Below are 125,807 nucleotides of genomic sequence, written 5' to 3' on the forward strand. Positions count from 1 at the left end.
TAAACGACCCACTCCAGGCCACTCAATGATTATTGACATGAGTGCAATTCCTGGAATTTGCCCGAGATATCCAATAAATGCCGTGAAGAACGGACTGAGTTGGTAGTTGGCTAGAACTTAGGTATAAAAACTCCCGATGAGAAATAGGTCACAGTTGCAGTCACATAAATAGCACTGAGTAGAATCGTAGTACGAAGATACGGCTTCTTGAAAATGGACAGTAATGAGTTAATAGTTCCTAAACATGAACGTTTCGATGGTTTCTTATTTGTAGATAGTCCTCGAGGTGAACATGCAGACTCGGGTATAAAGTCTCTCAACTATTTTCCATTCAATCGTGCCATTAATTTTGTTTCAGAACTTTCCTAGTATCTTTGTATCTTCCTCGAGCGAGTAGGAAACGTGGTGACTCGATATAAAACATTATTATATAGTCCGGAGTATACCACAATAATAGAATGTACGGTGGAGCTCACGGAGGACTTTGGGAACAATCTACAAGTGCTCTAAACATCTCATCTCCCCGCTTGATTCGTGGATTAGCAAAATAAAGGAACTCTAATTGACATGAGTAAAATTCCTGGAATTTGCCTGAGAAAACACACCAGCACTGTTGCATCTGTTGCACTGTTGCATCTGTTGGACTGTTGCATCTATTGCATCTGTTGCATATACATCAGTTTTGTATGAGATCTGTTGCACTGTTGCATCTGTTGCATCTGTTGCATAAAGTAAGTAGAACAGCTACAGATTTTGCTACGCAAGACTCTAAACGAGCTGGGACTAAAAGAGGCTTCAATTGCCTCCAAATAAGCAAAACTATAATTATAGCTATAACTAGAGAAAACTACAAGCTTTAGTTTGACAATCTACGAATCAAAATCCAAGAAAAAGTGACTCAAAGCGTAAAGAAACTACCGTATAGAGGGTTATAAACTTTTGTGAAATGACCGTTAGAAAGGTTTTCGCGGAATAGCATGCAGCCTTTCTGCAGCATATATATATTCATGCATGCATGCGTTATTAATTTATAAGGTTCGTGGTACATGCTTAATCAGCGTATATATCCTCACCTGCATTGTAATGGTAGAGCAGTGCACATGCACACACTATATACCGTATACCTTGCTGCGCATGCGCCACGAGGCATATAATAGACCATATGTGCATGTGTATAGTATATACATGTATAGGTTTCTTAGCTGTATCAGTCAGCCTGACTCGTGAGGGAGGGTATATTAATATTACTGCATATAATAATTATCACACTGAAATCACTCTGGAAGGCCGAAGCCCACACTATATATACATGCATGGTCTAATCTGGTTTAGAATTCAACCAACCCACAGCCTATTCCACAAGTCACTAACTCATGCATGCAGATAGTGACCTCCCCATGCATGCATAGGTCATGATCTGAGTTAGTGACCTGCTGGCAGTTTTTTTAGCTGGACAACTCATTCTATATATAGCGTCCATGTGGATAAACACAACTCATTCTATAATTATAGTATCCACATCAAAGGAGAAATTATATAGATCTATACACGTATACATAATTATTATATCTAATACACAGGTTAGTGTATTATATAGAAGTTTACTGCGGCTTGTATTTTCCCCACACATGCAGTTTAATGCATAGACATCAGAGGATATCATTTTTATAGCCATGCACATGCAGGGCAACTCTTGACAATGTCACAACATACCACTGAATTAAATTTTAAATGAAGAACCGGAGGAGATCCAATGTTATATGACTTTGATGATCTCTGAGTAGCCTCGAGACCAGGCCGATTGGCCTGGTCTCGAGGCTAATCTCTGAGCAGATACATTCTCATGCAAGACTGAGTGAAGTGGCCCTTTTAATATCAAGCAAGTATTTTTGGAGCTATGTATAAGATATACCACATGCACCTAAGAGGGATATATATGCATATCCTCCGAGTAGGTATGGCATATCTGACTTATATACGTGACCGCAGCACTATAAAAAGACTTCCCCTATATATAATTATAGCAACAATTCAATTCACAATGCAGACTGCAAAAAAACAAGGATTTTGCAGCCGTCAAAGAGCTAGTTGAGCAACGTGTCGACTCCTACAGATGCTCAAGAGCTTCCTTGGTCCAAGCGTTGACCATTCGACGTCCCTTACTGGAGTTGCAAGGATAAAATATATCTAAACCACGCCCATGAACCCATGCATGGAAGCTTAGCCATCTTGTTGGAGAACGGCTTCCGTGCTTTGAGTCTTAGACCGTCAAGTATATAGGCTCTTTTCTCTTTGCTTACTTTCTTAGAACAAATAAAGAAAATTGTGCATGCCTGATGTATGATATTATTTTTTCCATGTATCCTATACCAATGACTATATTGACATAAGTGTGGTATAAATAAGTATCGTCAAGCATCTCTAATCATGGAACTGTTCGGCTAATCGTTAACCCACGCCAATTTTTAAAAGGAGACAGCATGTAAATCATACATGTAGACGTACGTGTGTATAATGCTTGCTTATAGTATTAGACTTAGTCGATAATCTTTACCTGAAGAGTGCATGCCATTGGGTCTCAGGGGATGAGCGACAACTGAATAAACTCCATTCTACCAATTTGAAAGTCAAATTCACGAAATTGGCCCAGCACAAGTGCAACATGCAGCCCTCGGATTATTATGTTGCTCCAGTGCATGTTGCACGAGGGCACCTGCAATAACTAACCTGTTGCCCAATGATGCCAAACTCTTCTGATTGGTCAAGTTTTTCTCTACAAAATTAATGTGTAATAATGTGTTTTGAATGATTCATTTATATATGAATTCCCTAGGAAATTCTTAGTTTTTATTCCCATGCACAACTATAGTGCAAAGGGAATAAAGTCAAAAAGCAGATTTCATCCACTGCATTTACACATAGTGCAACATGCCTTAATTATAATGCAGTGTGCTACTGATTATTGCAGTACAATGATTTTAGCTATAATTATATAGTTGCTTTGGTAGTGATGAACATGCCATATACATGCAGAGCACTGGGTTGCTTTGATCTGACCACTCACTGGGGCAACAAATCTATTATAAGAGGTGTTAAGTTCGAACCAGCTATTTTCATGTAGATTAATGATATTCATATAGCTGACAACCTTACACCATATGCATGCATGCATGCAAGTGCCTTTGACCAGAGACTCAAGCGCATGCATGCAGGCTTGTGGTGGTTTTTTGTACTGTTTGCAAACCACTGTGTACCCTGTGGCCATGCACCTACATACAAATGGCTTTGAGTCTAGTGAAGCAGTACATTGTAGACTACTTCAAAGGCACTTGCATGATATATAAATTTACCGTGTGTACACTATACAGGGGATCCTATACCCAATTTACTCACCACTGATAATAAATACGCCCCAATGGCTATGACCCATGCCCTGATGCAGCCAAGATAGGAAGCTGACTCTTCTTTTTATTGTCTCAATCATTGTTCTGTAACTATATATACAATGTAGTTGTCCAGAACAATTATTAAAGACTCCTTACATGCAGTACAATAATACCCCGAGTATATATGAAAGAAGTCACCGCAGGAAATATAGAATAATGATATTCTTAGCACAGCCTTATACACCACTTTGAAGTAGGTCTACAATTATGTACTCAGTCTGGTTCACCAGACTTAAGGCCATGCATGCATGCATTATGCTGCTAGCCTCGATCCCAGCCCCTCTTACTAGAGGGCCTGGTAGTAGCCCTGATTCCAGGCCGTGAAGAGAAAGGCGGCCTGGTATATTTTGTATGCGCATGCGCGTACATTACCCCAAAAGGGGGTAATCCGTGTATTTGTGGATACTGTCAGTAAAATAAACTGTATACTATTTGTATTCTGAAGTTACAGTCCGTTACATAGAAGTATTGTGCAAAGATGACTGAGTTCTTACGCCCTTTACTGTATATCAAGCCAAGTCTCTACTTAACGACACCCCACACTGTAAGGATACAGATGTTATAGATAGGAAAGGCATGATGTGTTGATTGCCTCACACGAGACTCCCACAAAATCAATTCTTACCAGATCAACTTTGCATGAGGTCCACTCTCAGTAGATCAACTCTCACAGAAAATCAACTTTTCATAGAGTCAACTCAACTCCTGAAATCAACTAAAATCAACTCTTCAATTATAAAATCCTATTTCTAAAGGTCAATTACTACAATTTAATTATAGTATAATATAGGGAAAGGTATTGAGTAAAATATAAGTCACTATTATCTAGCACAATGCATTTATTCACAATGGTTCAATTCATCAAGACAAACCGAGGAGGAAAGTTTAAGCATACAAAAATAAGAGACGAAATTCTGGAGATGCAAAATCTAGATCTAGTTATATGATTATTGCAGATCACGGACAGTATAGATTCTACCTTTTGTTGTGATTACATGTATAATTTATAGTTGAGTTAATTAACAATGTTCATGTGGTACGTACTAATGTGATTATGTCATTATTCAACATTTAGGGGGGGTTTACCCCTGTCCGCCCCCTACTAAAGAAAAAACCGTGCTTGTATTATCTAAAGGCTAGTATAGAGAGGAAGTGGGCGTGAGGAGAAGGCTAAGATACCGATGACCATGCACCACATGCATGTTAACTTAAATTGTTTTGCTTATTCAATACAAAATTCCCAAAAAAAATGAGGCACATTGTGGTCAATATTGACAATCAGCATACCATGCAATAAATAGATCTATACAATCATAATAAAAAATTATGTAATTATGTATGTTATTGTCCTTTCTACAAAATTAATGTTATAGAGTTTACTGCGGCTTATCATTGCATTTCTTTCCACATGCACCCTTTCATGTCAGGATTAACTGCACACTCGGTATAGAAATCGGAGGGTATAGCCACAGGGCAACTCTTGACAACGTCAACAACATACCACTGAATTTTGACAGAAGGAGCAGAGGAGACCCAACGTTGAATGACTTTGACCATCTCATGAGCAGACACATTCTCAAGACCAAGTAAAGTGGTCCTATACAAACAAACATTAATTTAATGCAAGCTTTTGATTTTAGAACTATTCGGCTAATCGTTAACCCACGCCAATTTTTAAAAGGAGACAAGTTGCATGTAAGCCGTTACTAGCTGTGCTGTATGCATAATGCCTGCTTACATGCAGTGTTATCTTAGTCGATAATAGTGTTTACCTGAAGTGGGCCTCAGTCTGGGATGAACGACAACTGAAGAAACTCCTTTCTACTGAAAATGGAGAGTGTGTCATATTATTTGCGAAATTGATATGTGGCAGAGCAATAGATGCATAATCGAGTAGCACTTCTTCAATGGCTCCAAGGAAAGCGAGCGTGAATCTATTGGCCCTTGATTCCTGTATAATTGTAGCAAATGTCACGGTAGCATACATAATAATTATTACAGGTATTATATATAGCATCATCTGCTCAGAATATGTTTTGAGTGAGGGGGATCAGTGCGTGCATGCGTGCGTGGGGGCATAATTATAGCACACCACCTGAATTAGATAGGAATTCAATTCATTGTTACGGTATGCGAGAATATACTGTGGTATATTCTTGCTATTTTAATGTTGGCTACTGCATGTGTATACTGTATATATATACCCATCATGCATGTGGCCATGCTGTGGCCATGTATACCTTACATACATTATAATGGCCTTGAGTCTGCTGAAGCAGCACATTGTTAGACCTAGCCAGCCACTTCAAAGGCACTTGTATGGTGTATAATTATATTGTACGATATCTCAAAGGCAGGACGTATATACCACAACCAACTTCCCTTCCCATACACTATGTACTTTTTATCCTGTGTGTGAAGACATGCATTATGTGTACACCATGCACCACTAGCTAGGGGGCCCTACCCAATTTATGATAATAAATATGCCATCATGCATGCAGAGTGATGCATGCAGCAACACATGCATGCATCTGCTTTGAAGTCTCTCACATGCATGCAGATGGCATGCACAAGTGGTTCACCATGCAAGAGTGCCACACTCGTGCCGTATTGACTATCAGATCACTGAGTCAGTATATAAGAAACGGATATCAGTCACAATCGCAATCAGCTTCAAATTAAAGCTTGCTCAAATTTTCTCTGGACAATTACTTATGACCATACATGCATGCACTTACTTCCCAATCCAAGCAGCTACCCGGAGTAGGTGAAAACATCAGCTGCATCTTTGCTTCATCTGCATGTGTGGACAATTAACTCATTTGATTAAAGAAGGAGTACTATAGTTGAAACCAGTACTTTATACGGTACAACTAGTATACAGTGAAAAACTTACCCACACATATTGGTGGAGATGAAGACCAGCCACTTGTATACCGGTAACCGTAATAATTGCCGTATCTATAATTGTATTGGCAGTTTCGGGTTGAACTGCCGATTAAATTGTAGCCTTCGTTACAGCTGTAAGTGGCAGTCTTCCCTTCTGTCGTACCGGTAGAGGTATCCACACTTCCATTTCTTGGGACTGGCAGAGGCCCACAATCATCTATATTAAATTAGAGACGCAGTCAAGTACTACTATATACTTTTATGACATAATTATATAGCCATCTTTGGTTTTGAGACAAATTAGGCTTAGATTACCACATGTTATAGGCGGCATATTGTTCAACTGAGATTGAGGAGTAAAAATAGCCACGATCACGATGAACTGGGCACATCACAGATAATGAGCACTCACAGACACAATTGGGTGTTGTTCCACTCCATCCTCTGTTGGTGCAAGTCCGTTCAGAACTACCAACCAAGCTAAATCCTAGGTTGCAAGAGATGCTAGCAACTCTCCCCGGAATATAAGGAGAGTCATACGTCACCAATCCATTGCCAATTGAGAGATCACGGCAGAGTCGTAATTGAGCTGTATACAATTAATGTGAAAACACAAAACGTCACGATTTAACAAATTTATTAACAAAAAACATGGATTGGTGCTACAAAACTAGTACGTACACATGTATTATTGCAGCGTTTTTCCAGCACCAAACATTTAGCAATGCGAGCTTTGTGAGTGCTTATAATTGACATTGCAAAATAAGACCACAGTCTTATACAATCACATCTGCCTGATCACAAAAGTTACCAGCAAAAGTGTCAACATTTTTTTTCCTTTGCGAAACATTGTGGCAAAAACAGTCTACAGGCGACTTCCTCCAAGATGTAACAATCGGAAAATAATCAAACACATGCAATTTGACTTATAACAATATATAAATGAAAGCACCGCAGGTGCTGATGCCTCGGTGGAGGTATCAAAGCGACGCTACTAGCTATTAGCAATAGCTTTTATACATGATGAACATAATTCAGGAAGAATCTAGAATCACAGCAAATTAAAGGGTGCATGGGTAATGATCAACCACGATTTTTGTTAACAAAGATCGATGCCAAAATTCCAGCCCAAGTCCAAAATTAATGGCTGTTGCATCAGCAGAGCTATGCAGCTCTCTTCTTATTCTTGCAGCTACCATAGCTATAGCGTTCTAGTGCAGAGCTAACTACTTAGTAGAGTAGCAACACTCTATGGACAAGTTTTGCTATGCACTTTTCTGAAAAGGCTACAATGGCATTCCCAGTAAGCGAAACTAGGCAAATTAAAATCCATGATTAGAAGCTTATAATTATATAGAAGCTCTTACTTGCATGCACTTCATTAATTGATCCTTAAGCAGCTGTAGCAGTCCACACACACACACACACACTACCGAATACCTCGCTTGCGCATGCGCAACGAAACTAGGCAAATTAAAATCCATGATTATATAGAAGCTCTTACTTGCATGCACTTCATTAATTGATCCTTGAGCAGCTGTAGCAGTCTACACAGACAGACACACACTACCGAATACCTCGCTTGCGCATGCGCAACGAAACTAGGCAAATTAAAATCCATGATTATATAGAAGCTCTTACTTGCATGCACTTCATTAATTGATCCTTGAGCAGCTGTAGCAGTCTACACAGACAGACACACTACCGTACCTCGCTTGCGCATGCGCATGCACCGAGGCATATTATTATATAAGTCAGAATGAGAGTGCAGACTGTGCTCATGCCCGGGAAGCACTTGCATGCATGGTTCATACTCACAAGAATTGTACAATCCGACACACTTGCTAGTGGAAGAGTTGATACTTGTGTAGTTTGTTTCGGATACATACTCAGCAGTGATGTTGCCCGAGCCATTGACACTCTGAACATCACAACAGTACACTCCAGTTGGGCTGTTGGCGTAATAATTGTGCAGATGCAGCTCTTGGCGTGCTCTGGTCACATAAAAGTTGTTGTACTGCTGGGAACTGCTAACAACCTGCAGAATACAAGTGCAATCATGCACATGCACAATCATGCAATAGTTAATCATGATTATACATACAATAAAAAGTTATATAACCATGCATTTAGATTATTATACTTTTGCTATAGATATACAGCTAACGTATATAGCCACTAACCTGCCCGTCGGGGTAGAACCACTCTCCATTCTCCTCGTTTTCAAGTGGATCATCAACATCACGACAGCAGTTAGGAATTTCAGTATGGCACACAAGAGGTCCTTCGTTAGTATAGGTTCTACCATAGTCGTAATACGAGTAAGACAAATATTCACGACCAACTCGGTTGATGTCTATGACGCTGTTGGCCAGTACTCTCCTGCCATATCTCTTCAGGGTGAAGTCTATATAACGACAGTGGACACACTGATTGATTGCTAATTGGCATGGTATGTATATATAATAGCTGAAAGAATGCAGGGTTACTGAATGCAGCTATAGAATGTGCAGCATAGTATAGTCATAAAATTATCTCCACTGTATAACTATATACTATACGATACATGCCATTTACCTAAACCATTCACAGATAGAATGCAGCTCCCAATGAGCACCAACAGAATCAGTGCTGTCTTCATGTCTTGCTGAAATCGCTGAGTCTTGCTGAAATCACTGACTCAAAATTTAATATAGACTGGTAGTGTTAACCTGTGCTTTTATACCATGCATTGCTTATTGTACCATCATGATGATATCAGATGACATATAGATCAGGAGTGTATAGCAGTTGTAGTAGTGCAAACCAGGTTCCGGTATGAGTATGTCATACCACGGCACTATCAGACCTCATCTTAAGTGGGTGCGTAGGTGCAGTGGTTAAAATGATATCAGCACACACAAATGTGGTTTGTACCTCCGTTGTAGTGTAAACCAGGTCCCGTATGAGTATGTCATACCACGTCACTATCAGACCTCATCTTAAGTGGTACGTAGGTGTATAGTGGTTAAAATGATATCAGCATACACGCACACGTGTGGTTTGTTAGCCATGAATAAAATTAAATATGATACAATGCCATAATTATATAGACTGCAGTATAGAGTCCAAACAACTTCCCTTCCCATACACTATGAACTTATATCCTATGAGACCTCCACAGACCCATTCATCATCCTGTAAAAAGTGGTTTCCTTCTACTTATCTATAGCTATCTAGCTGACTTAACTTGAGTGACATAATTATAGTATAATGGTTACTCGTGCAATAAGAGATTAATAGCACGAGTAACAAGCACTGGCAAGGTTAATAGCACTTGGCTGCGCCTTGTGCAATTAGTAGCCTTGTCATTGCATGCTTGTTACTCGTGCTATTAATCCCATATTGCATGCACTCTTAGCCATTATACTATAATCATGTGATCCGGCCTATTTAATGCATAGCGCACTGGAATTTATACAGCGAAGCAGTACATGCAATTATAATTTATAGCATAATTATTACATCCATACCAGTAAAAGAATAGGGTGGAGCTAAAAAAACGAAATATTAGCATTACAGGGACTTGGTTGCCTCGAATATAGCCGCTCAAAGTTTCAAGACCTCAAACGTTTGTAATTTAGCTATACCTGCACTCAAAGTATCTGTATATCATCAACAGCAGCATTTAACTGAGCCTATAGCTTCAAGACTACGTGCTTGAAGCTATGTATTTTATAACCATTTTTATCTTATCTCTTTGGTTGTTGCACTGCATGTATGTGTTTACACACACACACATGCTCATCAGTCCTTTTTTGAAACATTGTGTAAGCTTACTAATAATTGGTTATAGTCGTGCTAACTGATTAACTAAGCAACACAACAAAATAATTACAAAATGGAATTGGTTCATAAAATAATAAGAGAGTTGGTCTTCTATTGGAGTGATGCTGTAATTAGAAGAAAGACAGTATATACCGTAACATTAACCATAATTATACTATCATGCAGAATGCGATATACCTTTGCAATGTGAAAACTGCTAGGATTGTCCAGGGGAAGCACCAAAACTCGTGGAACAAGAAAGTAGTAAATAGCTGTACGGCAATCTGTTACAACGAATTTTTTGGTTTGCATTTTTTTAATGGTACATGCATACAGTATACATGCATATTTTGGGGGACAGAGACTAAAGTTCCTAATTCAATGTCCTTATAGGTTTCATCAAATGGAAATGTAGTGTGCGAGAATGCTGCACTGCGCCTGTTGTACCTCCTCTGAGCTGTACATATATATATTCTGAATTTCATTATAGCTTCCTTCGCAGGCTCTCGTTTTTCTGTTCTTTGTCACAATAGTTCAATAAGATAAAATACGGGACGAATTGGAGGAACAACAAAAGAAAGAAAGAAGAGACAAAGAAAAAGAAGAGACTAGTAGGCGACCTAGCGTTCAATTGGAGACGGATCGGCCTGGGACCGAGGCTAGTAGTTGACTAGAACTTGAGGTATAAAAATTCCCGATGAGAAATAGGTCACACTTGCAGTCACATAAATAATACTGAGTAGAATTTTAGTATGAAGATACGGCTTCTTGAAAATGGACAGCAATGAGTTAATAGTTCCTAAACATGAACATTTCGATGGTTTCTTAATTTGTAGATAGTCCTCGAGGTGAACAGACTCGGGTACAAAGTCTCTCAACTATTTTCCATTCAATCGTGCCATTAATTTTGTTTCAGAACTTTCCTAGTATCTTTGTATCTTCCTCGAGCGAGTAGAAAACGTGGTGACTCGATATAAAACATTATTATATAGTCCAGAGTATACCACAATGATAGAATGTACGGTGGAGCTCACGGAGGACTTTGGGAACAATCTACAAGTGCTCTAAACATCTCATCTCCCCGCTTGATTCGTGGATTAGCAAAATAAAGGAACTCTAATTGACATGAGTAAAATTCCTGGAATTTGCCTGAGAAAACACACCAGCACTGTTGCATCTGTTGCATCTGTTGCACTGTTGCATCTGTTGCATATACATCAGTTTTGTATGAGATCGTTGCACTGTTGCATCTGTTGCATTAGCCTCGACCCCCGGCCGATCCGTCTCCAATTGAACGCTAGGTCGCCTAAACTTCGTTCTATTAAAAAAAAATCGGTCTGGGACCGAGGCTTACTGTTGCATCTGTTGCATAAAGTAAGTAGAACAGCTACAGATTTTGCTACGTAAGAGTCTAAACGAGCTGAGACTAAAAGAGGCTTCAATTGCCTCCAAATAAGCAAAACTATAATTATAGCTATAACTCGAGAAAACTAGTTTGACAATCTACGAATCAAAATCCAAGAAAAAGTGACTCAAAGCGTAAAGAACTACCGTATAGAGGGTTATAAACTTTTGCGAAATGATCGTTAGAAAGGTTTTTGTGGAATAGCAGCCTTTCTGCAGCATATAATATGCATGCATGCGTTATTAATTTATAAGGTTCGCAGTACATGCTTAATCAGCGTATATATCCTCACCTGCATTGTAATGATAGAGCAGTGCACACATGCACACACACTATATACCGTATACCTTGCTGTGCATGCGCCACGAGGCATATAATAGACCATATGTGCATGTGTATATAGTATATACATGTAGGTTTCTTAGCTGTATCAGTCAGCCTGACTTGTGAGGGAGGGTATTATTAATATTACTGCATATATCACACTGAAATCACTCTGGAAGGCCGAAGCCCACACTATATATACATGCATGGTCTAATCTTGTTTAGAATTCAACCAACCCACAGCCTATTCCACAAGTCACTAACTCATGCATGCAGATAGTGACCTCCCCATACATGCATAGGTCATGATCTGAGTTAGTGACCTGCTGGCAGTTTTTTTAGCTGGACAACTCATTCTATAGCGTCCATGTGGATAAACACAACTCATTCTATAATTATAGTATCCACATCAAAGGAGAAATTATATAGATCTATACACGTATACATAATTATTATATCTAATACACAGGTTAGTGTATTATATAGAAGTTTACTGCAGCTTGTATTTTCCCCACACATGCAGTTTTATGCATAGACATCAGAGGATATCATTTTTATAGCCATGCACATGCAGGGCAACTCTTGACAATGTCACAACATACCACTGAATTGAATTTTAACAGAAGAGATCCAATGAGGAGATCCAATGTTAGATGACTTTGATGATCTCTGAGTAGCCGCGAGACCAGGCCGATCGGCCTGGTCTCGAGGCTAATCTCTGAGCAGATACATTCTCATGCATGCAAGAAGACTGAGTGAAGTGGCCCTTTTAATATCAAGCAAGTATTTTTGGAGCTATGTATAAGATATACCACATGCACCTAAGAAGAATATATGGGGTGCATATCCTCCGAGTATATAGCAACGCTGTAAACACTGTGAACACTTGCATCACTGCGAACACTGGCATCACTGGCATCACTGCAAATACTGGCATCACTGTGAACACTGAACACTGGCAACACTGTGAACACTGGCATCACTGCGAACACTGGCATCACTGGAAACACTGTAATCACTGGCATCACTGCAAACACTGGCATCACTGCGAACACTGGCATCACTGCAAACACTGGCATCACTGGCATCACTGGCATCACTGCAAATACTGGCATCACTGTGAACACTGAACACTGGCAACACTGTGAAACCTGGCATCACTGCGAACACTGGCATCACTGGAAACACTGTAATCACTGGCATCACTGCAAACACTGGCATCACTGCGAACACTGGCATCACTGCGAACACTGGCATCACTGCGAACACTGGCATCACTGCGAACACTGGCATCACTGCGAACACTGGCATCACTGTAAACACTGCATGTAATTATTGCGTAGGTGGGACTCTGTAATTATTCACTCTTTATGGATCCATCAACCCATCAATCACTCCAGAGCCTCAAGCTAACTCACATGCTAGACTGTGTCTAAGAGTCTCATCATTTCATACTCTGGCCAGATCAGAGGCTCCACCTCCTCAGTCAGAGTTCAGTGTGTACACTACCAGGCAATACCTTACACTGCTCTGAGAGCACCCTCCCTCACAACCAGCACTCCCTACAGTGAGGTGTGTGGGTGTCAGTCCTTGCGCATGCGTAGTAAGTTACAAGACACTCCCAACTGCAACAAAGTACTCCCCCTCACCTACAAGATGGCTAACAGAATCACAGCTCCCGAGTTGGAGCAATTCGTAGTCGCTACTGTTGAGTTGACTGGCCGTGTACTAGGAGCAGGTGCTTATGGCAGTGTGGAGGAGGTGGAGATACCTGGAGCAACGGTAGCTGCCAAGAAACTGCACCAACAGCTTGTCAACCTGGGCTCTCCACAGCAGGTAGATCTATTTCTAGCTCCACTGCTAGTCAGCATAGATTATATTTACTGGTTGATTTCCCCTCACAGGTTGAGAAATGGGTGAATGATTTCGTGGAGGAGTGTAAGCTGATGAGCCAGCTCCGTCACCCTCACATAGTACAGTTCCTGGGGGTGTGCTATCTCCCTGGAGCCCAACTCCCCGTCCTACTGATGGAGAAGCTACAAACCAGCCTCGACAACCTTCTAGAAACCAGCCCCAACATTCCTATTGACCTCAAAGTTCACCTTCTGACGGGGACTGGCCGAGGGGTGGTCTATCTGCACAGCCGCACTCCACCCATTGCCCATCGTGATCTGTCTGCCAAGAACATTCTAGTCGATAACGGTCTCAATGCCAAGATAGCAGACTTGGGTGTTTCTAGGATTGTGAACATTCAGCCTGGCCGGCTAGCTGCCTCGATGACTCAAATGCCAGGCACTGGTGTGTACATGCCACCAGAGGCAGCTCAAGAGGAAGGGGTCACACGATACAACACTGCCATAGACATCTTCTCCTTTGGTGTGGTATCTCTCTTCACACTGACGCAAACCTTCCCCAAAGATCTCAAACCTGCAACATATCGAGATCCTGCTACTCGAAAGATTATCGGCCGATCGGAAATCGAACGCCGTGAAGATTACATCATTTCAATGAAAGCAGCTCTTGGTGAGACCCACCCCCTAGTCCAGTTGACCCTCGCTTGCCTGGAGTATGACCAAGAAGATCGACCATCTGCTGCGGTGGTGTTGAGAGGATTGGAGGAGGTTGGAACAACACTCCCTCAGAACTGCACCCAGACCAAGCTGGAACTGATTCAACAGGTGGCTGTGAAGGATGAAGAGATACAGCAAGTTGCTGCTGAGAAACAAGCTCAAATTGACGCAAACAAACCGGAAATAGAACAAAGGGACGTAGTAATAATTCAACTTCAGAGAGAACTTTTTGAATTCTCAAGTCAAGTAAATCAGTTTCAACACGAAATGGCTGAAAGAGATGCTCAAAACACTCAATTACAAGCATTTATCGATCGTCTTCAAGCAGAGAAACAAGAGCAAGTTCGTGGACCCACTCTCCAACAAGAGCAGTTGGAAGTTCAACGCAGAGAAATTGCTCATCTCTCCAGTTCAGTGAGGTCTCTACAAATACAGCCTCGGGAGGACACACCTCAGGGCTCAGGACAGAGAGAGGTGACTGTGTGAGGGGGGAGTCCCTTATGCATACATGGAGTTGTGCCTCAATAATTTTGAGTGTACTTTGGTTGCCATTGCCTATACAATAGGAATAATAGTTTTGATGAGCAAATGTATGCCCACAAGAAGGGTGGTGGTGTCAGTGGGTGGGGAAATGGGTCGGGATGGCAACAACTACTAAACCGCCTTATGCGTAAAATAATGCAACCATAAACTGTTTGTGCAATACCACCACTCACATAATGTTCAATGAATTTCTATTTTTACAGGCAACCACAAACAAAACCACACAACCAATCAAGATTGTTGATTCAAGCACTGGAAACGCATTGCTACCACACAAGTCGACCACACCACAACCAACTGTTCCTACTGCCATCACCTTCAACTGGACAACATGCAAAGATAAACTAGAGGAGATGAGTGTGTACGGTCAACCTGTGGCTATCAACAGGAAGCTGTACATGAGAGGCTGGAGTATCAGGACTGGTGGCACTGTGCTAGTGTACACACCAGATCAGGATAGCTGGGATGTGCTGCCACTATCTCTAGTGGAGGACTCCGCCATAGCAACACTGAGAGGTCGACTGCTAGTAGTCGGAGGTAAAGACAAGTCTACTAATAAGAAAACGAATATCATCCTAACATTCGATGAGAGCTCTCGACAACAGGTCCAGTCACTTCCCCCCATGCCAAAAGCATTAACTTTTCCAGCAGTTGTTGAATATCAGAACCATCTGATCATTTTCAGTGGACGTGACTCAAACAACACTAGGATAGCTGACGTGAACATTCTGAACCCCAGTAACAAATGGACCACAGCCGAACCACTTCCCCGCACTAATAATCACTACTGCACTTGCCTAATTGGAGACACACTGTATCTTGTAGGTCAAGATTATTACTGTAAAAAAGTGTTTCGAGCTCATGTACCCTCCCTCATATCACAAGCCAGTGGTGTGTGGGAATCTGTCGCAAGTGTGCCATTCTATCGGTCGTCTCCCATCGCCATCGGCAACACCCTCCTGACTGTGGGGGGTAGTGATCAAGATATCGCTACCTCAAGCATCTATCTGTACGATCCCACTAAAAACCAGTGGACACAATGTGGTGACCTTCCCGAGGAAATGAACTCTTGTCAGTGCATTGAACTATCTGGCAAACTGTGTGTACTTGGTGGTAAGAGAGGTACCAGCACTATCAGATCTGTGTACACATCAATCCCATCCATTACACACTAGTAGTTAATTTTAATCGGAATTCCATGTTTATTATAAATTATAATTATAAGCATCATTATCATGTGTCAGTTGATTGAATATTGTTTCCGATATACATTATATACACAAGACAACATACAGTAACAGTGAAGCACACTTGTATACAGTTGGTGTGGTGACATACAAACAATCAGTGTAACCATAGAAACAGACAATTATTGAGGGCGTGGGCTCACACCCACGACTATGCACTAGAATCAGGACTAGCTCCAGTCACCACTAAGCTATCATCAGTTCCACTAGAGGCAGAGTTCAAAGCAGCTCTCTCCAACGCTTGTCTGTTGAGCTCTTACAGTTCCACCAGCTCCACCACTTGTGGGATGGCTTGTCGAGACTTGCTGAGGTCGGCAGTCACACTCTGTAGCTCAGCGATAACCTCATCTTCGTTGAAGGACTTACGAGATAGCTCCTGCATGGAGAGAGATACGAATACCATCCTCCCGCTCGCGAAGAAACTGCCCTGTCATGTGTGTGTGTGTGTGTGTGTGTGGGGGGGAGGGGGGTCTGATTATACAGTATGCACATTGTATAATTATAATATCAGTTTTCTACGAGTTAGTCAGTGATATAAATGTGTGTGTAGTAGGGAGGGTAGAATGTGTGTGGCATATCTGACTTATACCACGTGACCGCAGCACTATAAAAGGACTTCCCCTATATAATTATAGCAACAATTCAATTCACGATGCAGACTGCAAAAAGAACAAGGATTTTGCAGCCGTCAAAGAGCTAGTTGAGCAACGCGTCGACTCCTATATACAGATGCTCAAGAACTTCCTTGGTCCAAGCGTTGACCATTCGACGTCCCCCCTTACTGAAGTTGCAAGGATAAAATGTATCTAAACCACGCCCATGAACCCATGCATGGAAGCTTAGCCATCTTGTTGGAGAACGGCTTCCGTGCTTTGAGTCTTACTTTCTTGGAACAAATAAAAAAACTAAAGAAAATTGTGCATGCCTGTATATGATATTATTTTTTCCATGTATCCTATACCAATGAGTAGTGACATAAGTGTGGTATAAATAAGTATCGTCAAGCATCTCTAATCATGGAACTGTTCGGCTATAATCGTTAACCCATGCCAATTTTTAAAAGGAGACAGCATGTAAATCATACATGTATAGCCGTACGTGTGTATAATGCTTGCTTATAGTATTAGACTTAGTCGATAATGTTTACCTGAAGAGTGCATGCCATTGGGTCTCAGGGGATGAGCGACAACTGAATAAACTCCATTCTACCAATTTGAAAGTCAAATTCACGAAATTGGCCCAGCACAAGTGCAACATGCAGCCCTCGGATTATTATGTTACTCCAGTGCATGTTGCACGAGGGCACCTGCAATAACTAACCTGTTGCCCAATGATGTCAAACTCTTCTGATTGGTCAAGTTTTTCCCTACAAATGTGTAATAATAGACATGTGTTTTGAATGATTCATTTATATATGAATTCCCTAGGAAATTCTTAGTTTTTATTCCCACAACTAGTGCAATATGGGAATAAAGTCCAAAAGCAGATTTCATCCACTGCATTTACACACAGTGCAACATGCCATAATTATAATGCAGTGTGCTACTGATTGTTGCATTACAATAATTTTAGCTATAATTATATGGTTGCTATGGTAGTGATGCAACATGCCATATACATGCAGAGCACTGGATTGCTTTGATCTGACCACTCACTGGGGCAACAAATCTATTATAAGAGGTGTTAAGTTCGAACCAGCTATTTTCATGTAGATTAATGATATTCATAGCTGACAACCTTACACCATATACATGCAAGTGCCTTTGACCAGAGACTCAAGTGCATGCATGCAGGCTAGTGGTGGTTTTGTACTGTTTGCAAACCACTGTACTTGTGTACCCTGTGGCCATGCACCTACATACAAATGGCTTTGAGTCTAGTGAAGCAGTACATTGTAGACTACTTCAAAGGCACTTGCATGATATATAAATTTACCATGTGTATACACTATACAGGGGACCCTATACCCAATTTACTCACCACTGATAATAAATACGCCCCAATGGCTATGACCCATGCCCTGATGCAGCCAAGATAGGAAGCTGACTCTTCTTTTTATTGTCTCAATCATTCTTCTGTAACTATATATACAATGTAGTTGTCCAGAACAATTATTAAAGACTCCTTACATGCATGCAGTACAATAATACCCCGAGTATATATGAAAGAAGTCACCGCAGGAAATATAGAATAATGATATTCTTAGCACAGCCTTATACACCACTTTGAAGTAGGTCTACAATTATGTACTCAGTCTGGTTCACCAGACTTAAGGCCATGCATGCATGCATTATGCTGCTAGCCTCGATCCCAGCCCCTCTTACTAGAGGGCCTGGTAGTAGCCCTGATTCCAGGCCGTGAAGAGAAAGGCGGCCTGGTATATTTTGTATGCGCATGCGCGTACATTACCCCAAAAGGGGGTAATCCGTGTATTTGTGGATACTGTCAGTAAAATAAACCGTATACTATTTGTATTCTGAAGTTACAGTCCGTTACATAGAAGTATTGTGCAAAGATGACTGAGTTCTTACGCCCTTTACTGTATATCAAGCCAAGTCTCTACTTAACGACACCCCACACTGTAAGGATACAGATGTTATAGATAGGAAAGGCATGATGTGTTGATTGCCTCACACGAGACTCCCACAAAATCAATTCTTACCAGATCAACTTTGCATGAGGTCAACTCTCAGTAGATCAACTCTCACAGAAAATCAACTTTTCATAGAGTCAACTCAACTCCTGAAATCAACTAAAATCAACTCTTCAATTATAAAATCCTATTTCTAAAGGTCAATTACTACAATTTAATTATAGTATAATATAGGGAAAGGTATTGAGTAAAATATAAGTCACTATTATCTAGCACAATGCATTTATTCACAATGGTTCAATTCATCAAGACAAACCGAGGAGGAAAGTTTAAGCATACAAAAATAAGAGACGAAATTCTGGAGATGCAAAATCTAGATCTAGTTATATGATTATTGCAGATCACGGACAGTATAGATTCTACCTTTTGTTGTGATTACATGTATAATTTATAGTTGAGTTAATTAACAATGTTCATGTGGTACGTACTAATGTGATTATGTCATTATTCAACATTTAGGGGGGGTTTACCCCTGTCCGCCCCCTACTAAAGAAAAAATCGTGCTTGTATTATCTAAAGGCTAGTATAGAGAGGAAGTGGGCGTGAGGAGAAGGCTAAGATACCGATGACCATGCACCACATGCATGTTAACTTAAATTGTTTTGCTTATTCAATACAAGATTCCCAAAAAGAAATGAAGCACATTGTGGTCAATATTGACAATCAGCATACCATGCAATAAATAGATCTATACAATCATAATAAAAAATTATGTAATTATATATGTTATTGTCCTTTCTACAAAATTAATGTTATAGAGTTTACTGCGGCTTATCATTGCATTTCTTTCCACACCCTTTCATGTCAGGATTAACTGCACACTCGGTATAGAAATCGGAGGGTATAGCCACAGGGCAACTCTTGACAACGTCAACAACATACCACTGAATTTTGACAGAAGGAGCAGAGGAGACCCAACGTTGAATGACTTTGACCATCTCATGAGCAGACACATTCTCAAGACCAAGTAAAGTGGTCCTATATATACAAACAAACATTAATTTAATGCAAGCTTTTGATTTTAGAACTTTTCGGCTAATCGTTAACCCATGCCAATTTTTAAAAGGAGACAAGTTGCATGTAAGCCGTTACTAGCTGTGCTGTATGCATAATGCCTGCTTACATGCAGTGTTATCTTAGTCGATAATAGTGTTTACCTGAAGTGGGCCTCAGTCTGGGATGAACGACAACTGAAGAAACTCCTTTCTACCGAAAATGGAGAGTGTGTGAAATTCGCGAAATTGATATCTGGCAGAGCAATAGATGCATAATCGAGTAGCACTTCTTCAATGGCTCCAAGGAAAGCGAGCGTGAATCTATTGGCCCTTGATTCCTGTATAATTGTAGCAAATGTCACGGTAGCATACATAATAATTATTACAGGTATTATATGTGACAGGCTCTGGGAAAACAGACCAATTGGCGCAAGCTATAATTTTTGTGATCTATATACCAGATGATAGAGCAAAGAATTGCCTACGCATTGATATGCTTAGTTTGCACATACCTTGTTCTATGCCTGAGTTATGCGCGTTGGAAACTCGAAGTTGTAAAACAGCAGTATTGAGAAACGCCCACTCAAAGATTGCTAAATTGGGAAAAGTAAGGTAATGGTGGCTGCTTAGACAAAGCGCTTTGATGGAAAGAGTCGGATTCAGAGCATCAGATTTTGCAGAGAGGTAGTAGAAAGACTGTAGATAACTATTAGCCAAGAAAAAAAATTTGAGATTATACACTGTAGTCTATAAATCTGGCTATTGCTCAATACCAATATCTGCTCCAATTGGTCTGTTTTCCCAGAGCCTGTCACATATATAGCATCATCTGCTCAGAATATGTTTTGAGTGAGGGGGATCAGTGCGTGCATGCGTGCGTGGGGGCATAATTATAGCACACCACCTGAATTAGATAGGAATTCAAAACATTGTTACGGTATGCGAGAATATGCTGTGGTATATTCTTGCTATTTTTATGTTGGCTACTGCATGTGTATACTGTATATACCCATGCATGCATGGCCATTACATATACATTATAATGGCCTTGAGTGTGCTAAAGCAGCACATTATTAGACCTAGCCAGCCACTTCAAAGGCACTTGTATGGTGTATATATTGTACGATATCTCAAAGGCAGGACGTATATACCACAACCAACTTTCCCTTCCCATACACTATGTACTTTTTATCCTGTGTGTGAAGACATGCATTATGTGTACACCATGCACCACTAGCTAGGGGCCCCTACTCAATTTATCACCGATAATAAGTATGCCACAATTGCTATCATGCATGCAGAGTGATGCATGCAGCAACACATGCATGCATCTACTTTGAAGTCTCTCACATGCATGCAGATGGCATGCATGCACAAGTGGTTCACCATGCAAGAGTGCCACACTCGTGCCGTATTGACTATCAGATCACTGAGTCAGTATATATAAGAAACAGATATCAGTCACAATCGCAATCAGCTTCAAATTAAAGCTTGCTCAAATTTTCTCTGGACAATTACTTATGACCATGCATGCATGCACTTACTTCCCAATCCAAGCAGCTACCCGGAGTAGGTGAAAACATCAGCTGCATCTTTGCTTCATCTGCATGTGTGGACAATTAACTCATTTGATTAAATAAACTATAGTTGAAACCATGCAGTACTTTATACGGTACAGTATACAATGAAAAACTTACCCACACATATTGGTGCAGATGAAGACCAGCCACTTGTATACCGGTAACCGTAATAACCGCCGTATCTATAATTGTATTGGCAGTTTCGGGTTGAACTGCCAATCAAATTGTAGCCTTCGTTACAGCTGTAGGTGGCCGTCTTCCCTACTGTCGTACCGGTAGAGGTATCCACACGTCCATTTCTTGGGACTGGCAGAGGCCCGCAATCATCTATATTAAATTAGAGATGCAGTCAAGTACTCCTATACACTTTTATGACATATATAGCCATCTCTTCGGTTTTATCAACAAGCTGTGGAAGTTATTATAATATGAGACAAATTAGGCTTAGATTACCACATGTTATAGGTGGCATATTGTTGAACGGAGATTGAGAATTAAAAATAGCCGCGATGAACTGGGGCACATCACAGATAATGAGCACTCACAGACACAATTGGGTGTTGTTCCACTCCATCCTCTGTTGGTGCAAGTCCGTTCAGAACTACCAACCAAGCTAAATCCTAGGTTGCAAGAGATGCTAGCCACTCTCCCCGGAATATAAGGAGAGTCATATGTCACCAATCCATTGCCAATTGAGAAATCACGGCAGAGTCGTAATTGAGCTGTATACAATTAATGTGAAAACACAAAACGTCACGATTTAACAAATTTATTAACAAAAAACATGGATTGGTGCTACAAAACTAGTACGTATACATGTATTATTGCAGCGTTTTTCCAGCACCAAACATTTAGCAATGCGAGCTTTGTGAGTGCTTATAATTGACATTGCAAAATAAGACCACAGTCTTATACAATCACATCTGCCTGATCACAAAAGTTACCAGCAAAAGTGTCAACATTTTTTTTCCTTTGCGAAACATTGTGGCAAAAACAGTCTACAGGCGACTTCCTCCAAGATGTAACAATCGGAAAATAATCAAACACATGCAATTTGACTTATAACAATATATAAATGAAAGCACCGCAGGTGCTGATGCCTCGGTGGAGGTATCAAAGCGACGCTACTAGCTATTAGCAATAGCTTTTATACATGATGAACATAATTCAGGAAGAATCTAGAATCACAGCAAATTAAAGGGTGCATGGGTAATGATCAACCACGATTTTTGTTAACAAAGATCGATGCCAAAATTCCAGCCCAAGTTTAAAATTAATGGCTGTTGCATCAGCAGAGCTATGCAGCTCTCTTCTTATTCTTGCAGCTACCATAGCTATAGCGTTCTAGTTCAGAGCTAACTACTTAGTAGAGTAGCAACACTCTATGGACAAGTTTTGCTATGCACTTTTCTGAAAAGGCTACAATGGCATTCCCAGTAAGCGAAACTAGGCAAATTAAAATCCATGATTAGAAGCTTATAATTATATAGAAGCTCTTACTTGCATGCACTTCATTAATTGATCCTTAAGCAGCTGTAGCAGTCCACACACACACACACACACTACCGAATACCTCGCTTGCGCATGCGCAACGAAACTAGGCAAATTAAAATCCATGATTATATAGAAGCTCTTACTTGCATGCACTTCATTAATTGATCCTTGAGCAGCTGTAGCAGTCTACACAGACAGACACACACTACCGAATACCTCGCTTGCGCATGCGCAACGAAACTAGGCAAATTAAAATCCATGATTATATAGAAGCTCTTACTTGCATGCACTTCATTAATTGATCCTTGAGCAGCTGTAGCAGTCTACACAGACAGACACACTACCGTACCTCGCTTGCGCATGCGCATGCACCGAGGCATATTATTATATAAGTCAGAATGAGAGTGCAGACTGTGCTCATGCCCGGGAAGCACTTGCATGCATGGTTCATACTCACAAGAATTGTACAATCCGACACACTTGCTAGTGGAAGAGTTGATACTTGTGTAGTTTGTTTCGGATACATACTCAGCAGTGATGTTGCCCGAGCCATTGACACTCTGAACATCACAACAGTACACTCCAGTTGGGCTGTTGGCGTAATAATTGTGCAGATGCAGCTCTTGGCGTGCTCTGGTCACATAAAAGTTGTTGTACTGCTGGGAACTGCTAACAACCTGCAGAATACAAGTGCAATCATGCACATGCACAATCATGCAATAGTTAATCATGATTATACATACAATAAAAAGTTATATAACCATGCATTTAGATTATTATACTTTTGCTATAGATATACAGCTAACGTATATAGCCACTAACCTGCCCGTCGGGGTAGAACCACTCTCCATTCTCCTCGTTTTCAAGTGGATCATCAACATCACGACAGCAGTTAGGAATTTCAGTATGGCACACAAGAGGTCCTTCGTTAGTATAGGTTCTACCATAGTCGTAATACGAGTAAGACAAATATTCACGACCAACTCGGTTGATGTCTATGACGCTGTTGGCCAGTACTCTCCTGCCATATCTCTTCAGGGTGAAGTCTATATAACGACAGTGGACACACTGATTGATTGCTAATTGGCATGGTATGTATATATAATAGCTGAAAGAATGCAGGGTTACTGAATGCAGCTATAGAATGTGCAGCATAGTATAGTCATAAAATTATCTCCACTGTATAACTATATACTATACGATACATGCCATTTACCTAAACCATTCACAGATAGAATGCAGCTCCCAATGAGCACCAACAGAATCAGTGCTGTCTTCATGTCTTGCTGAAATCGCTGAGTCTTGCTGAAATCACTGACTCAAAATTTAATATAGACTGGTAGTGTTAACCTGTGCTTTTATACCATGCATTGCTTATTGTACCATCATGATGATATCAGATGACATATAGATCAGGAGTGTATAGCAGTTGTAGTAGTGCAAACCAGGTTCCGGTATGAGTATGTCATACCACGGCACTATCAGACCTCATCTTAAGTGGGTGCGTAGGTGCAGTGGTTAAAATGATATCAGCACACACAAATGTGGTTTGTACCTCCGTTGTAGTGTAAACCAGGTCCCGTATGAGTATGTCATACCACGTCACTATCAGACCTCATCTTAAGTGGTACGTAGGTGTATAGTGGTTAAAATGATATCAGCATACACGCACACGTGTGGTTTGTTAGCCATGAATAAAATTAAATATGATACAATGCCATAATTATATAGACTGCAGTATAGAGTCCAAACAACTTCCCTTCCCATACACTATGAACTTATATCCTATGAGACCTCCACAGACCCATTCATCATCCTGTCAAAAGTGGTTTCCTTCTACTTATCTATAGCTATCTAGCTGACTCAACTTGAGTGACAATGTAGTGTGCGAGAATGCTGCACTGCGCCTGTTGTACCTCCTCTGAGCTGTACATATATATATTCATTATAGCCTCCTTCGCAGGCTCTCCTTTTTCTGTTCTTTGTCACAATAGTTCAATAAGATAAAATACGGGACGAATTGGAGGAACAACGAAAGAAAGAAAGAAGAGACAAAAAAAAAAGGAGAGCCTGCCTTGCTAAGTCGCGTGACGGTAGATAAGTGGTAGACAAGTGAAAATAAACATGGGCAGTCACTTGCTGGGCAAAAAGCTACGCATTGCAGACTCTCTCATAAAAGCTGTAGCATATCATAGATATAGTATGCTAGAATCAAGTGTGGAGAAATTTTAGACGAGGGCTTACGTTTATTACGGCCGGATCATGTGCTAATACCACATTTCGCCTATAATATTATTTTGTCTGAGTGAGCGAGTGATTAAGTTTATTGACGAGCACTTCCTTTCTACACAAACATCTTTAGGACATTCTGCATCCAGTTTCTAAACAAAAACTGCAGATTTGCGATTGCTTTCACGAGGCAGATGACCTAGCTCTCAGCCGGGCTTGACTTTTCTCACACAGCAACACTCCATGGACAGTTTTACTATGCACTGTTTTGAAAGGCTACAATTCCACCCCGAATAAACAAACCTAGCTATACAATAGACTCTCGTTAATCTGGTCACCCTTAATCTTGCAGCTTGGACGGAATAGCGAGGTGGCTGTATTTCACAAAATAACTGCAGCTAAATAGCGATCTCAACTAATGCAGTTCTGTCTCAGAGATAATGAATCATTAATGCTCTCTATTTCCAATTTTATCTGCCAAATCACACCCAAAACGTCATTATCTGGCTGTAATAAACGTACATTAAAAATCTAGTTTGGGGCAGCCATAATTGACCGGTATACGGTATAACGAGTGGCAGCATTTCAGAGCGAGTTTTGTCAGTAAAGATCAAGCTAGCAATATCCGTGCCAAACGAAACGACCGGTAATAATTCATGGTTTCATTTACGATGAAAAGTTTGTGGGGGGAAGGTTTGGGCGCGCGTAAGCGTTTGATGTTGTTCTAATGTGATGATGCCATGTAGTACAAATTGGATGATGTCTCATGTAGCTAATGTGATGATATCATTATTCTACAACATTTTTGGGAGGAAGCTGAGCATTTTAGGGGGGGGGAGGTTTACCCCTGCCCCCCACTAGATGCATGAAACTCTGAGGTAACATCGATGTGACCGTACTTCAGAGAGCCGAATTAGTACCTCGATAATGAAGCATTATTTTGAAAATTCACAAATTGCAATCCAAGAAAACGTGACTAGAAGCCCATAGAAACGCTTGCTTACACTTCCATTTATCATTGAGCAGCTGTATAGCAGCTAGTACACACACGCAGACAGCTAGACAGACAGACACACCAACACACCAACACACTACCGTATACCCCGCTGCGCATACACACCGAGGCATAATAACGTATTAGTAAGACCATGCATGCATCACTGTGTATATAGTAGGTTTCTTAGCTGTATAAGTCAGTCAGCCGAGGGAGTGTACTGGCTGAGGCATGCATTGCATTCACTAATACACTGAGGAGCATTCAGCCAGGTTAATTAGTGATGTGCAGAAGCCACTAATCAACTAAAGAGGCTTATACTATACACTTGGTCTACAGCTTATAAAACGATATTCATAACCGTATCCCTGGTTTAGTTGGATCAGAGGAGAGGGATTGGAAACGCATGCGTGGACTCAGTACAATTCTTGCCCATCCGTTTTTCGCCTACACCCACGCAATGCTGTAGTGGCAACAGAAGAAAGGCGTCTTTTAGAAGGATAGAGAAGTGCCTTGGCCTCAGGGCTATTGCACAGGGCTATGCCAGCGAGTACTATGCTCTTATGTATCTAGTATATATATAATAATAGTCGTAACCTTAATCTAGAAGTGTCTGAGTTTCACGAGTTTTTTTTAGCTTTCCTTGAATGGCTAAGGATTGTAGGATTTTTTTAATCAATTATATATACAATTAATGATATAATAATTATGCACAGTTAATAGCATAACTTTTTTATCACTTATAATTTAATTCACGACCAACTCGGCTGATGTATGATGCTAGTAATCTCCTGCCTTATCTCCTCAGGGTGAAGTCTATAACGACAGTGGACACAATACATTACAATTGTGGTGCGGTCAGCAGGTTAATAGCTGAAGGAATGGTTATACTGATTGCAGCTAGCATGTGACAGAGGCATGCATATCTCCACTGTAAACTAGATACATAATATGCCCTTACCTAAACCATTCACATGCAGAATAGAATGCAGCTCCCAATGAGCATGCACCAAAATAATCAGTGCTGTTTTCATGTCTTGCTGAAATCACTGACTCAAAATTTAATATAGACTGGCAGTGTCAACCTGTGCTTTTATACCCATTGCCATAATAATTATTTATTATTTGCACCATCATTATCATGACATCTATCTATAGGAGGATGCATGACCATATCCTGTTGACATATATATATACGCAGTTGGCAGTTGTCGTTTTCGCCCACACAAGATTCCCATAATCTGCGTAACATTGTACTTTATACTAGCAGGTAGTCTTATTCATTTATAGCAGAAGCCTGCACAGTTGATGTGTATTACAATCTGCCTGCATTATTACACATTGTATTATCAAAATGACAATAATTATTTCTGCATGTGAATTATACCATTCATGGACTATATCACACATTGCATGCAGAGACAACTATTATACATTTTGTATGAGATCTGTTGCATCTATTGCATCTGCTTGCGATCTTAATAATTTCCATTTCTCCAATCTGTGCCAAGATTAAAACGAGAGCTATAGACAACAACATTAATTTTTGAGGGTATATATAGTCGTCGGGACGCAGATCCATGCAGATAAACACACCTCCATCTAGGGGTTGGTAGATTATGATATTTTATACCTATTATGCTATTCTTTTATGCTCAAGTAAACAGCCTAATATTCTTTTCAAATTGCCTATTATTCCCGCATTATTCCTCCAAAGCACAACATAGGCCCCATGTCGTCACACAAGTAACATCAAACTATATTGCCACGTGACTCTTAATATCTATATTAACACTATAATAGAATTGCAAGGAGATAATTAACCACCAGTAATTCCAAATGTTTATACTGTGACTCGTACTGACCTGTATTTCTGTGAAATCTGCCTATTATTCTCATAATTGTTTTAAATGTGCCTATAATTATTATGCCAGCATAATTCTCACCCAAAAAATGTACCTATATAATTATTATGCTCAAAATTATGCTATATATGGTTGCGGTTACAACAGCCAGTATCTGTGACGTAAGATTGGAGGAATGTTTTTGTGTACAGTCTATTGGAGTTGCGTACTCTTCCTAATGAACTCTTGCTAGTAGACACAGTGCAGGAATATGTAGCTATGCATTAGCCTCGATTCCAGGCCAGTTTTCGCTTTTATAATCTATCTGATTTCTGGCTTTCTGGTCCTACATGTTAGGCCTGAGCTAATTATACTTGATTTTTGAATAATAGGCAGCATCTTGGAAACGTTAAATAATAGGCAAAAATGCCAAAATTAACCACAAAACACTATTGCGCATGCACAGAATGGCTCTAAATACAAATAATTATAACAGCAAGATCATCTAAAAATTGGAGTCTTCAAAGCTCCTCAAGCATCAAATCTCACAAGAAAGAGAAAGGTTGCAATCCACTGTAGAAAAGAAAGAGATCTATAGAGGACACATTTATACTGTTCATGCTATTACATTGTTAATTGCTCCAATTTTTCTAAGTGTTGACCGAAAAACTTGAATAATAGGCGAGAGTTTCTTGAATAATATAGGGAAGGAAAGTGAGAATAAAAGATTTGAATAATAGGAAAAATTGATTGAATAATTAGCTCAGGCCTACTACATGTGCATATAATAATAGGGAGTCATTTACTCCTGGGAGAGTCCCCCACACCTTAGGCAGGAATGAATGGGGGGTCACTCTCACCGGGGAGTTATTCATTCCTCTGACACTGTCTCGATTCTAAAAGTTCCACTACAAAAATGTATAAGTACCTGGAACTGAATTTGCTTCTCACCATACAGTTTATCATAATAATTATACATGTATGCATGCAGTTGAGAGGACAGATAACCTCTTTAGACACTGGCTACATGCATGCATGGCACGGATTAAATCACTATATACAATAAAAACAAAAACATTAGCTCCTTTTTCATAAGCATGCATTTCAGCTTATACTGAGCAATGTTGACTTAGCTATAGGCAGAATGTCGATCACTGCATGCATGTTTCAGTTATACCATTTCCTTAACGATGCATAATAACAACTACTACTCTAAAGTCTCAAAATAAGCAATTGACAAATGTGCAGTCATGTACATAATGGTACAATTAAAAAAACGCTATTATGATGTACCTTCAGTTACAATATAGTATTCCATACAGAACAAATTTCAGCCATTTATTCCAGTTGTGTATAATTATGCTGTTCTTAATTGCAGATCTTGTCTCGCCGTTCGCTTACTCTCAACTTGATGAACTTATTATCTTTCCCTCTCACATACAGAGGTCTACAGGGTACGTAGTTTTTTTTACAAGCAAGCAGCACCTCACAGTCTTTCCTAGCACAATTAGATGCGAAAGGACTTTTAAGGTGTTTATCACGAATGTTTTCATCATTCAGGTCTATAATCTCACAACATTTTGGGACATCTCTAACATCAACTTCAACTATCTTGTGAGCTTTGGGTGAATACTTCTTCCTAACTAGGTCCAAAGATGTCGAGAGAGAGATATATTGCGAGCCTTTTATTTTTTTGCTGCCACATCCAACATGAGAGGATATGCTATGTCCGGCATTAGGATTTTTAGCGAGCAAGCCTTTCTTACAGTTTTCATCAGTACGTGTAGCCCTGTACAGTTTGCCAGTTTCGCTCAAAACAGGGCAATCAGGATTTCGGCCTTTTGCTTTGCCTTGTGAAAAAACTTCAACCAAATTTTTCCTTGCTGGTATTTTTAGATTGTTCTGTACATTAAGCGATGCAACATCGAGCAGTGATTTGACAATTCTTTCTCTGAATATGTGAGCCAGAGTTTCTTTGAATTCACTTTCAAAACGACCGGCATTGACATTTTGATATGTGGCAAAGACTAATATGATGGACACACAAACCGCAATAGCTTTCATTTTCATGATTCAACAAGGGCCAGTCAATCTGTTGAAAGTGCATAGGTACATTTTTGGGTATAATTATAGCATTATAATATATACAGACCATATGGTCTCTATACACATGCAGTACTCTGTTGACTTGCTATATATACCTCTGTTGATTTGAGCCATGCAGATTAGATTTAGTAACCACAGTAGTTACACATACAACGCCCATTTACTGTGTGCAATGACAAGCAACTTGCAAAACACAGTACATAATTATACATGCGAAATCCATTTATTAGAGTATAATAGTTATAGATATACTATATGACCCCCCCTTCCTATATAGGCATTCAGGCTCTACTATGATAAACTGTATATTTTTGTTTTTCTGTACCCGTCCGGCTATATAGGTGGTTTATTTTCTTATAACAGAACAGCACTGGAGAGTGAGAACACATGCATGCAACCCTATAGTTATATAGATGGAGAAAGGTGTTTTTGCCCTTCTGTTATGACTTTGATATGAGATCTACTTGAAAAAACACAGTATAGATATACCTTTTAAATTACCTTTTTGTGAATCAAGTGTCTCGTTAAAACTTGCTTATAGACTTTAATATAATTATAGATCTTGTAGATCTTCTCTGAATTCCGTTTCAAAAGATTTACAGTGCAATAGCAATAAAATTAGCATTTATATAAGAGCATGAGGAATTTAGGATCTGTGACATCATAATTACTGACTACCTGTTTTACTTCCGTAGTAAAAATGTGCTGAGCTGGCATATGCTGTTTACAATGTAAATCAATGCGTTTTTGCAGTCTCTGTATTCTGCAATACAAGCGCTGTTATAGAAAGGAATAAGAGCTACACAATGGTTTTTGTCCCAGAGAGTGTTTGTCAACTGTCTGTCAGTGAGCTAGCTAGCCTTGAAGATACCTTAGTATAATTATACGGCAACGCGCATGCGCAAAACATTGGAAACAGAATTCCTGGCTGTTAACCATATTAAAATAGACAATAAAAACATTTACACAGTATCTTTCAGTTCTTTTCCCAGCGTCTCAATATTTAAAAACAAAGACAGTATGAATTGCACCACAAACACTACTCCCCAGACAGTGGGGAACAGCCACGGTATCTCCACACTCACATCAATCATATAGCTACCTGCGAATAACACCCCAATGCCAACCAGGGGAGACAGAGAATTAAACAGACCACTCGCAAATCCTCTAATTTCCGTTGGGTATACTTCAGACATGTACGTCAACAAAAGTGGTATCATAGGAACCATGGAGAAATAGATGATAGTGATTATGACAGAGGTTGCAACTGCATTGCGAACAAACGCAAATATGAAAAAAGAAGCAGCTGTTAGTATCGAAAAGAAACGCAGAGCATTTAAACGACCCACTCCAGGCCACTCAATGATTATTGACATGAGTACAATTCCTGGAATTTGCCCGAGATATCCAATAAATGCCGTGAAAAACGGACCGAGTTGGTAGTTGGCTAGAACTTGAGGTATAAAAATTCCCGATGAAAAATAGGTCACAGTTGCAGTCACATAAATAGCACTGAGTAGAATTGTAGTACGAAGATACGGCTTCTTGAAAATGGACAGCAATGAGTTAATAGTTCCTGAACATGAACGTTTCGATGGTTTCATAATTTGTAGATAGTCCTCGAGGCGAACAGACTCTGGGATAAAGTCTCTCAAATCTTTTCCATTCAATCGTGCCATTTTTTTCAGAACTTTCCTAGTATCCTTGTATCTTCCTCGAGCGAGTAGGAAACGTGGTGACTCGATATAAAACAACGCTCTGTACAATGCTCCGATAAAGAATGGAAGAGATGACGCTATCAGTAGATACTGCCAACCTGAGAGGAGAGGTCAGAGGTCAGAGTGCATGATGGGCATCCACCAATTGTAAAGTTTAAGCTTAGGGGGTTGAAGCATTGTATGACATGCTTAATGAAAGGTTGCTAAGGCAATTAACTATTTATTGAAGGCTTAGCATTAATTTATGCTTGGAATTTGGTTTGAAGGAAAAATGCAGCTGTTTACATTAATACCATTTACCGCAATATTAAGAGGTGGCCTGCTAACACAGGCTCAAATACTATGGAGACTTATACATTGATCAAGAGCTATAGGATACATAGAAGAAGCAGCCAGCCCCAGAAATTCAATAATGTTGTTCAAGAAAGCAAAAAACAGAAAGGAGCCATGCTTGACGGTATACTAAGATTCAAAAGTGACGGCAAAATCACGGAAGCTGCTCTACAACAAGATGGCTATGGATAGGTCCATAGGCATGGTTAGATGCATTTTTGACAATACAGGGATGTCGAATGCACAACGCTTGGACCAAGGAAGCTCCTGAGCATCTGTAGGAGACGACTTGCTGCTCTTTGATGGCTGCAAAATCCGGCATAGTCTTACTCTTTTGCAGTCTGCATCGTGGATTGAATTGTTGTTAGAGGAGGTCCTTTTATAGTGCTGCAATCATGTGGTATAAGTCAGATATACAACACCTATACTCTGAGGATATGCACCACGTATATCCTTGCACCGTGGTTACATACCCCTCGGAGTAACCACGGTAGCAGAGATATATAGGTGCATATCGTCCGCGTAGGTGTGGTATACCTTACCTATACATAATTATCTAGGGGCCGATTAACCTTGGTTGTATTATAGAGGGTAACCTGCTTACACAGAGTGACCACAATAGCACAATAGAGACGAGTAACAATTGTACCCAAACAATGCTGACAATGATCTGCAGGTGATTACAAGTTTCACAGTATAATTATATAGCTACCTTTCTCGGGGTAAGTTGGTATAAGCCACCAAGCTAGACCACCAGTGATACAAGTACCGACAGCTTGCACCAGCGTCACCAGCATCATAACTTTGCCTCTGTTCCTTACCGGCAGAAACTCGACCAGAGTTGGATACAGTACAACGATGGCTCCCTCTACTGACACACTCACTAGGTCACGAAGGATCACGAGCATCGCGAAGGAGGTGGAGAATGCAGACGCGAGTCCAAACACAGCTATTTGCAGCAGGACAATAACGTAAGGCCACACTCGTCCATATCTGAGGAGTAAAATGAGTATATTAGTACGAAATGCCAGAAAGGGCTAAGAATAAAATATAGGATGGCAATTATCATTAGTTAAGAATAATTTTATACAGGGCATATACCTACATCATTCCGGCATTTGTTTTAGCAAGAATGGTGTGATTGTATGAGTGTTGTTACTGCATACAATGTGGCCAACAATGCTAATGTCAACAGCAATACGCATGGGTTCTACTATTGACTCATTGTGCAATTCCGATCTCAATTAAACAGTGCTACCATCAGACACAGAATATACTCAGGCGGCCCCAATTTAGATTTTATACTCTTGATCACCTTGATTAGTCCAATCGTCAAGTTCTAAACCTATACGTGCAATTGTCAATTGGCATGCAGTTGTATATACCTATCACTAAGAAACGGATAGAATAGACTGCCCAGTAGATTGGCCACGTTGGTACTAGCTGGCAGCACTGTGAACTCAAGTTCCGTGATATTCATCTGTTTTTGCAGTGGTATATTTATGGATGCTAATATGACCATCTCAAAACCAAAACCCATTGCTGTAATGGACGTCAGTATAAACATGAGCAGTTGCACAGGGCCATAGCCGATGAAACTCAACACATCGTCCATACTACGTCTTTTAGGTTGGTCATCACCATCATCTGCATAATGTACGTGCAAAAAAAATTGGCAATTTTGCTGGTGATTTCGTGCACTCGGATAAAATGGTTGTATTAAATATCATACCTGCAACGTCATTGAATACTGGTACTTCTCCACTGTTGTTCAACCCATATTTCAATGATGAATGGTCTCCTTCAGCTTGTAGAAGCTTTTTGCTAGACATAGACATAATTAATAAACTTGGTAAAGATCGGTACATCTATAAAGTGCAGAACAGCCACAACATGCCATTAATAGTCTAAAGGTCAAAGTAGATAATAACTTATTAAGAGACAAGATCCGTTAGTCTACTCACTTTCCTTCCTAGGCCCTAGCCCTGCCTCTGATCTAAAACAAACTAGACAAGAACGCCAGCTCAAGATCAAGAATAGGTAAAAAACTACTAGACTACAGTCTACTATACACTATACTAGCACTAGCTAGCTTTTTAGTATAGCCTATATGTTAAACCATTCAATAACTATGTAGCTATGTACGTACATACAGCAGCTAGGAAAGAGTTGAATGATTGATCACATGTACACCTCCCAGCCCCTCCCACACAAACCCCCCCCCCCCCACACACACACACAGAGCAATGGCTAGTCCGGAGTATACCACAATGATAGAATGTACAGTGGAGCTCACAGAGGACTTTGGGAACAATCTACAAGAGATAGCGAGCCTCCTCCACTCGAAACATCTCATCTCCCCCTCAGTCAAGGAACAAGCACTTCACTCGAACCACGAACTACCGACTATGAGAGCAAACAAACTGGTATCAGTATTGACAAGCAGAGTTCAGATACAGCCTGAGGCATTCGAGCAAATCATAGAACTCATGGATCCGAGATACTTCAGTTTGTCTCTGGCCGCTCTTAAAAGACAGTACAAACAAAATAGTAAGTATTATTTAAGTGTTATTAAGTTTATAATAATACATAATTTATTATTATATAGTTTATTAAAGTGAAGTTTGATTACGAAACGAGATACAGAAGTTTTATAACACCGTGTAGTGTAGTGTATGTGCATTCCCTAACAAATGCTTGCAGTGTGTAAGAATACATACAGGCCCTCAGGGGGGTTGTGTATAAGTACATTGCAGTATGTATAGACTGGGGAGTTTCCCAGGAAGACTCCCTAAAACACGCTTGCAGTAAACAAACAATCTTGTACTTGTACAGTGTCCCGTGTACATGTGTAATGCTGAGTGTATAATTATGGTATGTTACTGTTACTGTTTTTTGAAATTGCAGCCATTGATCATGACTCATCTCTGTGTATTTTTCACAGGTGGTAAGGACCTAAAGCTGCCAACTGCACCAAGCAACCCCACCACCCCACAAAATGGCTACCACCACCAAGCACCACCTGGAACTGCACCTGAAATGCATCCCCCCCACCACCCAACGTACCACAATCAGACTAATGCCTACGAAGTCGCTAATAATGCAAAACAAGTTCTCAAACGCACAGATTTTTATAACGACGTACCTGGAGGACAAGGCTCAAGTAACTTTTTAAATCCTCGTTTTGAAGACGGGACAACGTACCAGCACGACCAATTATCACATTACACGACCCCTGCAACCACACGTCCGACAGAGTACCACACCGCGAGGGAGACTAACACACCCTCAGGGGATACTACGAATACCGCCCCCACTCTCGACTCAGTACCAGATGCAGATGAACTATTGTGGCTCGAGGGGAACGGTATATCTGTGCGACTAATCGCTCGAGTGGCTTCCGAGTGGGAAGATGTTGCACTCAACCTCGGAATACAGCGATACGTATTGAGGGCTATAAAACGTGATTATACAAAGTGTGAAGATGCGTGTACGAACATGTTTCAGCGATGGCTATTGGGAGATGGGAAGGGACCTCGTACCTGGGGGCGGGTGTTGACGGCACTCGAGGGGATTAACGACAATGAAACGGCGTACTTGATTAGACAAGTGCTCGGGGAACACTCTCACTGATGGATTGATGTCAACTGTCGACTGTTTTAGTGTCGTTTGTGCTCATTTTGTCCGATTTTGATGTACAGTGCTCGGTATAATTATAGTATTAATGGCCGATCATACACGCGTGCAGGGATATGTACCGGACTATAATAAGACATGCAAGCTCAATCCTAGACTTTATAATTATAGTCAAGAGTTATAGTCTATACCACATTTTAGGCTATAATAATTATAAATAATTATAATAAGATTGGGGATTGAATAATAGCTAGCCACCACACCAGTAAAAAACATCCCATAGATGATTAATTCTGCAGTTGCTATAATTATATGATTATGGTCAAATAAACACCACAAACGTGGTAACCACGGAGATTGTTTAGTTAGCATGCAGTATCACCTGATAAGGATAATTATATCACCCCATGCATGCACAGTATATACCTGTCGATCTCCAGAGGAACACATGCACACATGCACACATGCACACATGCACGACGTACCATTGTTGCCGTACGGTATGGTGCATGTGTTATAGTTTTATAAATTGTGACACAAGGCATTTCAGCAACAGCAGATCGAGTCTGAGACTATTATAATCTCGTTACGACAAGCCATGACGTAATGACCGTGAGTTTCTCTATAATAATTATTAATATAATATTATGAGTGAAGTATCAACAATGAGTATAGAGCTAGTGCAGCTATTATATCATTTTTTAAAAAGCAGTGAAGATTTACATTTCTAGCTCATTGTCAGCTATACAATAATTATGTCATAGTCTAAGGCAACTTGTTCACTTCTTTTCTCGCCCCTTCCCCCAGAAGACGTCTTCCCCGTATTCTCTGTTAGATTGTCTCAGAGTCCCGTGGATCCTGTCAAACAGAGTAGAGTTGAATCCAAAGTTCACGTGAAAGTATCTGCAGAGAGAGGTTGAGGTAAGATATAGAGTGGTATGAGGTATGGTTAATAATAAATGTACATGTAGTGATCTAATTAAAAGAGGATATAGGTAGACCACTTTTCAATGGGTAGACCAACAGTGACTGTTATAAAGAGGTGGCCTGCTAACACAGGTCTAAACACATAATTTTTATGTTATAATTATAATTATGAAGAGAAGTTTACACAAACGTACTTGTGGTGGTCGTCATGGAACATTGTATCGGGTTGCCATGGGAACCAAGACGTCATTTTGATACCCGAGTGGTCCATCATTCCAAAGTAGTAGACATACACCAGTACAGACACGTACGGTAGACCATGGACTGCATGTGTGCATGTGTGTGTGTGTGTGTGTGTGTGGTGTGGGTGTGTAGTGTGGGTGTGTGGTGTGGGTGTGCGCATTTGTCATTAGCTACTATTAAATGCCATACATTCACGGCCTGTGCAGCATAATAATAATTTGCTCAATGTTGTGAAGGTGTAGGAAGCAATTTCTCAATGGGGGGGGGGGGCTCTAGTTTTTTAGATGGAAAAAGAGTAAGGCTATCTACATAGTGCAGCTTAGATAGTCATATCTACTTAATAACCTAGAAATAATGATGAGAGGGCTCCAGCCCCTGGAGCCTACCCCCCTTCCTACGCCACTGCAAGCTTAACAAATGGAACGAGACAGTAACACACTAACTTGGGAAACAATAGCTATACATGTACCACACAATAGAGCTTTTAAATTATTAGCAGTGTAACAGCTATTAATAGCATAATTATACATTGTACTTGCTCAGTGCTGTACAAGCTATATAGCTATTCAAACAATATTTTGATTTTTTGGAATGAAATGAGACAGCTATAGTAACTGACTTGGGAACAGGAAGAGTGGAGAGAGGATGAGGCTGTCATAGAATACCAGTTCAAATGGGCTCAGGGCAACCACGGAGTAGGCCGTGGGAGAGTGGTACCTGTGAAGTGTGCATGTGGGTATAGGGGGTGGGAGTGTGGGTGTGTGTGTGGGGGGGAGGTGTGTGTGTGTGTGTGTGGGTGGGGATAGCTAGGTCAATCGTTATTATGACAGAGAAGGGACACTACAAACAATGAAGCTATACTTACAAGGCATCATACATTATTTTAGCCAGCTAATAATAATAATGCAAAGGCTCAGCTATTAATCGGTGCCTCAACATGTGTACTGTACTATATACACCTAGTATAACAGCACCAGTCCACATGCACAAATTAAAGAGCTTAACCGATATAACAGAGAGATCAACGGACTTGATCATTCGATCACAATGCAATACAGTACAAATGCACCAAAAGCATTATGTGTGCACTGCATGATTACCTGTGATGTTGTTTGTGGCAGTTTCTATAAAACCAGGGCGTGTGCAGTAGAGCGTGTGAGTAGAAGGCCATGGCCTCAATCCACAGGAATATGATAACAAAGGACGAGAAGAAGTAGAGGTAGCCATATTCACTAATATCGAAATAGACAGTCGAGTAGTTTCCTACAAAATTAATTATGAGTGCATCGGTAATAATGACAACACAACATTGGCTAAGATGACTAAATTGTAGTGTATTATTTGTAAGATTATTTATTTGTTCATTTGTAAGACTTACTGTATGGAATATAAATTATGTAGTTTGCATACCGCTCTATAAGAGGTAAGTGCAAAACACTTCCAGGAATTGTAGCAGATAATGTAGGAACTGAAAGATCGACACTGATAATTTCTAAGTCACACAATCATCGTTAAAATAGTTTCTTATATCCAATAATTATATGTTCGATGTGCCCCTATACACACATTACTATAGTAAAGCTCTCACCATTGACCACCCAGCATGTTATAAAACCAGATATCGTGCCCGCTATCGTCATGTTGGTTGTCCCGACAACTATCTCGTGAATCTCATTGGACCGTGTGAGGAACCTGTGTGGCTGGCATTTCCACTCCTCGGGACTGTCTCTCTTCAAGGTGTAGAAATAGAGCTGAAAAAATCCGCACACCGCCTGCATAAGAAAGAATCATTGTCTCTCTAATTAATTTTACTCTCACTTGTAATGCTACTCTAATTGGTGTATAGCATATCACTAGAATATTTTGCTGGTGCATGAAAGAAAGAGCTAAAAAATCAGCAGACACGTTACGATATAACTATTGCAGTTTGGCAAGGATTTTACCGACTAATTTACGTTTTGCGATTTTATTGTTGCGAAGTGATCAACCCTCGCAAAGTTCGCATGTGTTTGATGCTTGCCTAGTAATAATTATGTGGCCCCCATGCACACTGTACACAGTGTAGCTACCGTAAAAATGTCTTATTAAGGCGCCACTCTAATCTTAGCGCCAACTTGAACAATCTAATTTCCGTGGTTCTAATTGGCGCCAAATGAAGCCATCAAAGCTATTTATCCTGCAATGTCAACGTGGCAGCCACTCTACATGCATGAGGCGCTAGGTTTTAGTTTCTCTGTTCTATTGTGAAAGAAAATCAAATTAATTGTTTATGGCGCCTTTATTACACTTTTTACGATAATTATTGCTTGACTTATGTTTTCTCTGATGAGGTTTGCATTTCAAACATTAACAGTTGTATAGTAGTTGCATGGACTGGTAGTGTACTGTAAAGCAGTATTATAATTTATAGTGTAACCTGTCTCTATTGTGGTGTCCCTATAAGCAGGTCACCCTCTGTAATACAGCCAGGTTAATGGCCTCAAAGTCTCCATAGCATGTGTTTGGACCTGTGTTAGCAGACCACCCTCTATATAATACAGCCAGGTTAATGGCCTCAAAGTATCATAGCATGTGGTAATTTGGACCTGTGTTAGCAGGTCACCTCTTTATTACAGCCTATTGTTGTTGCTAGAGACCCTAAACATATATAGGTGTATGCTTCTTTAATTATTCATAGAGTGGACGTGACAAGAATAATTAATGATTAAAACATACTCATTGTGCATGTGACATTGAATATTGCACCTAAACTGGTTGAGCTGATATTCATAGCTGGAATGATACAAGTAAACACAGTAATTGCCTATTGTGGTTAAGAGTATGTATAGCGTATAACCATACAAAAAGGGGTGACCTTTCTGTGTACAAACGCTAGTTTATTTTGTTCTTTACTGCATGGTTGTACAATCATGTGCATGTCATATAGAGGGTGGCCACAATAATTATTATATAGACAGTTTTCACTTCCAGGCTATAATACAGAACTCTGCAATACTAAACTTGCAAATAAATTAATATCTGCAAATAATTACCTGATACATGATTTGTGAAGAGGTGACAGCAATTCCAACAAAAAACAGCAGGTCCTTCATGTTATAACTATCGGGCAGTTGCAGATAGTCAGGCAGTAGTGGGTCATACTTCCCTATCCTGAGGGACGTTGCTGTCATGGTAACTGACTCGTTAGCAGTGTCGTTGGCGTTGTCTAGGGGTGATTGGTCAATGGTGGGGTCCACTGTTGTTAAGTAGCTCTTGTATAGAAATATAGCCACCAGAGCCAAATCTCCTGTACAGAGTGTGTGTGTGTGAGGGGGAGTACAGTTCGTATAGGGTGGTTAGTGAAAATTAATGATAAAAACTGCAATTTACAACTTTGGTAGGTGTGTAAATCAACTCTCTCTTAATTTGCTCCAGGTGCAGCAGAGGGATAGAGTCAATACTCTGATAGATGCATAGGCCAGCTACAAGAACCACAAGCGCCCATCATGCATTACAAAGAACTGTTATGCAGTATTGATGGACTGATTAGCGTACTAAATGGAGAGTGGAATTTTTTTCTTAAGGTAAACATCAATTGTAACACAGATAACACACTTAGCTAACATGCACACTCTCAGCAAGACAAAGAAACATATCTACAGAAATAATGGAGAGTGAATTTTGCTGTCCAAGACAAACAACAACTCTATCACACTCTCAGCTACACCAACTCCAAAGAGAGAGACATGTTCACACACGTTCCTCACATGCACCGTACCTCTCAGGGAACAGGCCATGATGACGGCTGCAGCAGTGAGGGAGATGACAGCCACATGACGAAGGTAATCCTGGAAATGCTTGAACACTCGACTAACCAGTGACGATGATTTGACTGTAACGTGTAAGGCAAGGAAATAGACAAGTGCAAATCTAACTATGACAGGCTGAGGATTCAGACTTACTACATTGTATATAGACATTGTAGCTAGTCTTAAGTATTTACTATATAGTCTTGTGTCAATGCATAATTTCTGTCCTCTATAGACAGCTAAAGATCTAGATCTACCTTGTTTTGGTAAACTTCCAGATGCCAGCTTGTGGTCAGCCTCCTTTGACTTTGTTTCACCACACAGGCCCTTCTCTTTGCCACTCACTCTCCTGCTGGCTTTGGAGGTCTCCAACTCAATCAAGCCTACGACCTTGCTGCTTCTTAGCATCATATCTGCACCGTGTGGGTATATATAGCTTGTAGACTCACACCAAGGCACGTCCACAGTATAGATCTAGTCTAGAATTTTTATTTTTATTTGCATGAAGTGGAAGTTCCACACCCACACAATCATTTGAACATAATTATGGATTTCACAATAATAACAGTCACACAATAATGAAGGCACATTATATATAGTTCTAGTCTACTGGACATATTAATTTGTCTACTGTCCATTACAAGTGTTCACATGTTTCCTATACTTCTGAATCTCCCCCACTCTAAAGTTACGCCTACATAGAGGACAGATTAGGTTCGGGTCAAACGGAGCATCGGGTGCCATCGATTCCAACTCATCCCCTTCATGGATAAGAAACTTGGCAGCGTCTTTGATGTCTTGGTCTATGCCTTGAAGCAAAGTGTGTTCATTCGCTACTTGTTTGGGCCGTTGTGTCTTTGGTTTAGAGTTTTTTCGTGGTCGGGGTATTGGTTGAAATTTTAAAGCTGGTTGACCTGTAAGGGTTGACTGACCCCTTCCAGTGAGTGGAGGGATTTCTTGATGAGAATTCTTTAGCTCTTGACCACTTTCAGGTTGACCACTTTCAGGTTGGCTCTCCCTCTGCAGTAAAGTGAAAATAAGTGTAGTGGAGGCCATACAAATATACTCAAATGACACTAAGGTGACAGCCAATTAATACAGACAGCATGTTACTGAGACTATACACTGCATGGACAATGAATGAATTAACAATCAATACATGCATGACAGGGTGTCATACAGGATTTTGAAGTAGATGGGGAAATAAGAATTTAAGTAACCAAAACATTTTGCTAAAAAAAAGGTCAACTATTATTTCAATACACTGTTATATAAAATTGCCAGCTATGGACAAATTTTAGGGGGGAGGAATTGGAGCTAGAGGGGGATATCCCCCTTTCCCCCTGTATATGACACTCTGTATGAGAACACTCACCATATAAACAGGAGAGACTGGTTGTCGGTGTTGCGGGGACTCCAGTCGACTGTTGATGGACTGATGTGGTAGCACTGGGATCTATATATACAGTAATCACAGACATAACGCTCGCATTAGCTTGCTCAATCTGTATAACCAACAACATAGATGTTAACACGCCGAGGCAATCAACAATGTGCAATATGTAACTACATCGATTCTACTGTGATGCACTAGCATGTAATAGGGGGTGTGGTCAAACATTTTGACGCGTGCCCAAACATTTAATCCTAGATGAAACCCTGCATACATACGTACATTGAACTGTTGAACGTTATGAAGTAAGACTGACATCCGAAATGCAAAATGTCCCATACATTGATTAATGGGGCAAACAACAATAATACCTTGTCAATGCTGAAAAGAGGAATTGCTATCGAGTGCTGTGCGAGTGTTCCCTTCAGCTTCTCAATGGCTTGGTAGCAGGTCTGTACAGGAATAAGAAAATTACGATCACAGCATGCAGTGGTAGACTAATGTACATGCATGTAGTACATGTGCATGTACACGTATGTATCTAAGGTAAAACTCCTCGACACAAATTTACACAAGAAACGTACGTTGCATTTGTCCATTAGCTCACTGCATTTTGATTCGGCTGCTAGTAGTTTTTGTTCCACCTCTATTCGTCTGTCAACCTCGATCATCACAGCCTTGGGAATTTCCCCACCGTATCTAAGTTCCTGTAGTTCTCTTTCAAACGCTTCAACTCGTCTTTGAGATTGGATTAAATCCGTACTAGCAGCAAGCTTATCGCTCTCTGCAGTTGCTTTGGCTTGCTCAATCTATGTAACCAAAAACACATGTGTATTGCTCTAAAATCATGGCTCAAAAATATGAAATCAGTTTGTGTACAACGTTCATTTAACACTGTTACAGTAGAACCTCGATCCAAACACCTTGGTGTGCAGGCCGGATAACTGCATGAATATGCCGGATAATCGAATAGATAAACCACGCCTTCATCCACCAACTTTATTGATAAACAGCAGTGCCACATGGTTGTCTGTGCATGCGCAGAAGATAAGCATGCCTGTCTCCATAGTAATAGCTACAACGCGCGCATGTGCATTTAAGGGATACGCCATTTTCTGAATTATTCATTAAAAAGAAAATTGCCAAGCCGGATAATCGAGGTTCTACTATAATACTGTTGTTAAACGTTGATACATGTACAGCGTACTTATAATACCCTTGATTGCATATGAAGCACACATACATGTAAATAATGCACACCTACATGCAGTGTTAGAAATAATTTTTATTGACTGTATATGGTCAAATGTCATTCCTGGTCATACTGACCGGACACATGCAGGAATGCATGGTCATTCTAATTAAACGTCCAGTCAATTATGACCGCGATAGCAGTGAGAAATTTCTAACACTGACATGTACAGTGTATAGATGATTACTGTTACATGCAGTAGTAAATTTACCTGATACTGATTGTCCTCTTCCATGGTTTTAATGAGCTCAAGGCGTCGCTGCAGCTCCTGCTGTGTCTTCAATAGTTTAGTATTGGCCTCCTCCACTTTGGCTTTGAAACTGTCCGTCTGTTTCTTGTACTGCTTCACTTGAGCCGTCTTTGCCATGACCTCATCGTGAAGCTTTGCTGAGTCAGCGAGGGACACTTCCAGCCTCTGGCGAGCATCTTGTAGTTTGGCTATCACAGCTTGTTTTTCTCGTTTCTCTGTCTCAGCTTCTGCCATATATTTTCTGAGTTGATCAGACAGAGCATCGTTTGTACCAAAAGTTTGTTCTCGAGCAGCACGTTCTTCTTCAAAGTCTTGTTGGTACTGAAATGCCTGCATTTACAGTTGAGCCTCGGTTATCCGAACACCTTTGTCCCCGGGCCCATTTGGATAAGTGAAATATTCGGATAATCAAAACATGCCAGCTGGCTTCTTTTTGCCAGCCACGTGGGCAATTTCCTACTGCGCATGCTCAGATTGCACTATGCTCTAGCATTCGGATAATCGAGGATTCGGATAACCGGGATTCGGATAACCGAGGCTCAACTGTAGTAGAAATGTTAGTAGAAATTGCCTAGACTTAGCAGTAGTACAACGATTATAAGGCTGGTTTCTATAAACTCTGACGGACTTGTAATTATAATTTAATGACAACCATACATTTATATTTACATTGAGTGCCCTCCCCCCTCACAGTATGAAGGTACTATATGTACATGTACCTCCCCGGATGCATTTGTCTTTTAAAGAAAACTATAAGACATCTAAAATTGTGGGAAACACAAAATGTATACACCCACTTGGATCACATTGTGTGAAGATCAATTCTTCAGTATCCAATTAGATTCACTAAAACTACATGACTGCATTCGACTGCATTTGAAACCAGGGGTCTCAATTGTATTCCCCAAGGGCCAGGGCACAGCCTAGTCGGGCGCCGCCGCCCTCTACCGTTGCCCGGAAGGAGGTCGGGAATCAAGCCTATATATCCACAGTTTTGTTTTGTTGGTGGAATTCCACCAGATTGCAGTATATCAAGTGGATTGATCACACCCACTCAACTTTACCACGTGTGATTTTTCACACATGGGATTGACTGAGAGGCGTGACCAACACCCACCGTTATTCGCTAGCACCCACACATAATGAATGATTTCATGATACTATTGCGTAACAGGCCAGAACAAAACTGTGGATAGGCTTGATTCCCGACCTCGGCACCTGACTAGGCACAGCCGAGGGAATAGAGGTTAGTACAAACAATACACACAGCAGATGTCCACCACATACAGATACATGATGCACTATGAACACCTACATATATATAGAAGCTGTTAATCTAACCCATTTACAACTGAGTACCAGTATTAGTAAACACTCTTTGATCCCTGCTGTGCATTTTCACTGTGCATGTTTTGTGTGCTTGTGCGTGCTTGCACTTGATAAACATAAAACTGCCCTCACACCCTTGATATTCAGGGTACAAACATGTACATAATTATAATTTATGTGTTGCTTTACAAAATAGGCATGTGCACAGTTCCTTTAAAAAATTAATTACTGTACAAGTCATGTGCTATAGCTATAGAGCACTGAAGTGCTACCCTCGGCTGTTGATATGAATAAATCTATAAAAATCAGCGAAGTGTTCAGAATATTAATAAAGATGCAATTCTACTTTTAGTAGCCAAAACATCATATCCGGCTGTACATTGAAAACCTAGTTCTGGGCAGCCATCACTGGCCAGTATACGGGATATAGCGAGTGGCTGTACTTCAGGGTGAGTTTTGTGCAGTAAACATCTAGCTAGCAATCGTGTAGCAAACTAAATGGCCGGTATATCGAGGTGGTCGTACTTCAGAGGGCTGGAATAGCGAGAGTCTATTGTATACCCGTGGCCGCCCACGCACGCCTCGGGTAATTATGCACAAGCAAATAAATAAAGGACTTACTTTCTCCAACTGTCCTTTGTAGCTGTGTTTAGAAGCACGCAACTCGACACTTTGTAGAGCCAAAACATCACGTTCTTCATTGGAATCTCTCAATCTTCTCTTCAGTGATAGATTCGCTTTACCAAGCTCAGTGATTCTGTTGTTGAGTCTCTCCACTCTTTTCTCATGTTCTTTAAGTTCAATCTGTGGAGCAATTGACATAATTATACATTTCTAATTAGCAAGAATGTACATTTACGGGGGAACATACAGAGTGCATGTACATGCAGTATAATGATTATTATGTTACAACATAATTATAACATGGTCTGTAGATCGAGTACAATGCATGCATGCATGTACATGAGAGGTCAATACACAATGTAACAACAAGACTTCAATTATTAATGGACTCATCAATAACGAACTCATCATACTTTAAACAGATTCACTTCAGCCGTGAGTAGCTGTATCTCTTGTGGATCTTCTTCTGCTCCCATTTGAACAGTTGACTTATCTTTAAGAGATGATACAATACTTTGGGACCTTGCAAGGTCTCTCTATAGGGATCCAGTGATAAAACAACGATGATCAAATGCTAACTGCCATTGAATTAGCCAATATTTTTACAGACACATGCATGAGTATTATACATGTATACTATAATAAGTCAGGAGCTACAGCATGGCATAAACAATATACATGCATGCATGTATACCTTCACAGAATTATGGTTTGTTTGCTCAGCCTCAAACTCCAGCTTTAGAAGATTCAAGTCATCTTCAACCCCTGTCTTCTCTTTCTGAAAATCAGCAATGGTATATAAAACACACATTAATTAGTGTATACATAATTATGTTATAGTTATAACACGGGCACGAGGGATGTATGGAATATATTGCACTGAAGCACGAGGGTGTAAGCCCCGAGGGCTGAGTGCAATATATTCCATACATCCCGAGTGCACGTGTTATAACTAATTTATATCCTGAGGGCATAGCAACATAACACTGGCTTAGTAACACAATATGAACAGCACAAAAAAATGACAAAGACAACTCTAGACACAGCTCCATCTCTTCTCTCTTCTAGACGCCAGTATATGCAGCGTATAAGATTGGCATGACCGACGAATGGCTTGATACAAAATTGTTGGAGTTCCAACGCTGAAACCACTGCAAAACAGCCCCACCCCACTACTGCTGCAAAGAAACAGCCGCACCCTACTTACTACTGCTGTGAAGAAACAGCCCCACCCCACTACTCAGTGTAACTGCTGCTTGAACAGCCCTCCACTATCCTCGGCATCACAATCAAGCCAAAGAAGCTCGCCTCTACACTGCTGCAAAACAGCTCAAGCCCCCAGCAAAAAGAGCCGCTTCTAGTGCTATGGTGAAGCAGAATTGACATGCATCATGAATTAAGTCGAGGACTAGGTCTAGGAACACAGAATCTTCCACAAAATGAGCCTTGGACAATTTTAAAACCTGCATGGTTGCAAAGAAGAAACTCCAGCAGTGTTGAACATGCATTCCTGCATGGCTGGACTTACTTTGATACTTGTTATTTCTCATGATACAATTTAATTGTCTGTCTAATGCCAGAGGGGCGTTTTGTGGTTAGTGCATTATTAGTGCATTGACTTTCAGCAGTGCATTATGCTGCATAATTATTGCACTTGGCAACAATAACGTAGCAAGGGGATATAAATATATATATAGTTACAGTGCAATGTACCCTGAGGTCTCTAAGCTCTTCATTGCACATGACTATCGCCTGATGGAGCTCTCTAATTTTTCTTGCAACTTCTGACATGTCCCTGACTACTCGAAGTTCCTCCTGAGTCAGAAAATAGAATATAATAGTGGGTATTATGTGGAAATTTTCTTAAATATTAGCGTATATAGTGGGTAACATAAAACCTCAAGCATAGGAATGAGGTGCAAGTTCAGCAGCAAGATTGTGACAGTATAAGTATCGTTTATCTCTTCAATTGTCTCCAGCCTAGATTTTCTTTGAAGATAGCTTCGAGTAAAACCGGGGCAACACGGATGGTATTTGAGGTCAATTCCGTTGCCAATCCTTTATCTATTACGGTGGGCAGCCTTCTCCAAAAAATCATGTGGCTATATACGCCTCGAGGCATGCATAAATATAAAACGCGCTTACATTTTGCAGAGCGGTCTCTAAAACAAATCGTTATTACCGGAAATTTATACACAAACAGATTTGTTTTTGTGGTCTAGCTCATACGAAACTACACGTATTATTACAGTCCTGTATGTCGTGAATACAGCAAAAATTAAGGACCTTAAAAAATAATTATCATGTGTACCTGAGCTGCCGCAAGCTCCTTCTTGAGTTGTACCACAACAGTGTTCTGTATTTTACTGTGTTCTTGTAACTGCTGTCGCTGAGACGCCACTTGTTGGAACGTTTGTAACTGAATACTAAGGGACTGAATTTCTTTATCCTTTGTTCTGAGAGCCGCTTTCATTTCTGCAATGGATGTGGACTCCTCATCTTCATCAGCATCATCGACACTAGAAGTAGGGGGAAGGCTAACTCTGGAGCAGTTGCTACATCGTGGTGCTTTCAACTGGCAATCTTTCTCGTGGACTTTATCTGTTAGCTCACTCATTTTTCTGTCAAATCGATGTTTCATCTGATCCTTTTCTGTTCGATTTTCTTGTTTCAAATCGGCAATTTCTGTAACCTTTTCAAGGTATTTGTCTCTAATATGTTGCAGTATTTTGGCACCATCACCTTCATCACCAGCTTGAATACCGTCGGCAGAGGGTGGAGCTTGCTCATTAGTAATTTTAATGACTTCTTGGAGGTCCTTAATTGATGCAGATATTTTGTTTAGCCTCTGAGTGAGGTCCTCCACCTGGGCTTGAAGGTTTATGGCCTCTCTTTGAAGATATTCCGCTTCTTGGCGATGAGTTAGAGCATCTTTTTCAGCTTTTCTAGTCAGCTCCTCCAGCTCAACACGAAGTTTCTCAGCATCTGTCCTGTTGTCCTTTTGATCAACTAGCTCCTGTAAGAATGGTAATATACATGGTTTACATACACGTACAGTAATATCTAGAATGTTCTTTCACAGAAAAACCATTTGTAAATGCGATCTAACTTTTGTGCACTCTGGCAAGAATCATGATGCCATAAAAGTACTGGTATATAGGTGCGTGCAATGAGAAGTTATCAAAACTTGCAAAACCGCATAGCTTTGATGCTCGCTAAAAATTCTAGTACTCAATACACAGGGTGTCATACGGGGGGAGAAAGGAGGGATACCCCCCCCCCCTTTCAAGTACTATAGTTGTATGACTGAGTGTCCATAGCTGAGTATTTAAATAACAGTTTACCTTTTTTTAGCAACATTTTCTGGTTACTTCTCTCATTTCCCCCCTCTACTTCAAAATCCTGTACGACACCCTGATATAGTACACATGTACACCAATAAGCATACTCCTTTAACAACGAGTGGTGCATGCAAGCTGCCAGCTAGTGCTAAAGCTTCTCGCCATGTTTTGCAAAGAGACTTTACATGGTTGACAATGAACCCCCACAGTAAGGGTTTCATTTAGTGGGGGGAAGGGGGCAGGAGTGAACTTTCCCCCTCCCAAAATATTAATAATGACATCATTACATTAGTATAAATACTAATGTAATGATGCACATGTGCAATATGTAGACTCGCAAGCCGTCACTGTTGTACGGCAAACAGTAGACTGCATGGTCAACTCCAACGTTTGCCACAATAATTATTTGTGGCCATTTAAATTACTAGACCGCATGCGGTTACCACAATAATCATTGATAGTGACGTAGCACTAGAAAACTCATCTAAGTATCACCATAGCTAGATCGAAGAAGGAAAGGGATTAGAAACATATCACATGATGCTCTATCAATTGTACGTGTGATGTCATAACATGATTTTAGAGGCTAGTTGCGCTTGTTGAGCTACTGGAAACTCGCCCACTGTCTGAAGCATTGAGTTTTATGGGAAATTTGGGTATATTCAACACCCCTGGGGTTATGCTGAGCCATACCAAACTACCTATACAGACTCTTAGCTACTGAGTTATACAAGGAGTTTTCTCTTGGATTTCAGCTATATTGTAAGTTTTGTTCCTACATCATCACCCCTGGTTTGTGTAATAGGTTGTATTTAGTATGAGGAGAAAGCCTATATGGTGCATGTATAGAATGGGAATAGCTACTTTGTAGATTTTTCCTAGGTACTTTGGCAAACATAAGTAAAAACGGAACAGCATGTTTCCGTTCCTCTTACCTTATCCAGCGATGAGCAATAGGCACTATAGTTTTACAGTATCATGCGTTATTACCAGTAGAATGGGAATAGAACATTTACATTTTTTTTATGAAGGCTCAATCACTTGTTTTAGTATAATACAATTGTGGTTTATACATAATTATTGTGGCATTTGTTATACCCATATAAGTACTGTATTACAGTGAAGAGAGTATACTCTTGATACAGTCCATTGCTAGTAAATACTATCAGCAGTTCAAACACAGGACATGGGGAACCTAAAGAGGGAGTATGAAATGCTATAGACAAAGATAGAAGTAGTGTCCTTTCAAGTCAAGACCAATGAGAAACAAATGTTCTGTAGAGGAGTAGATCTATAGATAGGAATTTACCAGCATGCACGTGCTAAGTAAGCATTGTTCAATGTCACAATGACGGATTGTTGTATAATTATAGTGATCATGATTGGTGTCTTCTTTTATGGTGTGTTTATTGTTTATCATAGCTCTAGAAGACTCCCAGAAGCTTTCAGGGAGTCTGGACCATCTTTCTGGCAGTCAACTTTTTCTAATACAAACTTGATAGAACTATCCGTTGCCGCTTCTTGTATAGATTGTGTTATTACCTTTGTTTGTTCTTAGAAGTTTTCATGTGAACCAGGTTAAATTATGGTGTTATTAGGTTATGGCATTTCCTATCACATGCCGCAGTTATACAATAGGATTTCTACTGCGTTTCCAATCCTTTTATCTATGGTATCACGTGTAGTAGACTGACGTCACAAAACCACAGCCACTTAGAATCTTATCTGATATGCTGACTATGCAACACAAGATCCTACATGAATAGCTCATAATGTGTCACGCGTACCCAACATACGAACTTACCTCTTCGAGGATGGATGCAACATCCCCTGGGGACTTTGGGTGCTTTGTACTGAGCTGATTGAGAGTCTTGTTCAGGTCAGCTGTTGAGGGTCGAAGCTTCGGCTCATCTTGCAGACAGTTGATAGCAAGTTCGTAGAGAGGGTGACTTTTCTTCATTTGTTCTTCAAGGACATACTTTCTCTCAGCAATCTCCATTTTACCAGGCTCCACTTTGCGAAAATTGGTGACTCGAAAAATTTTTGGCCAACTTTGAATCGAGGTGTGGAGTACAAGATGTCCAAATGAGAAAATGTCCATACTTGTATTATACTGAGGATCCTTGATTTTGGTTTCTGGAGCCATGTAGGATAAATTTCCAGGGGCCATTGTTTGCTTGATAATATGCGGGTCAGTGAGAAACTTCGATACTCCCAAATCAGCAATTTTGGCTCGACAATCTTCAGTCAGGAGAATATTCGGTGCTGTCAGATCACGATGTATGAGAGGTGGAGTTTGATTGTGGAGGTACAGTAGACCGTAAGAAATGTCAAGCAAAGTAGATACCTTGATTGATATCGGGATGTTTTTACGTTTTTCAACGAATGTAGCAAGATCACTCTTCAATCGCTCCATAACAAGCATCAGATCGCTCTTGGATTTTCCATAACACACCCCCACAAAATGTACGATATTGGGGTGGGACAACTTGCTCAAAAGGACACACTCATTGTAAAATTTCCCCTGTATACATTTTCGATCATCAGCAGATACTTCTTTGTTGGTCAGGATTCGGTGTAGCTTCTTAGCCATGCAAGGCAAGCCAGCAACACTCACTTTGAAGACAAATCCATAAGCTCCAGAGTCAAGATCATCCACATCTTTATCTCCTTCTTCAAGACCTTGAACATCTTGCAGCAAGTGCGCTTTTAGCTTGAGATAATTACAAGCCCCTCCCCTTTTTTGAGGAAGTGGATTTTGCTTAGCCTCGATCCCAAGTCCTTTGGAGCGGCCTGAGATCGAAGCTTCCTATTAGCTAGCACAAGGTGCCACAACAAAGTGAGCCACCCCACAAATCAGCTTGAGGGCTTTTCAGATGGTATACAGATCTACAATAATTTTATTCTAGGTCTTGAATTATTATCTTGCAGCAAGTACGCTTTCAGCTCGTCCAACTTTTCAGCCGTGTTTGCAAAAAAGCTAAGATGACAACAACCTCCCCTCTCAACAACCTTTATTTTACTATAATAAAACCAAGACCTCCCAAAATGATTACAGTACACAAAATCAAAGGCACACATGTATAATATGTAAACACGAACAGTGTTCGATCTGCAAAAAGGTAGAGGTTATATCTACTACATGTATACAGATCTATAATTACATGATCATTATAATACTTTGTCATGGATTGGAAGTGGAATGGGTGGAGCCGTGGGTTTCTGGAGAATAAGAATTAAAAAATTGTATAATTATGTCGTGCAAATGTATAATGTATATATAATTATATATATACCGTATATGCTTGATCAGGCCGCGGCTACTAAATGTTTCATTTTGCTGGAAGAGGAGGCTACAATTCAAGAGGGGCCACTGTTCAAGAGCGGCGTTTATTAGCTCCAGATAATTTAGTTTGTCATCAAAAGTTGTTTTCACCTGCATAAACTTGAACTCTGCCATGAGAAAGTCTTTGTGAAGCACTAACAAGCTGCTACTCATAGCTACGTACATGTAGCTAGCTGCTAGTAATAATTTTTTTGGCTGCCACGTGTAGAAATGCTAGAGTCAAAGTTCACTGAGGCTACTATTTGAGAGCGGCTACTAAATGTTTCATTTTGCTAGCAAGGGAGGCTACTATTTGAGTGCGGCCTTTATACAAGAGCGGCCTCTGATCGAGCATATACGGTATACATAGCTATATACGAACTCTTCACAATAAACACAAAATTCTGTCGAAGTCTGATATGCTATAGTAGATCAATTTTAAAATTGTAACTACAAACTCACTGAGTTCCTTTGCATTTCAATAGTATCCACGAATGGCTTCGGGAACTGCTTTGCAAACTGAATCAGAGTTGAGTTGAGCTCTTGAGATAATGGTCGTCTTTGAGGCTCGTCTTGAAGACAACGGCAGATTAGTTGTCTCATTAGATCTTCTGGAGATAGTTTGCCAATCCATTTCATTCGCTTTTGTATCTGAACTTCCTTCCGTTGAATACCAGTGGCTGTCACTAGATTCTCATAGTGCATAAATTGTGGATACTCTTGTAGAAGAACATAAAGAATTAGTACACCAAAAGAGAAGACGTCCAAAGCATAGCCATATTTCGGATTCTCAGTCAGTGCCTCAGGGGGCATATATCCGAGTGCGCCGGGACCCCTTATCTGTTTAGAGGTAGGGTGGGCATCAATGATTTGTGAAACAGCAAGGTCAGCAATTTTAGCATGGAAGCTAGTAGTGAGGAGAGTGGTGTGAGCTGCCAGATCACAGTGAACAATACCCCGAGAATGAAGGTGTAGCATGCCTTGGGAGATGTCCAGAAGAATCGATACTTTTAACCACATTTCAATATTTTTATATTGCTCCAGGCAGATCTCGAGATTCATGTACAGACGCTCTATAACTAGTGTGAGCTCTCTCCCGTAATCTCTCTGTGGCCCATAGTGCACACCCATAAACTGGACAATGTTGGGGTGACGCATTCGACTCAGTAACACACACTCAGAATAGAACTTCTGGTAGAAAGCTCGTCTGTCTTCTTTATTCTCTATCAAGTTGACATGAGATTGCTTAGCAATGCAATTCATCCCATTCAAATGGATGTGGTAGAGAGATCCGTACGACCCAGCGCCATGTTGCTCACCGAGCTCAGGGAGATGTGGTAGGATGTAGGGAGTCAGCTCATCAGAGCTTGTCTGTATGTGAAATAAGGAAACTGCACAGTCAGTATAATATATTTGAAAAGACTATAGGCATGTATAATAATTATATGTATACGTATGTATATATGATGTCCAACCAGATTGGTGTATGTGTCAGGATAAAGGTCAAATTGACATAATCTCGGTCCCGTACGTGTTCATGAATACATGCAGTTAATTAGCTAAAACTATGTTGATTAGTGTAACTGTATGTATTTTACAAAATAATTGCAATGGGAAAGTTGCTATAATTGGTGGGGGGAAACACCAAAAAGCGCAGAAACAAGAAATCCGGCGAGAGCATAACTCCAATTTCTAGAATCTTTTCCTCCTTGTACAAGGATCATCATGAAATTTTGCAACCATGCACTTTCCAAACAACTATACAATTAACTTGGACCATGGGCATTTTTCTCAGATTTGCGATTGGTTTCACGAGGCACATGACCTCTCAAACCCAGGCAAATGCTGTTACTATCAGTTCAACACTCTAATATCTACTCAACCTATACCATAAAAGGTGCATGTGAGTGTCACGCGTATACCCAACATATGAACTTACCTCTTCGAGGATGGATGCAACATCCCCTGGGGACTTTGGGTGCTTCGTACTGAGCTGATTGAGAGTCTTGTTCAGGTAAGCTGTTGAGGGTCGAAGCTTCGGCTCATCTTGCAGACAGTTGATCGCAAGTTGGTAGAGAGGGTGACTCTTAGTCATTTGTTCTTCAAGGACATCTTTTCTCTCAGCAATCTCCATTTTACCAGGCTCCACTTTACGAAAATTGGTGACTCGAAACGTTTCTGGCCAACTTTGAATCGAGGTGTGGAGTACAAGATGACCAAATGAGAAAATGTCCATACTTGTATTATACTGAGGATTCTTGATTTTGGTTTCCGGAGCCATGTAGGATAAATTTCCAGGGGCCATTGTTTGCTTGATAATATGAGGGTCAGTGAGAAACTTCGATACTCCCAAATCAGCAATTTTGGCTCGACAATCTTCAGTCAGGAGAATATTCGGTGCTGTCAGATCACGATGTATAAGAGGTGGAGTTTGATTGTGGAGGTACAGTAGACCGTAAGAAATGTCGAGCAAAATGGATACCTTGATTGATATCGGGATGTTTTTACGTTTCTCAACGAACGTAGCAAGATCACTTTTCAATCGCTCCATAACAAGCATCAGATCACTCTTGGATTTTCCATAACACACACCCACAAAATGTACGATATTGGTTTCCGGAGCCATGTAGGATAAATTTCCAGGGGCCATTGTTTGCTTGATAATATGAGGGTCAGTGAGAAACTTCGATACTCCCAAATCAGCAATTTTGGCTCGACAATCTTCAGTCAGGAGAATATTCGGTGCTGTCAGATCACGATGTATAAGAGGTGGAGTTTGATTGTGGAGGTACAGTAGACCGTAAGAAATGTCGAGCAAAATGGATACCTTGATTGATATCGGGATGTTTTTACGTTTCTCAACGAACTAGCAAGATCACTTTTCAATCGCTCCATAACAAGCATCAGATCACTCTTGGATTTTCCATAACACACACCCACAAAATGTACGATATTGGGGTGGGACAACTTGCTCAAAAGGACACACTCATCGTAAAATTTCCCCTGTATACATTTTCGATCATCAGCAGATACTTCTTTGTTGGTCAGGATTCGGTGTAGCTTCTTAGCCATGCAAGGCAAGCCAGCAACGCTTACTTTGAAGACAAATCCATATGCTCCAGAGTCAAGATCATCCACATCTTTATCTCCTTCTTCAAGACCTTGAACATCTTGCAGCAAGTGCGCTTTTAGCTCGTCCAACTTTTCAGCCATGTTTCTGCAAACAATTACAAGCCCCTCCCCTTTTTGGATTATGCTTTGCCTCGATTCCAAGTCCTTTGGAGCGGCCTGGGATCGAAGCTTCCTATTAGAAGGCCAAGGAGCCACAAAAAGTGAGCCACCCCAGGCCCACAAATCTAGACTCGCAAGCCGTCACTGTTGCAGGCGAACAGTGACGGCTTGCGAGTCTACACAAATCAGCTTGAGGGCTTTTCAGCAAGTTGTCCCACATACGTTATTCTCCAGAAACCCACGGCTCCACCCATTCCACTTCCAATCCACGACAAGGTATAATAATATTATAATGATCATGCAATTATAGATCTGCATGTATACTTGTAGTAGATATAACCTTTACCTTTTTGCAGATTGAACCATAGATTAAGGAGGGAGAGGGATTGGAAAAACGCAATAGAACCGGATGAAACCATCCGTGTTACGGTTGACGTCATGTATATGATCAGGCCTCGAAACCAGGCCACCAGGCTTGAATCGAGGCTATACCAAAGGTGGCTGGCTATGAGTAGCAAAAAGACAGAAGACAGGGCTGATGAGCAGCAAATGTGATCGTTCCTGCATACATGCTGTAGGGGAGAGCTTGTAGCATCAGCCAGATTGAGCAAAACTCTCCCCTGGATCTCACCTAAGACACTATAGGCTCTATAAAGACAAAATTGTATATTATTATGCCTGTTGGCCATTTGGAAATATCAACTGTCTATTGGCCATTATTATTGTGATATTTATGACATTTTTGTGAAATATAAACTGAAATGAAGCTTGTATGGAAAAGTTACAAAAACAAAAAAAAATACGAAAAAACTTTCTTGTTCTTTTATGACTTTTTAACTTATATATAAGGATCCCATAATCTTTCTGAAGTTATTTCTTTCTTGTATTTGCCTGATGATGTTGGAATTTGGGTCTTCAAGGCATATCTGCATACACAAACGGTCGACATGTTCAACGTTTACCTACTAAATTGAGCAAGGTGTAACTTCTCACAAGAATGCATTCAGGTCATAGAAATAAGCCATTACGATGAACCTATTCCTATGCTTGGCCTATAACTAAAAATTGTGAAATTATAACCTCTTCACCTCTGCATAGAGGTACAAATAAACACATAAATTAATTAGCGTAGTTGATAGATCTACTTGAAATCAGCAACACATGTTTTTAAATCAACACCATTGTGGCTCATTACAATCACTAATGGAAACACTATATACTTTTTCTAGGTTAAAGATTATTTAAACTCTGGTTCTAGGGAGAAAAAGCATATAAAAACTCACAAAAGTGTTGTAGGGTCGTCTTGAAGCTCAAACTTGGACAAATTCACAACTAATGTGACCAAATTATTATTATTATTATTATTATTATTATTATTAACTTTTCAGTAGTGCTGAACAAAAATGAATAAAGAACTGAGTATACTAGTAAGGAATAGAGCACACTGCCAGTCTTTGACTTCTTAAAAGTCTAGCTAAATGATGAACACTAGAGATTTATAGGCTGGGTACTTAGAAGCTGGAGAAGAGGAGTTTTAGCATGGTTTTAGTTGCTGCTGGAGGTTAACGCCCACTGCCTATTGCACTCTGAACCGTAACACGGATGGTTTCAAGAGGCAACGTTGGAGTCATTGTCGCACGTGATCCCGTTTCCAATCTATTAACTATGTACTCAATCTATGATTGAACACTGTTTGTGTTTACCGGTACATGTACATGCATGTGTGCCTTTGATATTGAGAGGGAGAGGATTTACTGTAATCAATTTTGTGAGGTCTCGGTTTTATTATAGTAAAATAATTGCTATTGGCCATCCATTGGTGTTCTGGTATCCATTGAATTTCCTCAAAAGAGGGGGTTGTAGTCATCTTAGCTTGTTTGCAAACACGGCTGAAAAGTTGGACGAGCTGAAAGCGTACTTGCTGCAAGATGTTCAAAGCCTCGAAGAAAATTATTGTAGATCTACCTGAAAGCACATGTGATGTCACGTGATTATTGTGATACAGCAACTGAACTGCAGAAGCGAAGAACTGTAAAAATGAACTGCAGAACTGAAAAACTGAACTGCAGAAGCAAACTGCAAAAGTGAACTGCAAAGTGAACTACAAAGTGAACTGAAAAGTGAACTGCAAAGTGAACTGAAAAGTGAACTGAAAAGTGAACTGCAAAGTGAACTGCAAAGTGAACTGAAAAGTGAACTGCAAAGTGAACTGAAAAGTGAACTGCAAAGTGAACTGAAAAGTGAACTGCAAAGTGAACTGCAGAAGCGTAGTTGAACTGCGAAATGAACCGCAAATGAAAAATGGAGTAGGTGTGTACCTCAGGGCCACCGTAGGAAAGGGATAAGCAGCTTACATCTGTAGTTGACAGGAGTTGTTGGGTGTCATCATTATGAATCTCATTATATAATTATGAAAACAATGTTTTTGTGATGTCATCCTTATGAAACCATTAAATACTTGTGGTATGTATTTCCTGTCTTGTCTTGCAAAGTTGGGGGTCTTAGGGCAGACTGAAGGGATAATACAATTATTCACAGCATAATTTATCAGGGCCTAGTTATAATTTAGGTCATGCAGGGATTGATTTTGAATCAGAATGGTCCCCCCTTTTTTTTTTACCCCTCGTCCTGCATGGCCTTGTGGTTTAATCTCCTGTATAGTAGATCTATAGACATTTTAGTGCTGTTCACTGACTGATACAGCTTAATTAGCCTTAGGCCTATTTTCATCAATGGATATTAGGTCTACCACACAGAGTGAGTGGGATTATGTTGTGTATAATTATGTATATGGTGTACTGTATTGCGTTGTATCCTTTGCTATAGCTTGTAGTTCTCATGTTGGTAATTTAATTTGTCTTGGGTGTTTCTCCCTTACATGTGGATTGTTCTGGGGCGTTACTATAGTCTACATGCAGTTATTGGCAAGAGCGTGAAGAAACCAGTTAATTGGCATCAAGATGAGGTGAACTATTGGTAAAAGTTACTCGGCGCCTATCAGATTGTTTGCGGAGTCAGTAGAGCTAGCTTACTTAGGTGCACTATAAGCTAGTTGATGGACTTGCAGTACCTATAGCTTGCAATTGCGTACATTGTTCTTATAATTGTTTCACATGTCTAGCATGTATGTATACAGTTGTACCATGGCATGGATATCAAGGGTGTATTGGATTTGTACTACCAGGGAATACATACACAGAACTGCACCAGCAAACAATATACACAAGCAGATGTCCACCAGTGGCTTGTACTAAACTATGAACACCTATTGATTAGAAGCTGTTTATCCAACCCATTTACAACTGAGTAGTAGTAAACACTCCTTGGATCTGTGCTGTGCATATATGCACTTGTAGTACAAGTGCGAGTGTCAAGTGCAAGCACACGCACACAAAACATACACAAGTACAACTTGTATACTTGTGTACGTTTGTGCATGTGCGTGTGAAGTTGTACTTGACGTGTACGTTTTGTATGCGTGTGCTTGCACTTGACAAACCACATTTACAACTTCAGACACGGTTTCGAATGCGGTGTAGTTTTAGTGAATCTGATTGGATACTAAAGAATTGATTTTCACAATGTGATTCGAGTGGTTTTTCATTTTTGTGCTTTCCACAATTTTTGTCAAGGTAGTGTTCCTTTAAAAGAGAGGGTCCTTAAAGGGTGGAGGGAGGGCTTCAGACTGATCACAACCATGTACCCTATAGGGTGCATCAAGTTGAACATGGGATTTGTACCCTGTCATGGAGTGTCCTGAGAGTTTCAATGGATATATCCTTAGTGTCCAGAGGAGGTACGACAGGCGCGGTGCAGCTCAGGCAATTAGCCATTGATTGAGCAATAATTATTCGCCCACGTCGTATGTTTTTGCTGAGAGTAATCAGTGGCTAATTGCTTGAGCTGCACCGCGCCTGTCGTACCTCCTCTGCTAGTCATTTGGGAAGGAAGCCATTAAGATCAAAGAGTTCATAAAATTCCGATAAAGCAGTCTGTATAAGACAGGAAGTGCTACAAAGTTGCCTCATACATGAATAATATTAATGAGAACAGTTTTCTGATAAAGTTGAAATATGTAATAAGAAGACAGTTTAACGTGCGATAAACACTTTAAATTTATGAATTTGGGTCAAACTAGCATAAATGATTGCGGAAAGTTTGTTTTTGAGCAAGCTGTTCACTATCGACGTAGCAAGCTAAAAATTGGTTGAACAATTAAAAACGATCTAAATAACAACATATTCAAGGTAAATGCCATACAAATGAATGGTGTTTGCAAAGCAGTTACACAAACTTTGACATAAACACAAAACTTGGTAATAGCTAGCATAGAACACATCATGAATGATTTCAAGCCTAGATTGCTGCAAAGCATGCACATGCATCAGATGCACTAGTTGATATACTTTAGGCAGTCACTGGTTCCTTTCACATCTGGAGATATATGCAACCACACCCAATTTTAGCCCCATATGTCGTATGGCTTCTTAGTACGAGCCCTTGAAAATTCACAAAAATTTAGAAATTTCGGTGACCCATGGCATAGCACCACGCACTTTAGAGCATAACTTCTGCCATGACAGTATACCATGCACTGTATACTCCTTACGATATCGTAAGAATGTATCCTTACGATATCGCCTTTCAGGTGACGTACTTAAAGGGGGTGGGCACTCTTAAAAGGGTCAAAGGTCATTATCGTAACTTTTAATTAATAAAAGTGACGTCTTAATTTTTTGCTTTTTTTTACCAAACTAGTCTTTCCCCGCCTAAGTTTGTGATGGGATCTTCATGGGATCAGAAGATATGGACTTTGCAACACAAGTTGGTGCAGTTATTGACATGCCTGTGGGCCATTCCATACGAATTCAACATTACCTAAACAGGTGACTTCTCAGAATTGTAGAGTACCGTGAGGCAAAAACACAATAAGAATTTAATTGTATGGCTTCTGAGGTATGGCCACCTGAGTAACAGCAGTCCAAGCAGTGGACATCATGAGCAACCATGACTTGTAAACCTGTGTGTAAGTGAAGAAAACATTTCCCAGGAAAAGAGCGTCTGCCGATACAACCTCATAGACAAGTTTCTGCAGATCCTGATTGAACATTTATTTAGTGCCTTTAGTCACTTTGTGCCTTCATACAATATTGTTTGTGTATATATAATTGTGAATGTTTTTGTAAACAATCGCTAATTAGTTGGGGGTGGTCTGTTGCTAGGTAACAATGATGGTGTCAAGATACCCCCGGGGTCTGGGCTACCTGTATAGGAAATAGTTACGAGTGATTCAATATATGGTTCATGAGATACCATTTTTAAAGAAAAATGTGTATTTATTATGTTAAAGCTGCATGGAAAGGGTGTGGTATATGTATTTCCTGCAAATACTGAAAACTTGGGGGTATTATATCTAGTTGGGCGGAGTCCAACCAATTGCAACCAACTAGGGTCTTAGGGCAGATATTGGATATATTATAGATTCTATATATCCTGTGATGTAGTACAAACTGAGTCAACAAATTATTCTAGGTAGTGAGGAGTTAACAATCTATGTGATGTACAAGCTTATTGCATGTGTAGTGATTCTGTCTGCACTGATACAAGAGTCAGTACAAGATGGCAACTGTCCAGTCTGTGGAGCACCCACTGCTGAGGCTTCAATTACAAACACCTTTGCCGGCAGCTTCAGTAACACCAGACGGAGAAGACAAGCCGCTATAAATCCAGAGCCTGGTATGTGCATGAGGTCTATTTCACTACATATATATATACACGTGTTTTCGGTGTCAGAGAATTGTGCTTGTGATGTTATCATACGTACTTATAGTGTCATGTTCATATTATAGAGAATCAGAAGATTCATCATTTTATTCACTTAGGTATACATGCATGTGAGTATACGTACATTGACTACTAGTACTATAGTGAAACCAGGAGCCCATAAATAACAGAAGGAGCGGCTGACTACGGGATCACGTTTCGTAAGTGGTTATGACCGCATTTCCATATACTGTATAGCGGGTGTATTTCGAGGGCATAAGGTTTTCGCGGATTAAGCATGTACCGCGAACATTTATAACCGCGAATTTAATATTGCATGCATGCATGCATGCTGCAAAAAGGCTGCTAATCCACGAAAATTAAATCTGCGAAAACCTTTCTAAAGGCATTTCTTTGAAAATGTATACCCTCAAAATATACCCGCTATACGGTATGCAGAGTCACTAAGTGGTTGAATCCCTACACGTGTTATACGCAATACATGACTGCGGTTTGCAAGCACTTAGTCGCTTCCATAAAAGGAAGTGTGGTTTCACCAGCAATACAAAATATGATTCTCGAGCCCCTCCTTCTCTTATTTATGGGCTCCTGGTGAACCAGTGGAAATATCTTAGCAAGTTTGTGCTTTGTTCTATAGATCAGAGGAAGTCCGACAGGTGCGGTGCAGCTCAAGTAATTAGCCTTTGATTACTCTCAGCAAAATCATACGACGTGGGTCGGGCGTGGGCGGATAATTATTGCTCAATCAATGGCTAATTGCTTGAGCTGCACCGCGCCTGTCGTACCTCCTCTGGTTCTATAGATATAGTGATAACTGTCACACGTTATTTCAGGGGGCAATTAATTGATGTGCGACGTGCTACAGTCATTGTTTTTTAGTAGCCTTAATTAAATCAATTTAAACTTGAGATCTTTTCTACAGATTCCAATGCTCCTACAACACGAGGTAATGAGTTTGCCCTTGCATTTATGAGACATGCTGTTGAACAAGCTGAAATAACGCTGTATATTACGACTGAACAAAATGTGTCTAATTTCACTATTGAAACGAAGTTTTCAGGTCTAATAGGATTCAACGAGACATCATCTGACAGTGGATTGTACTCTCATACTGGCACAGCTCAGAGGGGAGAGTTTACTTTCATTCAATTGCAAGCTATTGATGGACTGCCAGGCCTATCAGTACAGAGTGACGGTAATAATACTGCAAGTGATAGACAAAAGGGACTGATCTTAACTGCAGATAATCCAAAGCATGAGCTCACAGTATATGCTCTATACAGCAGTGATGGTATTAGCAGTGATTTTGGTTCCTCCACTGATACCTTCATGGCTATTAACTGTGTTAATTTTCCAACGGCGAGAAATTATCAGTATTTCATATTCACAGTATATATTAATGGTGGTGGTGGTAGTAGCCAGTTTCTCATGACACCCTGTCAAGATAATACAACTATTCGTGTTAGACCATCACAACCATACACTCATCCCTCCTGGGTAAATTCAAGCGTGCAGCGTACAACTCCGGGTACCTTGTCTGAGGAAGAAGCAATCTATGGACGACGTTTCAATCGCTTTGATACTCTCTTGTTTAGCAATGATGGTGATTTAACCGGGACCATAATTACATCTGACAAGCCATTGTCTGTTTTCAGTGGCTACAGCGACTTTTCGTTTTTTCTCGTGGAGCAAATTCCACCACACCCAACATACGGCAATTTATTCTTTCTCTCATCAATTTTTAACAGAGTGATATTTCAAATAGGCTCTGTCAGTGATGAAGCCTCCATACAAGTCAACTGTCCATGTAGGCCAAACTCTGTGAGTAATAGTAGATTGCGCATATCCCTCACAGGTTCTGGGAGATTTTTTACTGCTGTTATGAATCAAGGCCAATACGTTGAATGTTCGTTATTTAGCAATCCAACAACAGCTTGCAGTATCCAGTCGATACGTCCAGTTACGGTTATGAGTTACCAATTGATTAACTCTTTCTCGATGGTGTATATACCACCTGTTGATTCTTATCTGACTCAGTATAGTCTCACAAGTCTGGGTGATTCTTCTGTATCCCTGAGCTACTCTCTCCAGGATCTAAACTTTCCGGGATTACTAGTCAATGGAAGTATATTCCCACCGTCCGATGGTTTCACTACCATCGACTGTAGGTCGGACTGTTCTAAGTCAATAGTGTGTGGGCGGGGAGCTACTGGTCGCTTAGGCCGCCAAGGAACCTTTGATATACAATTTTCTGGTGATGTACCATTCTGGGGGTTTGCAGGTTCTGCTGGAGAATTTACTTACTCTCTACCATTTGAGATGAGACCAATAGGATGTAAGTTCAAACATAGATAGAGTAGAAGAGGGATTGGAAACGGAAGTACCCTCGAAGTACCATCCGTGTATCTCCGCGGTTTTAATCGAGGCTTACTTTTTAACACGAGGGCTAAACATGAATAATTCATGAGAATTGTTTTTGCTCTCTGTAAGAAGTCCACGAGCAGTTCTGCTGCTAAACATCAATTTTCTCTAATACTTGAGGCCATTTGGGACACAGGACACTATTTAGTTACAAAGCCTTAGCTATATCAAAGGTACTATAGGAACACAAGCATGAAAAAGCGCTGTGTACCTCTAGCTACTTCACGACAATCGAGATTATATTTTCTTTGTTTCCAATTGATACCTACTATCAGGAGGCATGTGATTCAGTAATGGGGGTAGCTCTGAGATGTATGCTTTGGACACAATAAGTTTCCCGGGCTTTTGCGGGAGTTATGAGGAGATACACGGATGGTCCAGAGCCACTATGTAGACTTCATTGTAAAACATCACGTGAATCACTTCCGTTTCCAATCCCTCTTCTACTCTATCTATGGTTCAAATAAGGTCCATTGTTATTAATATTTACTTCACTTCTTTCCTCCAGTGGCCTGGATTGAAGCTCAAGACATTGTTGTTGTGGAAACAGTGGGTCTAGTAGATGTGGAGTTCATGATAACAAGAGGTGATCGTTCGATAATAACAAGAGCTTTTGTTGTCACTAGAAGTTTGTCTGCAACAGAAGGTGAGATGAGTGCTATATATGAACTTGTTCTTATAGGGCAATCACTGTTTTTAATTATTGCCCAATACGCACTGGATGACATTGGATGACATAATGCCCGAGGGCCGCAGGCCCCAATGGCATTATGTTGCTCCAGTGCAATATATGACATGTTGCACGAGGGCGCCTGCAATAACTAACTTGTTGCCCAATGACGTCAAACTCTTATAATTGGTCAATTTTTCCCTTATAAATTGTAATAAAAGATGTGTTTTGAGTTAATGAATTCATTAGTTTTGCTGAATTTCATAGTAAGGTTTTCTTCCTTCTCTTTGTCTGGTAAATTTACCACAGGAACCGTAAGTGTCTCACTAGTGTTTCACTATGATTATACAGTTTGGGTGGGAGGGGGCACTTCACTGAAAGGTCACATTTTTGTATGCCATATACAGAACTGACCACAGTACAATATGCCATATATTGGCACTGCTATTCCTTTAATCTCAGAGGTCAAAAGGCAACAAGTATTAGTTATTGCCCAGCACGAGTGCAACATGCCATATATTGCTCCAGTGCAATATATGGCATGTTGCACGAGGGCGCCTGCAATAACTAACTTGTTGCCCAATGACGTCAAATTCTTCTGATTGGTCAAGTTTTTTCCCTATATATTGTAATAAATGACATGTGTTTTTAGTGTATATATATAGTAAATTCTTATTTGTTGAATTCCATAGTAAATTCTTAAGTTTTGTTCCCACAACTAATGGAAAAGGTAGTAGCCTATAAAACGGACCAAATGAGTTATTGGGTGCAGGGGCGTAGGCAGGGGGGGCTCATGGTGCTCAAGCACCCCCTTTCTATCTGAGATTGTACACAAAGTGTACCTGATTGTCTAGCTGAGCACCCCCTTCTCTTACAGATCTAGCTAGTAGGCAAGCAAAACGAACTGGTCTTTAAACTGTTAGCTATTCTGGCTTAGATCTATAGACTAGTTCTCTTTCGTAGCAAAATAGACTTCTCTATGCAAATAGAAGATTGGGCCACGCCCAACTATTAATTATTACGTCATTAATAAGAGGTGTGGCTTCCGTTCAACTAAATTTCGGCGCTGTGCGGCTCAAAATCGGGCACTTCGCGCCCTCTTTCGTCATAGTAGCACCCCCTTCCTCAAAATCCTGGCTACGCCCCTGGGGTGGGATGGTGGGGCATAAGTCTACTGTATCTACACCCAGTGCAAGTGCATACAATCCCAGTGCATTGTGCCATATAATGCAGTGCAATATATGGTTGCTATGGTAGTGATGCAACATGCCATATACAGAGCACTGGATTGCTTTGATCTGCCCACTCACTGGGTAACAATGATAAATAAATTATGTGTTCACTCTGTTTCTTTAGTCTCCTTTAGTGCCTAACTAACACATAATTATTATACCACACTTACATCACCACTAATTGATCTCATTGGTCAACAGCTGTAGGATATATATAGAATATTAGCATACAGCCCTAGGCATGCACAGTTTTCAAGTTGTTTTTTTAGTTTTTTTGTTCAAGAAAGTAAGCAAAGAAAAAAGAGCCATGCTTGATGGTACTAAGACTCAAAGCGACGGCAGAAACATGGAAGCTGCTCTCCAGCAAGATGGCTAAGCTTCCATGGGTCCATGGGCCTGGTTTAGATACATTTTATCCAAGAAAAGCTTGCAACTCTAGTAAAGGACGTCGAATGGTCAACGCTTGGACCAAGGAATCTCTTCAGCATTTGTAGGAGTCGACGTGTTGCTCAACTAGCTCTTTGGCAGCTGAAAAATCCGGCATACAATCTGCATCGTGGATTGAATTGTTGCTATGGGAGGTCCTTTTATAGTGCTGCGGTCACGTGGTATAAGCAGAGATTGAAGAGAGAGGGATATGAAACTTGATGACGTGTACATACAATCCGTGTTGCCCAAAATGGGCGTGGCACGTTGTCTTTACTGCAAAAAATCATGTAAAATACTTTGTGGGACTGTATCTCTGGACTTGCTGCTACATATAGAACAAAGTTGATATTAAATGCAAGAGTGGACTGTTGGGAAGTGCAATAGCTCCTCAGCTAAAAGCCAAGAGACAGCTTGTTCGATCATTTCAACTTTTTTTACCTCTTGTACTTGTCCTGGAGCAAAATTTTGCAAAATTGTACACTAAAAATCGATTATACTTTCAGCATCAGAGCGACCTAGCCTTTGAGAAAGGCACCAGTTCATAGAATTAATACATAGCTAAAATAAAAACTCATCACTGAATCATCTTATGAAAAAACCAACTTGCTTTCTGCTACAGTCCCACAAGGCTAGTATAGCCAATAAACCAGGGAATCTGGCGTTTTGGATTTTATTTCCACCAAATATATTTTAAAAGCAATCTGTGGCTAGTCAATTATATTCTAATTTAAGTGAGTCATCCAGCTTCCCATGGGCCTGTTGTGTTTTATTTACAAATTAAACCGCATTTTTATAGCTAAATTTTTACTCTGTTTTACATTGAGCACATAAGTTCACGTTATCTAGTTTCATATCCCCTTTTCTTCAATCTCTGGTATAAATCAGATATACCAAACCTACTCGGAGGATATGCACCCTATATATCCTCCGCTACCATTGTTACATACCCCTCAGCTCCGCCTCAGAATAACCACGGTAGCGGAGGATATATGGGTGCATATCCTCCTCTTAGGTGTGTGGTATATCTTATACTTATTTACTTTCAGGAGAGGACTACACTTCAACTGGTTTGCTCCGAGGTACAGGCAATAGTGCTAACTTAGAATGGAGACCTGGTAATTCACTTCCCAATGATCGATTTATCGTACCTATAATTGATGATGACATTCCGGAACCAGTTGAAGTATTAGAGATTGTAGTTGAATGTGAAGATAAGGGAAACTGCTATTTACCACAACAAACTTACACCATCACCATTATAGACGATCAAGGTACGTACAGCTGCATGTTATGCTTATATATATAGTAGATAAAGCGTGTCTATACAATCATTGGCATGTATATGTGTCACAACGTCGTTTTGCGGCAAACCATGCATTACCAGAATGGGCTAAGTTAGCAGAAAATTTGACACTTTGCGATCTAGCAATCAGGCAAGGATCATGATCGATGTCCTACATGTACTGCATGGTTTTATTTTTGCGAGGCCATGCATGCGCATTAGCACTATGTCTTAATTGCTAGTTTGCAAGTATTTACGTTTTATGCTCGTAAAACAGCGTTGTAGTAAGTAGTGAAATTTGATCAGTCATGCATGTCCATTTCCTAGGCAACTGTAGGGAAGTAAGGTATAATTATTAACACCCGGGCTAATAAAACTGAGACATATCTCGTTTATTGTAGCTATTTGCTCTGACCTGCCTGAAATTGGATTTGGTACCTTGGAAAATAGAGTCTTGGAAAATAGTATCTTGGAATATGATATGGAGGAAGATATGATTAGTGGCACTAGACCAAATGGAACTGTTGCAACGTACACTTGTGATGATGGATTCAGGCTGGATGGAAATGCCACTCGGATATGTGACACTGGAAATTGGGCAGGCACGGTACCTGTGTGCATAGAAAGTAAGTCATGCATGAGTAATAATTTGTACCATGATGTGCTCTGACACTAAGGAATATCCATTGAAACTCTCAGGATACTCCAGGGTACAAATCTCATGTACCCTAGGGTACATTGGCTGTGGTAAGCCTAAAGCCCACCCTCCATCCTTAAAGCCAGTCTTTTATAGAACACTACTGTGACACACTAGGATCACATTGTGAAGATCAATTCTTCAGTATCCAATCAGATTCACTAAAACTACCGGACCACATTGGAACTGGGTTGTAAATGTGGTTTGTCAAGTGCAAGCACACCACACAAAGTGTGCACAGTGCATGCACGGCAGGGATCAAAGAGTGTTTACTACTACTCAGTTGTAAATGGGTTGGATAACAGCTTGTAATTGCTTCTAATCAATACGTGTTCATAGTACAAGCTACCTGTACCATGAATATCTGCGGGTGTATTGTTATAGTACAAATCCAATACACCCGCAGATATCCATGGTACAACTATTACATGTGTGTACGTGTATATATATGGTACTGAATATCAACATATGTATAGATAATAGTTATAGACTGAGTTCAAGGGATTATGAGACCCCGAGGGCCCGAGTCTGTAGCGCCCCCGAGCGCAGTGAGGGCGCTATATACTAAGGGCCTGAGGGCCTCATAATCCCATAGTGACCGTTGGACGAGGCCTATAACTGATTTAGAATAGTGCTAAGCTATGGCTAAGCAAGCTAAGCTATATTAACACAAAGAAGACTCTGCAACCAAGAGTTTCTACAAGCCTCAAGCAACGTTAAAGCTTTGCTCTGGCTAAGTCTACATAAAAAAACTTCAGTGAAGGCCATTTCCGTCTGTTGAGAATCATGCATAGCAAAAACTGCTAATAGAAAGTTGCTATTCTACTTAACAATTAGCTCTGCACTAGAGCACTAGCTATTGGTAGCTGCAAGAGTGAGATAAAGGCTGCAAAGCTGCACTGTTAACACAAAAAAATTAATTTTTAATGATGCACTGCATCATCGTTACTATGACTTCAACATAAATTTCCATAGGCAAGTACATATAATGAACCTCTGTAGAAGACCTCTACTGAAGTCTCTAAGTGAAATAAGGGACCTCTCAGTAACCAATCAGATTGCACCATTTGTGACAAGTATTTTCTAATAGCTCTGCCTATATAGTCAAACTGATCTGTATTAACTCTTTACTTTCATGTCAGGTTTAGGGCACTCTCTCATTATATATACAATATATATCTCGGTGTGCATGCATGGTACGTATATTGTGTGTGCCATTTCCTGACAGATTCCCTATAGATTTTCTTCAAATGTTCAATTTTACACTGAGGCATCAGCACCCACAGTGCTTTCATTGAGTCTGTTTTTGAAGTTATACTACTGCATGCATGTTGTATATATAATTATGTCATAATTATACTGTGTTAGCCTCGATCCCAGGCCGCACTATCATCAGGGAAGTGGGCCTGGTATCGACATGCTTGCGCATGCGCTAACCATCTGCCAGTATATATCTGACGGCGACGGATAAAAACGTTTATGGTAAAAAACGATGACGTCACAACGAACGGAAGTGGATTGAAGAAAATTGATAAAAAGTTTGATTGAAGGTTTCTAACCCATCAGATATAGCATTCTTATAGCTACCATTATCCTCGGGGCCGTAGACAGCGGGGGGGGGAGGGGGGGGGCAAGATCTGCCAAAACTATTGATCTGCACATGCCCAATGAGAGTGGGCAGGGCTATCTGATGCACATGCTGACTGCTGAGAATAAGTTATGACCTTTTTTTATGTAAATTCTGAGCTCCACTGCACCTCTGGGAAGCAGGCACCTTCCTAGTTTAAGCATAGATTGAAGAGTTAGAGGGATAGGAAACGGAGTGGTGCACGTGATGATTTTACATTGAATCTGCAGTGGAGCCTCGAAAATTATCTGCGCTACGCCCTATGAACGAGGCTATTAACCACATTTTTGCCGGGTAACTCCCAAAGCTGTGTTTCCTCGAGACATCATCTCTTTCAGCAACTTATAACACGCCTAGTCCATGAGCCACGTGTAGTACTTGCTAATGACTGACCACACCCAGTAAAAAGAGACTTTCCAATAAAGTTATAATTATGTTCCCAAGTCTGTTTTAGAGCTATATATTGGAACATGTAACGTGTAAGCGTGCTGGTTATGACTACTACAATAGGTATAGACTTTGAAATATAAGTGAGTTGCACGGACTAAGCACAGTTACTTGTAGTTTATTATGCACTGAGTGTAGAAATAGATATTGTTGTGATGGCCTCGATTAAACCGCAGCGTAGCGCGGATGTTACTCGAGATACCAACCGTTTCCTATCCCTCTAACTCTTCAATCTATGGTTTAAGCTACCTTGTTTTAGTTGCTCTAAGTTGGTGCCACAGCAAGTTGGAAGATGCCATACTCAAAGGATATGAAATAACAGTTGAACTTTTTTTAGTAAACATTTTCAGCTGGTATTTTGCCACCCCTGGCTGCAAATTACTTAAGCTATCTATACGACCCTGATCCTGCTATGTTAACAAAAGACTCACAGCCTGCAACAGTGTGGATAACATAGCCTCGAGACCAGCCGTTCGTTATCTGAAAGAACGCCTGGTCAAGTTCCAATGTAGAACTCGTTTAGCTGAGTCAGCGAGTGGTTAAGCTTGAGTAGTTGTGAACGGGATTGCGGTAACCGCAAACACAACAATACTATAGCCAGCTGCACGTTACTGTAAGCCGTAGTGTCATAATGATATTCACGGGCAAGTATGGTTGTTGCGGGCAATTACCTATCCGAGAAATTCTTGGACCAATTTGACGAGTTCTACCAGGCGTTCTTTCAGATAACGAACAGCTGGTCTCGAGGCTATGGATGACTATCGTCTGAATGGAGTGAAAGCTGTATGGTAACAGCCTATATGCATGGACAAGCCACATCCATTTACTACTAACCTTGGTGGAAGTTACAATCAGAAAGAAAATAGCTGTGCAACAAACGTACATGCTCTGCTAGCTATATAGCTCTGTGTATGACTTTGTCTTTGTGTTTATTATTTCTGATAAAATTGCAGTATATAGCTATAATGGGAAATTTTACTGAAAATGTCCAATAATTTTGCGCATGCGCAAGCAGTCAGTATCAGGCCTTCTTTTCTCTGTTGAAGGCCTGCGAAGGAGGCGTGTGTGCACAAATTGCTATTCTATTGACATTGTGATTTCCGAACAACCCTGATTATAATGTAATGCATTATTGCAGTCTTTTGCTCTGACCTTCTTCAAATTGACAATGGTACACTAAGTTTCAATGGCTTTCCCTTGAATGGCACTAAACCGAATGGTACTGTTGCAACGTACACTTGTGATGATGGATTCAACCTTGATGGAGATGCCACTAGGATATGCTTCGATGAATATTGGACGGGTACTGAACCTGTATGCACAACAAGTAAGCCCTGCATGCTGCATGGGTATATATAATTATACCGTATATATAGCGGGTATATTTCGAGGGTATACATTTTCGAAAATGCCTTTAGAAAGGTTTTCGCGGATTTAATTTTTGTGGATTAGCAGCCTTTTTGCAGCATGCATGCATGCGATATTAAATTCGCGGTACATTGCTTAATCCGCGAAAACCACGAACATTTATACCCTCGAAATATACCCGCTTACATACGGTATAATTATATATAGCTATAATTATAATACGTGTGTATGCATGGGTCGGTGTAGTCTAGTCTAGTTTTTGAGTGTCTCTCTACATTACCGCCCGCAGGTAATAGTTGACTTCTTTTGGCAAGGAAATTAGGTATATAAGCCGAAGGTATGTACGTATGTATGATAATTATGACGCCCACTTTAATTAATTGATGTGAATTTTGAATATCAAATTTATGTTTTACATTTCATTACCGGGTACGGTGTAGTCTATATATAGTCTATAATTTTTGAGTGTCAAAATTAATGTCATATTCATTTCATTATTAGGGTATATTCAACCTTTTTTTATTAACTATAGCTTCAACCAATATACATGTAGTACTGGAGATAATTTGCTGTCCTTGTGTATTTATGTGCACAAGTTTTGTAAGGTTGAGGCAATACAAAAAAGCAACATTTTTCAGTATTCATGCAGGGCCCAGGAATCCTTAAAACAACTGTGTCCCCCCCCAAGTGACTAATTAACCTGTGTTGGTTTTTAAGATGTTGGTTTAGCATAGACAGTGGTCAAACTTTCAATACTGACATATTCAGGCCCAGAAATCCTATATACTCAGCTTTAGTGTCCCCGGCCTGTCAGTCCTAATTATACTATAATATACCATGCAATGTTGACATACTAGTTATTTATCTGATCATTTCCCTCTGTGTTTAGACCTAACAATGTCGACTATCCAGCCAACCAATCAGGGAGGAGGTGTGTCTGACCCAGTGATTATCAGCATCATCGTTGTCGTGGTTGTGGCTGCTCTTGCTATACTGGCAATAATTTGCTGTCTCTGTTTTTTAAGGTTGAGACGAAACAAACAAGAGATACTAAGAGTGTCTACTATAAGGTGAGGCCTTTATGATGGCGAGCTATATACATGCAGTACTAAGAGGTAAAAGATGTGCCCCAACAGTGTCAATTGTGTTGTGTATAATTATTGTTGATTGGACTCCTTTTTTATAGAATGAGGAAGCTGTCTGATCGAAGTACTCTTAAGGGTATGTATCAGTATGCATGTACTATCAATAATTGTATCTCAATCTGCAGATTATCAAATGCGAGAGATCGTGAAGTATGTTCCAGAATCGATGAGAATTCCCAGCTCCAATCTGAAACTTCAAGATGCAGTCGGTCAAGGTGACTGACTATTGTACATGCATACAAAATTAGTATCTCTGGTAGTTTAATTTGCATGGACTATAATTCCAGGAGCCTTTGGGATTGTGTACAAAGGTCTACTAATGGACTGGAACAACGTTGCCATGAGGGGTGTGGCTTTGAAGACTCTGAAAGGTATAATTATAGCTGATCTATTCATACATTATAAGATTTGCGTGTCATAGAGAATTCCAGAAAAATATTTTGCTTTATTTCTTGCTTAAACAGTGTATGTCAGTTTCCTAGATGATTAGACACTAGCTAGTTAATTGTCTATATACATAGGAATTACGTGGGAAAAGTGCCTCAGAGGATGTATACCTACAACTTACTTTCTGTTGTTGAGTAATTGTAGTGTAGCCAGGGGCAGAGTTTGCGCCGGCATGAGTACTAGCTAGTCAAATGAGTTAGACACAATTTAGCGGTGTTCATGTGATTTAGAATCTTTCAAGTACTTAATTGTAGTACCCTCACTACGCTAAAGCAGTGCCTTTGGGTTTCTAAATCCGATATAATTATATAGACACCTCCAAAACAGTGTGTACCCCCCTCTACCTCCCTAAGGTCTGTTCACTCTGAGTGATGTACAGAGCATGGTGAGTGAGATCACTAAGATGCAAGAGTTCCACCACCCTCACGTCATGTCCCTGATTGGGGTGTGTCTCGATGCTGGATCCGGTGTTTCCATAGTGATGCCGTACATGACCAACGGGAGTCTATTAGACTACTTGAAGAAAGAGAGGTCTACCCTAGAGTTGGCAAAGGGAGAGGACTCTGAGAAGGTATATTTTGAACTCTATGGCATGAAATTTGTTTTTAGCATGCATGCTAAAAACAAATTTCATGCCAATCTTATTTGACTGGAAAATAGGGAGCAAGTGTTGCACAGTGAAACCTGTCTCAATACATGCAGCCATGCAGGTTAATATATGGCCCCTAAAGTCTTCATATCTAAAAAGCATGCATATGTTTGAACGTGTGTTAGCAGGCCACCTCTTTATTACAGCCACTGTATATATATATATATATATAGACAGGTTGCACATACCGCGCTAGGATACATCTTTTGACGTCTGGCCATGGTAGCTATAATACCTTCGAGGATCAATAACTTGCATTAGGAATGTCCAATTACAAACGTATATGAAGGGTGCATTTAAAGGATTTTAGGCCTATCAATTGAATTAGCGATTGCTCATTCAGATCCAAATTTTGGGGTTTCGTGAAAACATTATGCACCGTTTGTAGGTGTTAGCTGTGAGGAAGCTACTGTTGAAGATATGTCATCAGATAGCTCTTGGAATGGCGTATCTTGCTCAGCACAAGTTCGTCCATCGAGACCTGGCTGCCAGGAACTGCATGTGAGGCACAGAATTGGTCTTACGTGCTGTACCCAGATGTGTGAATATCATCACGTATTAGCTAATGCGTGGTACACAAAATAAAGTTCACAGTATTTTAATTTCGTATCTTCTCTCCTGAACAAAAAAGCCAGCCTCGACCTGTCATCACATACATATTCAAGCAGTTATGATTTAGTTGTTCACTGATAATAATTTTATCCTTGTATATACGTTCAAGTAATTGCAACTTAAAGGATTGTTCTGTCCTCATATGTAGGTTGGATTCAAATGGTGACGTCAAAGTTGGTGATTTTGGTCTGGCCGAGGACACGTATGCGCAAGGATACTTCAGACAGGGTGAAGCTGAGGGAGTCAAACTGCCGTACAAATGGTTGGCAATGGAGAGTCTAAATGATGCTATCTTCAACGAGAAGACAGATGTGGTAGGTTGCTAGTTGCCGAGTGGGAAGCGAGGCGAATAATATTGCTACCTGATTCTGGCCCACGTAGATATATAATATATATGTCTGTAACGGATGTGGGTTGGGCTCCCCCCGGGGGCGCTATAAGGCAAAAAAAAGCAAACGATGCACTTGCCTATATGGGCGTGGCCACCTCGTACTGCAACTCTATGCAGTGCAACTTTCTCTGCATAGGCTAGCTGCATATCTCTATATAGCTGTCTGTGCATCAAACACAAGGGAGGGACAGAAGAGCCAGAGCTAGGCGACAGTAGGCAGATCAGCAGAGGTCAGCTCATAGAGGTATCACAAAGTAGATCTATATACTAAAACGGTGTCGATCATGCCTGACATGACGTTTTTAGTTCCTACTGTACAGAGAGAAAGTAAAAGTACAATGTATAATAATAATAATGATATTATCCTATGGATACTAGCACAGACGAGTGATAATCATCAGTATCCATAGGATAATGCATCTATTGCTTAGCAACCAAAATGCAGGTTGAATCTGCGCATGTGCGACATGTGGTTGCTTTGTCAACCAGAAGGATGCGTAGCAACTACATTGAGTTTTCTCAGTTGAAGACGAGTTTAAGAGAAAGAAAACGGCTAAAAGACAAAGAAATAAGACTCTAGAACATCAGGAGAGCTTGCAGAAGGCTACTAAAAGATTTTGTAGAGAACAGACAAGAAAAATGTTGACAACCAGCAACCCGTTTTGAAAATTGTAGGTTAAACAGTGTGTGCTTGCTTTCTATCATGCTTGGACCGCAGTGTGACAACTGTTTTGAAGCAAAAACGACTTACAAGAGCCTGAACAGGCTTAAATGGTGGTGCAGTACACTTCTACATGTGCAATATTCCGCTCAAAGCACTCATTCTCAACACTGATGCCTGTTAGATGCATTGAATATGACTGCTAAACTGAACACTGACAACCTCCTGACCCTCAGCCTCACTGCAAAAAAGCAAAGAAGTTATACAGAGCATCAGAGAGCATCAGAAAAACATGAAAAGAGACTGATAAACATTGCATTGCATGACTATAATTATTAAGTGTGTAAATTATTGTTTTTCTTGATCTCTCTGCTGAAAAACGTTTCATTCCAATTAAGAATCACTTCCTAGTGTGCAATATAACAAGTGTGCAATAATACTTCCGGGTGTGCGATATGGAAAAATATCTGCACACTGAGTCGCTTCCTGTGCAATTTTAATGTAAAACGCTGATGTCAGCACTTATTAAAAAGCAATAATATGTTTTATAAGCTCACAACAAACGTGGATCTGATACTAGACCTAACACTACACATCACACTTCCACAAGTTGACTGCATGTCTGATCCTACAGTTATTTTCTTCACTATTCATTTAGCTATTATTATCAAACATAAAACAAAATCAGAGCTTCCCGCGAGGCGCCTGCGTATGCATGTATGTATACGAATGCCCTAGTTAAATAGTTAACCCTATATAGGACTTAATTTTTGAGTTCTCGAAAATTTGTTTTGCTTGACATTATACTTATATAGCCTTGTTTATTGTCTCCCACATGCAGTGGTCGTATGGTGTGACTGTGTGGGAGGTCTTCAGTAGTGGCCGGACCCCCTACCCTGGAGTGAATCCAATGTCCCTAGTGGCTCTACTCAGAGAGGGCAAGAGATTGGAACCTCCCCAGAATAGCACCTGCTCTACAGAGATGTGAGTATATACACTTAGATTGCAGGTGCAGCACTTATCAAGCTATTCATGTGCATGAATAGTTGAGTCATTGGCATAGCTGATTGTGTTACTACAGGGTCTCGCTGATGACCACATGTTGGTACGAGGACTGTGAAGAGAGGCCATCCTTCAATGAGCTAGCAGCCGAGTTGGAGAAAGTTCTGAGCACCATGGTGGGCTATGTGGAACTGAACATGGAGCTAGTTGCCATCACTGAAGATGAACACAGTACGTATTATGCCTAGCTCACTCTGAGATAGGAGACACTGTATTGAATGTATCATTTGTGGTATGATTTTGTGATCACATACTTTTATTTTATTTTTCTGCAGAGTATGATCACGTCCTCTCACTCGAAGAGCAGAGGAAACTTGCCGAGGCCACTACTGAGGAAGTTTCTATAGAAACAAACGCTGCATACGAGTTAGAATCCGAAGACGTCCTCTCTCTCAAAGTGCAGAGGAAACTCGCTGAGGCCTATGAACTGCGTAATGGGAATCGAGAACTAAGGCCGGTCGACACCACCAGATATGCTAATGCACTGTGCAGGCAATCTTCACACGACACTTCCGTTTAGCTAGAGCAAGAAAAATTGCTATTAAGACCATATTATTATAATTATATATATGCTCGTTCACTGATAACAGTTTAGCCTTATAGGCCTATATTATTTTCATCAATGGATATGTCTACCACACAGAGTGGTGGGATTATGTTGTGTATATCTACTGTATAATTATGTTGTACTGTATCCTTTGCTGGCTTGTAGTTTCATTTTGATACATTTGGGATTAGGGTGTTTCTCCCTTACACTTGATTGTTCTGGGGCGTTACTGTAGTCTACTTTAAAGCTGTGATTGTACAGCTGAAATTGGTAACTTATTCTATACAAGGGTGGCATTAACAAAGTAGGAGTATCTATAAGGCATTGATACTTGATTGAAGAATAAAAAGATTATGAGAGTTTGATCTGAGGTTACCCTTGTTCTGTTTGAAATAGTCTTTAAAATGAATGCAGTCCAAACTATTGAATGTCTGATAAAAGTCCAAGTATGTCCTTCTGTTTACGAGTGATAGCCATCCAAGTTTGAGGCATGTTGTGTTGTATGATTCTGTCCAGCTTTTAGTCGAGCTATCCCAGCGAACACCACCCACCCACCTTGCAGCTCGCTTCTGTACCTTTTCTAGTTCTTGGATGTATTTCTTTTGGTGGGGATTCCAGACTGGTGAGCAGTACTCCAAACGAAATTTAAAACGTGACGTCTTCAGAATTGCACAAAACTTGGTATAATATTATGTGTGAGAAATGGTATGATAACATCTCAGAAAACATTTTGGGTTTGTAAACAATAATTATGGCTTCTGAGATTGAGTTAATTAAAAAATGCAGAAATTCTCCACTTTTAGAAACTGGCTGCTGTTAGTTAAATTGTAACTTTCTAACCATTAACATTCAAGACTAAGAATGTATAATTATCATCTTGTTGCCTAAGAAATTCAGCATCATTTGGTATGTTGTATGGCTTCACTTGATACATTTTAGGTATTGTATCTAATTAGTATCCTTTGAACTCTGACTTCTCAAAAAGCGCTGTTTTTTCCCTGTAATTTTTTGTGTATCATGTTCCTCATACCATTCTCTTGAAGTGTGACAAGTTTGGTTCTGGGATTACAATGGGATCATGAGATATGTTGTGGGATGTAGTGTGATTTGGGCAATATTTGCATGTGGTTACAGAGAATAAACAGTCCTTCTTTGTTGTGTAATGTACCTAAAACATGTGAGCCAACTTTCCTGAACTTATGTTATCACAAGGAAGAATTCGAACTTTCGGCCGAGTGACATTTTCAGCCGAGGAACTGTAACACGACTGATAGCTAAAACAAGATTACAGCAACCATACGAACAGCAAAATAATACTGACACCACGCCAGCTATTTGATTGAGCGGCGACAAGCATATCAGCCATTTGAGTACTGGCACTACAGAAGACTATGAGAGAGAGAGTAACATCATCTTGAACAATAATTTTTTGTTTTCTCAAACGATTCCAGACACATGCAAACTACACACATTATATTATTTGCTAACTACTGATACAGTATAGTACTGCAGTCAGAAGGTGGACATAATCTCAGTAGAAACTGAAATGCCACCAAAGAATATTTTGTGATTGGTTTGCAAAAAAATGGTGGTTAGCTAGGGTGTTTTCCAAGTAAAACCACACAACTCACTAGTTTGTATACAATTTCTCTACCCTCACAGGCCATGGATGCAGCTCCAGAAATAGATAAATTTATACGTTGCCTACATGATTTTATTTTTTTAAACGATTGATCATCAAATCAGAACAGGCCGAATTTATCCAAAAAGGAGATTAAAGCTGCATCAGAAATACTGACCAAACATTTGGCCTAGGCTTGTTAATGTTTTTAAATGTTAATGCTAATGTTTTATACTGCTCAACTTTTATGAAATTACCATTGCTACAACTATAAAACGTGCTTGAACATAGGTAATGTCGCTCATCAACTTAAAACCTACGATATATTGCTAATTGCAATATTGCCACAACAAAGGACCTCACACACAGCTTACTTACTAAGGAAAAGTGCACAGTAACAATTGGGAATGCAGAAATGTTTTGCAAAAAATAATGTTTAAGGACTGTTTATTTTCAAATATTGCCCACATCACACCTCATCCCACAACATATCTCATAATCCCATTGGAATCCCAGAATCAAACTTGTCACACTTCAAGAGAATGGTATAAGGAACATGATACTCAAAAAAGTGCAGAAAAAAATAGCATTTTTTGAGAAGCCAGACTTCAAAGAACACTAGCAATACCCAAACTTTATCGAGTGAAGCCACACAACATGCCAAATGATGCGAAATTTCTTAAGCAACAAGATGATATACAATCTTAGTCTTGATGGTTAGAAAGTTACAGTTTAATTAAACTTCCAAAAACACTTCTAGCTCTGTGTTCTTGGTCTTATATGATGCTTCTTACCATTCTGGAGGGCGGGTGGAAGCGTTTTTTTCTTTCCAGGCCAACAAACTCTCACAAAATAATAATATGTAGACTAACTCCACTTAAAATGGCGGCCAGAGCCAAGGAAAACAGCCTCTTGTGAGCTTTCAGTAGCCTTTTTTCGAAATATCTCTTCGACCCGCCCTGCATATAGTGAAGCTACAGTAGACTGTACCTAAGCTTTATAGTAAAAATGTCTATTCGAGCCATGAAATGACTACTGCATGCGTTTCAGCTGGACTTCCAGCTCATTCTAGCTGGAAAAGATCACTAGATCTAGCTCATGAATAATTAATGAGCAAACGGTTGACCGGCATTGCTGCCATTTCCTGGTAATTTTTGTGGTTTCCCCCTGGCCATGTCCTTGGACTTGACACTGTACATGTACTATAACAGTCATTTGGCAAGAATAATTATAATACCGTATAGCTTTTGAGGGGCTTAATTTTCGCTGATTTCGTGGGTTAACAATCCCACACGAAAGCACTCCAGTGTATATCCCTAGTTAAGTTGAATAATGCTTGTGCTTGTACATGTTTACCAATAATGAATTGTGAACTGATTGCCTGTCAGTGGAAGTCACAAGATATGCACGCCAGGCCTTATTCCAAGCGAAGCGAGGTTATGCTTGGGTCCTATTCAGTATTGAGATTTTCCGTGGCGGTGGTGGTGGTGCATGGTGTAGCTGGGCTTGGTCCGGCACCCGTTCCCTAACGGGTGCTGGGTGACACGCTTATGTAGGATTTGTGTACTGCTGTCTTATGCAATAGTGCTCCGTAAACATCATGAATAAAATTATAAACCGCATGTCCGGTTATGAATATCAATATTTGAGTCATGAATATCGTTATCTCAGAAATACTGAATCTGATTGGGCTGCACTACTCAGTGCAGCAGTACAAATCCTATGTAAGCGTGTCCCCCGACCTCCCATCAGGGACGGTCGAGCCACGCTCAACTAGTGGTGGTGGTGGTGGTTGACGTCGAGGCAAAAGGAGCTCTACCTAGACTTCTGGTGAACAAGCCTCGATTCCAGGCCACACTGAAGATGGTATCAACATGTAGTTATGCATGTACCTCATATGCATTATGTTATAGTTATAACACGGGCACAAGGGATGTATGGAATATATTGCACTGAAGCACGAGGGCGCCAGCCCCGAGGGCTGAGTGCAATATATGCCATGCAGCCCGAGTGCACGTGTTATAACTAGTTTATATCCCGAGGGCATAGCAACATAACACTGTCCTAGTAACACAATATAAACAGCATAAAAAAAGACAGAGACAACTCTAGACACAGCTCCATCTCTTCTCTCTTCTAGACGCCAGTATCTGCAGCGTATAAGATTGGCATGACCGACGAATGGCTTGACACAAAATTGTTGGAGTTTTAATTAACTGAAATCTGCAAAACAGCCCCACCCCACTTCTGGTGCTGCAAAACAGCCCCGCCCCACTTACTGCTGCAAAGAAACAGCCCCACCCCACTACTCAGTGAATACTAGCTGCTGGTCTACGCTCGGCCTCATAACCAAGCCAAGAAAGCTCGCTTCTACACTGCTGCAAAACAGCTCATGCCCCCAGCAAAAAGAGCCACTTCTTATGAGTGCTACGGTGAAGCAGAATTGACATGCATCACGATGTCGAGGACTAGGTCGATCTAGGAACACAGAATCTTCCACAAAATAAATCTTAGACAATTTTAAAACCTGCACGGTTGCAAGAAGAAACTCCAGCAGTGCTGAACATTCATTCCTGCATGGCTGGACATACTTTGATACTTGTTATTTCTCATGTGTATTAATTTAATTTTAATTTAATTGTCTGTCTAATTGCCAGAGGGGCGTTTTGCGGTCAGTGCAATATGACTTTGCGGTCAGTGCAATATGACTTTCAGCAGTGCAATATGCTTCATATTGCACTTGGCAACAACGTAGCAACGGGATATAAATACGAATATGACACTGTAATAGTTAATGTACCATGCACTAGTTAAGTTAAGGTATTTATGACAAGGATATGGTGGAAGCAAAGCCCACTAGTTCAACAATGCTAATGCACTTGCATGACCTCATTCCTGGAATCATAGATACTGTACACTCCGTGGATGTGAAACGTACGTAGTATACGGGTAGATTACGGAGTATTCGTGTTCACTCACTGCAACGGCACCCAGCTGCAGAAATGGACACTTTTAGTGTTGTTTTTCTTCCACAGCTGCGCACTTGTGGCTTCAGTTGAGGAGAAGGTCTGCTGTACTCGTAGGTGGGAGGTAAGTCTATCATAGAGCATGTATATTGAGCCTGCATTATTAGTGGATAGCCTTTTGGAGCTCATTTTTGTCTGTAACTTACTAAGTGACAAGTTTGTGGTTAGGCGATCTTTGGTTGGGTTTATGGTTGGAACATTTCACTTTGCTTTCCTGTTAGTCTATGAAGTGAAGTACTGGGAGAATGTGTTCAGCACTTAAAGAAATGTATAAGGCTAGCAGCAAACTGAATGATAGGTCAAAATTAGGTGTTCAACAGTACCTATCTTGTGGTTAGGCGATCTTGCCAACAAAAAGCTCCATCACTTAAATGATGTGGTCATTCAATAATATAGATGTCCTTATACCAGGAGAATCTATTTTGACCCTCAGTAAATGTTTTGTTATTTCAGGAAAGCGTGTCTTTTTGTGGTGAACATGTTTACTCATACAAATGTACTGTATGATGATAATGCATACATGATCGTACAGCGGCCGGAGTAAATTATTATGTGCATTCTAACATACTTTTTTAATTTAGGTAATGCTCTATCACCAAAGGAAGCGGAAAGGAGCATAATTATTCCCTGATGCAAGACTAACAAACAAGTGTACGAGCACAAGTAGCGATAAGACGAAGAAGAATCCTCCTTCAACTTTAAATCAGTTTTAGTTGTCCATTTAGTTGTCTATTACTAAGTCTATCTCTGTGCATGGCCTGCCTATATATATTCTGTGTGCATACATGCTGTGCTATATACAATGTCATCACAAAAATTAAGTCAGCAGAGTACATGTAGCTAGATCTAGATTTGTCAGGTTCCAATATGATTTCTGCATTTCCACTTTCATTCATGAACATCTCTCTTGGCTCTCCCTGCGCAGAGAATCAGTTAGCACTGGAAGAACTTGGACTGGGAGCTTCAGTTATCCGATCACTCACACGTAGTTACTGTATCCATGCAGTAGATTCCGTATAGAATTCCGGATACTCCGTCCGTGTCATCCGTTGCAATGAGTGTTTCAGGACTTTTGGTAGTGGGCGGAAGTGTTTCACATCCACGGAGTGTACAGTATCTATGCTGGAATAGACCCTATACAGTGGCGTTCTGGGAATATTAGTAGGAGGGTGCTAAGGTCGCTCGACAGCGCGAAAATTTTTGGAATACGCCCACGCACAGGAAGCCACGTCCACCATGGAAGCCACGCCTGCATTAGTGTTACTGCGCATGACAACACGCCTTGATTTAGGACAAAGACAATCAATCTTCAAGCAGATCTACCATCTCCATCCTTCTTGGATGACGCCTACAAAACTCATCTATAGCTACATCAATATTTACAGGTATGTCAGGTGTATGTGTAGAAGTGATAGTCCAGTTAGTCGTTCTGTTGTCATAGATGATCGCACTGCCGTCTTAATTCTTTTTAGACCACTGAAAGACCTCTCTGCTGAGCAGCTAGTGACAGGCAGAGTGCACAATATACTAACCAAGGCTCTGATATTGGGGAACATGGTCGTGGCGTGCTTGAGAGTAACAGTAGGACTTCGTGGAAGGCTACTATCTCCATGGTCCTTACAGTATTGCTCCCACTTCATCTGCCAGCAGTGTAGCTCACTCTCGATACAGGTTGGTGATGGGAGATCATCCTTGTACAGGTCAACTAGTTGGCTGACTTTGGAGCTGTAATCTTCTGCCGAGAGGCCCACCATAATTGATGGAACTATGGAGAGACCTTGTAGAGCTGTTTTCTGATGGGCGCTGAAGCGAGATTTCATCTCTGTGAGCAGATGGTCGAGTACCAGGATCGATATCGAACGACAGTAGAACTGTGATGGAGTATCAGCAGGAACATTGCTTCGATGGATTTGTCGACCACATCTCCTCGGTTCTCATCAAAGCTCTTACCAAGGCTCTCGTCGAGGCTAGTGCAATCACCAAGAACATCATTCTGTATCGAAACCATATTATAGACGATTAGTTTAATTATTTAGGGATTCTTATTATAATTATTGTAAAGTATTTTTACCCGGTAGAGTGTGATCAGATTTGTCCTCTGATGGTGGTTGGTTCACTGTCTTGAAATACTTTAATGATTTTGCAGTATAGAATCATATATCATACTGCCCATGTCCAGGAAACTTATTTGACCTTATGCATACTTGAAGGTGTGGTCTCCAATCATCGTGTATAAAAGCTCTTGCTTCTGCTAGCTTAGCTTCAGTTTAGCTCGCTCTGCTAGTACTGCTCAGCTCCCAGGTAACCAGTAAGTTAAAGTAATTAATGTCCAGCTTAGGGGGGTGCTTGAGCACCCTGAACCCCTAGCTGGATACGCCACTGCAGTATACTCTAGCACTCCTGTTTATAGCAGTATAGCCACAATACAGTCAGTAACTTATCCTACAATTATAATCTAGGCTGAGGAGGAGTTGATAATCTATAGCTGTGATGTACAAGCTTATTGCATGTGCCCTGATTGTGTCTGCACTGATACAAGAGTCAATACAAGATGGCAACTGTCTAGCCTGTGGAGCACCCACTGCTGAAGCTTCAATTACAAGCACATTTGCCGGCAGCAGCTTCAGTAAAACCAGACGGAGAAGACAAGTTGCTATAAACTCAGAGCAGCCTGGTATGTGCATTCTATAAGTACATGCAATGCATTTGTTTTCGGTTTCAGAGAATTGTGCTTGTGATACTTCGCATTATAATTATATACCTATATAGTGTCATATTCGTATATAATGCATGTGAGGTACATGCATGACTACTTGTTGATATAGTGCTAGTGAAACAGTGGTAGTCTTTAGTCTTTAGTTGCTTCTAAGGTCACGGTATTGCAATGCAAGTTTTTTTGTGCTTTGTTCTCGATATAATAAGTAGTTCTGATGTTAACTGTCACCCACAAAGGGGCAATTAATTGAAGTGATAATGTGCTGCATGATGTTCCTCACGTATTACGCATTAGTTATACTGCCCAGCACGAGTGCAACATGCCATATATTGCATGTTGCGTGAGGGCGCCTGCAATAACTAAATTGTTGCCCAATGACGTCAAACTCTTCTGATTGGTCAAGTTTTTCTCTAATAAAAGACATTTGTTGCCTTTTGACTTCTGAGATCAAAGGAATAGCAGTGCCAATAATGGCATATTGCACTGTGGTCAGTCTGTAATATGCATGGCATTCAGAAAATTGACCTTTCAGTGAAGTCTCCCACCTAAACTGTCAAATCATTGCTTTTATAGTGCACACTGAATGAGACACTTATGGTTCCTGTGGTATACCAGACAGCATATAAAATTATGCATGGTTTCGATGCAGTTACTATTTACAGAACAAAAACGACCAAATGTCTTTGTATCTACGCTATGATTCTATGCAGATTTCTATATGCAGAAAATGGTTTCCAAGGCAGTTATTACATGGCAATTCGTGCCACAAGCTGTTTATTGGCCCAGTAGTAGACTGTGGTCAAGCACCTTTAGCCATGTAAGAACTATTACGTGTTTTGAGTAAATTTTAGTGGATTCATGAATTCCATAGTAAATTCTTAGGTTTTGTTCCCACAACTAATTAATGAGTATTGGGTGGGAGGGTGGCGTATAAGTCCCAAAAGTAGCTACTGTATTTACACACAGTGCAAGTGCATATAATCCCAGTGCATTATGCAGTGCAATATATGGTTGCTATGGTAGTGATACAACATGCTATATACTTGCTTCGATCTGCCCACTCACTAGGCAACAAATGCAGTTAGCATAGTAGCCTTAGCCTGTTGTATATAATTATAGGTCAAAAAAGATACAACACTTGAAAAAGGGCAAATTTAGACAATGTTCATGGACCAACTAATGTTTATATAGGGACCAACTATATAATTGCCCTCAGGTTATATCTATACGTTGTTCCCATTATGTGGTCAATAATGTGTCTAATTACTGTGGAGGTGAAACACTTCCAAGAAATGTGTACAATTAACCTATAATAGGTTCAACAGTATATGGTACATGTCAAGGCCGTAGCAAGCGGTCAGGCTGGTCAGGTTTTGGCCTGATCACTTTTTATAGCCGAATGGTCGTCATTTGAAGACCTTTTTTATGTAAATTGCACCGCTGTATGCGAAAGTTCTAAGACAAAAAAACTGGTTGATCTTTAAGTGTAAGTTGGCCTGCATGCATGACCGAATTAAACTTGTTTACTACTCCCTGCATGTCATGTAGTAATTGATATCTCTATTTTCTACAGATTCCAATGCTCCTACAACACGAGGCAATGAATTTGCTCTTGCATTTATTGCTTTTGAAGGAGCTGAAATTACGCTACATATTATGACCCAACAAAATGTGTCTAATTTCACTATTGAAACAAAGTTTTCTGGCCTACTTGGATTCAACGAGACATCACCTGATAGTGGATTGTACTCTCGTACTGGCACAGCTCGGAGGGGAGAGTTTACTGTCATTCAATTGCAAGCTATTGATGGACTGCCAGGCCTATCAGTAGAGAGTGACGGTAATAATACTGCAAGTGATAGACAAAAGGGACTGATCTTAACTGCAGATAATCCAAAGCATGAGCTCACAGTATATGCTCTAATCAGCAGTGATGGTATTAGCAGACATTTTGGTTTCTCCACTGATACCTTCATGGCTATTAACTGTGTTAATTTTCCAACGGCGAGAAATTATCAGTATTTTATATTCTCATTATATATTAATGGTGGTGGTGGTGGTAGTAGCCAGTTTCTCATGACACCCTGTCAAGATAATACAACTATTCGTGTTAGACCATCTCAACCATACACTCATCCCTCCTGGGTAAATTCAAGCGTGCAGCGTACAACTCCGGGTACCTTGTCTGAGGAAGAAGCAATCTATGAACGACGTTTCGATCGCTTTGATACTCTCTTGTTTAGCAATGATGGTGATTTAACCGGGACCATAATTACATCTGACAAGCCATTGTCTGTTTTCAGTGGCTACAGCGACTTTTCGTTTTTTCTCGTGGAGCAAATTCCACCACACCCAACATACGGCAATTTATTCTTTCTCTCAGCAATTAACTCATTGTTACTTCGAATAGGCTCTGTCAGTGATGAAGTCTCTATACAAGTCAACTGCCCATGTGAGCTAGGTGACTCTGTGAGTAATAATAGATTGCCCCTTTCAGGTTCTGGGAGATTTTTCACTGCTGTCATAAACCGAGGTCAATATATCGAATGTTCTTGTTTGTACTTAGGAGACACAATATTTTGCAGCGTCCAGTCGTCACGTTCGGTTACAGTTATGAATTACCAACTGGAAAGAATATTCTCGATGGTATATATACCACCTGTTGATTCTTATCTGACTCGGTACAGTCTCACAAGTCTGAGTAATATTCCTGTGTCCTTGAGCTACACTCTCCAGGATCTAGATCTAAACTCTCCAGGATTACTTGTCAATGGAAATGTATTCCGACAGTCTGATGGTGTCACTACCATCGATTGTAGGTCAGACTGTTTTGAGTCATTAGTTTGTGGGCGGGGAGCTACTGGAGTAGTCTTAGGCAAAGGAACCTTTGATATACAATTTTCTGGTGATGTACCATTCTGGGGGTTTGCATACGGTTTTGATTATTATACTACTAGAGGATTTATTAACCCTCTCCCATTTGAGATGAGACCAATAGGATGTAAGTTCAATACTATAAATGTCTATTGTAATTTACTTCACTTCTTTCCTCCAGTGGCCTGGATTGAAGCTCAAGACATTGTTGTTGTGGAAACAGTGGGTCGAGTGGATATGGAGTTCATGATAACAAGAGGTGATCGTTCGGTAATAACAAGAGCTTTTGTTGTCACTAAAAGTTTGTCTGCAACAGAAGGTGAGATGAGTGTCTATATGTATAATTATACAAACTTATTATGCCTCGAGGCGTAGCCGCACGAGGGATACGGTAAAGCTGATTATGTGTGTCTGTGTGTCTGTGTGTCTGTTCCAGCTGTAACTGCTCAACGGTTGCAATGCGACGAAAACTAAAATAGGCTTCTAGCCACGTTCTCTTGGATTTTGATTTGTGGATTAGCAAACTAAAGCTTCTTTCTCGAGTTATGGCTAGTTTGACTCACATTGAAGGCTGTTGCAGTCTTTTCAGAATCTTTCATCCATTTGCACAAACTTTCTATTCAACATAGTTATGGGTACACACCCTTTATTAACTAGGGATACACTGGAGTGCAAACCTTGCTACGTATGCTTGTCTATGGCCATGATCTGGACCTAATAATTGTCAGATAAGAAAGCTAGGTGTATGTGCATTCAATCTGGTAAAGACGTCATAATGGTCGACACACAAGAAAGCTAGATTTAAGTTCGACCGTCCAGGGTCCGGTTTAGCCACTCTTGGCTGTTGCTGAGGTCTAAGACTGTGAGCCGACGTCCCTCAGCATCTACCAAGACTCTACGCCAAGTATCGAAGCCTACATGTTCACCAGAAGTCCATCAGGTAGAGGTCCTTTTGCCTCGACGTCAACCACCACCACCGCCACAGAAAATCTTGATAAGACCCGAACATAACCTCGCTTCGCTCGGAATCATTTCTCTGGATGTAATACACATGCGCGCTCATCCCACATGTTAGAATCATGATCCAGTGGCAACTTACTTCTTTTTTTTGAGGTCCTGGTATACATGTACCGGTAAGCCACATATAGAATAGATAACAATAGATGAATGTACACAAGTCTGGTAACAATAGATACATATGCATGCATGTACACAAGTCTTTTTTCTGCCTGTTTAGATATACTACTGTCTGTGCTATACTGCTGTCTGCATGTGCTTCTATGCCTTTGACAAAGGTTTGCTCCCACTGTTTGGCTACAGGCCATTTAAATAACATGCAATTGCTTCAGTATCGTTGAAGATTATTCACCAAGCCATCAGATAGGCTTCTGCCATTCAGCTCCTCTCTTCAATTCTGTCAATAATTGCAACTGATCAATCACTGCTTTAAAATGACAATGTGTTCACTCTGTTTCTTTAGTCTCCATAATTATTATTTTTGTTAGTGCCTAAACACATAAATTATTATTTACTTGCAGGAGAGGACTACAAGTCAACTGATTTGCTCCGAGGTACAGACAACAGTGCTATCTTAGAATGGAGACCTGGTAATTCAGTTCCAAATGTTCGATTTATCGTACCTATAATTGATGATGACATTCCGGAACCAGTTGAAGTATTAGAAATTGTAGTTGAATGTGAAGATAATGGAAACTGCTATCTACCACGACGATCTTACACCATCACCATTATAGACGATCAAGGTACAGACAGCTGTCACGCTTATAGTAGGTATAGTGTGCCTACAATCAATAGCATGTAATATCGTTTAGCGGCAAACCATGCATTACCGGAATGGGCTAAGTTAGCAGAAAATTTGACACTTTGTGATCTAGTTTTTGCAATCAGGTAAGGATCATGCATGATGTCATACATGTACTGGTATTATTTTTGCAAGGCCACGCATTAGAACTATATCTTCCTATAGTTTGCAAGTATTACGTTTTATGCTCATAAAACAACATTGTATACGTATAGTAAGTAATCAAATTTGGTCAGTTATGCATATCCGTTTCCTAGGCAACTGTAGGGAAGTATATATAAGGTAACACCCGGGCCCGAACTTCTAATATTAAAACTAAGACATATTTCGTCATTATTGTAGCTTTTTGCTCTGACCTGCGTGAAATTGGAAGTGGTACCTTGGAATACAATATGGAAGAAGATGTGTTTAATGGCACTAGACCGAATGGAACTGCTGCAACGTACACTTGTGATGATGGATTCAGACTGGATGGAAATGCCACTAGGACATGTGACACTGGAAATTGGACAGGCACGGTACCTGTGTGCATAGAAAGTAAGTCATGCATGAGTATAGTACATGTTTGTATGTATGTATGGTACTGTTTAGCGTTCAGAATAGCGTATTACTAGAATATTTTGCGGGTAAAAACCTTTGCGAATGAGCCAAATTAGCAAAAAATTTGACCCTTTGCGATCTAACTATTGCATTCTGGTAAGAATCGTGTGTATTTACTAGTAGGTTTTGCGGATTTTATTGATGCGAATGGATCAACCCTCGCAAAATTCTGATACTTGCAAAACATTCTAGTAATACGGTATCAGGTACAAACATTATTGGGTATATATATAGCTTAGCCTCGATTCCAGGCCGATTAAAATACAGCCTGGTACCTATTACATGGTGTTAGTGCGCATGCGTTAGTTTATTTCCAGAATCTGGGGAATCCCCTTTTTTCTTTTTCTCATCTATATTCTATCAGCTTAGCGCATTGTTCCAGAAGGCTTTCACACTAGTCTGAAGCCAGAAGAAGCTCAGATCTACCTCTATGACGGTTGTATGGTCAGGATGTCTTACCTTGGATCTGTACAGGCTATGGGAAGTGTGCATGGTGCCTCAAACTGCTACTTGCGAAGACAACCAGGCCGCACTATCATCAGGGAAGTGGACCTGGTATCGACTGCTTGCACATGCACTAACAATCCGCCGGTATATATCTGGCGGCTACGGATTAAAACGTTTTATGGTCAAAAACAATGACGTCAGAGTCACAGCGAACGGAAGTTGATTGAAGGAAGTATAGAAAGTTTGATTAAAGGTTTCTAACCTATCTGATAGCATTCTTATAGCTACCATTGCTTGTCCATACAGGCTATTGCCATGCACACAGCCACACAGCTTTCACAGCCTGCAACAGTGTGGATGACTCCAGCCATCCACACTGTTGCAGGCTGTGAAAGCTGTGTGGCAATAGCCTGTATGGACAAGCCACGCCCATTTACTACTACCGTTACTTAACGTAACAATCAGAAAGAAAATAGCTGTGCAACAAACATACAGCTCTGCTAGCTATAGCTCTGTGTACGACTTTAATATGACATTCTATTATAGTATTTATTCAGGATGCAGTATATAGCTAGCTATAATGGGAAATTTTACGGGAATATACATGTATACAATAATTTTGCGCATGCGCAAGCAGTCAGTAGCAGGCCGCCTTCTTTTCTCTGTTGAAGGCCTGCAAACTAGGCTAATACTGTGTGTGCACAAATTGCTATTCTGTTGACATAGTGTGATAATCATTTCCGAACAACCCTGATTATAATGTAATGCATTATTGCAGTCTTTTGCTCTCACCTGCTTCAAATTGACAACGGTACACTAAGTTTCAATGGCTTTCCCATGAATGGCACTAAACCGAATGGAACTGTTGCAACGTACACTTGTGATGATGGATTCAACCTGTCAGGAGATGCCACTAGGATATGCTTCGATGGATATTGGACGGGTACCGAACCTGTGTGCACAACAAGTAAGCCCTGGGTATATAAATGTATGCGTGTGTATGGTATACAGTGTAGTAGACTTTTTGAGTCTTCCCTTTCCCCTTACCAATTATATAACTACAGTACTGCATGGTGATAATTTGCTGTCCTTATGTGCACATAATTATTAAAAAGAGTGCCGTATAGAAAATGTAGAACACTGCTTAATTTACCCGTCTCTTTTTCAGAGGATCCTATATACTCTACAGAATTCTGTTGACATAGTATTTACCTGATCATTTCCCTCTGTGCATGTTTAGACCCAACAATGTCGACTATCCAGCCAACCAATCAAGGAGGAGGTGTGTCTGACCCAGTGATTATCAGCATCGTTGTTGTTGTGGTTGTGGCTGCTCTTGCTATACTGGCAATAATTTGCTGTCTCTGTTTTTTAAGGTTGAGACGAAACAAACAAAAGATACTAAGAATGTCTACTATAAGGTGAGGCCTTTATGATGGCGAGCTATATACAGTACTATAATAGGTAAAAGATGTGCCCCAGCAGTGTTTGCAGTATTTGAAACTATAGCTAGCTACCAAGACAATCTTGTTGTGTATTGTTGATTGGATTTAATCTCTCTCATTATAGAATGAGGAGGCTGTCTGATCGAAGTAGTACTCTTAAGGGTATGTATCAGTATGTACTGTAACAGGAGCAGATGAGGGGATGGAGCGTCTTACTATAAATTATTATGCATAGTATTGCGGATCCACTATCATCTGCCACACTCCTTATAATGTGCTATGTGCTGTACATGTGTGATTTAATATCATGAGCAGCACTTAGCAATTTGTATATGGCATGATTTGTATACATATAGGTAGACGATACAGAATCCGCGTAGTAAGACACTCCATCTGCTTCTGTATAATAAATTATGCTCAATCTGCATGCAGATTATCAAATGCGAGAAATCGTAAAGTATGTTCCAGAATCAATGAGAATTCCCAGCTCTAATCTGAAACTGCAAGATGCAGTCGGTCAAGGTAACTATTTGTAGATTAAAAAAATTGGTTCTCTTGATCGAACTTATTCCAGGAGCCTTTGGGATTGTATACAAAGGACTACTAATGGACTGGAACAACGTTGCCATAAGGGGTGTGGCTTTGAAGACTCTGAAAGGTATAATTATATAGCTGATCTATTTATGCATGCGTCTGTCAAAAAAAGATTTGAGACTTCCAGAAAATATTTTTGTTCTTTCTTTATTTCTTATTTCTTGCTTAAAATTAATAGTTGTCAGTTTGCTGTAGTATTACACACTAGTTGATACATGGGAACTATACATGGGAAAGGTTCCTCAGAGGATATACCGTGTAGCAGTTATATAATTATTTCAAGGGTATAAAATTTCACGGAATGACCGTTAGAAAAGATTTGCAGATTTAATTTTTGCAGCATGCGATATTAAATTCGTGGGTATAATTGTTTGCGGTATATTCTAAATCAGCGAAAACCGCGAACATTTACAGCCTCGAAATATAACTGCTATATACAGTACCAAGGGTGTATGAAGAGAAGAGGGCATGCAGCTACAATCTATCGTATTATAAATGGGCGGGGGGTTATGTTAAAGAATGTATTGCAGTGCACTTTATACTCTGACTAGCCTTTATTCCCTAGTGGGCGGTTGGCTAAATCATGGCTAAATATAGCATATCCTGCTGACTCATCAATAATACGACACATACACAGTATACATTGTTAGTTGCATGCCCTCTTCTCTTCATACGCCCTTGACAGTACTATATGTAGCATAGTATACTGATAACTTACTTCCCATGTCTAGTGATTGAATTGTAGCCAGGGCAGGGTTTACCCATGAGCACCATAGTATCAAATGAGTTAAACACTATTTTGTCGGTGTTTATGTGACTTAGAATCTTTCAAGCACTTGTATATAGTGTCCTCACTATACACTCGGGATACTAAAGCAGTGCCTTTGGGCTTCTAAATTAGACACTTTCAAACAGTGTCTATACCCCCTCCACCTCCCTCCAGGTTTGTTTACTCAGAGTGACGTACAGAGCATGGTGAGTGAGATCACTAAGATGCAAGAGTTCCACCACCCTCACGTCATGCCCCTGATTGGGGTGTGTCTCGACGCTGGACCCGGTGTTTCCATGGTGATGCCGTATATGGCCAACGGGAGTCTACTAGACTACTTGAAGAAAGAAAGATCTGCGCTAGAATTGGCAGAGGGAGAGGATTCTGAGAAGGTATTTTGAACTCTATATCACATCATAATTATTTTGACTGTACTGTGAAGCCTAGCTGTCTCCTGTCTATTATGGCTACAGCATACAGTGAAACATGTCTATTGTGCATGGTAATTCTGTACAGTTTGTTGTGATCACCCTATGTTACTGTAAGCAGGATATAATTATAATACAGCCCTATAGGCCCCAAAATCTCAATAATAGCATGACTGTGTTTGGACATGTTTGGACGTTAGAATGGAAACCACTCTCTTCACTACGCTCTGGGGACTGGCAAGCTGCCGTGTTGAGAGTTGCCCCGTTGTAGAACAAACCACAAAATGCGTAATGTGTGGGTAATAGTGCTTCAGCCTCAAGAACAGATGATGTACTTATACTCAAGGATAATGTTTTGTGCAGCAGTGCACAGTGACGTTTGCATTCTTGTGGGAGCGTACGTGGCATTCTTCACACACTAGGACAACTCTCAACACGGCAGCTTGCCCGTCCCCAGATCGCATGTGAAGGGAGTGGTTTCCAGTCTATTTGGACGTGTGTTAGCTGACCACCTCTTTTTACAGCATGTTAGTCTATCAAAGATGACAGCTATATATAGATAATTATGCTGGGATACACCTTTTGTGTTTCTACTGAAAATTGTGATTGGGGTGTGTCTTCTTTGAGCATCGATAACTTGAGTTTGGAATGTCCAATTATACAAAAGCATTTTACAGCTTTTAAAAGTCCTAGGGTGTGTTTAAATTATCGGTTGCTTTTTCGTATCCAAATCTTTTGTTTTCGGTTCTTGCTACAAATTGTAGGTGTTAGCTGTGAGGAAGCTGCTGTTGAAAATTTGTCATCAGATAGCTCTTGGAATGGCGTATCTTGCTCAGCACAAGTTTGTCCATCGAGACCTGGCTGCCAGGAACTGCATGTGAGGCACTGAATTGATTTGAATTGATTGCTGCATGCACGAGTGCACACAGTAACGTGAAGCATAATGTTTTCAGGTCAGCAAATGTTCATGAAATATTAATTCTCGTAGGTTGGATTCAAATGGCGACGTCAAAGTTGGTGATTTTGGTCTGGCCGAGGACACGTATGCGCAAGGATACTTTAGACAGAGTGAAGCTGAGGGAGTCAAACTGCCGTACAAATGGATGGCAATGGAGAGTCTAAATGATGCTATCTTCAACGAGAAGACAGATGTAGTATGTTAATTACTATAACAATCAGTGCATGTGTAATGCGTGCACTATACTCCAGTTAGGTATGAATTGATGGTCATGCATATTTCAGCTTTGTTCTCTCGAAGCTTGATGTGTTATTTTACGACTATAATTATATAGAGCCATGTGAAATTTGTTAATGCAGTGGTCGTATGGTGTGACTGTATGGGAGGTCTTCAGTAGTGGCCGGACCCCCTACCCTGGAGTGGACCCAATGTCCCTAGTGGCTCTACTCAGAGACGGCAAGAGATTGGAACCTCCCCAGAATATTGCCTGCTCTACAGAGATGTTAGTGTATACACATTGAGTAACGAGTGCATGCATGAGACGATTCTGTATGAAAACATGTCACTTCACAACTTTTAGCATTTATATAGTTGACTACAGGGTCTCGCTGATGACTAGCTGTTGGTACGAGGATTCTGAAGAGAGGCCATCCTTCGATGAGCTAGCAACCGAGTTGGAGAAAGTTCTGAGCATCATGGTGGGCTACGTGGAACTGAACATGGAGCTAGTCGCCATCACTGAGGATGAACATGGTAAGCACAGTGATATAGTTCACTCTGAGTTAGGAGACACTGTTTTGTAGTTTAAAACGCATTTTGGAATCATTATGTTTAAAAAAAAATTCAAGCAGAAACTGTTTGTGCGTTAGTATACATGCATGCAGTACAGCTAATGGAGTGTCTGCTGATTGAGAGTATAAATTATTAGCATGTATAATTATGATTGTGGTTTTAGTAGTGATATTTTGACAGTTGAGAGTGAATGTGCTCTATTCTGCAGAGGTTGATCACGTTCTCTTGCTTAAAGAGCAGACGAAACTTGCCGAGACCGCTACTGAAGAGGTTGCCATAGAAACAAACACTGCATACGGGTTAAAAACCGAAGACCAGTTACAAGCTAAACAAGTTCCCACGGAGACCAATCTCGCTTATGGGATAAGACGTGAACAAGAGTTACAGAAAAATCCAGCCGAACAAGTTACTGACTCAGCTCACCATTTAAACAGTGACCCACAACTTCCAGAGCACGACCCTGAAGGTTACAGTGACTATCGAGACACCACTGGATATGCTAAAATACTGCACAGATGATCTTCGTATGAAACTTTTGTTTAATAGTTAGTATCTGTAGGAAGAAATTTTATGTACTTTAATAATGACTCTGTATATAAATTTATTAGCGAAACTTTGCAAAAGCAGCCGACCCTTTTACTGCATGCATGCATGCGCTCTTGGCCTATACCTTGTGGGCTATACATGGTGTATTATCATTATGCACCATGTATGATGGAGTATAATTATAATAATATTTACGTTTTTGTGCATGTAACCTGTTAGATTAGGCCCTAATAACTTATTCTCATTATAATTATTCTTCTTGAAAAATGTGCTATTAAAAGATTACCCAAAAATAAGAAACGTAGACATAAACCAGCACACAACTGACACAAGACACATGATTCTCAGTGTTATGTTGCTGACTTGAACTGATCTGTAATATCCACATTTGCCATGAGAACCTCTCTATAGTATGCAAAACTTAATGTAATGATCTTTACCAAAAATGAACACTGTGTTGCTAAGATGGTTATTCCCAGCATAATTTATCAGGGCTTTTTAGATCCAGTGAATGATTTTGAATTGGAATGGTTGGGGCCACGGCCACCGTTCATTACTCTCATCTTGCAGTGCATGGCCTTGTGGTTTAATCTCCTGTATAGTAGATCTATAGACATTTTAGTGCTCGTTCACTGACTGATACAGCTTAATTAGCCTTACGTCTATTTTGGATATGTCTATACCACACAGAGTGAGTGGGATGATTTTGTGTGTATAATATACTGTATGCTGTGCTGTATTGCATTGTATATCCATTGCTATAGCTTATTCTAGTTCTCATTTGGGATTAGGGTGTTTCTCCCTTATACACTGATGTGATTGTTCTGGGGCGTTACTGTAGTCTACATGCAGTTATTGGCAAGAGCGTGAACAAACAATATAGTTAATTGGCATCAAGATGAGGTGAACTATTGGTAAAAGTTACTCGGCGCATCTCCGACTATCAGATTGTTTGCAGAGTCCGCAGTAGAGCTAGCTTACTCAGTTAGGTGCACTATAATCTAGTTTTAAAGTTGAATAATGCTTGAACTTGCATGTATACCTATAGCTTGTGTACATTGTTCTTATGAATGTCAATAGATACTTGAATTGTGTCACAAGATTTGTATGTCTAGCATGTAGACTCTATATAATGAATTATTATAGCTTCCACAATAATTAAGGGATAGTCATTTGGGGTAAGAAGCCATTAAGATCAAAGAGGTCACTTGAAGTTCCTAGAAATGATGAAGTTCACCAAAACAACATCAGTATTAGGCAAGCTATATAGATTCTATATCATCTGATGTAGTACAAACTTACTATAGGCAGTGAGGAGTTGACAATCTATATTATAGTTATATAGCTGTGATGTACAAGCTTATTGCATGTGTTGTGATTCTGTCTGCACTGTCACAAGAGTCAGTACAAGATGGCAACTGTCCTGACTGTCCTGACTGTCCAGTCTGTGGAGCACCCACTGCTGAGGCTTCAATTACAAGCACCTTTGCCGGCAGCAGTAAAACAGCAACATCCTTGAGCAGCTGTAGCAGTCTACACAGACACACAGACATGCAGACAGACACACAAACACGCTATATACCGACTACCTCATTAGCGATTCCATTGTAAATAACACTGTAATGAAACTGAACATTTTTGTAGCATTTTGCTCTGACCTGCTTGATGACACTATCAATGGTGGTTTGTGGGAGTACAATACGGATCAGTTAAATAATCGCACTCGATCGAATGGAACTGTTGCAAAGTACATTTGTAACGTTGGTTTGAGCCCATTAGGTGGCATTCTGACATGTGACACGGTCAATGGACGGGGTATAATCCAGTGTGCTCAATAAGTAAGTCCTGAGTATGTATACACGAACGGTGACTGTGTAGTCTATTTTAGATGCAGATATTCAACATAATTATTGTCGGGTAGTAGCCTGATCATGATACATGGGGACCGACATGCACTGTATTAAATACCTTCCCTACAAAGGGCAATGTTTTCACGAAGTATAATAACGTAGTACGGGTTTAGGCACTCTTTTAATACAATGTCTCCAAATGATAGGTTTTCAGAAATTCCCACTATAATGTGATGTGCCTTCTCCGTAGTTACGTGAACATTTCTCCCATGTTTAGGCCTGGCATCGACAATCGCCATCTACACTCCGGCTGCTCTTGTTCTATTGATGATAATGGTCAGTCCCTGTATATGTGCTTGTATATGTTATGCAAGGATGAGACGCTACAAAAAAAAGAGGTCAAGAGTATCTACTATTAGGTGAGGCCTATGATGGTTGAGCTGCTAAAATGTTCTAGCGCCTCAACAGTCTCTGCCCCAGTGAGAAATCGCTTCCTACGCCACTGGTATGTGTTGTGTATTTGAGTTAATAAATCTCTCTATCTCTTATAGAATGAGGAAGCTATCTGATTGGAGCAATCTTATGGGTAAGCACTATAATAATTATACCGTGTATACAAATTTCAACACATTCTGCAGATTATCAAATGCGAGAGATTGTGAAGTATGTTCCAGAATCAATGAGGATTCTTCCCAGCTCCAATCTAAAACTGCAAGATGCAGTCGGTCACTTAATAAAGATTACTTCCAAGTCTAGCAGTTTAATCACGTTGGTTTGTTTCCACTATTCCAGGAGCCTTTGGGATCGTGTACAAGGGACTATTAATGGACTGGAACAACATTGCCATGAGGGGTGTGGCTTTGAAGACGGTAATACTTTCATTTATATATACCTTGAAAAGAAATGCCAGAGGTTTTACCTTTGCCTTTGGAATTTCAATAGTTCTCTTTCTCTGAAGGTACACACAAGTAATCAGTTTTCCTTACACCCCTCCCCCCTCCCTCCAGGTCTATTCACTCAGAGTGACATACAGAGCATGGTGAGTGAGATCACTAAGATGCAAGAGTTCCACCACCCTCACGTCATGCCCCTGATTGGGGTGTGCCTCGATGCTGGACCCGGTGTTTCCATAGTGATGCCGTATATGACCAATGGGAGTCTACTAGACTACATGAAGAAAGAGAGGTCTACCCTAGAGTTGGCAGAGGGAGAGGATTCTGAGAAGGTAATTTGATTTCCATGCCAAAAACACAAAAACAAGCCAATAAAAATTAATGTTGCACAGTTCATGTTAATGATTATATAAATTATAGGCCTCAACATTTCCATAATTATTGTAATTATAATTATAGCACGTGTTTAGACCGGCATGTGTTAGCTCGCCACCTCTTTATTACAGCCACTATAGTTGTTGGTTTGCCCAAGCGATACCGCTGTTCACTGTATGTATACTGTTTTGTGTTCCTTCTGAAGGAACTGTATGCATGCATGGATCAATAACTTGAGTTCAAGGGGTTTTCAATTACAAAACTAAACACTGTATTTTAATAGTTATTTGAACGGCCTATCGAAGGGAATTTAGTTAATGTACTGAACAATACAATAGTGCCAAGTTATCTCGTACCATTTGTAGGTGTTAGCTGTGAGGAAGCTGCTGTTGAAGATGTGTCATCAGATTACTCTTGGAATGGCTTATCTTGCTCAGCACAAGTTCATCCATCGAGACCTGGCTGCCAGGAACTGCATGTGAGACACTGAATTAGTTTGTCTGGCCTTACGTGCGTTCACACAGTAATGTGTACATCTCTATTATTATCACTTATTCAAATCACAGCAAATATTCAAGCAATTTAGTTGATACAGGTTGGATTCTAACGGTGACCTCAAAGTTGGTGATTTTGGTCTGGCCGAGGACACGTATGCACAAGGATACTTTAGACAGGGTGAAACTGAGGGAGTCAAACTGCCGTACAAATGGTTAGCAATTGAGAGTCTAAATGATGCTATCTTCTGCGAGAAGACAGACGTGGTATGTTGCTTATCAGTGCTCTGAACAAACTGTCCGGGCCCTCAAACTTTGTTGACATTACTATTACTATAGACATGTTCCCAATAATACAGTGGTCGTATGGTATGACTGTGTTGGAAGTCTTCAGTAGTGGCCGGACCCCCTACCCTGGAGTGGACCCAATGTCCCTAGTGACTCTACTCAGAGAGGGCAAGAGATTGGAACCTCCCCAGAATATTGCCTGCACTACGGAAATGTAATCACGCTTTGATATACCAACAGGAGTACATTAATAAGAGTAGCATCCAACTGTGGCAGTTGTATAGTGTAAACCATGCATGATACAATACTAGTATGTGATATCAATTAAGGCACTCTCAGACCACATTTTAAGTGGATGCGTAGGTGTTGGTTAAAAATAATACCAGCATACAAACTGTGGTTTGTACCTAGCTCCAGCCCACATTCATGGCAAACAGTTACACAACTACGCACAAGTGTTAGTGACGTGTTCAGTCCTAGATGTAGAATGGAATGTGTGATAGAGTTGCATAATCCTCTTAATGCACTCCTGATACTAAAATAATATTTAGGTTGGGTGTATAAAAAGCTAACAGGCGATTCAAAGTTTAGTTTTTAAAAAGTTGTACATGTCCCCATTATTGTTAATTGATACACCCAAGGCTGAGGTTGGTTATAATGTCATGGCAACCCATAATACTAACAAATAAATCTACAGGATCTCGCTGATGACCAGCTGTTGGTACGAGGATTCTGAAGAGAGGCCATCCTTCGATGAGCTAGCAGCGGAGTTGGAGAAAGTTCTGAGCACCATGGTGGGCTACGTGGAACTGAATATGGAGCTAGTCTCCATCACTGAGGACGAACACAGTAAACACAATATAAGTTAGGAGACACTGTATTGAAGTGACGTGTTGTAATTGAATATGATGTTTAGTTAACTTTATAGTTCGGAGAGGTTCTACTATCTTTCAACAGACGTGATGATTAACTTTCTGTGCTTCGTTCAGACCTCTTTCAACTATACCATAAAACATATAACTAGGCAATCAAGTAATATCACTTTTCTTGCACCTTCCTATACCCCAATACATTTCTCGAGATAGGGGGAAGTATTGCCCTACCATTATGAGAAACTATGTTCTATCTGCATACAAAAACAGCATGAAAAAATTCAATGGCTGCCTTATAACGGCAATACTTTAGGATTTATGTGAAAAGGTAGAGGAGACATTAAGTTACTGAAAGAAAACCAAAATCCTAGAATAGCTCTAACTTTGCTTATAGTGTACTGAGTTTTGCTCCATAAGGGTTGTTTTCCTAGGCCCTGTCACAATTACTTAGGTTGAGTGTATACGTAAAAAGCTAACAGCTAATTTCAAAGTTGAGCCACTTTATTGTGAGGGTTGATCAATTCGCAACAAACAATAAAATCGCAAAACCTAACACACGATCCTTGCCAAAACGCAATAGTTAGATCCCAAAGGGTCAATTTTTCTGCTGATTCATTCGAAAAGGTTTTTCATCCGCATAATATTCTATAGTAATACGGTATTCAGATGTTAATTTTGCTTTTTTTCAGAGTATGATCAGGTCCTCTCACTCGTAGAGCAGAAGAAACTTGCCGAGGCCGCTACTGAGGAGGTTGCTATGGAAGAAAATGCTGCATACTGCATGGTTAAGAGCCGAAGAACAAGTAACTACGGAGACCAATCTCGCTGATGGGCTGAAAAGTGATATACAGGAAATTCAAGCCAAACAAGTTACTGGCTCAGCTCACCATTTCAACAGTGACCCTCAACTGCCAGAGCATGACCATGAAGATTACAGTGACTATCAAGACACCACCGGATATGCTCAAGTACTGCACAGACGATCTTCATAGACTATGAAAAACGTCTGTTTAATATAATAATTATAGTGAATTCAATTATTTACTGTAGGATGCTCGCTATTTTATGTACTGTAATGTGACTGTAAGCCTAACTTATTAGCGAAATGTTTGCAGAAGCAGCCGATCCTTTTACATTTTGTAGCTCTTTTATTATCGTAATTATGGCTGTTATATTCTATCTTAAAGTCACGTTGTCAATATAATTCACGTTTCCCAAACGTGCACGCGTCATAATTATGATCGTATGCACGTGAAGGGGACCATGAAAAATAAAATGCTGGGTCAATTGATTCCGTGGGCATGATTGTATGTATTTTGTCAAGCTTTTCCCTTCCCTGGTACTGTACCATGCACGTACCCTAATCATGAAAATTATTATTAGCTTTACAGTGAGTAAAGTGTAAAAAATTCAGGGAGGGCGGCGACGCCCGTCTAGCCAAAACCTGACCAGCCTGACCACTTGCTACGGCCTTGTTCTTTGCATGTCCATGCACTACTATCTATGATTATGTATAGTGTAGATAAGGTGCTTGTATTGGATTGCTGGTAAATTTGGTGGTTTTCCCCTGGACATGCACATGTGATTGTGCTGGAGCTCGTTAACTTACTGTACATGTGCTAGCTCATCTGCAGCCATTATTTTGGCAAGAATATAGTTAATTATATGAAGAAAGTTAATGAACCTTGAAACAAGTATTTAAACTTCTATGGTGCACGTTGTACTTTTTTGTGCATGCATGAGTTATAACGAGGTGTATAAAAGCGATTACGTTGAATAATGTTTGTACTTGTGAACATTAATTTAAATTTTGATTGCCTGTCAGTGGAAGTCACAAGACTGTGACATGAATAATTGTGCAATCATGTGGAAGCAGAGGAGGTCTGACATGCGTGCACGAATCACTACAAGTTCAGTGCATTGATGTCAACGTATAGGAAATGTGCACTAGCACTTGTAGTGATTCGTACATGCATGTCGGACCTCCTCCGGTGGAAGTCACAAGACATGAATAATCAGAATTGTGATTGCCTGCATGTCAGTGGAAGTCACAAGATATGCACGCCCTATATGTTTGTATTGTAACTAGCTTCCACATTAATTAAGGGTATTTATGACAAGGATATGGTGGAAGCAAAGCCCACTAGTTCAACAATGAATCAGCTAATGTACTTTACCTCATTCCTGGAAATTGCGTTCAGCAAAAATAAGGAAACGGAAAACGGAAACGGAAAACGGAACGGACGGCGGAAACGGAAAACGCGGAAACGTTTCCTTTTTCCGTTTCCTTCTTTTCCATGCACCCACTTAGACGGCGGGCCACGCCCATCTATCACCCACTCTGGAGTCTGGACCCTATATGTGACAGGCTCTGGGAAAACCAGACTATTGGAGCAGAATTTAGTATTGAGCTACAGCTAAATTTATGCCTACAGTATAAAATCTCAAATAAAATGTTATTGATGTATAAGTATCTACAGTCCTTCTACTACCTCTCTGTAAAATCTGATGCTCTAAATCCAACTCTTTCCATCGAAACGCTTCGTCCAAAGTTTCGCTATTACCTTATTTTTCCTAATTAAGCAATCTTTGAGAGTCGTTTTTCTCGATACTACATTTTACGGCTTCGAGTTTCCAACGTGCATGACTCGGGTATGAAACTAGGTATGTGAACACTAAGCATATCATTGTGTAGGCAATGCTCTGCTCTATTATTTGGTACATTAATCACACATATTTTAGTCTGCTCCAATAGTCTGGTTTTCCCAGAGCCTGTCACATATATAGATTTAGCTATAGGCATAAAACAGTTATCCTATACAAAGTTCAACAATTATAATCTAGGCTGAGGAGTTGAAAATCTATATATAGCTGTGATGTACAAGCTTATTGCATGTATTGTGATTCTGTCTGCACTGTCACAAGAGTCAGTACAAGATGGCAACTGTCCTGACTGTCCTGACTGTCCAGTCTGTAGAGCACCCACTGCTGAGGCTTCAATTACAAGCACCTTTGCTGGCAGCTTCAGTAAAACCAGACGGAGAAGACAAGCCGCTACATATTCAGAGCCTGGTATGTGTATAAGATCTATTTCACTACATGCACATGTTTTCGGTGTCAGAGAATTGTGCTTGTGATAGTTCGCATGCATCATGGGTTTATGTTAATTATATAGCTAGTGTCATATTTGTATGCATGTGAGGTACATTGATAATTATAGTGCTATATAGATCTAGTGAAACAATGGAGTCTTTAGTCTACATTGTTAACGTTGCTCCTATAAAATAAAGCATTGCGAGTTTGTGCTTTGTAGAGGTTAACTGTCACACGGTGTTATTTCAAGGGTTTGATGTGATAAAAATTATGCTGACGTTTCTCACGTATATACAGTCACATTATAATTATAGCAGTGGCGTAGGAAGGGGGGCACCAAATCAAGGTTATCACAACAACTCTTGGTACAGAGTTCATGCCTTGCTCCTCCTGTTAGAGGCTGTGCAGTTCTTTTGGCATAATGAGTTGGCTAGCATTGAAATCATAGATTTATAACCCGATACACAATTTGCGCACGCTCGCAGTACATGTAAGCTGAAAGTTAAACGTTATAACGCGTTGCGTTAGCGTGTGCACGCGTTAACTTCTCGTTATTCACGCATTACGTGCATTACGTATTGTTAGGGCTTCGTTTGCAGACTGTGCATACCTGGAAATTAACGTTCTTATCAGTAAGATTTCCTGGTACTGCAAACCTAATTTATAGGTGTTAATTAAATAAACAGAACCCATAATGTTAAGGAAACTACAGGAGCTTTGTGCACATGTCATAATACAGCACACTACTAAACTAGTTCTCGTTTTCTTTGCCACTGGAGGAGTCTTTCCTTTGAAGGTAATTCAAAAGCCTTCCTCCCTCGTCGATTGCTCTAATACAATTTTTCTAGGCCATCTCTCTCTGCTCACTCCCCTCTAGAGGCCAATAGGTGAAGGCATTGGCCTTGATTAAAAGGAGCACTTCGGCATCAAGGGCCTTTTTCCCTCTCGTGCCACTGCAGTTACACTCCTTTCTCTGTTGAAGAGTGAAAAGCAACTCCGCCTGCTTCAAAGCGAAGTTTCGACGTGAGGGACAACGGATCTTCAGCGATAACAGCCTATCAGCTGAGAGAGGGCTCTGTTATAATGTGTTGTCTTCCGATCTCGGAATATCCTCTATATCAGATGGAACCAGAAATCTGTTGTGGTGGAGGTGATCCCACATTTATTGTAAAGTCGTCTCTCAACCGTAATCCAGTTGAATCGAGCACTCGTCAGTGAATAGCACATCCTTAAACTCCAGATCTTCGTCTTCAACTTGCCTCGCCTCCTGATTTTTGTCTGAAATCAATGCACAATATCGGGTTTTTTTGCAGACCCAGCCCAGCTCCCTCCTGGGTCTCTTGACAGTGCTGTGGCTAACTTTAACGGCCGGAAATCGATCTTGAAATAGAACGTATACTGTTTAGTTATACTCAGCTCATTGTTAACAGTCATACAGTCATCCAGAAACTTATAGTGTATGGGGGTGAGCTTCCTGAGCGGTCGAACAGTTCTGTTGTCAGCGACAGATCCCGTTCGTTTGTATTTTTTTATTAACAGACACAAAGACGTGCAGCTAACCGAAAACCCTTCGATAAACATAATTTCTTCTTCATTGTCTTTAAACCGTATACATGCAGCTTTCCACATAGCAATTATTATCCGTGATCGTGTGCTTATAGACATTCTCCCCATTATTAATGCTTATTAGAGAAAGGTAGGTGTACCTCAGTGAGTGGCATATAAGTTTTTACACACAGATTTTTTTTATTGTAACGCGGTAAGGTATGTTGTACATTCTCCTAGTATAATTATAAGCTATAGGTCAAAAAAGTACAACACTTGAGAAAGGGCAAATTTAGACTAGCCTCGAGACTAGCCGTTCGTTATCTGAAGGAACGCCTGGCAATGTAGAACTCGTTTAGCTGAGTCAGCGAGTGGTTAGGCTTGAGTAGCTGTGAACGTGATTGCGGTAACCGCAAACACAACAATACTATAGCTATAGCTGCACGTTACTGTAAGCATCATAACGTATTCACGGGCAAGTATACAGTTGTTGCCGGGTAATTACCGGTCCAAGAAATCGACCAATTATATAGACAAGTTGTACATCGGAACTTGACCAGGCGTTCTTTCAGATAACGAACGGCTGGTCTTGAGGCTAAATTTAGACAATGTTCATGGACTTTAATTAGGTAATTGCCCTCAGGTATATATGTATACTATAATAGCACATGTTCCCACTACATGTATGTAAACTCTTTAGTGGTGTCTAATTACTATGGAGGTGAAACACTTTCCAAGAAATGAGTACATGTACAATGAACCTATAATAGGTTCTGAGAAACGGTGGTATTCGTGAGTAAAAATTTCGTTTAGTCTCGTGGCTGCACGGCATTCCTACATTCCGATAAGCCACGCCTAAGTTAAAATTTCGTGGAAGTCAGCCTGCCCACGAAAATAACGAATTTTTTACCCCACGAAACTTACCCGCTATACGGTATATAGTACATGCATAGACCTTACAAAATACTAATTCATTCACTGCTTACACCATACAATGTTGCTATGCAAACAAATAGTACATTCACATTCACATGACTAAATAAAAAGTGAGCAATGGTGCATAACTTCTAGTATGGAGACTCATAGAACCGGGAGTAGAGAATGGTCTACCAACGCCTTATGCTGAGACTTGTGCTGTACGAAAAATTGTTACGCTAAAGAACTTACTAAAGCTCACTGCAGTATACCGGTTTTGACCATCAAGTGTCCGAACATATTTCTCTACTAGATAAGCACCAAACAATATTTTGTGATCTGTTACATGTAGTGTGGTACTTCGTACTGACAGTTTCTTCAGCCTGAAACTTCTTCAAACCTCACCATAATTACGTGAGTTCCATACCACCAAGGGCGTATACAGAGAAGAGGGCATGCAACTCACCCTATTCTCAGAATTATCCGACTTCATATTGAGCTATTTTTAGAACTGCCCACAAAAACTCCCACGCGTAACCTTTGACTGCACAAGGTAAATCAAAGTCTTTTTTTTATATACAGCGGTTTTCAGAGTTCTTGCATCTCCAATGTCTAGAGGGGAAGTCACTGGTCACGTGATATTCCCAAACATTTAAGGTTGGACAACATCACAGGAGCACAAAATTAATAATTATTGCTGAGTCAGGCAAGTTTTTTTACATGAGTTTTCAATATAAATTTTACAGACAAAGTTATTCGTTACTAGTTATTCAGAGAACTCTAAAATAAGCGTGTAGCTTCTCAGTATTATATAAGGAACTGGTTGAAGTGACTGCCCCGGCCTGCCTACTCATTTTGTGTTGCTGCAAGCTGATGAGTCATATAGTCTAGACAGTAGAATCTCTCTTAGCTCGAGACATCCAGTCCTGTGTTACTAATAGTAGCTCACAAAACTATTGGAAGTGCTTTCAATCTCAAGGATAGCTTCAGCGGTGATGCCAAAGGCTATTTCCAAGGTTGATTTTCTCCCAAATCATGTATTGGAAAAAAATCGGTTTAGAATGAGGCTAGAACTTCAATCTTGTTACGTAACGGTTCATGTGACAGGTACTTCCGCTCTAGGTACAGCGGTTTTCAGAGTTCTTGCATTTGCAATGTCTAGAGCGGAAGTACCTGTCACATGAACCGTTACGTAACAAGATTGAAGTTCTAGCCTCATTCTAAACCGATTTTTTTCCAATACATGATTTAGGAGAAAATCAACCTTTTGGAAATAGCCTTTGCAAGCCTTTTGCATCACCGCTGAAGCTATCTTTGAGATTGTAAGCAGTTCAAATAGTTTTGTGAGCTACTATTAGTAACACAAGACTGGATGTCTGGAGCTAAGAGAGATTCTACTGTCTGTATGACTCATCAGCTTGCAGCAACACAAAATGAGTAGTCAGGCCGGGGCAAGCCACTTCAACCAGTTCCTTATAATAGTTCCTTATAATACTGGAAAGCTACACTCCTATTTCAGACTTCTCTGAATAACTAGTAACGAGTAATTTTGTCTATAAAATTTATACTGAAAATTCAATGTAAAAAAATTGCCTGACTCAGCAATATTTGTGCTCCCCCGTGATGTTGTCCAACCGTAAATGTTTGGGAATATCACGTGACAAGTGACTTCCGCTCTAGACATTGGAGATGCAAGAACTCTGAAAACCGCTGTATATATCCTGTATCTGCATGTACTGGTAGCTCGCTAGCTCAATTGCAGCATAGTAAAACTAGTTCTCAGCAGCAGTATGGCTCGTACTAGCAGTGTCAAAGGCAAAGGCAAACCATTCAACAGTTGCAACTCCAAGAAGATAAAACCTAGGTACAATAAACCTGTCTTCCTGAGTCTCTGGTACTTCTTAACAATGCGCCTAGCACTTAATTTCCCGCTCGAAGGGGTTGTCTTGGACCTGGCTGGACTAGGACTGGTCATGACACTTCTCTAATTTAAAATAATACTTCACTAGATCTAGCTCCGAGGGGTCCGACACTCCGTGAAATCTTGTACACCTACTTTTGAAATCTTTTGAAATCTCATGAAATCCCGAAATCTTGAAATCTCTGAAATCTCTGAAATCCCACCTTTGACCTTATTTTCCGTAATCTTATTGTAATCTCAGTGTCATGTCTTGACTAGATGGGCGTGGCCTGCCTACAAAAAGGGGACGGGCACGCCCATCTATGCCTTGATTGCATCTGCTCACAGTGCAAGTGCTAGTGCAAGTGCTAGTGCATCCATGACCAAGGTGCATGACTAGTGCAAGTGTTGAATGACGGTAGAACTTTCAATCTTCAACCCCAGTGATGCTCTGTGAAATCTCTGAAATCTTTGAAATCTCTGAAATCTTTGTGAAATCTCTGAAATCTTTGTGAAATCTTGTACGCTAAAAATTACAGTGTCGGACCCCTCGGATCTAGCTCAGCTAGCTAGCAAAGGCAGCTCTGATGTACACGCCCATATATAATTATAACTCCGTAAATAACACCGCCCACTTGTTCACGTCCGTATACTGGATTCTATTTTTAGCATATCCGGTCTCTGATACGAAGTCAGATGAGTACATAGGGTACATAGTGAGTTGCATGCCCTCTTCTCTGTATACGCCCTTGATACCACCAAGAGTAGATAAAAGAATCTACTCTTGATACCACCTTATAGCAGGTACTTTTCGAGGATCTACTCAAAAAGTACCCGTTATACAATTTCTAGAAGCCATCATTGCTCAGGACTGCATGTTGTTTGCATAGCAACACTGTATGGTGATTTTGTGGTTTTGTGGTAATGCGGTGAGCTGATTTAGTATTATTTTTGCAATGTCTATGCCAACAGCTGTATGTACATGTCATGTGATGATTGATATCTCTATTTTCTACAGATTCCAATGCTCCTACAACACGAGGCAATGAATTTGCCCTTGCATTTATGAAAAATACTGTTGAAAGAGCTGAAATAACACTTTATATTACGACTGAACAAAATGTGTCTAATTTCACTATTGAAACAAAGTTTTCAGGCCTAATAGGATTCAACGAGACATCACCTGACAGTGGATTGTACTGTCGTACTGGCACAGCTCGGAGGGGGGAATACACTATCATTCAATTGCAAGCTGGTGGAGACTCTAATGGACTACTGCCAGATTTATCAGTACGGAGTGATGGTGATAGTGATACAAGTGATAGACAAAAGGGACTGAACTTAACTGCAGATAATCAGAACGATGAGCTCACAATATATGCTCTTAGCAGTGATGATAATATGACCTCCGCTGATGCTTTCATGGCTATTAACTGTGTCGCATTATTTCCAACAGCGACTAATTATCAGTATTTCGTATTCTCTTCGTATACATCTTTAAACAATGCTATTGGTACAAGCCAGTTTCTCGTAACACCTTGTCAGAATAACACAACTATTCATGTTAGACCATCACAACAGCACACTCATCCTTCCTGGGTGAATTCAACTGAAGAATTTACATTTACTGGTACAGAAACATCCTATCAGCGACCTTTCAATCGCTTTGACACTTTGATGCTTAGTAATCCGAATGATTTGACGGGAACTATCATTACATCCAACAAGCCATTGTCGGTTTTCAGTGGCACCTGTGGTACTAGTAATACTATGATTTATCTTGTGGAACAAGTTCCACCTCACCCAACGTACGGTGATCGTTTCCTTCTTGCCCCATTTGATTTGCAACCTAGAGTGTTGCCAAATTACTTGCCGATGAATATTGATATTTATCGAATAGGCTCTGTCAGTGATGAAGTATCTATACAAGTCAACTGCCCATGTGAGCCGATCCCTTTGTTCAGTAATAGAGTGCCCCTCTCAGGTTCTGGTAGCTCTTTTACTGCTATTATAAATCGAGGCCAATTCGTTGAATGTGCAGCACCAGTAAACAATCGTACGTTTTGCAGCATTGAGTCGACACGTCCAGTTACAGTTATGAGTTATCACTTTGGCTTATTTCAAAATCGTCAGAATCTGCAAGATACCTTGCTATCCTCTTGGTTGATGGTGTATACGCCACCTACTGAGTCCTATCTGACTCGGTACAGTCTTCCAAGTCTGCCAAATGATTTGTCCTTAAGCTATTTCCAGGAAAGTGAGCATGTGCTGATCACTCCGGGATTACTTGTCAACGGAAATGCATCGATAGTATCTGATTTGTATACTCCTATCAATTGCAGTGAATTATGTTCCGGACCATTCCTATGCGGACGAGGAGCTACTAGACTTATAGGCCTAAATGAAACAAATTCTGTTAAATCTTTACAATTTTCTGGTAACACACCATTCTGGGGATATGCATACGGTTTTTCTCCGGAACTTTCAATTGCTTACTCTCTACCGTTTGGGATGAGACCAATAGGATGTAAGTTCTATACCCAATAAATGTTAATTTACTTCACTTCTTTCCTACAGTGGCCTGGATTGAAGCTCAAAACATTACTGTTCTAGAAAATGTGGATCTTGCGGGAATGGAGTTCATGATAACGAGAGGAGACCGTTCGGTAATGACAAGAGCTTTTGCTGTCACTAGAAATTTAACTGCAACAGAAGGTAAGAACAGATGAGTATTTACGAACATGTTGTGTTAGGGAAATCACAGCTTTTATATTTCAAATGCATGTTAACTTACCTGCAGGAAATGACTTCAATTCAACTCAAGGCACTACTGACAGTAGTAACTTGGTATGGAGAGCTGGTAATTCAGCTCCCAATGTTCGATTCACCGTGCCCATAATTAATGATGACATTCCGGAACCAAATGAAGTATTAGAGATTGAAATTCGATGTGAAGATAATGGAAACTGCTATATACCACAACAAATTTACACCATCACCATTATAGACGATCAAGGTACGTACAATAGCCGTCATAGTTGTTTGGTTCTGTGTGCTTAAAATCATCATGCAGCTTGTTGACTTAAGTGTGTGATTGAAGCCAGTAATTGCATGGCTCAATAATGCCGATGAATAGATGTTCAGCAATCACTTTTTATTGAGGCCAGGCATGATTACAACCCAGATTTAAACACTACGCCCTCGGCATTGGTTGTTTATAAGCCATAATTATACTTCGGTGCACATGAGCAACTGAGGTATACGGTATAGTGTGCTTGTGTGCTTGTGTGTGTGTGCATGTGTGTGCATGTAGACTGCTACAGCTGCTCAAGGATGAATCAAGTGCAAGTAAGAGGCTTCTAGTCATGTTTTCTTGGATTTTAATTCGTGGATGTGCATCGACTTATGCCTAGTTTTGCTTACTTGGAATGCCATTGCAGCCTATTCAGAGGAGCACGTAGCCAAACTTGTTTAATGAGTGTTGCTACTCTACTTAGTAGTTAGCTCTGCACTAGAACGCTAGCTATTGGTAGTTGCAAGAGTGATAAGAGAGCTAGTCTCGCGGACCCAAACCCTGAATAAGGGTCTGGCCAATTTCACCGTACAGAGTTGTGTTGACCGCGCCACAAATATCGTGGCGCTCTAAGTGGCTGATAAGTGTTTGTAGTACGTTGTGAAACTGCACAGCTGCACTGCTAGCTAAAATAGATTTGATTATGTGGTTTCACACATGCGTCCTCCAACCACTAACCACTTATCAATGCAAACAGCCACTTAGACCGCTGCACAAGTTAAAGTCTGTAGCTCATGTGTAATTTGCCAGACGATAATAATTATATCGGCTGGTCCACGAGACTACTATAAGAGAGCTGCAAGGCTCTGCTGATGGCAGCCATTAATTTTAGACTTGAACTTTTGGCATCGATCGTTTTTAACAACAATCATGGTCAATCATTACCCAGCAAATTAATTAATGCGATGTTCATCATGACTGTGTATAAAAGCTATTAGTAGCTTTAGCTTTGGCATCTCCACCGAGGCATCAGCACCCTCGGTGCTTTCATTACGAACATGTACTACCTTATTTTGACAAATGAAACTTGATCATCATTTTAGCCGTTTGTCGTGACTTGCGTCAAATTGAAATTGAGAACGGTGATTCGAATTATAGCATGGAGGGACGGATTTTTGGTAGCTTTAGATATAGACCGAATGGAACTGTTGCAATGTACACTTGTAACGATGGATTCAAGCTGGATGGAAATGTCAATAGGACATGTGACACTGGAAATTGGACGGGCACGGTACCTGTGTGCGTAGAAGGTATATATATAAGGACTGAGTATTATGCATGCATGATACTTTATATCCCGTTGCTACGTTGTTGCCAAGTGCAATATAAAGCATATTGCACTGCTGAAAGTCATATTGCACTGACCGCAAAGTCATATTGCACTGACCGCAAAACGCCCCTCTGGCAATTAGACAGACAATTAAATTAAAATTAAATTAATATGCATGAGAAATAACAAGTATCAAAGTATGTCCAGCCATGCAGGAATGAATGTTCAGCACTGCTGGAGTTTCTTCTTGCAACCATGCAGGTTTTAAAATTGTCCAAGATTCATTTTGTGGAAGATTCTGTGTTCCTAGATCGACCTAGTCCTCGACATCGTGATGCATGTCAATTCTGCTTCACCGTAGCACTAGAAGTGGCTCTTTTTGCTGGGGGCATGAGCTGTTTTGCAGCAGTGTAGAAGCGAGCTTTCTTGGCTTGGTTATGAGCGTAGACCAGCAGCTAATACCATGTATTCACTGAGTAGTGGGGTGGGGCTGTTTCTTTGCAGCAGTAAGTGGGGCGGCGCTGTTTTGCAGCACCAGAAGTGGGGTGGGGCTGTTTTGCAGATTTCAGTTGAAACTCCAACAATTTTGTGTCAAGCCATTTGTCGGTCATGCCAATCTTATACGCTGCAGATACTGGCGTCTAGAAGAGAGAAGAGATGGAGCTGTGTCTAGAGTTGTCTCTGTCTTTTTTTGTGCTGTTTATATTGTGTTACTAGGACAGTGTTATGTTGCTATGCCCTCGGGATATAAACTAGTTATAACACGTGAACTCGGGCTGCATGGCATATATTGCACTCAGCCCTCGGGGCTGGCGCCCTCGTGCTTCAGTGCAATATGTGATGCAATTTGAGAAAACAGACCACTTGGCTTGGTCTAAAAAAGTTGAGATCTCTATGCATACTGATAGAGCAGAGAAATGCCTACACAATGCTATGCTTAGTCTGTACATACCTCATTCTATGACTAAGTTATAATCGTTTGAAGTTGGTTGCTATGAAATTGCATTATTGAAAAAACGCCATTCAAAGATGCCCTACTCCATTAGTAAGCCTATGTTTTGCGTTTTTTGACGAAGCACTGAGGTGAAAATAATTGGATTTAGAGCACCAGACTTCACATAGAGATAGTAGAAAGGCTATAGATACTTGTAAGCTTATAAAACTAAATTCATCACTTTGCACTAAAGGTCACAAATTTGCCTCTAGCTCAAATTGAAAATCTAAGCGAAGTGGTCTGTTTTCTCAGATTGCATCACATATATTCCATACATCCCTTGTGCCCGTGTTATAACTATAACATAATTATTATGTGCAGTCAGTAAAAATTGTGTACTCAGTAAAAATACTTGCGAGCATAAATTGAAGGATTTTGGGGTTTGCTCTGAGAGCATTATCCATGCGATTAGCATTCCTCTATATTGACAGTATCAGAAACTGAAATGTTTTTGAAAGTAAGCGCTGAGTATGCATAATTATGTGTGTGTAGTAGTAAAATAAATGCAGCATAAATTGAAGGATTTGACTAATTTTGCTCCGAGAAGATACTTATTATGTATGCAATTAACATTCCGAAATATTGTTTATTTTTTGCTAGCCCTTTGCCCTACCCTGTCTCAAATTGACAACGGTACTTTGATATTCAATTCGGATTCCCCGGATGGCTCTAGAACGAATGGAACTGTTGCACTTTACTCTTGTAGCGATGGGTTCATGCTGGATGGATTGGACAATAGGACATGTTTCAATGGAGTTTGGAACGGCGAGGAGGACCCTATGTGCATAGCAAGTAAGCCATGGGTACATGTATATATGGTACTGCATGTGTAGTCCATGCATGCATTGTAGCAGATGTAAACATTATCGGGCACATGTAGTAGCAGTACGTAGCCTTAACCTACATGACTCAAAATGACTATTAATTAGACTGTATTCATTATCTCTCTACAAAAGACAGTGTTTTCATAATTATAGAGTATATATATATAGTGCTGTCAAGTTGTGGGTATACAATATCTAGTTTCTATAATTATACATTATAATGACATGAAATTGTTTATTTTGTAGTCTTTTGCTCTAACTTGTCTCAATTTGACAACGGTACTTTGATACGGTACGATATGGAGCTGTTGAATGGCACTAGACCAAATGGAACTGTTGCAAGGTACACTTGCATGGATATGGATAGATTCATGCTGGTTGGAGATGCCAATAGGACATGTGACACTGGAAATTGGACAGGCACGGCACCTGTGTGCATAAAAAGTAAGTTGATGTAGTCCAGTAGAATATCAGATGGCAACATTATCAGGTATAGTACTGATTCAAACTGACTGTGGACACTGGGCACCCTTGAGACAGTGCAGCTTGGCCAGAATAGCGAGGTGGCCGCATTTCAAAAATAGCCGCGGCTAAAAATGACCCTACCTCGACTAATTTTGCGATTATGCCTCGAGAAAAATGAATCATTATGCTCTCTATTTAAATTTAATCCATTTTTATCTGCCAAACCATACCCAAAACGTCATATCTGGCAGTAATAAACGTACTATAGGGATAGTTTTGCTCTAAACTAGCAATCCGTGCCAAACTAAATGGCCTTTATATCGAGTACTCTAGAGACTGGAATAGCGAGATTCTACTGTATTGGAGCACTAAACTTAGTATCTTGCAAAAGACAGTGTTTTTATAAAATATTACTTCAGGTTTTCGGCATTCTCTCACTACAAAATTAACGAATATTAGCGATTTCAATGTGAATTATAAAAACTTTTATTTTTGTAGCATTTTGCCCTGACGACTTGCCTGAAGACATTGACAATGGTGCTTTGCAGGGGTACGAACCGGGTCCTTTAAATGGCACTAGACTGAATGGAACTGTTGCAACGTACACTTGTAACTTTGGATATAGCCTGTTAGGAGATGTCACTAGGACATGTGACACTGGAAATTGGACGAGCAATGCACCATTGTGCACACTAAGTAAGTCGAGTATGTGCACACATACATGGAATCATGCAGATGTTTAACATTGTCGGCTAGTAGTCTGGTCAACATACAATATGGAAACTGTATTAACTCTACAAAGAATAATGCTTTCACAGCTAGAGTATTATAATGCAGGTTTTGATCACTATTTCTTGAATGTTTTCAAATGGTTTGTTTTTCAGACGTTCCCACTATAATGTGTATATTTTCTCATTGTTGACATTCGTAGTTACCTGCATGATCATTTCCTCCCATGTTTAGGCTTGGGTTCGATAATTGCGATCTACAGTGTGAGTGTTCTTACTTGTCTGGTGATAAGTTGCAGTCCCTGTATATGTGTTTGTGTATGTTACGCAAGGTTAAGACGCTACAAAAAAAAGAGGCCGAGAGTGTCTACTATAAGGTGAGGACTTTATGATGGTTGAGCTGCTAGTGCCTCAACAGTCTCTGCAGTACGTATTTGAAGATGCTGTAGATATAATTATCGTATGTGTTAATTGTATAATTATTGTACGTGTTGAGTTGATAAATCTCTCTCTCTCTTATAGAATACGGAAGCTATCTGATCGGAGCAATCTTATGGGTAAGCACTATAATAATTATACCGTGCATACAAATTTCAACACATTTTGCAGATTATCAAATGCGAGAGATTGTAAAGTATGTTCCAGAATCAATGAGAATTCCCAGCTCCAATCTCAAACTGCACGATGCAGTCGGTCAAGGTGACTTAATAAATTACTTCCAAGTATATAGCAGTTTAATTACGTTGGTTTGTTCCAACTATTCCAGGAGCCTTTGGGATTGTGTACAAAGGACTACTAATGGACTGGAACAATGTTTCTATTAGGGGTGTGGCTTTGAAGACACTGAAAGGTAACACTTTCATTACCAAAAAGAAATATTATACCTTTGGAATTCCATTAGTTCTATCTCGGTTAATTCCTTATTGGGTGAATGAGGTACACACAAGTTGTCAGTTTTCCTATAGTGATTATACCTTTCTCTCCAGGTCTGTTCACTCTGAGTGACGTACAGAGCATGGTGAGTGAGATCACTAAGATGCAAGAGTTCCACCACCCTCACGTTATGTCCCTGATTGGGGTGTGTCTCGACGCTGGACCCGGTGTTTCCATGGTGATGCCGTATATGACCAATGGGAGTCTACTAGACTACTTGAAGAAAGAGAGGTCAACCCTAGAGTTGGCCAAGGGAGAGGATTCTGAAAAGGCAATCAATTTGATTTCCATGCCAAAAACAAAATTCAGGCCAATGAAGTGTTGCACATGCATGCAGTTGAAACCTGTTTATAATCATTGTTATATAATACAGCCATGTTAATAACTTATAGGCCCCAATAATTATAGCATGTGTTTGGACCTGCATGTGTTAACTTTCCACCTCTTTATTACAGCCACTATATAGCTGTTGGTCTGCCCAAGAGATACCGCTATTCTCTGTATATAATTATACTGTTTTGTGTTTCGCTATTTCGGTATAGCTGCATGCATGCATGGATCGATAACTTGAGTTTACAACTGTAGTTCTTTGAACGGCCTATCGAATGGAATTTACAATACAATAGTGCCAAGTTATCTCGTATACCTTTGTATACATAGGTGTTAGCTGCGAGGAAGCTGTTGTTGAAGATGTGTCATCAGATAGCTCTTGGAATGGTATATCTTGCTCAACACAAGTTCATCCATCGAGACCTGGCTGCCAGGAACTGCATGTAAGCCAGTAAATTGGTTTGTCTGGTCTTACGTGCTGAATGCGTGCATTCAGCAAATGTTCATTGCTCATACATTCTCGTACGTAGGTAAATTAATGACTTGCTCTTACTGGTGTTAATCATAACGTATGTAGGTTGGACTCTAACGGTGACCTCAAAGTTGGTGATTTTGGTCTGGCCGAGGATACGTATGCGCAAGGATACTTTAGACAGAATGAAGCTGAGGGAGTCAAACTGCCGTACAAATGGATGGCAATGGAGAGTCTAAATGATGCTATCTTCTGCGAGAAGACAGACGTGGTATGTTGCTATTAGTACATTGCTCTGAACAGGTAACATTTTGTTGCTCTATAGATTTCAGTTTGTGCTCTTGAATTGAATCGATATTACGACTGGTGACATACTGTTTTGCGGGTATTAATTTCGGCTAATACTTTCTAATGAGAGTAAAATCACACTCGCAGATAATTGAAAAATGCAATGAATCTTTAAAACCACTTGCAAGTAATTATAAACGCTATGCATTTCGCAACTTGAGCAGAATTTGGAAAAGATATTGTGCTTTCAAAGTGTTATAAATTTTGTTTGACATTACGACTATAATTATAAGCCTTGTCCATTATCTTACCAATAATGCAGTGGTCATATGGTGTGACTGTGTGGGAGGTCTTCAGTAGTGGCCGGACCCCCTACCCTGGAGTGGACCCAATGTCCCTAGTGGCTCTACTCAGAGAGGGCAAGAGATTGGAACCTCCCCAGAATATTGCCTGCTCCACAGAGATGTAAACACATGCACATTAAACGGCAAACTCATTTATTATACACTTACAAAAACTACAGTGTCTCGCTGATGACCAGATGTTGGTACGAAGATTATGAGGAGAGGCCATGCTTCGATGAGCTAGCAGCCGAGTTAGAGAAAGTTCTGAGCACCATGGTGGGCTACGTGGAACTGAACATGGAGCTAGTCGCCATCACTGAGGATGAACACAGTAAGCAACAAGATGCTCATAGAGCATTCACCCCGTGCAGGGGCGGATCCAGGTATCTTGATAGGGTGGAGCTAAGAAGTCACCAAAATATTTACTAAAAAAAAGCCGCCTTAACTATTCTGCAGCAAATCACAATGTTTTTCCTCATTAATAATAATTGTTCATGCTCAGTAATAAACTGGGTGTGGCCATGATAATGTAACCGTAGCTACGTGCTATCCAGTGCGTTAATACTAGCTATACTCTAATAGTTCTATAGGAAACATCGTATTGAATGCACTTCTGCATCGTTGTGTTTTATAGACACTTCAAGCAGATACTGTTTTCAATTTGTCTTAGAGTCAGCTCCTGATTGTTTGTGTTAATGAGCGTATTATGTTTTATGTAATGATCTCTTATTTTGTTTCTCTGCAGAATATGATCACGTCCTCTCGCCCGAAGAACAGAGGAAAATTGCAGAGACCGCTACTGAAGAAGTTGTCATAGAAAAAAATGCTGCGTACGGGTTAAGATCTGAAGACCAGTTACAAGCTAGACAATTAACCATGGAGACCAAGCTTGCGTACGAGCTAAGAAGGGAAAGCGAACTACCGAAAAATCCCGCTGAACAAGTTACTGAATCAGATGACTATTTCAACAGTGACCCACACTCTCCACTGCTAGAGCCCGTCGACACCACAGGATATGCTAGCGTACCGCACAGACGATCGTCATCTTCATCATTCAGTTAGCTAGGGTTTTATTTTATAAGCAAACTTCCTAAGCTTACCCTGTCAACTTTATAGTCTATAGTTGGTCCTATAGATTTACTCATTGCAGTGTGCTGAGTGTGCTAAGTGTAAAATTGTATAATTCTCCCTCAAATTAATTTTTGTAAGTGTTTTATTGCCACTGATTTATTTCCAGCCCCACCCCTCTTTTTGCACGCATGCGCGTTGGCTTACACACGTGGTTGTTATAATTCTACAATGTAAGAGGAGACTGGAGAGGCTAATTTTAGTCATCAATGTCGGTTATGGCGACTGCTGGCGAAGACAGAAACAGTGCCAGTGTATGGAACGCTGTTTGCGACAAAATTCAGACAGAATTAATTGGCGTGTGCATCCAAAATAAAATCGATTTTTGAAGATCGATTTCTAATAATCGATTTTTGGCAGTTGATATTCGATTTACACGTGAACGATCTTTGACAAATTCGATTATTGATATATCTGCTAATGGACTTTGATAAACGAAATTCGATTTTTGCTAATCGATTTTTAGACTATGAAAATCGATTTATGAAAATCGATTATTGAAATTCAATAATTGATTTTTGATAATCGATTTTTGAAAATCGATTACAAAAATCGCAATTGATTGATACTAGCCTCGAATCCAGGCCGATTAAAATGGATTCAAGGCTACAGTTAGGCCGCCCTTGAAACTCAGAACATGCACAAACTCCTTCTCCGCGGCCTGGAATCAAAGCTTGGCTTGGTTAGCTATCTCACATGATAGACTATAACGCAAAAGCGAAACATTATTGTTTTTTGGAACCATTAAAAAGAAGGGCCATAAGTCACAGTAAAAATCATTAATTTTAGAACTGTTCAGTTGATGCTTATGGAGCGCCAAAGTGGACAAAAATATCGACAATTGATAGGCCAAGATCGTGAGTACATAAATCGATCCAAAAGTGGGCGCGGTCATACATTTTTGATGATCGAAAAATATCGACAATGGATAGGCCAAGATCGTTAGTACATAATCGATCCAAAAGTGGGCGCGGTCATACATATTTGATGATCGAAAAATATCGACGATGGATAGGCCAAGATCGTTAGTACATAATAATCGATCCAAAAGTGGGCGCGGCCATACATTTTTGCTGCGGTGGCGCTGGGGTGATTATTACTGGCGCATGCGTGTTAGCAAATGACCACGTGTTGTGTAGCAAGTAATATGGAGGACAAGGTCAAGCAGGCTATTAAGCTTCTCGCATCTATTGCTGAGAGCTCGGCTGAGAGCTCGGCTGAGAGCACTACACCCAGTACATCCACTTCATTGTCAACGCCTTCACAGCATGGTAAGTGTTAAGTGCAGCTAGCTAGCTTGAGTTTATGGAGTTCTCTGTAGATCTTTTGTACTCTGTACTATACTAAGCTATAAGTACGTACGTGCTAACATGGTGCTAATTATAAGGCACATCTTTATTGAGCTAGAGTGATGTGTGATTGTGTGAAAATAAGTATCACATTAATACCATATAAGCATTTTTTAAAGCGCCCCTCTAAAGATGCGCCATGAAGCCTCCAAAATAATTTTTGAAACTCCTAATGGAGCTCCACCACGTGTGAGTAATTATTTTTTGACGGTGCATTGGTAAATAGAGGTAAAATGAGCAAGCCAATCACAGAATTCTTCCTTCCACATTTGGGCCACACAGTGCCTCTTTAACGTGTGCAACGTACGCACAGGCCTGTTGGAAGAACAAGAAAACTGCTGCAGGTGCCATGCACATGCACAGTCCATTTGCAAAGCTGTTTTTTTACCTCCAATTAGAAGGCGCTCTTCTAAAGACTCGAAACTAATTTTCCAACCTCATAATAGAGCCACCTTTACCAGCGTAATTATTTTAATGTGGCGCCATAAAAAGAGCTTATACGGTATGGCCATTGGACAAATAAATTTTGGTATAATCAAGAGTAGAATAAATTGAGAGTGGTGCTATATAATTAGTGCATACACAATCTTACTAATAATGATCCATTAGGTGTGAGGCATGGTGCCAGTGGGTCATGCAGCAGAGCCGTAGAAGCCCTTCGTTCCGTTAGGGAACGACTCCAAGAAGGAACGTCTTCCAGGGAACGACTCCAAGGGGGAACATCCGAGCAGAAGGCAAACTTTGCCCCATATGAGAGAAAGAGTTCAACGAAACACAAGAGTTGGACTGTGAAGTTAGTCTGTCTCAGCAGTACAGAAGCAAAAAAAGTACCCTGCAGTGTGTATGACCGAAATGTGCTTGTCAGTGCTGGGTTAGGAGAAAAAAAGACAGTAATCCCAGACATAGAATGCTCTGCAAAGGACTTCAACGAAATCATAATCTCATCATTCTCCAAGTTGAATGGGTGTGGAGGGTTCGAGCTGCTTCGATGTGTTCCAAATACTAAAGATCTGGAATTAATTTCACCAGTAATTGCAGCATCTCCCAAGGTACTAAAGAGCGTCATTGGCAATGGCCGGGTATTCATCCGACCCATTCAAAAAAGCTTAGATGTCAATCCTATAGCAGGAAACTCTAATGAGGTAAAATACAGAACATGCACCTTCAGCTAGTTGGCTACATGTATAATTATCTATCTCTAATAGCTAAAGGAGAAGTGTTTACACTGTGACATTAAAGTGCCAGTGGTTGACCTACGTGCTCACGTTAACATTTGCAAGTGGAAGAAGTCAAGGTACTTGCCATTAATCAATTATAATTATGTATAATTATACTGTAATTAGTCTGAGCCGTGGACTCGAATCAGACAGTGATTCAGACGACTTTGAAGACCCTGTTCCACCAAGAAGGCCTCCTTTGAGGTTGATACTTTACAAAAATTAATGATGATTTAACAATGTCATTAATTGCTTTACAGCTTGAAACGAGAACTTCATTGGGATAGTGATGACACTTCCCCCCCACCGAAGAAGCCAACATCAGAGCCCCTTATTTCAATTTCTTCTGAGTCTGACAATGATGTAAGTGGGAAGTGTATACATTTACTAGATTTTTGATGATATCTTTTACTACAGGTTGAACAAACCGAGCAAGAGATGATAGACCGTGCAATTTCTCTCTCTAAGAACAACAGGTAATTTACGCAAGTTGGTTGTAGTTGAGATTAAATGAATGCCCTATTCAGTTCTGAATCAATTGCAACAATAGCAGACCTTCTGAAGTCTCTCTCCAAGTATGTGACAGGTGAAGAAGTGACTGTAACTGTGAGACGGGAAAATGTTCTCGACGATGCTTTACGCACCGTTAGGCGTGGTTCTTTTCCAATCGACCACACTATCATTGTAAGAAGGTACTTTACATTGGCCACTATAATTGATTGCATGTGTTACTGTAATATAGGTGGAGTTTCTTGGGGAGGCAGGTGAAGATGGGGGTGGTTTAAAACGGGAGTTTTGGTGTCTCCTGTTTAAGCAAGTGAAGTCATCTTTGTTTGAGGGGGTTGGAGATCGCCTGGTGCCAAGGCATGATGTTGTTGCACTGCAGGTTCACTATTCTTATGTATAGATTTGCCTCCATTATAATTATGCTATTCTAGAACAAGAAATTTGAACATGTTGGCAATTTGATTGCTATGGGGTTACTCCAAGGCAGCAGTGGTGTTCCATTCATTGCACCTCCGATATAAGAGTACTTATGTGGCGTGAGTGCAGAATCGGTGAATGTCAGTGTGGAGGATGTTCCGGCTTACGAAGTCAAGGAATATATCTCTCAGGTGAACACCTTATCATTATTAAAAAATAATGTATAACTGCATGATTTCTTTTTAAGATCGAGGCAGCTGAATGTAATGAAAGCCTTAGACAGACTTGTCAGAGTGATATCGACACTGCACTTGAAGCTGGGTACACCAAACCCATTGCTTCCATCACCATGTCAGAGAAACCTGGGCTTGTAAAAGCACTATTGCTCCACTTCGTTGTGTACCGAAACAAAGCAGTTCTGGACCAGTTGCGAGCTGGGCTCAACATTCTAGGGATGAGGGAGGCCATGTCCAAGTACAGTGAGATTCTAAAACCATTCTTTGTTGAAGGAATGCAACCACCTCTTTCAGCAAGTAGGTTGGCATCCCTCTTAATTTGTTTGTTACCTCCATTTTATTTTGTTCAGATATGATTAGGTCTCTGATAGGTGACGTGCATTTTTCAGAATCTGGAACTTCTGAATTAGTCAAAGAGAAAGCGTCGTATATGCTTTTTTTGGATATGTTGCATAACATACAAGGTAATAGGTAATTAGATTAAAAATCATGCTACACTAAACGGCTTCCCCCCGATTTATGCAGATGGAGGCAGCGAGTCAGGGTTGAGCCTATGTCAGGTTCTAAACTTCTTCACTGGCAGTGACTACCCACCTGTTTTGGGCTTTGATAGTCGAAACCCTGTGAGTATTCACTTCAGCTCCACTTCAAACTATCCCTTGGCCTCAACATGTGCATTGCAATTAACATTGCCAACCAAGTTTCATGATGATGAACTCCGGTTTAAAGAAAACATGGAGTATGGAATACTAAACCATGGAGGTTTTGGAATGTGCTAACACTAACATTCGTGTATTTTTCAGATATAATCAGCTATCAGTGTTTTTTCGATTCACATTCATTACTACCATGACAGTTTAATGTTGGCATCACATATGTAATCACTTTTGTGCCTCATCACTTTCGTCAAATATATGGTATATACCTTATATGATTGATTCTAATAACAAGTTAACAAAATTAATTTATTCAACATCACATGACAAAACAAATATAAACACTAAAACACTAGCTATATATAAATTAATTAATATGTAGCCAAAATTAATTTATTCAGCATCACATGACAAAACAAATATAAACACTAAAACACTAGCTATATATAAATTAATTACAGTCACTGACATGCTTCAACATAAGCCCGAGTGATAATATACAAAGATATCCCAAGATCATCACAGGTTTCAAGAGGATCAACAGCATGTGCTAGCTCAATGTGCTGCTCTCTACTTATGCAATTCCTAGTCTCAGGAATAGTGACACGATCAAGATCATCAGACACAGTGACGGGACCTTCCCAGTCAATTCCAAAATATTCCTACAATAAATCACATTGTGATAACACTGAAGAAAACATTAATAACTAACACTCTAACACCCAAAACAATTACATTGTACTCTTACCAATGTATCACTTGCAACACCTTGTATAGCAGCAGCATCACCTGACCCTTGTAACAATCCTTTCGTCCACAACTGGTATGGAGTCTGATTCTTCTCAGTTCTTAAACGATGATGAGCATACGATTGGCGAAATTCATCCAAATGGCTGTTGATTCGGGGGATATATATGTAATGCAAGGAAAACAGGTCTGTATTGCACAGAGGGTCCAACAATCCATCTTCTTGTAAGGAGGAGAACACCTCGTAGTAGAGTGATATGCATCCTGTGAATAGGTCCCTCCACAACCTCTCAATTCGTTGATTGTGGACACTCCGTCCTGTAATAAAACTTTTACGTCCGGGCCCACGTTCTGGATGATCAAGCATAAACTGAGACACCAGCACATTTTCTCCTCCCTTGTCACTTCGGACTCTAGAGGGTAGACCATACTCATGAACTGCACTCAAAAAACTGTCTAAAACTGTCTCTGCCCTGTTGTTTGTGGAAGCTTTCATATATACAGGGAGTCGGGAGTAGCCGTCAATGCCTCCATGTATGACAATACGCCATTTAATGAGCCTATGATAACCGTCTATGTGCCAGAGGCTGTTTGGCATGCATACATTATATTTTCGCCGGTGGAGAACTTGCCGGAAGCGTGAAGCCACACCAATGGGATCAATTCTCTTCAGACTTTCCCTGACTCTTGCGCGCTGGATCCGAATACCTATACTCCACAAAAAGCCACTTAGTGATCGTTCTCCAGAATTAGGATGCGTCCTGATAAAATTTGTTGTAATATCATCAAGCTCAGAGTCGCTCAACCCTGAGAATGTTATCTCATCTTGCATTCCGTATTGAACTATTCTTCTCCTTATTGTACGAGATGAAACGCCTAACATTTTCCCAATGGCTGTAGTTGAAAAATGAGCTTTTAGCAGCAAAATAAGGCTTTCTTCACTAATTGGTATTTGTGGTCGTCCCCTAATGTGACAACGGTGTTCATCATCAATCACCTCATTAATACACACAACTATGTTTCTCACATGTTCAACTAATATTTCTCCACTTCCAAAAGGTAACAAATCTTCAGCACTCAGAATATCTCCAAGGACCATCTCAGCAGTACAAAGTGCATCTTCGACAACAGTTAAATCACCTTCAAGTATCATCATGTTTGTTCTCGTAATAGTATCTTCAGCCTCAAGCAAGAAGTCAATCATCTCAGAAGCTGACATTCTAAGGAAAGAAATCGCCATGTGAGGAAAATGGTACCTAACAGTGAGGGTGTGTCTTTATAGACTTATTTGTGCACTTGTAAAAGTAATGCCCCACCTCCCCCAGGTGGGGATTAGTTGGGGATTAGACTTGAAGTTGCTCCCCTACCTCAGAGGAGGTCTGACATGCACGAATCACTACAAGTTCAGTACATTGATATCATTGCGGTCACGTGATAATGTCCAGGCCAAATGCACTGAACTTGTAATGCACTGAACTTGTAGTGATTCGTGCACGCATGTCGGACCTCCTCTGTCCCTACCTAGGGGACTTAGACAGATCACCTGATGCATGCATTGGGTCAAAAGATCACATGCCATACTCATCCTTCCAACACATGCTGAGTACAGTGAGAGCAGTTTATTAATCCTAAGCAATCTCTGCCTTTTTGCTTTATAAGAGTATAGCTGTCAATATTTATATAGTGATTCTGTATTTGTTATCTTCTCGCTATACGTAGTGATAGGTCTATTCCCCACATAACCCCCATGTTGTACTAGGGGGATTAAACCAAATAACATGCCCAAAGGTAGGGGTATTATATCATGTGATTGGTCTAATCCCCACCCCCGGTAGGGGAGGGGGAATTAGATTGACAAGTTCATTAGCCTTCATTACATTGTAAAGCATTACAAAGTTTAATATTCTAGGTAGGTATATGCATACAATAGCTCACGTCCAGTTTGGGGAGGGACGTCCTTTCCCCACAATATAAAT

The 125,807-nt window shown here is 40.3% G+C and overlaps 15 protein-coding genes and 1 long non-coding RNA gene across 28 annotated transcripts in view; 8 read left to right on the forward strand and 8 right to left on the reverse strand.

Annotated features, from left to right (window-relative positions):
• Positions 1-4,701: 4,701 nt before the first annotated feature.
• On the reverse strand, positions 4,702-9,077 carry LOC135336177 (uncharacterized). Its single transcript, XM_064531907.1, has 8 exons — positions 8,916-9,077; positions 8,522-8,745; positions 8,157-8,376; positions 6,751-6,927; positions 6,346-6,555; positions 6,188-6,246; positions 5,219-5,397; positions 4,702-5,043 (listed from the first exon to the last, which is right to left on the reverse strand). Exons 1-8 carry the CDS (start codon positions 8,977-8,979, stop codon positions 4,836-4,838), a joined length of 1,341 nt encoding a protein of 446 aa, XP_064387977.1. The 5' UTR covers positions 8,980-9,077; the 3' UTR covers positions 4,702-4,835.
• Positions 9,078-13,496: 4,419 nt separating this feature from the next.
• LOC135335158 (uncharacterized) lies at positions 13,497-16,231 on the forward strand. Its single transcript, XM_064530573.1, has 3 exons — positions 13,497-13,710; positions 13,779-14,918; positions 15,191-16,231. Exons 1-3 carry the CDS (start codon positions 13,531-13,533, stop codon positions 16,160-16,162), a joined length of 2,292 nt encoding a protein of 763 aa, XP_064386643.1. The 5' UTR covers positions 13,497-13,530; the 3' UTR covers positions 16,163-16,231.
• Positions 16,232-19,503: 3,272 nt separating this feature from the next.
• On the reverse strand, positions 19,504-24,334 carry LOC135336170 (uncharacterized). Its single transcript, XM_064531896.1, has 8 exons — positions 24,173-24,334; positions 23,779-24,002; positions 23,414-23,633; positions 22,008-22,184; positions 21,580-21,789; positions 21,427-21,485; positions 20,045-20,220; positions 19,504-19,865 (listed from the first exon to the last, which is right to left on the reverse strand). The coding sequence occupies exons 1-8, from the start codon at positions 24,234-24,236 to the stop codon at positions 19,649-19,651; spliced, it is 1,347 nt and encodes a 448-aa protein (XP_064387966.1). The 5' UTR covers positions 24,237-24,334; the 3' UTR covers positions 19,504-19,648.
• Positions 24,335-29,236: 4,902 nt separating this feature from the next.
• Positions 29,237-34,054, reverse strand: LOC135335972 (putative transporter svop-1). Of its 2 annotated transcripts, none has more exons than XM_064531718.1 (5): positions 33,913-34,054; positions 33,566-33,827; positions 32,893-33,173; positions 30,631-31,945; positions 29,237-30,115 (listed from the first exon to the last, which is right to left on the reverse strand). In XM_064531718.1, the coding sequence occupies exons 1-4, from the start codon at positions 34,046-34,048 to the stop codon at positions 31,092-31,094; spliced, it is 1,533 nt and encodes a 510-aa protein (XP_064387788.1). In that variant the 5' UTR covers positions 34,049-34,054; the 3' UTR covers positions 29,237-30,115; positions 30,631-31,091. The 2 variants fall into 2 exon arrangements, with proteins under 2 accessions (XP_064387788.1, XP_064387795.1); XM_064531725.1 differs by having other exon boundaries at positions 30,619-31,945.
• A 20-nt stretch (positions 34,055-34,074) lies between these two features.
• LOC135336577 (uncharacterized) lies at positions 34,075-35,917 on the forward strand. The gene is made up of 3 exons (XM_064532435.1): positions 34,075-34,220; positions 34,423-34,730; positions 35,125-35,917. Exons 2-3 carry the CDS (start codon positions 34,427-34,429, stop codon positions 35,811-35,813), a joined length of 993 nt encoding a protein of 330 aa, XP_064388505.1. The 5' UTR covers positions 34,075-34,220; positions 34,423-34,426; the 3' UTR covers positions 35,814-35,917.
• Positions 35,918-36,447: 530 nt separating this feature from the next.
• Positions 36,448-41,320, reverse strand: LOC135336371 (methylsterol monooxygenase 1-like). Its single transcript, XM_064532135.1, has 8 exons — positions 41,032-41,320; positions 40,744-40,857; positions 40,019-40,272; positions 38,575-38,758; positions 38,087-38,249; positions 37,606-37,703; positions 36,938-37,067; positions 36,448-36,719 (listed from the first exon to the last, which is right to left on the reverse strand). The coding sequence occupies exons 1-8, from the start codon at positions 41,183-41,185 to the stop codon at positions 36,596-36,598; spliced, it is 1,221 nt and encodes a 406-aa protein (XP_064388205.1). The 5' UTR covers positions 41,186-41,320; the 3' UTR covers positions 36,448-36,595.
• On the reverse strand, positions 41,305-51,675 carry LOC135334788 (titin homolog). Its single transcript, XM_064530113.1, has 11 exons — positions 50,768-51,675; positions 47,934-48,638; positions 47,336-47,437; positions 46,317-46,400; positions 46,036-46,158; positions 45,620-45,802; positions 43,631-43,999; positions 42,752-42,976; positions 42,539-42,619; positions 42,150-42,230; positions 41,305-41,794 (listed from the first exon to the last, which is right to left on the reverse strand). The coding sequence occupies exons 1-11, from the start codon at positions 51,554-51,556 to the stop codon at positions 41,402-41,404; spliced, it is 3,135 nt and encodes a 1,044-aa protein (XP_064386183.1). The 5' UTR covers positions 51,557-51,675; the 3' UTR covers positions 41,305-41,401.
• Positions 51,676-51,942: 267 nt separating this feature from the next.
• On the reverse strand, positions 51,943-55,501 carry LOC135352411 (tyrosine-protein kinase JAK2-like). Its single transcript, XM_064551593.1, has 4 exons — positions 55,385-55,501; positions 54,228-55,154; positions 52,751-53,659; positions 51,943-52,185 (listed from the first exon to the last, which is right to left on the reverse strand). The coding sequence occupies exons 1-4, from the start codon at positions 55,499-55,501 to the stop codon at positions 52,135-52,137; spliced, it is 2,004 nt and encodes a 667-aa protein (XP_064407663.1). The 3' UTR covers positions 51,943-52,134.
• A 706-nt stretch (positions 55,502-56,207) lies between these two features.
• LOC135337653 (uncharacterized) lies at positions 56,208-56,857 on the reverse strand. Its single transcript, XR_010395211.1, has 2 exons — positions 56,803-56,857; positions 56,208-56,445 (listed from the first exon to the last, which is right to left on the reverse strand). It is a non-coding gene; the product is annotated as an uncharacterized LOC135337653 (long non-coding RNA).
• A 4,094-nt stretch (positions 56,858-60,951) lies between these two features.
• On the forward strand, positions 60,952-77,160 carry LOC135334635 (uncharacterized). The gene is made up of 16 exons (XM_064529911.1): positions 60,952-61,255; positions 62,226-63,638; positions 64,233-64,370; positions 67,102-67,326; positions 67,739-67,963; positions 71,247-71,435; positions 72,366-72,546; positions 72,663-72,697; positions 72,747-72,836; positions 72,909-72,992; positions 73,422-73,639; positions 74,106-74,218; positions 74,478-74,643; positions 76,223-76,365; positions 76,463-76,614; positions 76,719-77,160. Exons 1-16 carry the CDS (start codon positions 61,078-61,080, stop codon positions 76,961-76,963), a joined length of 3,795 nt encoding a protein of 1,264 aa, XP_064385981.1. The 5' UTR covers positions 60,952-61,077; the 3' UTR covers positions 76,964-77,160.
• Positions 77,161-83,866: 6,706 nt separating this feature from the next.
• On the forward strand, positions 83,867-95,705 carry LOC135334617 (uncharacterized). Of its 3 annotated transcripts, XM_064529891.1 has the most exons (18): positions 83,867-83,945; positions 84,097-84,311; positions 85,927-86,805; positions 86,851-87,354; positions 87,409-87,546; positions 88,766-88,990; positions 89,392-89,586; positions 90,875-91,063; positions 91,337-91,517; positions 91,666-91,703; positions 91,974-92,063; positions 92,116-92,199; positions 93,079-93,296; positions 94,097-94,209; positions 94,321-94,486; positions 94,650-94,792; positions 94,892-95,043; positions 95,291-95,705. In XM_064529891.1, exons 2-18 carry the CDS (start codon positions 84,128-84,130, stop codon positions 95,599-95,601), a joined length of 3,810 nt encoding a protein of 1,269 aa, XP_064385961.1. In that variant the 5' UTR covers positions 83,867-83,945; positions 84,097-84,127; the 3' UTR covers positions 95,602-95,705. The 3 variants fall into 3 exon arrangements, with proteins under 3 accessions (XP_064385961.1, XP_064385953.1, XP_064385970.1); XM_064529883.1 differs by having other exon boundaries at positions 85,927-87,354; XM_064529900.1 differs by lacking the exon at positions 95,291-95,705 and having other exon boundaries at positions 85,927-87,354; positions 94,882-95,024.
• A 1,075-nt stretch (positions 95,706-96,780) lies between these two features.
• Positions 96,781-101,525, forward strand: LOC135336254 (tyrosine-protein kinase receptor UFO-like). Of its 8 annotated transcripts, XM_064532059.1 has the most exons (12): positions 96,786-97,466; positions 97,756-97,897; positions 97,947-97,983; positions 98,030-98,064; positions 98,117-98,141; positions 98,271-98,347; positions 98,486-98,703; positions 99,112-99,224; positions 99,342-99,507; positions 99,600-99,742; positions 100,226-100,377; positions 101,090-101,525. In XM_064532059.1, exons 4-12 carry the CDS (start codon positions 98,031-98,033, stop codon positions 101,227-101,229), a joined length of 1,068 nt encoding a protein of 355 aa, XP_064388129.1. In that variant the 5' UTR covers positions 96,786-97,466; positions 97,756-97,897; positions 97,947-97,983; position 98,030; the 3' UTR covers positions 101,230-101,525. The 8 variants fall into 8 exon arrangements, with proteins under 8 accessions (XP_064388088.1, XP_064388122.1, XP_064388085.1 ...); XM_064532052.1 differs by lacking the exon at positions 97,947-97,983 and having other exon boundaries at positions 96,785-97,466; XM_064532036.1 differs by having other exon boundaries at positions 98,117-98,347.
• Positions 101,526-102,760: 1,235 nt separating this feature from the next.
• LOC135334492 (uncharacterized) lies at positions 102,761-118,796 on the forward strand. Of its 2 annotated transcripts, XM_064529701.1 has the most exons (18): positions 102,761-103,472; positions 108,872-110,380; positions 110,431-110,568; positions 110,654-110,869; positions 111,970-112,176; positions 113,791-113,982; positions 114,261-114,458; positions 114,978-115,175; positions 115,443-115,584; positions 115,730-115,764; positions 115,817-115,906; positions 115,974-116,057; positions 116,194-116,411; positions 116,801-116,913; positions 117,048-117,213; positions 117,553-117,695; positions 117,754-117,905; positions 118,320-118,796. In XM_064529701.1, the coding sequence occupies exons 1-18, from the start codon at positions 103,277-103,279 to the stop codon at positions 118,634-118,636; spliced, it is 4,314 nt and encodes a 1,437-aa protein (XP_064385771.1). In that variant the 5' UTR covers positions 102,761-103,276; the 3' UTR covers positions 118,637-118,796. The 2 variants fall into 2 exon arrangements, with proteins under 2 accessions (XP_064385771.1, XP_064385779.1); XM_064529709.1 differs by lacking the exon at positions 111,970-112,176.
• A 735-nt stretch (positions 118,797-119,531) lies between these two features.
• LOC135336110 (uncharacterized) lies at positions 119,532-122,510 on the forward strand. 2 transcript variants are annotated; one of them, XM_064531885.1, is made up of 10 exons: positions 119,532-119,973; positions 120,661-121,193; positions 121,257-121,345; positions 121,395-121,472; positions 121,529-121,631; positions 121,686-121,744; positions 121,796-121,960; positions 122,011-122,154; positions 122,207-122,383; positions 122,440-122,510. In XM_064531885.1, the coding sequence occupies exons 1-8, from the start codon at positions 119,823-119,825 to the stop codon at positions 122,051-122,053; spliced, it is 1,221 nt and encodes a 406-aa protein (XP_064387955.1). In that variant the 5' UTR covers positions 119,532-119,822; the 3' UTR covers positions 122,054-122,154; positions 122,207-122,383; positions 122,440-122,510. The 2 variants fall into 2 exon arrangements, with proteins under 2 accessions (XP_064387955.1, XP_064387954.1); XM_064531884.1 differs by having other exon boundaries at positions 119,535-119,973; positions 121,796-121,952.
• Positions 122,511-122,541: 31 nt separating this feature from the next.
• Positions 122,542-123,329, forward strand: LOC135336988 (uncharacterized). Its single transcript, XM_064532886.1, has 3 exons — positions 122,542-122,725; positions 122,779-122,892; positions 122,954-123,329. Exons 1-3 carry the CDS (start codon positions 122,542-122,544, stop codon positions 123,205-123,207), a joined length of 552 nt encoding a protein of 183 aa, XP_064388956.1. The 3' UTR covers positions 123,208-123,329.
• A 46-nt stretch (positions 123,330-123,375) lies between these two features.
• The window catches only part of LOC135336073 (uncharacterized), a 3,133-nt gene continuing 701 nt past the window's right edge, over positions 123,376-125,807 (reverse strand). Inside the window, exons 2-3 of the mRNA XM_064531865.1 lie at positions 123,833-125,051; positions 123,376-123,746 (exon numbers count right to left, since the gene is read on the reverse strand). Of these exons, the coding sequence (XP_064387935.1) occupies positions 123,546-123,746; positions 123,833-125,050 (1,419 nt within the window). The 5' untranslated portion in view covers position 125,051 and the 3' untranslated portion in view covers positions 123,376-123,545. The remainder of the gene's footprint in view (positions 123,747-123,832; positions 125,052-125,807) is intronic.

Source organism: Halichondria panicea, chromosome 1 (assembly GCF_963675165.1).
Source record: "Halichondria panicea chromosome 1, odHalPani1.1, whole genome shotgun sequence".
NCBI classification, from domain to species: domain Eukaryota; kingdom Metazoa; phylum Porifera; class Demospongiae; order Suberitida; family Halichondriidae; genus Halichondria; species Halichondria panicea.

Excerpts from the sequence above, each read along its gene's own strand:
- LOC135336371 (XM_064532135.1), bottom strand. The coding sequence starts at position 41,185 with ATGATGCTAAGAAGCAGCAAGGTCGTAGGCTTGATTGAGTTGGAGACC. Across the intron at positions 37,704-38,086 it reads TGCCACAAACAACATCACAG|GTACCACTCTCCCACGGCCT; the intron begins GTAATCATGCAG and ends CACACTTCACAG. Across the intron at positions 37,068-37,605 it reads TCCACTCTTCCTGTTCCCAA|TCCATGGTCTACCGTACGTG; the intron begins GTCAGTTACTAT and ends GCACACATGCAG.
- LOC135336170 (XM_064531896.1), bottom strand. The coding sequence starts at position 24,236 with ATGAAGACAGCACTGATTCTGTTGGTGCTCATTGGGAGCTGCATTCTA. Across the intron at positions 24,003-24,172 it reads TCTATCTGTGAATGGTTTAG|ACTTCACCCTGAAGAGATAT; the intron begins GTAAATGGCATG and ends GTCGTTATATAG. Across the intron at positions 19,866-20,044 it reads CAGACTGAGGCCCACTTCAG|GACCACTTTACTTGGTCTTG; the intron begins GTAAACACTATT and ends TTGTATATATAG.
- LOC135334617 (XM_064529883.1), top strand. The coding sequence starts at position 84,128 with ATGTACAAGCTTATTGCATGTGCCCTGATTGTGTCTGCACTGATACAA. Across the intron at positions 88,991-89,391 it reads CACCATTATAGACGATCAAG|CTTTTTGCTCTGACCTGCGT; the intron begins GTACAGACAGCT and ends TCATTATTGTAG. Across the intron at positions 91,704-91,973 it reads TCGAAGTAGTACTCTTAAGG|ATTATCAAATGCGAGAAATC; the intron begins GTATGTATCAGT and ends ATCTGCATGCAG.
- LOC135336254 (XM_064532015.1), top strand. The coding sequence starts at position 97,806 with ATGATAATGGTCAGTCCCTGTATATGTGCTTGTATATGTTATGCAAGG. Across the intron at positions 98,348-98,485 it reads GGGGTGTGGCTTTGAAGACG|GTCTATTCACTCAGAGTGAC; the intron begins GTAATACTTTCA and ends CCCTCCCTCCAG. Across the intron at positions 99,743-100,225 it reads ATTGCCTGCACTACGGAAAT|GATCTCGCTGATGACCAGCT; the intron begins GTAATCACGCTT and ends ATAAATCTACAG.
- LOC135334492 (XM_064529701.1), top strand. The coding sequence starts at position 103,277 with ATGTACAAGCTTATTGCATGTATTGTGATTCTGTCTGCACTGTCACAA. Across the intron at positions 110,381-110,430 it reads TGGGATGAGACCAATAGGAT|TGGCCTGGATTGAAGCTCAA; the intron begins GTAAGTTCTATA and ends TCTTTCCTACAG. Across the intron at positions 114,459-114,977 it reads GGCACCTGTGTGCATAAAAA|CATTTTGCCCTGACGACTTG; the intron begins GTAAGTTGATGT and ends TTATTTTTGTAG.
- LOC135334635 (XM_064529911.1), top strand. The coding sequence starts at position 61,078 with ATGTACAAGCTTATTGCATGTGTAGTGATTCTGTCTGCACTGATACAA. Across the intron at positions 64,371-67,101 it reads AAGTTTGTCTGCAACAGAAG|GAGAGGACTACACTTCAACT; the intron begins GTGAGATGAGTG and ends ATTTACTTTCAG. Across the intron at positions 74,644-76,222 it reads TCAACGAGAAGACAGATGTG|TGGTCGTATGGTGTGACTGT; the intron begins GTAGGTTGCTAG and ends TCCCACATGCAG.
- LOC135335158 (XM_064530573.1), top strand. The coding sequence starts at position 13,531 with ATGGCTAACAGAATCACAGCTCCCGAGTTGGAGCAATTCGTAGTCGCT. Across the intron at positions 13,711-13,778 it reads ACCTGGGCTCTCCACAGCAG|GTTGAGAAATGGGTGAATGA; the intron begins GTAGATCTATTT and ends TTCCCCTCACAG. Across the intron at positions 14,919-15,190 it reads AGGGCTCAGGACAGAGAGAG|GCAACCACAAACAAAACCAC; the intron begins GTGACTGTGTGA and ends CTATTTTTACAG.
- LOC135336577 (XM_064532435.1), top strand. The coding sequence starts at position 34,427 with ATGGCTAGTCCGGAGTATACCACAATGATAGAATGTACAGTGGAGCTC. Across the intron at positions 34,731-35,124 it reads AAGACAGTACAAACAAAATA|GTGGTAAGGACCTAAAGCTG; the intron begins GTAAGTATTATT and ends TATTTTTCACAG.
- LOC135335972 (XM_064531718.1), bottom strand. The coding sequence starts at position 34,048 with ATGTACCGATCTTTACCAAGTTTATTAATTATGTCTATGTCTAGCAAA. Across the intron at positions 33,174-33,565 it reads TATCCGTTTCTTAGTGATAG|ATATGGACGAGTGTGGCCTT; the intron begins GTATATACAACT and ends TTTACTCCTCAG. Across the intron at positions 31,946-32,892 it reads ACCAACTTACCCCGAGAAAG|GTTGGCAGTATCTACTGATA; the intron begins GTAGCTATATAA and ends CTCTCCTCTCAG.
- LOC135352411 (XM_064551593.1), bottom strand. The coding sequence starts at position 55,501 with ATGGCTGAAAAGTTGGACGAGCTAAAAGCGCACTTGCTGCAAGATGTT. Across the intron at positions 55,155-55,384 it reads CATATGGATTTGTCTTCAAA|TTCGTTGAGAAACGTAAAAA; the intron begins GTAAGCGTTGCT and ends TGATCTTGCTAG. Across the intron at positions 52,186-52,750 it reads TTGAAATGCAAAGGAACTCA|AAACCCACGGCTCCACCCAT; the intron begins GTGAGTTTGTAG and ends CTTATTCTCCAG.
- LOC135336988 (XM_064532886.1), top strand. The coding sequence starts at position 122,542 with ATGTCAGAGAAACCTGGGCTTGTAAAAGCACTATTGCTCCACTTCGTT. Across the intron at positions 122,726-122,778 it reads GCAACCACCTCTTTCAGCAA|ATATGATTAGGTCTCTGATA; the intron begins GTAGGTTGGCAT and ends TATTTTGTTCAG. Across the intron at positions 122,893-122,953 it reads TATGTTGCATAACATACAAG|ATGGAGGCAGCGAGTCAGGG; the intron begins GTAATAGGTAAT and ends CGATTTATGCAG.
- LOC135334788 (XM_064530113.1), bottom strand. The coding sequence starts at position 51,556 with ATGGCTAAGAAGCTACACCGAATCCTGACCAACAAAGAAGTATCTGCT. Across the intron at positions 47,438-47,933 it reads AGGAGCTTGCGGCAGCTCAG|GAGGAACTTCGAGTAGTCAG; the intron begins GTACACATGATA and ends TTTCTGACTCAG. Across the intron at positions 46,159-46,316 it reads CAAACCATAATTCTGTGAAG|AGAGACCTTGCAAGGTCCCA; the intron begins GTATACATGCAT and ends GGATCCCTATAG.
- LOC135336177 (XM_064531907.1), bottom strand. The coding sequence starts at position 8,979 with ATGAAGACAGCACTGATTCTGTTGGTGCTCATTGGGAGCTGCATTCTA. Across the intron at positions 6,928-8,156 it reads TGTCGGATTGTACAATTCTT|CTCAATTACGACTCTGCCGT; the intron begins GTGAGTATGAAC and ends AATTGTATACAG. Across the intron at positions 5,398-6,187 it reads GTAGCTGCTTGGATTGGGAA|GAATCAAGGGCCAATAGATT; the intron begins GTAAGTGCATGC and ends ACAATTATACAG.
- LOC135336110 (XM_064531884.1), top strand. The coding sequence starts at position 119,823 with ATGACCACGTGTTGTGTAGCAAGTAATATGGAGGACAAGGTCAAGCAG. Across the intron at positions 119,974-120,660 it reads GTCAACGCCTTCACAGCATG|GTGTGAGGCATGGTGCCAGT; the intron begins GTAAGTGTTAAG and ends ATGATCCATTAG. Across the intron at positions 121,632-121,685 it reads CTTCTGAGTCTGACAATGAT|GTTGAACAAACCGAGCAAGA; the intron begins GTAAGTGGGAAG and ends CTTTTACTACAG.